At 41.1% G+C, this 142896-nt stretch overlaps 9 protein-coding genes across 11 annotated transcripts in view; 3 read left to right on the forward strand and 6 right to left on the reverse strand.

Annotated features, from left to right (window-relative positions):
- Window positions 1-5782: 5782 nt before the first annotated feature.
- ZCCHC8 (zinc finger CCHC-type containing 8) lies at window positions 5783-19488 on the reverse strand (the record flags this gene model as incomplete). The annotated part of the gene is made up of 14 exons (XM_084271904.1): window positions 5783-7286; window positions 8004-8118; window positions 8850-8933; window positions 9365-9480; window positions 10245-10387; window positions 11147-11289; window positions 11745-11805; window positions 13570-13635; window positions 15204-15307; window positions 15626-15703; window positions 16411-16516; window positions 17055-17129; window positions 18249-18278; window positions 19286-19488. 14 exons carry the CDS (start codon window positions 19486-19488, stop codon window positions 6478-6480), a joined length of 2133 nt encoding a protein of 710 aa, XP_084128030.1. The 3' UTR covers window positions 5783-6477.
- Window positions 19489-19987: 499 nt separating this feature from the next.
- On the reverse strand, window positions 19988-33915 carry RSRC2 (arginine and serine rich coiled-coil 2). Of its 3 annotated transcripts, none has more exons than XM_084271826.1 (10): window positions 33800-33915; window positions 31461-31617; window positions 30827-30870; window positions 28186-28376; window positions 27079-27222; window positions 23331-23453; window positions 23158-23237; window positions 22339-22568; window positions 21171-21260; window positions 19988-20652 (listed from the first exon to the last, which is right to left on the reverse strand). In XM_084271826.1, exons 1-10 carry the CDS (start codon window positions 33803-33805, stop codon window positions 20473-20475), a joined length of 1245 nt encoding a protein of 414 aa, XP_084127952.1. In that variant the 5' UTR covers window positions 33806-33915; the 3' UTR covers window positions 19988-20472. The 3 variants fall into 3 exon arrangements, with proteins under 3 accessions (XP_084127952.1, XP_084127951.1, XP_084127950.1); XM_084271825.1 differs by having other exon boundaries at window positions 22339-22571; XM_084271824.1 differs by having other exon boundaries at window positions 22339-22571; window positions 23149-23237.
- Window positions 33916-34496: 581 nt separating this feature from the next.
- On the forward strand, window positions 34497-71560 carry KNTC1 (kinetochore associated 1; the record flags this gene model as incomplete). Its single annotated transcript, XM_084272243.1, has 63 exons — window positions 34497-34628; window positions 34744-34864; window positions 35262-35377; window positions 35749-35821; window positions 36421-36498; window positions 37028-37062; window positions 37301-37411; window positions 38263-38356; window positions 38661-38713; window positions 38989-39101; window positions 39815-39869; window positions 40513-40611; window positions 41557-41600; window positions 41710-41775; window positions 41865-41940; window positions 43179-43304; window positions 43397-43486; window positions 43826-43891; window positions 44371-44432; window positions 44854-44965; window positions 45834-45977; window positions 46203-46259; window positions 46342-46440; window positions 47225-47341; window positions 47825-47968; window positions 48243-48341; window positions 48790-48893; window positions 49044-49149; window positions 49681-49815; window positions 50538-50657; window positions 51391-51460; window positions 51538-51605; window positions 52145-52437; window positions 52889-53061; window positions 53252-53349; window positions 54272-54413; window positions 55328-55384; window positions 55839-56002; window positions 56548-56652; window positions 57201-57329; window positions 58016-58132; window positions 58587-58696; window positions 58917-59127; window positions 59719-59808; window positions 60143-60314; window positions 60743-60801; window positions 60947-61163; window positions 61693-61766; window positions 62684-62894; window positions 63002-63111; window positions 63745-63794; window positions 64125-64203; window positions 64863-64981; window positions 65409-65544; window positions 66499-66594; window positions 67476-67532; window positions 67963-68017; window positions 68102-68165; window positions 68549-68678; window positions 69581-69670; window positions 70179-70324; window positions 71167-71257; window positions 71501-71560. 63 exons carry the CDS (start codon window positions 34497-34499, stop codon window positions 71558-71560), a joined length of 6690 nt encoding a protein of 2229 aa, XP_084128369.1.
- A 1387-nt stretch (window positions 71561-72947) lies between these two features.
- On the reverse strand, window positions 72948-76842 carry VPS29 (VPS29 retromer complex component). The gene is made up of 4 exons (XM_084272017.1): window positions 76803-76842; window positions 74135-74326; window positions 73484-73719; window positions 72948-73280 (listed from the first exon to the last, which is right to left on the reverse strand). Exons 1-4 carry the CDS (start codon window positions 76803-76805, stop codon window positions 73163-73165), a joined length of 549 nt encoding a protein of 182 aa, XP_084128143.1. The 5' UTR covers window positions 76806-76842; the 3' UTR covers window positions 72948-73162.
- A 247-nt stretch (window positions 76843-77089) lies between these two features.
- RAD9B (RAD9 checkpoint clamp component B) lies at window positions 77090-85778 on the forward strand (the record flags this gene model as incomplete). The annotated part of the gene is made up of 11 exons (XM_084272049.1): window positions 77090-77123; window positions 77702-77772; window positions 78703-78852; window positions 79318-79432; window positions 80387-80486; window positions 81407-81513; window positions 83456-83562; window positions 83948-84012; window positions 84563-84685; window positions 85108-85357; window positions 85590-85778. The coding sequence occupies 11 exons, from the start codon at window positions 77090-77092 to the stop codon at window positions 85776-85778; spliced, it is 1311 nt and encodes a 436-aa protein (XP_084128175.1).
- A 3788-nt stretch (window positions 85779-89566) lies between these two features.
- On the reverse strand, window positions 89567-108372 carry PPTC7 (protein phosphatase targeting COQ7). The gene is made up of 6 exons (XM_084272240.1): window positions 108115-108372; window positions 98652-98831; window positions 95711-95909; window positions 93437-93560; window positions 91399-91528; window positions 89567-90144 (listed from the first exon to the last, which is right to left on the reverse strand). Exons 1-6 carry the CDS (start codon window positions 108314-108316, stop codon window positions 90086-90088), a joined length of 894 nt encoding a protein of 297 aa, XP_084128366.1. The 5' UTR covers window positions 108317-108372; the 3' UTR covers window positions 89567-90085.
- Window positions 108373-116873: 8501 nt separating this feature from the next.
- TCTN1 (tectonic family member 1) lies at window positions 116874-132166 on the forward strand (the record flags this gene model as incomplete). Its single annotated transcript, XM_084272031.1, has 15 exons — window positions 116874-117060; window positions 118998-119118; window positions 121134-121264; window positions 121969-122135; window positions 122530-122617; window positions 123264-123373; window positions 126293-126313; window positions 126759-126884; window positions 127853-127978; window positions 128356-128438; window positions 128783-128923; window positions 129215-129371; window positions 130361-130486; window positions 130815-130959; window positions 132053-132166. 14 exons carry the CDS (start codon window positions 116874-116876, stop codon window positions 130956-130958), a joined length of 1728 nt encoding a protein of 575 aa, XP_084128157.1. The 3' UTR covers window position 130959; window positions 132053-132166.
- A 359-nt stretch (window positions 132167-132525) lies between these two features.
- Window positions 132526-136584, reverse strand: HVCN1 (hydrogen voltage gated channel 1; the record flags this gene model as incomplete). Its single annotated transcript, XM_084272033.1, has 5 exons — window positions 132526-132619; window positions 132971-133083; window positions 135073-135304; window positions 135756-135860; window positions 136381-136584. The coding sequence occupies 5 exons, from the start codon at window positions 136582-136584 to the stop codon at window positions 132554-132556; spliced, it is 720 nt and encodes a 239-aa protein (XP_084128159.1). The 3' UTR covers window positions 132526-132553.
- Window positions 136585-141222: 4638 nt separating this feature from the next.
- The window catches only part of PPP1CC (protein phosphatase 1 catalytic subunit gamma), a 16350-nt gene continuing 14676 nt past the window's right edge, over window positions 141223-142896 (reverse strand). The window contains exon 7 of the mRNA XM_084271810.1: window positions 141223-142488. Coding sequence (XP_084127936.1) covers window positions 142399-142488 — 90 coding nt within the window. The 3' untranslated portion in view covers window positions 141223-142398. The remainder of the gene's footprint in view (window positions 142489-142896) is intronic.

Consider the following 142896-nt stretch of genomic DNA (forward strand, 5'->3'; position numbering starts at 1 on the left):
GCCCGGAAATTGATCATTCATTCTCTTTAGATAAAGTACTGAATATTTTAATTTCCACTGTGTCTGTGAAGCAAGACCTTGGCACCTGGTGTTTCCCTGCTGCTGAAGTTTAAACAGCTGTAGTGGTGGCTTCTGCAATTTAATACCAGGTTTCAAGGCTGAATCAAACAGCTTTGCTCTGCTCCTTTACCTCTCACAAACAGCCAACAGAACCCAGCCAGACCTGGTCTGTAACTGCTGAATTCATCACAAAGCAAACCTCGGTCTGCAGACTGGTAGATCATTTCGTTTCTGCATGATGCTATTCAAACAAAAGGGTGATGAGGAAGCAGTTCCATGGCTGCAATTTGTGTTTCATTTTGGCTTCATTCTTTGGCCTTAATCCAGCAGGGTAAAGCACAAAATGGTGAGACGCAGTCCCCCAAATAATAGGTTTGAACTAGATCAGCATTTAGCAATGTTTGTTAGAATTTCACTTCCTAAATGTTAAATAGAATCTCTTACCATGGCCATTAGATGTTGAAATGATACTCGAATCCACGTACAGCCATCCTCCTTTCTCCCTGCAAAATCTGATAAAAGTTTTGCTGAACAAGGCCTTCAGGATTTAAATATTAGATTGTATTTAGAAGCGCAGAGCCAGCAAACGTTTAAAACAAAAACCTGACCCTGCAGCCCCTAGCTACAGAAATAATCCCTAACACAAGAATTGCAATTAGGATGAATACTAGAGCCAGAGTGAGTATAGAACACTTGCCCAAAATATCCATTGGCTTGAGAGCTACAGTAGCTTTTTTTTGTGCTTCCTTCTGTTCTCAGAAGTACAGCTTTCCACTATTTTCCTTCACTAATTTGTTCTTTTTGTCCTACAGTTACTTTGTTACCCCGTAGGTAGATTTCAAGAGCATGCACTTCAAGGCACAACATAAAATATTTTCCTAAGCAGTATTAGACTGATGTATCCAGTATGGAGCACAGAAACCAGAAGTTACTACTGAAGATAGAAACTTGCAACTGAGTTGCAGCTTTGCACTCTTCTTGTAGAACTTGCAATGAAGTGCAAGCAGTAAATAACGGTGGTGAAATAATAGAGGAAATACGGTTAAAATGTGTAAGCTGCTTTTACTCCCCTGCAAGGCTAAAGCCAGAAGTGCCTTGTTTCTAAAGCAGGAATTGAGAACGATGCCGCAGAGATCAAAAGCTTCTACGTATGAAGTCAAAGTGTCATTGGTTTTTTCCATGTAGTTTCCTAGCTTCTAGATCAAAGCAATCTTGTAGGAAACAAGGGAGTTCGTTATCCATCATTCCACTAGTATCACCCTTCAAACCACAAAGTAGCAGCTTTAGAGAAATGGTAACTTAAGTTCATTCCAATCAGAAATGGTTGACTTAGCTTCTACACTTAGATGGAGAGAGACACAGACTGTGACAACAGTATCTAGTATATTCACATCCAATTTGTGGCCATCATTACAAGAACAGATGCTTCTACTATAAATCACGCTACTATAAAGGACTAAATATGATTGAGAGCCAGAGCATCTTTGATTCCACTACCAGTGACTCTCTTTTCTGAACCACATGACCACATCAGCCAACGTATGATACAGAGACATTTCCATAACTCTTAGAAAACAGGAACTGTTGGATGATCTAGGCAATATCAGGATGCTGACAATTGCTGGCAATTCCTAGATGGAACTGATGGTCACACCTGCTACAGAAAAATCAACTCATTGCTCTTTTTTTTTTTTTAAACACAGAAGTGCTGCTTCAAAAATCCCAGCGCAGAAACTTCCACTGTTATTTTCTGTATTTTATGCATCTCAAAACAGGCAGTCTTTGACTAATAGGTTATGCTAGATGAAAATCTGCCCTTTTTAGCCTTCATTATCATGTATGTGACAGTTTAAAAATATTAAAATTGCAGACATGGAAGTTACTTCCACAGGTTAGTGGACTGAAAAGCTCCAGCAAGTCTTTCTGTTGTTCATGTACTTAATTTAACAACAATATTAATCTTGATGACAAGTGTTTAATTTCACAGATAACTGAGAAAAAAAGAAGTGGTAGAATGATTTGCAAATACCAACAAAAGCTGAATTCTCAACTGAAGTGAAGCAGAACAATTTTTTTTGTTCCTATTGAGAGTACTGGGTTCTAAAGAAAGGGTAGATATAATTTTATTCAGTCATTGGATGACAGCTAAATGCATGTTGCAAAAAATCTTATGTCAAATCTTTGTTGCTTGTAGTTAACTCAAGTTTAGGAAGTGTCCAATTGTCACACATCAGTTACCATGTTATTAAATCCATCCTGTTTGTAAGCTTCTCCAAGGATCAAGACCAACACCTCTGACTCACCCCTTCTCACCCCCCAAAGTGTAAGTATGACTCTACAACATATTCTTAGGAACAGTGTCAATTTTCAATGGCATTTACTTACCAGAGGCAATGCAGCATGTTACAAAACAAAGGCACTACAGAGTTCCACGACAACTATCAATACACTTGAAACATTTTATTGTATTTGATCTTTTACCTCCTCTTTGGTTCTCCCTCCCCATCCTGCCTTATGGAGTTTTCAGTAGCAATAATAATTCTTAGCGCCTTTCAGGTATCTCCTGGATTCTCAGTTATTTCTCTTTCATGACATTTTAAGCACTGTGAATTAGGTTATAAAAGTGTAAGTTAGAAATTAAAATCTTTTTAAGAGACAACTACCCACCTGACTGATACCTGGGCTAATCTGCACAGATCAAGTATTTTTAGATATGGATAAACATTTTTAAAGACTTTTCCAAATGCTGCAAACAAACATGAGTACCATGCCAACAGGAACCTGTGGGAAAAATTGAGTAATGCCTGCTCACACTATACCCATCTCATTACAAATTTTATTACTCATTCATTTTAGTAAACTCTAATCTAGGTTATTATGCCACACCCATCACCATGGGAATATGACTTAAAAGTACCAGAAATACTTTGCTATTCAGCTTTTTGCCCAGGCCCCATAGTGTGATCTGACTGTAGTTTCCATATATACAAACCCTGATTTTGAGTAGTTACACCTGACAGATTCAAGAAACGCAGTAATTACAAGCATCTCCAGTGGAGCAACAATATACAGCACTTGATAGGAAAAGTGAAGTATAAATAGCTAAAAGATCAAGGTGAATTAATTCCCAACCATGAGATAAACAGCAGAGATAACTCCCAATCCCAAATGAACTGTACATCTTACAGTGGAGGTAAATACACTTGAGTTCTACTCATTGGTTCTGCTCGTTCTTCTCAGAGCACTATCCATACTGACCGGCACCTCCATAGAAAGGACAATTTAAAAGATCTCTCTGAGTGTGCAGGATTTTGTGCAATTACCATTATTTAAATTAAAATACTAAAAATCAAAAGCAAAAATTACACGGTTCCTGCTACAGGCTGGCTGCTTTTCCAAGCTGAAAACATACATGTTACAAAAACATTCTAAGAAAAAAAAAAGAGTATTACAGGAACTTCTATAAGCTTTATTTACCATTTGAAAAGCAAAAGAATATCAAATGAAAGCATTCTATTCCCAGCTATGTTTTGCTTTACCAGCAAAGAATAAGCACTGCTATCAAATGATATTTGATTTAACCCCAAAAAAACATATCCAAGACAGACAGGGATAATGCCAAGACTAGAAGCAGTCTAAACATCTGCTGACAGTTTTGTAAAAGAAACACAAAAGCAGTAGAAAAATTAAATAATTCTGAGCACACAGACAATGCTGTATTTACAAAGGCCTAGAGTCTTTTGTTACATTAAAAACCATGATTGTTAAATGGGGACAATCCCAGTTGTGGGAATTTCAATTCAAGCGTGTATGCGAGCAGGACAGCATGGGCAGCACGCTTCCAATTGTCACAGGCTACATGGGAAGGACAAAAACATTTGCTGACTGGAACAGCTAGACAGGCCAGACACTTTGGACAAGAATTCCAATGGATATAGAATGCAGACTCAAACACAGTCCATCCCTGCCCCAAGCCTCCCCAGTAATACTTGCTTTAGATACCAGATGGCATCATCTTCCAAGAATGATGGAGATGCCTATACCTGAGTAGTCTGTGTGCAGCAAATACAAGAGTGGCCAAAGTGATAAAAAATGCTGAAAAATTTAAAACTCAAAGCTGTATAAAATTAAGGATTTAGAGTATTTACACTAGAATATACCATCACAATAAAAGGCGTGTTGCTGACATGACTTTACCCTTACTCCAATGCCCAGGAACAAATCTTGGAAGCAATAAAGTTAACAGCTACTTTAGTGATAAGTCTAAGGATCTGTACAAACATTGAAGACTTACCTGTTCTGATCAATTACATGGAAGGTGATTTATTACCTATTTGCTATGAACATACAGGGCACTAGGCATATAAAGATGATTTTCAGCTTGCAGCATCTGTAAGCAAGGCAGAAGCACACAAATACTCCTGTAAACTTGAGGCTGCATGTCCCACTAAAGAAGCAGTGTTTCATAAGAGCTATTAAAAAAAAAAGGATCTAAGGTGTGGAGAGAGAACTGCATGTTTAAAATATGAGCAGCTCAACACACCCAAAAGGTGTGTACACATGAAATCATTACCTCATGCCCTGCATTACATTATCATCTACACGTGGATAATGCAGCACATGGCACTTAATGGCTTGTGAGTTAAAAGCCAGTAATGACAGCTTACATGGGAGGAGGAGGAAGAGGCATGGAGAAAGTATGACATCTCTACATGCTTCCCAACAGATTTTTCCTTTGTTAAATGCACAGATGCTAGAAACAATATTTTGTTTGCCATTCCTAGTACAGAAAGACAGACTCCTATAAAATATGGAAAAAACCCAAGAAAACCCACTTTCATTTCAGCACATACAACAAACGTTTACCTTGACCACTGCTTTCCAAATGCAACCAGATAAATTGAACTGGCATAGACTACACAAAGTTGTTCCAGCCTCTTGAAAGACAATCAGCAGTTCATACATGCAGACATTTGGATTTTTCCTTCCTGTAGAGTTTAGAGGAAAATAAAAAAAAAGAAATAAATATAAAAACTTTAATTACAAAGAGCCTGGGGTTCTCTTGAGCATTCAAATGCAGAGTGTATTATTATCATATACGGATTTGGGGGAAATACGTACTTCCTGCAAAGCTTGAGAATTTTGATGAGTAAATTCAGTCTGAGGCTATCATAAAACACTTTTAAAATTCCCCCCTCCCTCCCCCCCACTCCCCCCCCCAAGTCTTTTCGTAGATACTTGAGAATAATGTGGTTTACTGTGCATCTCACTTGACTAGGAAGACTTTTCCTGCATTGGGATCAGGTCAAATGCTTTACCAGCTCGAGTGAATACTGTTAAATTGATCTAGTACTCCCTCTGTTGGCAAAGGAAACAATGTACAGTCATTTCACCAACAGGTCCCTCTAAAGAGAATTAAGAGAAGGGAAAGAAGTATTAGAACAATTAATTAGTAGAATAATAGCACTTTCAAGCTTTCAGAAGTGGGAAATTCTTTATATCATGAAAACTGAATGGTATGGCAAGGTTCTATTCTAGTAGCTAAAATAATTTTAACAGCTCCTTGATGATGAAAACCTGAAACAAACAGCTGTGACCCTTCCTAAAATATTTAACTTCATTCATCCCTATAACCAGCTTTTTTAATTAGCTTCAGCAGCTAATTTTTAAATAATCAGTAGTTCAAGGGTTTAGAACTCCAATTAAAAAAATCTTTATATAAAAGCTCATTTATTAAACCTCTGTACACAACAATGAACATGTATGTACAGCAAGTTTACATGAACGATGATGTTACAAAAGATACAGTGGTAATTAAAACCGACCCACATAAATAATTTATAAAAATATTTGAAATGGTGAAAATAATACTGGTAATCCCTGATTATTTTCATCCAATTGTCAGGATATTGATGTGGGGAATCTTAATGTTAGAACTTTTTTTTTTTTTTAAAAAAACATTCTGAATATATTAAACGTATCTACAGGATAATTAGCAAAATGTATAAAGTGTAGATTATTGTACAAAGGACAGATATTCTAAAAATCACCAATCCACCTGAAACTCAAGAACAATATAAATCTTAGCCAAAGTAACAAACAGCAAACCACAAACTCCTCTTTGTAAAGAGTTTCATGTATTGGCAAGTAAAATGCTCTTAACAAATCAACAGTCCTGTTATTCCTTAGAGTAAGGATGCAACTTGGGAAAATTCTTCTATATTTTCTGGCCGTGTTGGTGGTCCTGGTCAATACGGAAGCCCTGCACTGGTACCAGTTCCCAAGGAAGAACGGGGCAGAGCTGTATTTGTCAAGATTTCCTGCTCCCCACAAAAGGATGAGGAAGGCTTTCAAAGTTTGTAAAAGTGAAGAGAGAAGGAAGTAGGGATTTGGACATAACGATACAAAGGAAGACAGTTAAAATGAAGTCTTTTTCTTCTGCTGGTTTCTCGGGGAGTTTTTTAACACGCTTCTTATTCGTAGATAAACACCTGTTGATTCTGCCATATTTTCAAACTCAAATGGTGTTATGCCCGCAGCAAACTTGCTCATATCAGGAACAAGACTGGAGTTTTTCACAGAGGATACAGGGTTTGTGACCACTTCATTACCACCTGTGTTTTCTCCATTGTCATTCTCATGGTTGGGAGCAGGTATGGTATCATCCAGCAAGCCTTCCGAATCTGTGTTATTCTCCTTCACATTCAGTGAATCATCTGCTGGATTTGGACTAGTTACAGAGCACTCACTTTCTGGTATCTGTTCACTGATGTCAGGAAATGTAGTTTCCACTGGAATCACCTTATCAGACGATTTTTCTTCTGCAACAAGATCTACTTCATTCCTAGATGGTGACGATGTAACAGAATTTCCTGTTAAAGGTGTATCAACAGGAATATCAGAGTCACTGGTTGTGCTTTCTGCCTGCTCTAGTGCTGCCCAGATTAATCGCTGCTGTTCCTCTAGCTCTTCCAAAGTCAGAGTATCCTCATCCATGACTGAGTCCACTATTTTTGGTTGAAGACTATCACTGGAACTATTCAATGGTGGAGTAGTCCTAGGAAGAGGAGAGCAGGTGGGTGTTGAAGGTTGAGGTGGTGTAAGATTTAGCGGAGGTGTTCCTCGTGGCAAAGGAGGAGGAGTTGACACTGATGGACTTCCAGGTGGCAGCGGAGGTTGGAACTGAAAACTGTTAGGAGTTTGAGATCTTTGTGACACTTCAAGATCTAAAAACAGATTGAAAGGCAGCTATTAGAATCTGAAATATGACCAGGACAAGATTCAAAGTGCCAGTACTCTGATTATCTAGTAAACTTTTATCTTGTCATCCTTGGTTTTCATCTGAGACAGATCAAACTTCTGGAGGGCACTAATATCCACTGAATGTTTTTTTTTGGGGGGGGGGGGATATTTTAATTCTGCTACAAATTCAAGAAAAAAAAAAAGATACATAGTGCTATTGAATGCACTGAGAATAAACTTATCCCACACTGAGACACACTGAAGGACTTCCTCATAGGATATCTAAAACACAAGCCACGAGTTTCTCCAGCTATTCCATCATTTAAACAACACTAATTTCCCCTGCGAGTTTGACTCATTTTAACAAGTTGTGAGCTTCTAAGTTCCCACATTCTTTCATCCAAATAATTAAGGATTTGGAGGTCTTCATAACAGAAGTTTCTTTAGGATACACCTCAAGTAAAGAGATAGGAATATGTAACCAAGCATACTTGAAACCTTGTGCTTCAGAAGATATGACAACCACAGCAAGAGAATGCTGACAGTAGGACACTGCTGATGTAAGTCAGCAGTTACATGAATTACCTCCACAACAACTACTAATAGATTGGTTTCTCTTTACAAATACTATTTTATTTAAGAGCAATTTATTTTGAAAATAAAAATCTTAGCTAGGAAAGAAAACTGCAGAATGACTATACCAGAATCTAGGTCCATGTCAGCTGCTGGTACCTCCAAATTGTCCTGTTTTGGTCGTTTTGCATGATGAGAGCTTGGCTGAGATCCAGCCCTTTTATTGCTAGGTTTTTGAGTTGGCTGAGGAGAAATTATCCAGGAAAAAGAAATTAGTATTAAATTATACAAGGTAACATTTCCAACCATTTCATACCTATACAATCACTTGCTGACCCAGTGTATAAAACTGGACATTAAATTTTCAGAGGTTTAATGCAATTGAACAGCACTGTAGTCTTGTTCAGGTTTAAGTAGCAAAACAAAACACCATCACATTCCTAACACAGATCACAACCAAGTTCCCATCTGAAAACCTACATCTTATGGGACCTAGATGTTATGGGAGAGCATGTCCCTTCCTGGCAGGCTTAGAATCTGCTGTTTAAATTCATCTAGCATTACAGCTCAGGTTTGAGTGCAGAGCACACATCTTCCATCCTTAACTGGAAGGATTCCACAGTAGATATAGGCTGCAGTCACATTACAGAAGACCTGGACCAGGACAGAACTACCATGTGTTTTCTCAAGTCATTATAAGACAACAACAGGTAAACCTGTCACTTACTTGGGAAGTCTGGAACTAAGACTACATTTAGGCTGTAAGAATTTATAATAACCTTTTTCACACTGTTTAGAAAATAATAAACAATTGGGATATGCTTAATATGAATTGAAATAATGGAATTTCTCCTAAACAATGACGCTCCTTTCTGTTAGAACAGACAAGTCTATCCCCTTGCACAAACCAGAAGATATATAAACAAGAGATCAGCATTGACCACTAACTACAAATAGCAATGAGATATATTCACCGCTTGAAAATTAGAAAGGTAGTTAGCAAAAACATCCTTCTGTTGAGATGGCTGCATGGGGATGGAGCCAAATATCTGCCACTCCTACAGGAAAAAAAAAAAGAGAAATAATGTTGCATATAGTCAGTTAATAACGATAAAACTTAAGAGAAACACTGAGACATTAACAAGGCAAGATGAATTCAAGTTCTCATCCAAAGCCTCATTTAGCAGAGAAAATGGAAGGAACAGGTATATGTGTATGAAGTTCTGCATTTAAAAGAAATAAATCAAACTATTGTAGGCTCCTGTTGGTCTCGTAAGGGGAATAATCACCACAGAAGCACTGTCAGACCCTACCCACAAGAGCTGTGACAGATCACAGACAGATGGATGTCATGTCAGTGACCTCAACTGCCCACAGCCCTGAACCAGCCTGTTCAAAGAAAATTGTCAGATGCAGAATGCAATATGTTAAACTTGGCTAAAAGCAACTGATGTTACTGAGCATGTTGTTTAGAAGGACAGCCACTTACATCTGGGATCCCAGCTGGAGTGGATATGTTAAAGCCTGGATAGTTTATCAACTTAGAGACATCATAAGTGACGCGTTCTGGTTGGCGAGATCTTTCATCTTCTGTTCCACTATCATCTATAATGATACATAATTATTACTGATGCCAATTAGGAACTTTACTGGAAAAATCCACAGGATTTAAGAACAAGGGGGGGTTGGGTTTTGGAATGTAGGCATTGATAGAAGGCTTTGTTAATTCACAAAACCAATAGTGACAAAATCTCAGATACATGCACGAAGCTTCCCCAAAAACCTATCTGGGTATTAACACCACCACCACTCTTTATGTGCCATTAGCAGCCTCAGAACTTGGCATCAGGACTGTTCTCTGAGACATAGCACAAATGTTGGTCATTAGTAAAAAGCTGGTAAATTACTTGAGAAGTTGGTTTCTGAGAAACACATTCTTTGCTTCCTGGTAGGTCATCTTACTCTTCTATATGAGTGAGCTATTGCACTTTAGGAAAGTACTATGTTTTCTTTCAGAAAACATAAAAAAAGAGAAGCTAACTAAAAAAAGAAGAGGAATTTTGACTATAGGCTCTTTGCAAGTCCTGCAAAGTTTCACAGGAACTAATATCAGGGGTTGGTTAGAATGAAATCCCACTGACTGACAGTCTTCATCTATGCAATCCAATCACTACAGAAGGTGGTTCATCACCATAGCATAGCTAGATGAAGAGAGTATTTTTACATGACTTTAGAAAAGAAAACTTGATTTACATCTCTTTCACTCTCCCATGAGGAAGATGAAGGTTTACAAGCGAAGGCATTTTACTGTCTCCTGAATAGGGTGCAGCCTGCAGAGGAAAACTGCCTTCCCACAGCACATTCCTTACCTTTTCCATCATAAAGTGCAAGTCCCGAGTGCTCCATTTCAGCCTCCTTGAGCCAACCTGGAGGATAACCCAGCTGACGCATGCGATATATAAATGGAGGAAGACTCTTATCTGTAACACCAAGTGCATCTTGAAGTTCCCCACTAAGTTGAAAAAAACAAACAGAAAACAAGTTCTCCAGTAAAAATCTGTAACTGAGTTTTGACAAAAGGAAATTAAGAACATTTTGTTGAATTTTAAACTATCAAGTCACAGTAACTTAGTTTTAGCTCAAACTACGTTGCCTGTCAATCCCATAAAGAATAATTGTAGGTCAAAACCAGCTCTGATGTTAAAGACACCTTTTAATGCTTTCATTTTTCATATGCTTACAAATTTTATGAGAATTTACTCTATGCTAAGAGCTACATATTTGACTTGTTACTTCTGACTGACAGACCTAACTTTAGCTACGATGATAGCAGGGGTGGAACTTAATGCAACACTAAATTTTCTTTGAAGACCACTAAAGCCATATTATCATTTTGAAAACATTTTTGATGGAGAGAAAAAAAAGAGGGGAAGTGAAACTCAAAGCTCAAAATTCTCAGAATCTTGCATGCATGTTTAGTTTATTAGGGACATCATTTTATCTTCAATTGAAGCAGCCAAAGAGCCTCCCTGTCTATGGGGAAGTACCATGGGAAAGGTAAGACTATTAAGCTAGCAATGAGTTTTCACTTGAAAAATATCTGTGTGCTTCATTAAACATAATTTCATTTTACAAATTTGAACATAATACACCCATAGTTAAGAGGAACTGATGGATCTCTAGGTCTCTGGAAAGTAACATCTGGCACCCCAAAGGTAGAAAAGGTATTCCAGAAAGCAGTGCAACAGCTAATGGAAGGAAAGAGAGATACCTAATTACTCCTGGTTTAAATTTTCCAAACCTCTCTTCTACTTCTTCTGCATGGTACCGCTGCTGAAAATTCTGATTGCTCGCTTCACCACAAGCTTCCATAAACTCCTTTCTCTTCTCACTTATACGAGCTGCATTTCGTGGCTTAAAGATAACACAAGTGGGAAGTTTAGATTCCAACAATTTACAATTTATGTGCTACTTCACCCAACAGAAAACTGGTACTTTCTTGCCCTCAGCATGTCTTTTATCACATATGATACAACTACAGTTGTAATGAAAACTATAAAGCAAAAAGCCAAGAGTATTTGCACTGGATCTAGCGGAACTCCAAGAGGAAAGACTGTTCAAACTGAAAGAAATCCCTCCAGGAATTAAAAGAGATATTCAAACCACCAAGCTAGAAAAATGTATTTATGTTCTGATTTAGTACATTAGCATGTGTAAGTATGAACAGTGTAATCTAATCATCAGAGATAAATAACCATCTGTACATCCTGACTCCAACGCATCTAATGTATTGTTTTCTTAAACAGTGCAGTTACCCTGAAACATTAATTGGAGAGCAGCAGTCTTATGAACACTGATGTAGACGTTACCTTTGGACAGTCTTTCATTTGATGGTCTTCAGAACCACAATTGAAACAATGTGGTTTTGGCCTGCTTAAAAAACATACAATAAATTAATATTGAAAAAAATCATTCTGCAATGTTAAATGCACTTAATTGGTTTTAACTTAGAAGAAAAAAAGTAAAGATTGCTTGCTCATTTCATATGCTGACTTCTGCTTCTCTTAAACTGGCTGCTTAATGTCAATCTTCAAAATAGAGTAACAGGATACTATTTCACAATCGTAGAAATGAAGATAAACATGGGCACAGCACAGGGGATGGGGGGGTGGGAAAAAACCCAAACCAAAACCAAATCAAAACATGAGACCATGGGGAAAAAAAAAGAGAACTAAAATTACAGTGGAAAAGTAGTCATTCCAGGCAGAAATGGAGCTTTTATATCCCACACAACAGAGATGTATTCCTTTAACAAGGAATCAAATAGCCATAGTGTAATTGAAGCTGCATCTCAGGAACTATCTAATCCAGTCCCTTAATCAAACCTGGATCAGCTATGAGATCATACCAGGTAGCTCAGGGCTTTATCCAGTTGGGTTCTGAAAATCTCTCAGGATGGAGGCTGATACCTCTCTAGGCAGCCTGATCCTGTAACTTACTGTCCTAAAAGCTAAAAAGCTTTTCCTTATATCATGGTGCAGGCAAGAGCAGTCACTGAAGGATTTCTGCTTCTGATGAAATCTGCTGATACGTGCTTAAATAACAGTGACAATATATGAGAACAAAACCTACATACTATGTCTTACACTAAGTCCAAAGGAAGGAAAGTGAAGGTGTTAAACCAGTACTTTGAACTCTACAATACAGGTAAGGAATCTCTCCACTCAGCAAGCCTGTATTACATTAATACCTCTATTTCCCTTTTGATGCTGGTATCATCAGAGGCCTGAACCTTTTTACAGTACTGAGAATCAGTGACCAATAGAAACAAGTGGGAAAGCACAACTACTTTGCAAAATCCTTGTCCACAACTTGAACCAAGTTATGCATATTGTCAAACTGTGCGTAGAAAGCCTGGAATGGAATTGCATCTGGCTTCAGGTTTAATTTTCCTTGTAAATTCACACCATGGCAGCAAACATTTTCAGTATTTTAGGGGAGGAAATTATCTTTACCAAATTAGGATGGAAACCAAAAATGGAGACAAGAGAGTGACACAAGGATGAGTGCCCAGGGTAACCCCCACACACTCCAACCTCCTGAAGCCTCTAATCAGATAAAGAGAAGTGCATCTTCTGCTTCATCTTTACACAGTATTTAAACAGAAACCTCTGGGTGCTAATCCAGTATTGTATCATCATCCCATACCATTAGCACAACTCTCCAATCTGCTTCCCATTCAGATGGCAGTATTTCTAATCAAACCAAAGTTTAGCTCAGCATGCCCCTTTACCTTTGAAAGTCCCACTGAAAGCTTACCCACACAAGCTGTCAGGTGGAAATTCAATTCAAAAGCATAATCAACTCTAAGGTTTATAGGCTTTTAAGGCAGCCTGATAAGTCAGACAGGAGTTGTTCTAGGGAACAGTAAGAATGGTGATACTGGTACACCAGTGCAAGGATAACAAAGCAATCACCAGAAAAAGCAAGCAACACAGGCACTGAGAATAAACTTCAGGAACTTTTTACACGTTGATTTTGGGCCCTTCCTAAAGAAGGTCAATAAACAAGAGACCCCCACTGACTGCAAAGCTCAGCACTGGTTTACTTATTTAATTTAGTATACTGGGGCATAACAACAGCATACATCTGAACTTTTCAGTTCAAAACTTTATATTTAAGAATAATACAAACCTTTTTGGTTTTACTTGTATTTCTTGTCCATCTAGGGAGAGAATCTGGCTGAAAACTTGCTGATATCTTTAGATTTCAATAAGGAACTGCTACTGGATGAAGCAAAATTTCAATCTTGTTTAAAGTATCAGTGAAAACCTAATAGTGATTTGAATAGAATACTAACTTTTCTGGATTAAGTTACAGATGGGTCCTCAATAAGAAGTCTATAGTATAAACTATAAAACTATAAGCTATGGGCTTACATTGTTTCCTCCTACCTAATTTTTATCCAATAACCAATTCTGTTCTTTATTGGCACTTGCTAAAACTACAACCCTCTTGTTTATAGGTGGAAGTATCAAATTAGAAATTCTGATATGCTTCACAACAATCTTAACATTAACAGTTTCAAAAAACTAACTCACTTCTGAAGTAGGTGGACACCGGTTGTATCATGCCACTTGTGTTTGCTTTTGGACTACTATGTATCAGCTGCTCTGCCCATTTGTCTAAAAGCATACCAGACAAGAGGGCCACAAGTGAACTGCATGGTGAAGACTAAAAGGTTCAGTAGAGTTCAGAAGCACAGCAGTTTCCAGAATCTAACAGCTGCTTTTAAAAAGAAAAGCAGATGCCAGATGCTAGTCAAACTGACACGCTGAGTGCAGCACTTCAGTAATTTAAAAGCACAGTACCTGACACACCATTTCACTCAGACCTAAGTGCTATTTTAGGCTTAATGTCATCTACAGGAGCCCTAAAGAAAGATGCAGGAAGTACATTTAAAGAGCAGTATCAAAGCTCAGCTGGCAGACACAAAAGCTTGGCCACGCTTAACTTTGCATTTCAGGAGAAATTCCCCTGCACCTACTTCCTTCATCTAGAGCTTGGGAGAGAGTACAAGTATCATTTGGAGATGAGGACTGACTTAATGCACTACAACAGCTTTCCCAATGTAAACATACAGCACAGTGCATACACAGTCAAAGAGAGGCACAAGAAAACCCTGCTCAGCCAGCTTATAAATTTGTAAATTTGTTCAGATACCAGTAATTTTAATGCTAAGAAATGACCATTATTACAAATTTAGTAGTTAGATACTGCAGACATGATGTGACTCTTTCTGGGGCAGAAGCAAAAGTGGGAAACCGGGGAGATGAGATTACTTGGGAAAAAATGAAAAATTTATGGCCAAATTTTTTTTTATAATGAAGTACAACAATATTAAAAGACACTTTTCCAAACATATTCCCTCAAAAATTCACCTTAGAGCATATTTTAATTTGCCAAGCCCTTTTCTTCTCACAGATAGCAAATTTTATAGAGGGAGAGCACATATTCATATCTGGAATGAGCTGTCATTCCAAACCTGATTACAGACTGGCCCAGGAAATTCTTAAAGTCACAAGATGTATGTACAGGCATTCACTCTTCCCAAGCATAAGCCTTCTAAAAATCAGTGAGCCAATCAGATCAAAATACTTACATGTTTTGAGTAAAAAAAGCCATTAATTACTCATTAGAACTTTTCACCTGATACTGTTTTGATAGAAATGTACAATCTACTGAACAGAATTTGAGTTCAATTTACCGACTGGCATTCTTTGGATTTGACAAACAGAAAAAACCCCTTGTTTTAGTAAACAGGATACTTAGGTATTTCCCATCCTTCTGTCAGCTGTGGATTCTCATTTAATATAGGCTGTCCCAGTTTATCGAGACAAAAATTGGTAAAATACAGAACACTTCCTACAACCTGTAGAAAAAAAGTCAGAAAATTGTCAGAAATGTGTCAGTATTTAGGTCAGATTTTGGTAGCATTTCTATAAGTTTACAGTGCTTGAAATACTTGGAGGCTTTTTTCCCCCACTCTGTAAGAATTTACAAGTAATATACACCCACACCTGTACAATTAAGTTTTTATCCCATTGATGTAGCCAAAACATGCTGAATTTAACTGCTATTACACTCATAAATGTAATTTAACAGGATCTCATTTTAATGGCAGCGTATACTGAATATGTAGAATGAAGAGTCAGACCTACCATTGAAGAGTATATAGTCAAAAACTTACACTAAAAGCTTCTTTAATTTTTTTAACAGAGTTTGAGCTTGCTGTTTTACAGTCCTCTTCCAAAAGAACACTGGAGGGCTGACATAAAAAGTAAAAATGCAAAGAATTAAATTAAAGCAACAGTAAAAAGAAGAGCTCCTAAATTACTGAGGTATGTAAAAGATACAGAACACAGAATACAACTTCTACTCTTCACATCAGTGAAACAGTAGGATGGAGAGGCTACATCACTCATGATGTTTTTCACAGTCCAAATTATGACACAGCTCATTTCTACTGTTTTCTTTGATTAGAAATAGGCTCCCATTATTATCTCAAAAGTCAAGAGAAATACAGAGACGTGCTGTTTCACCCTTTCATTCAAAGCAAATGTTAAGTAAAACTCAAAATTCTAAGAGAAGAACACAGCAATTTCCAGACTCTGTGTTTCATCGTGCTCTTATCCATACTTAAAGTTGGGCCAAATACTGTCTAGAGAGGATACCTTAAGCTTGTACCTTATGATCCTTTCTTGATTATTTAAACCAGCTCATTACTTTGCTTTTACACACACTGCACCAGGAACATTTTTAAGGAAACATTTTCATGGGCAAAAAAGCTGTTCTCTTTGTCCTGGTCCTTTATTTTTGGAACAAATAATTGCACAATATTTAGCTGACTGTTAATTGATTTGCAATTAAACAGGAAAAAAACATCTAGAATTCATCTACTTAGCAGCATAGTATTTTAAGATTCCCACTACAGAGATGAAAGAGAAATTAATAACAATCTGAGTTTTAAAGTACCTGTGGTTTAACATTGAAGTGTGTTTTTTCTTGTTCACCTCTTTTCTGCTCTTCGTATTTCTGAACTAAATTAAAAACAAAATCTTCAATTTCTTGACGATACTGCCTGTAATAGAATCGAGAAGCATAGAGATGAAGACACAGAATAAGACAAACATATGCTGAATGGTTGGAGTTTTTTTAAAACAGTTACCATTTACTGCTTCTTACACACTTAGAAAAGGGGCAGTCCATCTCTCTGCCATCCTCCTCCCAACCCCTACCAACATGAATGCAATCTGTTATTAGACAGCACCCTTATATTAGTAGAAAAAAAATCCGCTCAGAGGCAGGGAAAATTTAATTTATTCTGTTTATCCACAACACTAATGAACCTCAAACTGTTACTCACATTCATAAAACTCAAACTGCTACTCAGATTGACTACAAGTTCCTGGAGGTCACACTTTGTTTCATGATTAAAACAGATATTGCTAATAAAAGCAGCAGACCTCCTGTCATACCACGCATCCTTTCTCCCCTTCAAGCTTAACAAGTTTATCTTATTGAACAAAACATATATTCATCCTTTGGGCAAATACTAACATAGCCAAACAAACAGTCCCACCTCCCATCAGGATTGCTTTTTCTTGTGAAGTACTTACTTAGATATAACATTATTCATAAATAAAATCTGTAACAGAGGTCCATCAAGCTTGGAGTTGTCCACTGAAATGCCACTAGAAGAACAGAACAAAGACACAGAAAATAGCTACTGTATTAGCGATTCCTTCTATCACAGAAGAGCTTTCTTTTAAAAAAGTTCCTATACATTTCAATGAAACCACCCTCTTCCAAGCAAACCAAGTTGCCTGGTGTGAAGTGGAAAGAAAACAAGGCAGACTGTCGTGGTTTTACCCCGGCTGAGAGCCGAGATTCACTCAGCTGCCTGCTCTTTAAAGGAAAAGAGCAGGGGAAGGGGGGGGCGGTGAGGCAAGGGAAGGGAAAAGGAAGGGGCAAATAACAACCCCAAAACCAAGAAACCCAAAGCCCCTGGGTTGGGATAAGGATAGTTTACTAAAATAGCAGAAAGATAAAATATAACAATGCCAACAGGACTTTAGAGCAAAAAATCTATGAAGCTGTTGATACACAATGCAGTTTCTCACCAAACCCACAGCTCAGGCCATGCCACCCAGAGCCGTCCCGGAACCCGACCCAACCCCAAGAACCGCGAGTCCTGGAGCCGCCCCTGCTCTTTCTCCTATCAGCCCCCCTTTATACTGAGCAGGACGGAATTGGCATGGAATACTCTCTTTGGCCAGTTTGGGTCACCTGTCCTGGCTTCACCCCTCCTTCCTCATGAATAGAGAAATATGAAGAGCTGAGAAAGTCCTTGACTGGATGTAGCATTCCATCCGCTGCTACAAAAGAAGTTAACTCCATCCTGACTGAAACCAGGACACAGACCTATAGAAATTTTCTTCTAACTGCCATAAAATGTTGTAAGATGTCCTAAATAAGACCTCTTATTTATTTACTGAAAAAATAACATTTTAATGTACTGGTTCTCACTGCTGAACTTTACAAATAAATTTTCCTAGAGACCACGTAAGTTTCATAAACAGATAAACACAGATAAAGTTACACAATTCAAACTACGTTCTTGATATTCAGGTCTTTTCAAGAATGATACCAGTATTTTAGAAGCTCAACATCTGAGCAGGGACAGGGATGTAGGATCAAGGTTTCTAAGAGATGTGGCAGACCTTGTTAGCTCAGGCAGCTCTTATCTCCTACAAACTCTAATTCAAACACATCTACATCATATGAAGCAGTTTAAGTCAGTATTTACATACCTTGGGCGAGTCAGAATATTCAGCTTCCTTCTGAGTTCTTGATGTTAATTTATTGTTAAGGAACATTAACTTTTTCAGAAGAGACATATACACACCCTAATTAAAGGATCAAAACAAACAAGAAAACACCCAACAAGAATGCCACAGAATAACAAATCGGGTTTCAGACTTCCCTTTTCACTGCCGAGGTTACTTACAAATCCACCCATTGCTGAAGAAATGCAGTGAAATATAAGGAAAAACTCCCACCAGATGAAAAAGCAGACTAGATGTGCCAATCTAAGCAGTGCAATTATCTACATGCACTATGGCCGAACTATCAGTACCTTGTACTTTATTTCTAAAATACCTACAATCATCATAAAAAAGGCAACCGTAAGACACACGTACTTGTAAATATAAAATAAGCTATAAAACACATTTTGGATTCCATTCTGCCACAGTATCTAATCCAAAACCCCTTCAGGAAACCAGTCACAATGTAACTCTTTAAGATTATTTCTAGCTATGTTAAAAATGAATTTCTGAAGTGAACGTACAACTATTTCTTCTCCTCATCCCTAAAAAGGCAGCATCGAGTATTGTAACAGTCAGCCCAGCATTCAGGAGCTCAACTACCTCCTTTGCCGACTGAGGTGATGCTGGCGACAGAGCTGGACGTTCGGAGTGTAAAAGTTTCCAGAGAAAACTTCCTGTTAAAGCGACGGAAGCAGAAGACCGGACAGAGCCGTCACCGCCCCACCCCGCTGCCCCCCGAGGAGGGGAGCTACCGGCGGGAGGCCGCCCCCTCCCCACCGAGCTCCGTTCACATTGTCCTTCAGGAGGCGCCGGGGCCCCGGCTGCCGGGCAGAGCCAGTCAGGGCCTCCCCCACAATAGCCCGGGGCCCGGCTCACAGAGGTCCCCGAAAACAGGGGAAAGCCGGAGCCCCTCAAGCCGGGGCAGGCGCCGAAACCAGCCCGAATAAGAACCGGGGTCAGGATCATCACACTCTGTCCCCCCGCCCCGCCGCGCCCGCCCCGGAGCAGGCCCTGCTTATCCCGCCAGGATATTCTCAGCCAGGAGCCGCTGCACCGTCTCCTCGCGGTCCCGCAGCTGCGCGTACAGCTCCTCCATGGCTTTATCGGGTCTCTCCTCCTCTTCCTGCTCCTCGCAGCTGAGGGGAGCGGGTGGCGGCGGCCCATCCTCTTCCTCAAGCTGCTCGAAGAGCTCGCGGTCCCCGAAATCCACCTCCGCCGCCATCTTACGCTGCAGCAGGAAGGGCGGGGCTTGCGGCAGGGGGAGCCGCCGCGGGGGCAAAGGGCAGCGGAGCCGCCGCTCGCAGCGGGAAGCGCAGGGCGGGCGGGCCCTGGACCCATTACGGAACCGGAGGACCACAACTCCCAGCATGCAACGGCAGCAGCTCGCCACGGCGGCAGCGGGCCCCGGGCGCTGTGCCTCTTGGGACGCGTAGTCCGCCCATGGCGGAGCGCGGCCCGCCGGGCGCTGTAGTTCGGCGGCAAAGTCTGAGGGGGAGGCTTAGTCCCGGAACCAGCTACTGCAGCACTGGTGGTTTGGTTACCCCTCTCACTTCACTAAAATTTGTATTAAATCGAGAAGAAAAAAACTCAGATAAATAAGAAAATGGTAAGGAAAATGTTCCTGCAAAGTAAGCACGGCACATCAAACCCTAGTTCTGCCTTCTCCATTTTCCCTGACCAAAACAGCTTCCTCAGAGTTTAGCCCAAAAGATTAACTTAACTTAAAGTAAGGCCTTAGAGAAAAAAAGTCTTTATTATTAACCAGGTTTTTTTTGCACTGGATTATGTGCCTATTGGCCCAGACCGCTAAATAACATCTACACAATGTTTCTTTCATGTTTCAAGAATTGAAAATAACTGTACAAGGTTAAAGTACAAAAGTACACAAGACAGTGGACACGAAATATCCATGTATGAGTTCATCCCATCTGCTGCTTGGTTTGAAAAGTAGAACTTTTAACTAAAAAATACTGTCCTTCTATAGTTCTGTCAAGTTTAATGGAAGCGGGTATAACCTGATTACAACACTAACACCAGTATCACTGATCTTATATTTACAAAAAAATTGTATTTTTTAATAAATTAAAGTCAATGCAACACCCATGCAAGCTAGAATGCTAGCTTTTTGGTGAACAAGGACCCAACATTTGAACAAGAACCTTCCACAGTCCCAAGCTTTAAAACTGCCTTTTTTTTTTTTCTTTCTTCAAACTGCATCCATTCCTCTCATTGAAGATGTAAACCCCAATCCCATTCCTCTCTGTGTATGAGTCTGTGATCTTGCCATTTCATACTGTGCATCTAGATTCCGGAAAACCTCTTCCTGTTGTTTCAGTGTTTTGTAACTCTCTTCATCCACTGAACTACAGCCAGCTTCATCTTCACTCTAGAAACCAGACAGAAAAAAACAAACATCAGCTCAGTAGGAAGCAGTGTTTTCATGTATTACAGGTGTCCTAAATGTAACAATTTTGCTTTGCTGATTTAAAAAACTAGTAAGAAGTCAAGCACTTGGTGGTACTGCTGGAATATGCTAGTGTAGTTTTCTTCTCAGTGCCAAGGCCTTCATCCAGTTCCTTTTCCTACCTCATCCAAATAAATGTCTCCAATTAACTTACCTCTACAAAACAACAATAATATTTATCAGATTACAAGTACCAGTTATAGCTACCACTGCTGTTACAGATCATGACAGTTGCCTTGTTAGCCAGAAACATAGTAAAATTCTAGAATCTGAATTCTGATTTAGATACTGCTTATAAACTTTAATGAAAAATCCTTAAAGATAACTAGTAGAATCAGGTTAACTTAAAACCTTTATTGGTTATGGTACACTTTAAAATAGAAAAAGAAGTCACTGTCCTATAATTAATAATAAACAGTTATGAATGTTTAATTCTTTACCTTAATGCCCATCAGTTTTCTGAATTTGACATTTTGGTCCTTGTTTCCAAAATTTAACTTTTCCCATATTTCTGCAGACTGTGATTTATCCTGTACAAATTAAACAGAAGATGTATTACTTTTTTACCTAAGTTTCCATTAATATCAAGCAAAAGAGCAGTATGAAAAACGAGCCCATTGTGTAGTGCTGGCACAGGTGGAAATGAAAGACTGCCCAGTCCGGTCTGTCATTCCTGCAGCATCCTGTCCTGGTTTCAGTCAGGATGGAGTTAACTTCTTTTGTAGCAGCGGATGGAATGCTGTGTTTGAGAGTTAAAATGAAAGCAGTGCTGATAACACCCTGATGTTTTTAGTTTTGTCAAGCAGTCAAGGACTCTTTCAGATTCTTCGTATTTCTCTATTAATGAGAAAAGAGGGGACGAAGCCAGGACAGGTGACCCAAACAGGCCAAAGAGAATATTCCATGCCAATTACATCCTGCTCGGTATAAAGGAGGGCTGATGGGAGGAGGAGTAGGGGCGGCTCCAGGACGCGTGGTTTTTGGGGGATGGTCTGGTTCTGGGATGGCTCTGGGTGGCACGGCCTGAGTTTTGTGGTTTGGTGAGAAACTGCATTGTGTATCAACAGTTTCATAGATTTTTTGCTCTAAAGTCCTGTTAGCATTGTTACATTTTATCTTTCTGCTATTCAGTAAACTATCCTTATCCCAACCCAAAGGCTTTTGGTTTCGGGGTTGTTATTTGCCCCTTTTCTCTTCCCTTGCCTCACACCCCGCCTCCCCCTTCTCCCCCTCCTCTTTTCCTTTAAAGAGCAGGCAGCTGCATGGATCTTGGCTCTCAGGCGGGGTAAAACCACGACACATCCTCACAGAAACTCTTTGCGAGGGAAGTCTACTTCACCAGCACTTTCAAAACAGAGGAATTTAATTGGACAGTCTGGATAAAGTCTGGAAACCATGTCAGAAAGAAGATTTAAACTGAACTATGGAAAAACACATTTTCTTATTATAATAAGCAATATGCAACAGAATTCAGGAATAAGTGCTTAGACTGTGTTCAGGTTTCTTCCCCCACCCCGCTGCCACATGAAGCTGTTTCAGGTTTTCACATCTCATGAAACAGAGCACAAGATGTTTCCAAACAAGTTTTATGAAAGTAAAGGACATTACCCCTTCCTTTTTGCCTTGCCAAAGCATCTTCCGCTTTTTCTCCTGCTCAGCAAATTTCATTGGATTCACTGCTGCGGGGTTGTAATAGCTAGGTACAGCTATTCCAGTCTCTGCTAGTGCTTTTGCTTGTAGTGCTGCCATTTGAGCTGCCATTGCTATTTGAGGAGTTACTTGTGTTCCCGATGCCAGAAGAGCAGCAACATTAATAACAGAACCTCCAGTGGCTGCAGCTGCTGAAGAAAAAAGGTAACTTGCTATCAGACAGTTCAGACTTTTTTTAAAAAAAAAACAACAAAAAAAAACCAATCCAAGACACACCAAACCACAAAAGAAACCCCTGAAACAAAAAGCCTAAACTCTTCCTTTCATCTGAAATTGAAAATGTCATGATAAAATACATGTTATTTGTAAACGAAGAAGCAGGTCTCCAACAGCTTTAGTAAACCAGAATTAAAAGTGAAACTAAATGTACCTCGTGCTTCTAAATACCCAAGTTGGTAATACCTTTCGAGCTCCTGCTTAATGACACATAAAGGAACGGTCCAATGATCATCATGAAATAATTTACCAACTTAATACATATTTCTGTTACCAAGTCATCAATACTCGGTAAGTGGTAAGGAATACTGATTGTTTCCAAACCCAAATCCAAACAAAACCATTTCCTGGTTCTAGTTATCATTCTTATACATGGACCAAGTTAACAATTTCACAAAGACAACCTGCACATCTGTTGGACAGGGCTGTAACAGCACATAAGCCTATGCTATCTTGCACTCACACTATTATTACCGTATTAATGTAACACACATGGACTACCTGCAGCCATTTCCTGTTGCTTCTGCTTTTCAACCATTTCTTTCTCTCTCTGTTCTTGCAGTTTCTTAGCTCTTTCCAGTCTAGAAATACACGAGAAGAAAAATATTTAAGACATGCAAAAAATAACAGCAGCAGCTTATTTGTCACGTATTGAAATCGTAACAATTTCTGACCTTCTGGCTAACGCTTCCTGCGCATCCATTGCTGTATTTCGTCCCCGAAAAGGTGGTGGGCTCGGGCTCCGGCTGTGACTCCTGCTGAACCTTCGCGGCTTTTCAATTCTTTTCTTTCTTTCTCTGTAACCAAATTTAACAGAGTTGCTAAAACAACAAAGGTACACATATTCCTTGACACTTCACAAAGTATTTGATCACAACTCTTAAAATTTGCTTATTGATGAATTTGGAGAGTTCTCAAGAACAGCTTTCACGGAGATTATGCTAGAAGAATGTAACAGTCAGACCTAAACCTGCAGATTTCCACCTGCAAGATGTACCAGTATGTGTCATTCTGGGTATTCATTTACCCTCTTAATGTTTAGAACAAATAGTTCTGCTCTGGAGATTAATTTTAATGCCTGACAAGAAAAAGCATAATGTAACTTCTGGTAATGTCAACTGCAATAAAATTGTAATATGCATCAAGTTAGAAAAATGCTTTATAACCACAAAAGACCTCATGTCATGGTAATTATGTCAAAAATTGAGCATTTTGAAGAGGCCTGATTTGAAAAGCTGGAATAGGACTCGGGGAAATTACTATTTCTCTCCCTTCTGTATACTGTTCACTTAATGTGCTTCGGACAATTGCTTGAGGGAGGCTATCAAGCTAAATGGGAGAGCTGGTTTTAACACATGGGATTTGTGTTGGGTTTGCTCTTGAGATAGTGCTGCGCAGAGAACTACGATGCAGTGCATAATCTAGAGTCTGACATCCTGGAAAGGATCCAGTTAAAATGTATTTTTAAGCAAAATACTAAAACACTCAGTTAGGCTTATCTTCTCCACACCTTCTCCCAAGTAGAACTCATTCTTAGGATGTGTACATCTAGCTCCATCTAAGCAACAGCCACTCAAAATACACATGAAGTGCTATTAGCAGTATTACTCTTTGCCAGGATCATTAATATCTACATTAAAAGAGGTAAGAGTTTATCCCTGCTTAAGCCTCTGACGCTGATGTTTTAAACAAAGAAGTCATAGGTAACTGGAAGTGTCCAACAAAGCTTAAATTACAGGAGATACCACATTTTTCCCAGATTTGCCATAAACAGTCAGTTAGGATACAAAGATGTTTCTGCAATTTGATACAGAAATGTTATTATCAACAATTTGAGATAATAGCTAACTTGACAACAGCCACCTTAAATGGCATTCAGATACTCAGTTTCTTCTGCTTGCAACTTGGGCAGCATCTACAAACATCACGAAAGGTAGACTGAAGTTACAGAGAGGTTCTCGTTTAAATGACAAATCTGGTAGAATACAAAGGAGGCAAGACTTATCTTTTCATAGAAGATGACAAGATGCAGATTCAGGCACTGGGAAGTGACAGATCTGCATTCCTGAGATAAGATGTAATGCATGTTTCAAAGATACCTTCATTTTTCCCGTGCTGACTATTGTAGTTTGGTCTTGTCTTTGGTCTGATGCTTTATTGCACTGGTAAACATCAAGGAAATAAATATTTGAGCTTTTGTATTTAAGTATTTCCATTTGAAACAAGCAGATGGTGGCATGTTTTCCACCTAGCATTTAATCAGCGCAATGCCACACATAAGAACTGCCAGGAGGTCTACACGCTCACAGAACGAAAAGATTAGTTCAAACGCTAGTGAGAACAGGTCACTTGAAAATGTGAGTTTGAGATTATGCAAAGAACCATCAAGAGAAGGTCATGCTCTACTGTTTACAAATGCTTGTCAGTCTGCGAACTGTAAAACAACAAATATTGCATGTCATGAATGACAGAATTCATTTCACAGTTGAGTTTTAACAGAGTACGTTTCCACATCATGTTTATTTGCCTCATGAAGAATTTTCCTTCAGGCATGCCCCATAATTCTTTCCAAAGTCTTCACCTGAGCCCAGAACTTGATAAAGTGTTCTAGCTGCTGGTAAAAAAAAAAACAGACTTAGGCCTCCTATTTTCCTTCTCTAGGATTTGTGAGACAAGAATAGTACTTAAAATAGTTTCCTGAAGTACGTCCATTACTATCCCAATGGTATGTTTCCAGCTGAAGAAATTCCCAAGCTATGACTATCCCTTACTTCCCACATTTGATGTTCTGTTTCAGGTAATGTGAATTCCACTGCAGAACTATTCTGGGATGTGAAGTTTTCACAGAGCCATTAAACATAAAACATCCAAAATGACTTTTAAAAACAGTAAGTGCACATCGTCTGTAACAACTGGTAGGAGTGGGGAACAGAAGCCTTACACATCATGCCAAAGGTGACTTAAATACCATTAAATGCAAGTAATACATACTCCAATTGAAGACCCAGCTCTACTCACCCCTGCTGAAAGTCTGGTAGAAAGTGCATGCCAAAATAAAATACGACACCACCCATGTAATTCAACTAATTCTTCAGAAAGATAAGTCTTCTCAATAGTTTCACATGTGATGTTGTACCATTACATGAGTGTGCTAGATTCTTAAGTCTCCAACGATCCACTGTAATGCTGAGTAGTCATAACCAACTTCTATACCCTTTAAACAGGCAATTTAAAGTGAAAATACCACTGAAACTGGACGACTGGCAATACTTTATTGGGAACCCGGAAGGGACACCAATTTGCATTAAAACTACTTGTTTTACTTGAAATAATTATGAGGGAAAACATGCAACATGTAGTAGTCATTAAGTCATAGTTCAGCTTCAGATAATCCTACAGGACGTTAATAATGCTAAGGTGACACATACAAATAGACTCAGAACTACACCAAAATACTAAATGTTTCACCAGTGTTGGAAAACATTCATTTTTTTACTTTCTGTGACGAAAGCCTCAATTTCTAGTACTCAGGTACAGCAGGGAACTCAACTCCAAACAACAGACTCGGTATGTGTCTAGCTAATGTTCCAATCTGTGCTGCTAAAAGTTAAGGAAGAAATGGTAGTGCCCAAGATAAGCAAAGAAATTAATGTGACAGATGTTCTCATGTTAACTTGAAAAAAAAAAAGGAGCTGGTTATCAATAACAGAAGGTAAGTTCAGATCAGAAATAGTCCATCTGACTCAAAATTCACCTTAATACTATACTACCTGTGCTAGTTTACAGACAAGACAAATTTTTAAATAAACTTTGTGGAGCTGATCAGGATTAACTTACGATCTGTTCTGATAGCCACTTCCCTTTTACATTATTTACACAGAGATAAATACAATAGTATTTTTAAAGCTGTGCTTTGCCAACTACACTAGTCTTGTATCAACATATGAGAGGGTTAGTTGCATATTATTCTTCAGGTTTTCCCACTTCATTATCATTTAAGTATTCTACTTAAAATAATAAATAATTATGGTGTAAGAACCCAAAAAGCTTTAACTGTCATAACCATTACTACACAAAGTGTTGTTATCTGCTTTCCTACTTTCTCAGTCAGAGGTTTTTAAATGGTGGTTTTTTTAAGATCCCACAAAATACCTAGTTAAGCATTTCTAATTGCTCACATGACATTATTCTATGGTAAGCGGAGAATCTGAGACACTTAAACTGTCTAGGACAAATGTGTCTCTAAGTGGCCATGAACTATCCAGTCCTTAGCCCATGGTATCAATACTGCTGAGAAAGCACCAAAGCCATTTAGTTATGTTTAACAGCCATTGACTGGCAAACTCATCATGCTTCTATACATCATCCCATCACAGAATATTCAACCACCACCACTAAGCAAATGTGGAATTTAACACTTACCTGCTTCTACTCCTAGTTCTGCTTTTGCTTCTACTTCTATGTCTGTGTCTAGATCTTGATCTAGAACGAGATCTTATACGTCGTTTTCTCTCTCTGCTGCGAGACCGGGATTTTTTCCTATCACGACTTCTACTACGATGACGTCTGAAACACACGTCCCAAATTCTTACATACATTCTCATATTTAAATTCAGCTTCTACTCAAGGACTTGCATACAGGCTCATTACCACAGGGCAAAATGCATCAGGCAGGGTGGGGAGACTGCAAACTACACACAGAAGAGTTCATGCCTGGAATACTTTAAGTTGTGAGACTAGGAGATGAAATGGGAAGGGAACAAAACTCTACCACCACACACAGACGTTTACATAAACTACATAACAATCTCACTCATCAATACAACTGTTTTTTGTTGGTCATTTAAGTGTACATCTTAAAACATATACGTGAACAAACTACTCTGATTCAGGAGCGTTAGATGCAATGCAACAAAACTCTTATCCTCCCTATGGTATTCCAATACCTTAGGGAAAAGATGCCCAAGCTTCAGCTTGTGAGTCACACACAGTTCCTCAGCATGTCAATAGCAAAGAACAAGCTTCAGCTAACGTATTTGCTACAAATCCTATAGCTATGAGCAGAGCTGGCTGAAAAGTTGTGCCAGCAGCAACCTGCCTGTCCCAAGCAATTCTGCTACCATAACTGTGCTACGTGGCCTAGCGTGCAAGGAGGCTTATACAGCATTTTCTCTGGATAAGCTCTCAGTTTAGGAGGTAAAAAACCACAGTGTTGCTGAAGTTCACTTTCTTTTCTGTCACTGACAGCAGGGAACATTTAATACAAGGCTCGTAAGTTTTCCATAATCTGCATTATAAACACGAGACTGACACAACACATGTGATAAAGCCTTAGATATTCATCTACTTCTACTCAGAACCAATCTGAAAAAACCTCAAGTAGCAGCATACATACTACCTGACAAAAACTGAAACTCAGTTAAATTAGGTCAGCAATATAACTGAGTTGTACTTCAGAAGCCTACATAAATTCCTAATGCTGCTTCTGCAAACGCACTTGGCAAAAAATAATCAAGTAAAGCAACTTACCTTTCACGAGACCTGGATCTTGAATGACTCCTCCCTCTTGATGATTTCCTCTCTTTACGTTTATGTCTATCCTCACCATTTTCAGATGAATTTAGGCTATCTCTTCCCTTGTCAGAAGAATGTTCTTTGTCATTGTGGTCTTCAGATTTGTGCTTCTTGGAGGACTTCTCTTTGGATTCATGTCTTCTTGCCTGTTTTAAGAAGAAGTTGGTTCTTTCAGGAAAATAGTGCAACAAAGAGAGTTAGTATGGGTATCAGAAGATAAAAAATGATAAGTTGTGATGCAACATTAGTAACCTTAGGAGTGTGACCCAATCATAAGTGATGGCTATTTTACCTAACGCCACCAACTATCCGAAGTTGCAAATGTATGCTACAGATTTTCCCCCTTTTCCCTCCTCCCCACTAAAGGGTTTCACTGTAAAGTATCTTTACAGTGTTTCCACGTAAGACTTCACAGCATCACAGTTAAAAAATCAACTGTCATTCTCAGTTATTGTCTCCATTCCAAATACATACGCAGCTATCTTTAAGTACCTGACAAATTATGAATATGCATATACACACTTATTTGCCTAAGCCTACTAGGCAGAAAGTTACTAAAATCCATCCATAGTTGCAGGTGCCTACAATTTTGCTTTTAGAACTAAAACAATTTTTTAGCCATCATTAGGTAATTATTAATTTTTAGAGCAAAAGTATCTTCAGTCAGTAACTTCCAACAGTTATTAAAAATCAAAGTTACATGGTTGACATACCATCTTTAGTATTTAAAGGTAACATGCATCACACTGAGACCTCCCACAGTGTTAAATTAAAGATATGCTGCTCCACTACCGCAATTTCTTCCTGCAGTGCCTCTTAAAAAAAGATTCCTTTTTATAGCCACAACGCCAAAAATACTTAGCAAGGTCAGACCTGATTTTTGCCAGTGCTTTCCTTAGAGACTAAGTCATGACATCAACACCTTTTCTTAATATATCCAGTTTATTTTGAAATCCTTCTAGCACAAAAGCATAGCCCTCAAGTCTTTCAATTAAATATTTTTGTTCCAATTCACAACTTAAGTATGATACGTTAATTTTATACTAAAAGCCAATTCTTCAGATTCCTGTAACTGTAATTCAAGAGTCTGGAGAAGATGCTATAATTAGCTTATACCCACTCATATAAAACTTTCTAACTCTTCTACTAATATATATTCATTCCTGAATATATTTTATTATAGTTCAAGTACACAATGCTACCTATTTTTCCTGCTTTCACAGTATTTTATTCTTAACTCCTCTAACAGTCAGTTGTTACATAAAAACACATCTGAAGTTTGAGATGTTAGCTGTATACTAATTTTAAGTATATTCAATAAATAAGGCTCAGTCTTGCAAATATGAAAAATTAAGTCTACTGTAGGACATTATTCCCCATCTGTTCACTCTGTGAAACTTAGCAACTGCTAAATAAATTGTGTAAGATTAGATCCAACAGCATGGCAAAACACTGGACATAATTTTAATCAAAGACTTCTTTTTTTAAAGTTAAAAAGAGAGTATTTAAAAATCATGTCTTCCAGGCACACACTTAGTAATAAACCACCATTATATCCCATAACGGATTTAAGATATTTTTAAGGGAAATATGAGTTTGAATGACTAATAGTTACCTTATCATGAAGTAGGCTTATAATTTTGCTATCTGAGTCTGCAGCGTCTTCAGTTCAGTCTCTTCGCGCATTAGCACGCTGAGTATGATTTATTATAGAAATGTTATCATGTGAGCTAAACAATATATTCAATTTCACAAAAACTCTCCTAGATTATTTTTCTTTTCCTCCTTTCTTTTTCTTCCTCCTTTTTTAAACAGAGCTTCCATTGGAACGTGGGAAGGAGAAGTTCCTGACCCAGGTTAGAAGTTAAAAAGTCCCTCATCTGACCCAGCCTCTTATTGCCCCACATGGATTAAGCTTCTTTGTGACTATTTTGATGCTCCAGACTTGCTTGTTTCATCTCTTCTCTGCTGTGTAAACCAGTTACTTTCAAGGTATCAATGATGATGTCTCTTAACTCCTCTATACATTCACACACATATACTTATTTAGAAAGAGACAGCCCTCTGAAATTTTCGCTGCTACTGTCATGTTTTCCAGCTGATTCAGCTTGTTTGTCAAGCTATGAGTCTTTAAAATTAAAGGATGCAATAAACAAAGCTCAGTCAGGTGGGGAATTATTTTTAATATACTTAAGTGGATGGGTATGTATCATTGACAATCCTGAACATTGGCCAGAAATAAAGCCACCCAAGGCTTTTGGTTAATGGAAGCTCTGTGAAAGTCATCAAGAACACCATTCTACTTCTCCACATGAATTCTTTCTTTCGGCTGTTTCCACACACACACAAAAGAAAAAAAATAAAGTGACTAGTTTCTGAAAGCATTTTTTCTATAAAACTATTACCTTGTCAACATGATGGCTGCAATCATGCTTCACTACGAAAGGATCTCCATATCCATTTTTAAGCTTAAAGTTTCCAATATCTTGTACTTACCATAAAGTCATTTATATAGGTTTACACATATGTGCATTACTACAAGACACTTTTTAAGATGTATTGTACAATTACCTAAACACTACAAAGTCTTAATTACCTCTTTGCTTCTGCTCCGGCTTCTGTGCTTTCTTCCTTCAGCATCTGGAGAAGGAAACATCTATTGTTATTTACCAAAGTAAAGAGGAAATCAGGTAGCTATAATCCTTCTAGTTCCTTTCAGTTATTCCCCCCCTCAAAGTCAAGAATAGAGATTTAGTAAACAAACAGCACTTTAAAATATCTACTGTGGAAAAACTCCAGCTGTTCCCAGTTCTTTGCATTTACTTCAACTCTGAAACTAGCCTGTCAAACTCCAGTGAGGTAGGTTCTTCAGCCAGATAATCTTATTACAAGCATGCAAAGTATCCCAGTCTAATCATATTCATTTAAAATTAATAATTTTAATTTAATAATTTAAAATTAAAGCAATATGGCTTTCTGTTCCGTGCTGTGTGTCACCTTCCCATCCCCTATACATTGGCCAGACCTTTTTCCTTAGCACTTCTAGCATTAAAATTGAAAGTTTCAATGTAACACATTTAAGATACAAACTCAAAATTAGCAGATTTTTACCCAAGTCTGTTCTTTGGTTGTTTTGGGTTTTTTTTTCCAGAACAGCTTTAAAAAGATTTCAGATCTACAAGCATACATCAGAACATTACTAAGCAACTTTGCTTACACAAAAGCCATACCTGATTTCCGTCTTCTTTCCCTTGATCGTGAGCGTGATCTTGAATAATGATGCTTGGATGTTCTGGGAGAACTAGAGGCATCTGATTGTTCCTTTTTCTTCTCTCTTTCTGGAGAGGACTTTTCTGGGGCTACTCCATCTCGTTCTGTATCACTGCCCTGCACACAAAGACAGAATGTTGAAACCAAAACAACTCAGGGCTGAAAACCAAGAAAAACTATTGACTTAGAACTTAATCTGAAGACACACTTAAAATGATTCTCTATAAAGACAATCACCTGAGTAGCCATCCCACTATTAGTTAGGTAATCACTTGACAGGCTTGCAGTGAACTGTGCAACTGCATAAGGCTTTAATAGGGAGAACTAATACACAGTAACATTTTGCTCTCACACTACATTAGACTGCACGTAACTTTTTTTCATGTGCTTGTGATAATATCAGTAAGACTAAATTCTGATCCACAGTATTTGCAAGTACAGAACGAACATAAATGAGTTATATATTGTATTAGTGTCAAACAGCTAGCTCTTCAGTAAAATGCAATTTGCCTGAGAGTACATATAGGTCACATACACACATCCCAACAACTTCTCTATCGCATTTTTCTTAGGTGGCAAAAAACAAGATAACCCCTCCATCCCTTCTAAACCTTGACCTAGACTAAACTCAGAAACTTCTTTATCTTGCATAGATAGAGCAGTCCAGACTGCTTTGAGATTCGGTGCTGGAAGAAGTAAATGGGTACAACTCCCACACAATGCAATCCAAGTAACAGGACAGAAAAAACACACATTGAGAAGGTAAATGTGCTTTCATTAATGCCTTTCCAAATTCACTGCTCTCCTTTGTCCTGCCCATATAAATGGCATTCAATCAAACTTTCTCAACATTGTTCAACTGCAGATTTCACTAAGGACATAATTTGTCCCAGAAATGCTATTCAAAAAGATAAATTAGAGATGCAGGGGACTCAAACTTTCATAGTTTTCTACCAGCTACAGTTTTATCTGCAAAGTGAACACGACATGTGAAAACGTCCCAAATGCTAAATGCTAATTACTTGGAAAACAACCACAACAGATATTAGAGACTGACATTGATATATTACATATTAATGGCAGACTTTTTTCATAATATGTTACAGGTAGATATTTGGATTTCTCTCGTAACTACTACTGCCAAATTCTTTATCGATTTGCATCTGTACAAAGACAGATCTAGAGTGAAATCACTTTTCAGGAGTGAGAGATACAGTTCACTTCTATATGCAATACCAACATTTAGTTCAAAACATGGACAAGAGCACTGACCATTTCAGACTGCATTTGCAGCACAGCTTTAACTACAGTCTCACACTTCTGAGTATTACTGATACACCACCACCACAAACTTTAAGAATAATAATTTTTCAAGAAAGGGGGGGACTTTTCTCCAGTAGTTGAGCAGCCTCACTCTGTTTCACTACTGGTCCAACTTTCACAGAAAAAAGATAAAAGTGGCAGATTAAACACCAGAAACAATTATAAAATTTAAAGAGTTTTATCACTTTAGAGCCCAGTTTGCTTGTATTTCTTTTTCCACTCAAGACTATTTAATAACTTTTTTGGGGAAAATAAAGTTAACCAGATCAAGTTTGCCATCTACTTTTACTGGCTCTTCAACTTAATCATGGAACACCTTTATATATTACTAGCGGGCCACAAAAACACACATCTTCATGTATTACCAGGCCACACATTTTAAAAGTTAATCAAATTATGCTCTGAGGCCGTGTATGAACATAAAAAGGGCAGTGATAACCAGAACAGATGCTTTTCCTACCGATATTAACCATAAAGAAACTGCAAGACGGGGGCATATAATCACTGAGCGTCAGAGAACGCTAAATATAGCAAGTATGTGGCCAAACGCAAGAACAATAATAGCACAGGGAAAACTGAGCACGGCCCAAGCACAAAATCGATCCTCTCCCAGGGAACCGGCGCCCTAGAGTCCCTCTGAGAAACGCCGCTCGTGTAGCCACAATACTTCTTTCTCTGGCCAGAAAATTAAGAAGCCCCGGTCACAAGGCCTCCTCGCTCCTCTTCAAGCACAGATAAAGGAAACAGAAACTTCTAGAAACAGAGAGAGAAGTAATAGGTGGAAAGCGGCCACCCCCTCCCAGAGGCCCATCATGGCGCCGGCAACAGAAGGAGCGGCGGGCGCCATTTTGTCTCTCCGCGCACACGGCTCCCCGACCCAGCCCTCCCCATCTCACACGCTCTTCGCTCCCGCCCAGCGGCAGCCCCCTTCCCAATTCAGTCCCCTCCAAAAACTCCAGCAGCGAACACCACTCACCGCCATGACGGAGCGCACGGGACACCGCTTCCCCCTCAACAACTCCTCGCAAGGCGCTCAGCCTCCCTCAACAGCCGCGGCCGTAGCGCTCGCGAACCGAGGCGAGGCGACACACCCCGCAATCCCCCTCCCTTCAGGCACCCGGATGTAACTATGGGGCGGGGGAAGGCGACAGGGAGCGAGGGAGCCGCGGTGCACTCTGGGGCCCGAGAAGGATTAGGTAGTATCGTAGCAACAGCACCGTTCGCACTTGAAAGAAGTTTGGCCCCACGCTACAACCCGTAGCGCCAGCTGGGTCCCGCCAATTTGAAAAGCTGAAGCGGCGCTGAGGCGGCTTATTACCGGCCTCCGGGGCTGTGGTGAGGATGGCATGGGCGGCTTTCGGCCTCTGTGGGCAGGGCTCTCTGCTGTGTGGTGTGGTGGGGTGGGCTCGGCTCTCTGGTAATTGATTTCGTTCAGCTTTGGGTGCAGAGCTTCTTCTCGCCGAGCAGCTTTCAGGGCTTGTTGGGGGCATCAGCTGGGAGCCATGTTGCTCTTGCGACTTAACTTTGCTTTCAGGAGCCGCGTTGTGATCCCATTCTTCCTAGAGGCAGAGCCACGATAGAATACTAAAATCAATAACTTGCTTGTGATCATGTAGCTTTTTGAGAGCTCTCTCTTTTATAGCGCGTTTCTTAAATGTTTATCACAGGTAAACATGTGGAATGATATTGAACTCCTTGTGAATGATGACACGGGGAGCCCCCAGCTCCCGATAGGTTTAGGGCATGAATGTGGAACTGCACTGTACCAAGTGGATACCCTACTCCAGATCACATCTTCAGAAAAGGTAGAGTGCACCAAAGCTGTGTTGTTTTTTTTTTTTTCTCTAATAATTACCAGAGCTGCTTTGTCAGATTTTGCTAAGTGTTTCAGTTATTGCATATAACCCTTTTTCTTCTTAGGTCTCTGTTAATCCCCAGTTGTATGCGTGCAGTTCAAAGGATGGCAGTATTATTGTTGTTGATAGGTCAGTGGCACTTCTTGATAGCGCTGGGCAGTCTCTTCAGATGCATGTTCAGTTTGGTAAGTTCGTTTTTTAAAAAAACTTAACTTCCAGTGGAATTCCAAAATACATGGATTAAGCTTTTGTAGGAAAACATAGCAACTATCTTGTACGTCTGACCTGTAAAAGGAAGTGTTATAGTAAGTGCCTAAGGAATTAAAAGCGATTGTGGGTTCTGTATGCAATTAACTAAGTATTTCCATACAATTTAATTAGAATGCATCCTAACTCTTCACTGTAAGGGGAATAACTAGTACCATAACCACTCCCTGCATGCCCCCCCTTGTATTCTGTTTAGTCACGATACATAATTTTGGAGAAACCTGGGATGCTGTATTACCCAATTCCTGTGCTTCAGATTGTCTATGAATGAAAAGCAAATCCTAATACTTGACTTTTTGCCATTGAACTTTTCAGATACTAATGTGGATGTAGTTGGTATGTGTCAAGAAAAACAATTTCTTGTGGTTGGTGAGAGAAGTGGCAATTTCCACCTTATTCACATACCATCAAAACAAACTTTGCTAACCAAGGTACAGTTACTTTTCTAGTCTGATTTTGCTGACAACCTTTTATCCTCAGAATTTGTTAAGGTGGGTTTTTTCTTCCAAGTATCAAAATATAAAGACTTTTTGTATTTTGAGTACGTCTAGTTTGAAACAGTGAGCAGATTAAAGGGAAATTTTGTTCCCGTAACTAATGAACAAGCAGAATTTATTTAGTACTGGCAAGTATAAACAAGAACCAGTTCTTGTTTAGAACTTAAAGAATTTAAGTTTGAACTTATGATCAGTATTTAAAAAAATATGCAGTTTGGGGTTTTTTCATTGTGGACATTTTTGTTTGTTATTCAAATAAAATGCAGAGCAGTTAAATGCAGAATCTTGTGTTGATTCTATTTTAGATTTTGGTTGAGAAATCTTCAAGTGATAAGACTTATTTAAATCTCTTTATTGAAAAAGATAACAGAAATGCAGGTAAGAATTTCCTCACACACACCTTATTTCAATTGTGATATTTGTTCCCCTTTAATATCTGTGTGAAAGAGACTACAAAGTAATCAAGAAGAGCTTTACTATGCCCTATAGACATTAAATTTACTTTTCTTAATCCATTCCTGACAAGGAATTTAGTTCTTCTTACTTATGTTATGAGTGTCATAGAAGGCATTCAGAGCTCATTACCTCTTTTCTTTGACACTAGCTAAACATGAGAAATGCTGAAAAGGGAAGAATTCTTTGTTTCCTTCTAATTAGACTTGAGATTTTAGTAGTTCCTGTTCTATGTCTTCCCAGTCATGTTCTGTCACAGTATTTAAATGTAGTTTTCATATGAAAACAGAGTTTGCTGTCTGATGGATGCATACAAAAATTCATTTCAATCAAAGCTCTACAATGTACTTACTTATTCTACTATTTGTTGAAGGTGACAAAATTTTTGGTAAAAAATGTTAAACCTGTGTCATGTTTTAAATATTGAATGACCTATTTCACACTCCTGTTTATAACCATTAGTATCTTCACAGCCATTGAATACTTCATTTTGAATTATTTGTATCTGTTTTTTTTTTTTTTAGGTATTTATCATATGTTCATTCTCACAAGCAGTGGAGTCTTCTGCATTATGTGTCTCCCACTTGCTCAAACACAGGAAGGTAGGATGATCTGTCTACAAACTCTTAGTGATTTCCATTTGAACAGGAAGAACTGTGTTAAAAATACTTTTTCCTGAATCTTTCTATTGGGAATAAGATACTGAGTGGGAATTTTCTGTGTAATCTTGCTTTATTTTTAAAGGAAAATAGATATGCATCTGGTTCTGTAATAAAATTATGTTTGTATCCTTCCAGTAATTCCTCTAACTTTTGTTTGAGTTGTTGCTTTAGAGAGAGTATTGAATACTGTGGAAGCAGGATTGTAAGATCTAATCAGTCTTAGCTGTACTGAAGAATATTTGGAGTAGTTTAAATTTTGAATGTTGTATAAGTATTGTTATTAGTCAATTTTCTGTAACTCAATCTGTGATCAATAGAAATAGACCCTGTCAAAGACTGTAGCTCAAGTGTTTTTCAGCATAGCCAGGGTAGGAGTGAAATGTGCTGTATGATGCTTGGTAGCTTTTTTCAGTTTTTTATTGGTTTTTAATGGGGCTTTTTCTGTTTTTTTTTATTTTTTTAAATATAGCAATTGAGAAGATGGATATGATTACAGCAAAGAAAGTAAGAAATACTTGTTAACTTGAATTAGTGCTAAGTTAAGTGCTAAGTTTATAACAAAACTTTGCTTTGTATGCTGCACTGATTACTTACCAGTGTATTATTACAACTCATAATGTGATTATTACTTTTTCTTTACGTGAAGAAGTGAGCAGTTCAAGGTTTTGTTCTCTAATTGTATGAACAACTTTTTTTTTTCTTCTCCTTTTGTTTCCTTTCCCTTCAACTTTCACCCCACAAGTTACCAGGACAAATAAAGACAGCTTTCATTTCCACAGAAGAGTATCACAGCCTTGGCTGTCAGAATTTTGTGATAAGTAACTCAGTGAACAAAATCCACTTGGTAATTGGGGTAAGTACTAAGAATGTGTTCCTATCAATTGTTACATGATCAGTGATGCTGTGTTTTGATCTAAAACAAAACTTAGGTCTAGTTGGTTGAAAAAGATGATAAATATTTTGCACAAAACATTTTTCTTTCATGTCCTTCACTGTAAATGTAAAGGTTATCAGTTGTGCAGTCTGTTCATAGTTTTTCTTGTAAGGAAGTAACTAATCCTGCTCTGTTATGATGAATGCAGGGAAAATATTTTCATCCTGGTTGAATGACCTTAGTAAATCACTGCAGTTTCTGACCTGTACAGGCCACTTGGCCAGAGTCTTCCAATCAGGTTCATGTTCAGCAAAGACTTGCCAAAGTAGCAATCAGGGTCCTGATTGAACAAAGCCCTTAAGCATGAATTAAACACAGGAACTAATAAAAAAAAAATTAAAAGACATATTTTTAAATGCTACTTTGGACTAGAAACAAAGTTTTCTCTGTTCATTGACTGAAGCCTGTTGAATTCAATGCATTTTTTTTTCAGGATGTCCGGTCTTTCGTTCAGGTTTTATGTTGTACAAGAATGGAAAGTGGATGTTTGGAAACACAGCTTATTTTTTTTGAAGAGCTAAGAATGTTTGGGGATGCTGACTGTGACAATTACTGTAGTAAAGGCCGGTATTGAAAGGAGAAAGGAAAAGGGCAAAATTAAGGAAAATAAATTCATTTTTCTGAATATCAACATTCACTTGTCAATACAGTTTAAGTTAGTTTTGCAGATTTCTAAGTATTCTTGTAAGTTAAAGATCTATTGAAGAAGCACACCTGGCATTGGCCAAATTGGTAACGTATAACCCTGTTTCCTTTGTCTTCACTAACAGGGTAAAGGAGATTATGTACTCTCCAAGTGGGAGGTAGACACTACAAATAACCTGGTGTCTATTCAAAGTTTTGCTGATTCATTTCTGATCAAAGGTAAAGAGGGTTTTTTTTTTATTAGGCAAGTGTAGAATTTGTATTTAATAGCAGAAAATGCTAAGGCACTTCATTGTTTTCAGTAATTCCACAAATACCAAGTGACACTTGTTGTAAAAGGTACAGCCAAAATGTATCCCTCAAAACTGAGTATAGCTTATGTACATCACAATTCTGTTTAAACTAAACTTCTCACAGACCTTGGAAGTTTCTAGTGGCTCAGTTGTACATTTTAATACACTTTTGCTTCCAATAAATTTCTCAAGAAAAACTAATAAATCTATGTGATTGGATATTTTTTTAGGTGCAGTGAAACTTCAGGTTCTTGACAATCTGCTGTTTGTTTTAGATACAGAGGTATGTGTAATGGTTTGGCTTAGCCTTTGTTTTACAATGTTCTTGATTCGGATATATTTATTGTATAAAATAATGTTGCTTATATTTAGAGAGGATCTTGATCTTACTGTGGGTTTGCTGGTTTGGTTTTTGAGGGGGTTTTGCTATTCCTAGTCATTATTTAAACTATGGAATGTGTTTAACGTTCTGCTTGGGAAAGATAAGAATGTCTTCTGCAAAGAAAATAAGAAATCCATATCTGATCTTTTTTTTCCCCCCTCTTTTTAAAAATCTAGAATATCCTAAGTATGTGGGATGTTTATTCTCTTAGTCTGATTTCTTACTGGCCTTTAATACAAATTGAAGAATTTCTTCTAAGTTCAGAGTCAGATTCTTCTCCAGTCATATGGTAAGTAAACCTTTCTATCACCAATTCTGAAGAGCGAAAAGCTGTCCTTACAGACACGTGCCACAAACACTTGACTTTTGGTGGTAGTGAATTGTTAGAAATTTTGTCTGTACCTTTCTACTCAGTAAGACAACATCATTGGATTGCAGGTATCCTTAGCTCTTGTGCTGTACAATAGAAAATCTTGGTGATTTCATCTTTTCCCTGGTTTATGTGTTGCTTCTGCTAGGGAATTTGGCATGTAATCTAAATCATTTAGGAAATGCTCATTTAAAATAAGGTGTATAATATTGTTTACAAGTCTGATGTTATAAAAAAGCTGGTCTGTCTCTTGGATAGATAAATAGTAAGATCTATATTCTGTAGGTGGAGAAGGCAAAGTCTAGTGGTGTGTGTACTGGTTAAAATGCAAAAGAAATTAATGGCCATCAAGATTGGAAGATGAGACTCTTGGCTCTTTCTTTTTAAATTGTATGCCAGTTTAAAAAAAACAGGCATCAGATCCATTTGAAAAGCTTAAAAACACTGGAAGTTATGTGTATGTCCCCTACTTGCTAAAACACTGTTACTTTTGGGTGCACTATAGGGTTTTAAAATGTACTGGTTTCCATGGAGAACTAGATTTTCCAACACTCAAAATCCAGAATATTGCACAGTTTTAGCATAAGTTTTGTACAATGTATTTTGCTTCTTTTTTCTCTCTTGTTCTGTAGGCAAGGCCATGCCAATGTTAAACTGATAGTCCTGACAGTGCCAGATAACAAACAGGTATAATCTTTTCGTCTGTGTTCTGTTCCTCAGTTGTTGCACAGTCACTCACAGGAAAAAGAGAAGGGGGGGAGAAGAAAAGGAGATGGCTAAACACTTGCAGTGGAAAGAGCTCTCAGGAACCCAAACTCAAAACAGAATATAAACATATAGGGAGTAAGGGGTATTGTAATGCCTTATGTGGTGACCCAGGGCAAGCTTCTGTTTTGGGGTGGTTGTGGATTGTTAGGGGTTGGCTTGCTTGCAGGAGAGCACCACAATTTACTATTTTCTTACATACCTTCATGATTATTTTAAAGCAGTATCTGCTATATTCAGCATTTACTTCCACATACAGTCAGTGAGTAGAATTAACTGAAATAGAATGCCAGGATGAACATTAAACTTTTTTTCTTCTTTTTTTTTTTTTTAATTAAACCTGTCTAATTATATATAATATGCCTATGTATAGAGGCAACATCTAAAACATAATTAAACTCAAATTGTAGAGATCTGCATTTTGATAAAAACTTATAAAAATAGTGTCTTCCATCTAACTCCGCAAGAATCCAGAAATGATTCTGCAAACAATACTGTCACCAGTATATGAGAAAAAACTATTCTGACTTGCTTGTTTTTGCCACCCCCCTTTTTTTTTTAATAGATGAGAAGTCTAATGGTTTATGCATTTCCCTCTGTGCAACTGCTCTATTCGTTGGAAGTATCTGTTGTTTCTTCACTTCTTCAAAGTGGGATTGGCACAGTATGTTTCAACTACTTTGTTGTTGTTCTTTGAATAAATATAGTTATCTTTATAGGTATAATTGTTAAAGAGGCTACTGTATTATTCTTGTTAGTTTAGGGTGAATTTGTGCTAGGACCTGTGTGGGAACGAAGAAAGATTTTAATGATGTCCCCAAAGGATGGAGAAAAAAAGTGCAATATATAGCAAACCGAACAGTTTCATTCTAGGTCCAGGTCTATTGTTAAAAGCTGTATGAAGTTTTAAGTTCTCTTAAAACAGAAATGCTGTGGCTTTGTTTGGGATTTATTTAAGTTTAGATGAGAGCACTGCTCTCTTATGCTCCTCTCTTATAAAGACTTTAACAAGGACAAAAAAGACAGAACAGTATGAAATGAGAATATTGTAATACATTCTTCTGTATTATAAGTGTATGAGAAGATACCAAGTCAGAAATCTAAGCAGTGGCTCTTCATTGGAACTGTGAATGTGGAAAACTCTGGATCTGATATGCAATAAAAAGCAATTTAATCAGCTTTGCATACCTTGTATGAAGTGCTTGGCAGAAAATACTGTATGTGCAACTACACAGTAGAGAAGATGATGGCTAGGAAATCCCTTTTCTTTGCTCTCAGATGATAAAGTCAAGTGAGAAGTGCCAATGCGTGTATTGGTTTTGGAAAGTAGCAAAGAGATCAGGTTGTAAAGGATGTGAAAATGGATACTGTGTGACCTGCTTAATGCTTGGACAAAATGAAAGCATGTGATTCTTGAGATGATTCACACAGAGGGGGAGGGAACTATCTAGGAAATAACATGATAAGCATTAAAAAAACCTGACAAATTTATCTGAGAGGAAAGCAGCGGTTTGTTTCTAGATTAAGAAACATATAATGCATTACAGTTGTGCTTTCTTATGACCCATTACCCATAACACCTAATGATTTCTGTTATTGCATACTACAGGATACAATATACTTCTTGGAAGGAATTAATGAAAAACATCAAATGTAAGATAATGTTTTGTTCCTTAATATATAATTATTAAAGTGGCAGATTAATCAACTACGAAACAACTCTATGTAGAAGTAAACTCACATACTTCCCTCTCATCCTCAGACCCTCTGAAGGCCCAGTTTCTATTGTTGTGATGAGAAGTTTAACTGAAGCCTTGCCAGAAAATAGGTACTAGCTTATGTGAAACACTATTTTCTTATTTCTTTTATCTGTGGTTTGGCACTTATATTGATGTAGTTTATTTTATTTTCCCATAGGCTAAGTCGCTTACTTCACAAACACAAATTCACTGAAGCAGAGAATTTTGCTATTCAGTTTGGACTAGATGTTGAGGTAAGTTGTTGATTCTTGATAAATACATTTGGACGTTAATTACTATAAATGAATGTATGAGTTAATGTTCTTGCCCTGCAGTCTAACAGAAATATTACAAATATAGTGGAATGTTACCTTACAAAGTAACAGGCTGTACTTGAAAGCTGGTTCGGAGTTGGACAATTGTAGCAACGCCTTTTGAGAGGACTGGGTTTTGTGTCCCACCCAGATTTATTCCTGACCCCCACATAATCAGGCCTGGGGAAGGCAGCAGAGACAAGTCAGTATACAGTAACAGGAGAGCAGATGTCCTTGAGAACACGAGCTTGCAAGAAAATCCATGAGATAACAAACTGCAAGAATGTTAATGATGTGACTGTGTCATCTTAACCAATTATTAGCAATAGTGAGACACGTGTAAAGCGTGAGAACAGAGCATCTAACCAATAACAATGTAATGTAACTCGTGCACTGATATAAGCTCTGTGTGTGTGTGTGCTCAATAAAGGAGCTCAGCTTTTGATCACACTCATCAGAGTTGAGTCCGCCAAACTTCAGCTCCGGCAGACAACTACAGGGCTGAACTATGTTTCTATTTACAATTACTAACAAACCTTGTGATGAGAAGTAGTGCAGTCTGGTCATAATAAGTGCTGCTGAATCAGGAGAAGGGATGTTTCTCTTTTAGTAGCAGGAAACTGTTGCTTTGGAAGTGTGGAGCCATGCTAGGAAGAGATTACATACCAATATGGTTAAAAGTAAACAGTTCACTTTATTCAAGCTGGTAGCTGCTTATATACATCTGAGGGTTACATAACTAGGGGCCAGAATAGTGGGGGGAAAGGCCATCTGCGCTGTATCAGGTCTTTACCCCCACAATGGAATTTTGAAGTACCATGAGATCTCGTTACAGGTTCTTATTCCCAAGCCTTTCAGCCCCTTGTTAGTGAATTCTTAAGGCTGTTTTTTGCAAGTGCAAGTAACTGTGGCCTTGATCAGCTAGCCAGGCTACCACAGGGTTGTGGATTTGTTTGGCGTTTTTTTTAAAAGGCAGGCTTAGTTGGTGAGAAGATACCACAATTGTTAGGAACCACTTGGTAATCCATTTCTGTAATGAAATCATTCAGTGTACATGAACATACATTATCTCAAAAGCATTGTGGATGAAAGTGCAGTTTTCAGTTGTAGGCTGTTTGCTTAAAACTTTAATGCATCAGACAGAAAACTGTTTCTGGTTGTTTTTTTTTTCTTTAAAGCTTGTATACAAAGTGAAAGCAAACACTATTTTAGAGAAACTAGCTTCAGCTTCTGTTGGGAGCTATGGTCATGAACTCTGGCTGGATCTTGTGACTGAAGCCAAAGAAAATTTGAAAAAAATTCAGGTATGTTTTTATTTCCACCCTCTTTCTCTAATAAAGTAGTTCAAATTCTAAAGGACTCAGAATTAATGTCAGTTGTTTCCTTGTGCAAACAGGATAGCGAGTTTGTTGTGGATTATTGCATAAATGCTCCATGGCCACTGTATGAAACAACTCAAGAAATGTTGAACTACGCTAAAGTCAGAGTAAGGGATTTTATTTGTTTAAGCTGCTTATACTTGTCCATTCCTGTTACATGCTTCTGTACAACTCAGAGGGGGGTGTACATCTTCAAACCAGTTACAGTCATTGAAAAAGTAAATGCATTAAGTTGTATTTTACCAAACACGAAGAAGCAAGGCTTGTTCCAACCCCCTTCTTGTTATTGCTTAAGGCCAAAAAAAGAGTTTAAAGTTTTATTTTCACATCACAAAGCAGTTCTGATGAAGATTACAGAGGTACTAAGTTTTTGCTCGTGCCTTTATCAATTTGTAGTACTGTCTGGTATGTTCTGTATGTACAGAGCTGTCATGGATTTGTTTCAGATCTTGAAGAAAGATGATAAAACCATTGCGCCATCGTGTGATGTGGCTCCAGTATCTATAACTGAGGTGAGAACATACTACTTCTCCCTGCAGCACCATATGATACATAAGTAGGATGTAGAGTTTTGCTGTTGAACATTTAAAAAGTCTAAGTGAAATTATATTTTATCGTATATGTCATGGTATGAAAGAGAACCACAGTCATGACAGGCTTCAGAAATAAATGATTCCTTCAACTGTGGAAGGAATCACTTTTAGACGCTCCAGAAATTGAATGAAGAATCTTTCTCAAGTGCTTTTGCATATTTTATTATGTTTCATATTTAGTCCTGCTGTACAATGGACAGGCAAGAATCAGTGTAAGATATTTAACTCAGTATTGTGGATTAGTGCTTCATTAAGCAAACTTACATGTGTAATTAACTGAAATTCTTGAAAAGTCCTTATTTTCCTCCATTCTTCCTTTCTGTGGTGGTTATTCTAACCATGTAGTATGACAGTTTGGTTAGCCAGATATTGACTTTAAATCTCTTGTCCCCACTCAGGTTTTGAGAGCTCAGGCAAGGCTTACAACATTTTATGGAGCTTTTGGACCAGAGAAATTCAGGTTTGTTTCTGTTTGGTTGTTAAGTTTTAAAGGAAATTTAATTGTCATTGTGTCATTGAAATTAAGAATAATTTTGTTTGTTTGTTTGGGGGGAGGGGGGTTTGTTAATTGAGTTCATTAACCTTCAAATCCTTCCTTCTTTTCCTGAAGTTTCCTGTGTTCTACTATGGAGAAGGGAGAATGCAGAGAGGTTGATATGTTTAAAACACGATTTATCTGTTACACATGCACTATCTTGAACAGATTTATTTTTTTTTCATAATTTAACATATATAGGAGGGGTTGTGATTTTATGCACACACCATCTAAGACTGCTGTGGTTTCTTACAGTATATTGTACTATCTGGAGAAGTTCTCCCCCGCAACTCCTTTAATATTGACATATAACAGTAACAGTTTCTTTTCCTCCTCTCACTTCTAGTGGTATTGCTTGGACAGAATTCCTGAATAATGAAGACACTTTCAAGAATATCCTTTTTCAGCTAGAAGAAGGAAATTTTTCTTGTGCACAGTACCTCTGGCTTAGGCATCAGGTGAGATAGCATAGACATGTTTTTGGTATTTATGGAGGATATTAAGTGTCTACATCTTCCAGCCTTGTTTAACAGAATCAGGCTAATGCGATTATGAAACAGCTCCTCAAAGAAATGAAGGTCTGTGACAGAATCTTGTCTATTATCACAATCGTTACCTGTTCACCTAGCTCCTTAGAAGGCTGAACTTCTTCCTGATTTAAGAATAAACATGTATTTCTGATGTCAGGACACATATTTCTAGGTCTGAAGGATGATGATTCTTTTATTTATTCTGTGGTGGCTATAATCTCCCATTCACTTTATTTTAAGCACAGCTCTCAAAATTTTAAGTAGACATTTGCTTACTGCCTTAAAATCCTTTAAAAATAATCACATAGACTCCTACTTCTTAATGACACATCAATAACAGTGGATATGGGCTATTAGATTCTTTAGTGCAAGGCCAGGTTGGATGAGCACTGGGCAGCCTTGTGTAGATCCAGGCCTGGAGGTTGGTGGCCCTGCCTGTGGCAGGGGGGTTGGAGCTCTATGATCCTTGGAGTCCCTTCCAACCCATGCCATTCTATGAGTCTAGCAGACATGGACCTGAAAGTCTTCATATAGGGCAAGCCCTGAAGTAGTAGGACGCGATCCTACCACCGTAACTTGCAAAGAAATAGCTTCAGTTAGGTCTAGTTTAAGGAAACCAAGCTATAGCTTTTCTGAACAGGGCTGTATTCTTTTAGAATGCCTGTCTATGATTAGTGAGTTTTTCTCTTTGTATTTAAGAAATCAATTGCCTCTTCCTATTAGTGAAATGGCTTTACAAAGTATCAGGTAAACATCTACTCCATATATCTGAAGTTTTTCTGTTCTAATATTTTAGGCAGATTTTGAAAGCGGCTTTGATGAGAAAATGCTGGAGAACTTGCTTAACGCCATCTGTTTCCCTGTTCCCTTGAAGGAACTATGTTTGTGGCTTAAAAATATTGTGATCCCTTTTGTAAGAAGAGTTGTACCAAAGGGGCAGGTAAGGCTAACTTAATAAATGCAAAATATCATTTTCTCAGGCTAAGATAACGTTATAGCCAGATGTACAGATTTCTGCTTTTCAATGCCAGGACCTTGTTCCTCTGTCTTTTTTAAAGGGTTTTTTCCCCCCTACAGTTTATATTTTGAATTATTTCTTTTAAAACAAATTTCTAATGGAAGACTTTAGTCATACAATTATAAGTAAATTATTTCTATTTTTCAGAAAATATTAGCAAAATGGCTGGAACAAGGTGCTCGAAATCTTGAATTAACTGATAAGGTAAGTCACACTGCACAAACTTCACATGTGTTTTGTTTCTAGATGTGTAATATAGTTTCCTAATGACAATTATTTTTTACAGGCAAATTGGCCAGAAAATGGACTTCAAATGGCTGAGATTTTTTTTACAAGTGAAAACCAAGGTGAAATGGGATTGACATTTGGCCAGTGGACTCCTTTGGTAAGAAATGGAGCAAATACAAGAATCTGCTAAGACACTTCAGAACATATGCTCTGTGCTGGAGTTGGAGTTAAATTTCAATAAATATACTCCTTTCTCAAATTTTTTAGGAAATTAATTGCAATTAAGCATATGTTATGGCTTGGAGAAAATGGGTATTAAAATCAGCCAGCTGTAAGGTTGTGAATACTAATTTTGTGCGAACACCAGTAAATTATGTATGTATATATCCTAAGATTACTAACATCTTCAAAAAAAGTCGTATGAAAGTGGTGAAAGATAAAGCTTAAAGGTGACCAGCTGTGCATTTTAAAAACTTACTCCAACTCCCACTTTCACCCTGCACTTGATTTTTTTTTTTTTGTTGTATGCCATATGAATTTAACAGGTCAGCATGTTTTTTCATAAATCTTCAAAATTCCACTGCATCAACAATTGTGAGGTTTCTTGCAAGATCACATTAAAAATAGGGTTCTAACACCAAAGGAAACATCCACTACAGTGTTTCCAGCCATTTGTCTTGCCTGTCCTTAAGACTTTCAGTGAATGAATACTCATCCCTCTTCCCTGTGCAGGCTCTACTAGTTAGTGCATTGCTGTCTAATATCTAGAAAGAATGTTTTCCTAATACCTTACTAGATTCTTCCTTGATGCATTGCAATTTCACTACCCTTGTCTTGTACTAGGGATGCAGAGACTAATTTGGTTTCTTCCTGTCTATGACAGCACTTCATGGTCTTGAAAATTGTAGCAAGTCTAATGTTTCACTCCTCAACACTTTCAGAGATGTGGCGACTGTGAAGAGGTACATAGGTTAAAGAAGCTGGTAAATGATTTACAAGAACTGATAAATCTGCACAGAAAATACAACTGCAGACTGGCACTCTGTGATTTTGAAAAGGTAATTCAGCAGACATTTCAAAAACTACTTTTGAGTAGTGGAATGTCCTGAGAAGGAGAAAAATCTGGTAGCATGCAAATTAGTCAGGCAAATGGGGAGTCCTGGTGGAATGACTGGTTAAGCTTGTGTTTGTAAGCTGCTAAGACTATTTATCTGTTGTGTTATTACAAACTTTGTTTCAACCATGGGTATACACAATGTGACAAGATGCTATGAGAAGGTATGGCTTAAACTCCATGATTTGCAGTTCATAGCAGATTGTATATTGTGGAGCAAGCATTAGCAACCAAGAAATGGAAGTATAGCTGAGCAATAAGGGTCTTTGCAGAAGAAAACTTAGCTGAGCTGAAAAAGGGTGCTACTTCTTGAAACAATTTAATTGATTTCAATGGGCACTGGATTTAGAATTATGTTAGGGATGTAAAGGACCATGTACTAGTAGGTCTGATGTTCTGACATGGCTCTGTTCTACTTGCTGCCCAGGAAAACGCAACTACTATTGTGTTTCGCATGTTTGATAAAATTTCAGCACCAGAGCTTGTCCCATCCATTTTGGAGAAGTTTATAAAACCCTACCTACGGGAACATAATCTACATAAGGATGAACTACTTCTACAGTATATAAAGGTATCCATATTTTCTTCCTTTAGAAGAAAGCTGTTTACCCATGAGTTAAGCAGAAAACAAATCTGATGACCATGTAAGAACCAGGTTTCAGATTAGCTTACTCCTGTCGATGAACTTACTGATAGTTACTACTTCATTAATAAGGCATTAACAGGTACAAGGAAAGATAGCCAAACCTGTTCCTTAATGTCCAAAACAACAACTTTTCATTTTTGTTTCTATTATAAGATTTTCTGAATTCAAATAACCTAATTATCTTTATCCAAATATACAGGACTTGCGAGAACGTTGTTGTACACGGTCTACTTCAATATTTGAAACTGCCTGGGAGGCAAAGGCAATAGCTGTCATTGGCTGTATCTCTGATACAGATGTAAGTATATTTTACCAAACAAGCATCAAATGGCTCTAACATATCTATTCAGACTGAAACACATAATTTTTCCACAAGCATGTGAGTGTGTTCTTATGAGTGGTATCAGGAGGAACAAAGAGCATGCGGTCTTTTATTCCATCTTAGTAAGCTTCTTTTGTGTGATGTTCTTTGCTTGAGAATTTAATTGTAGTTTTGAAGTCATCACATGGAAAACTCAATTTCAATATGTATGAAACTCAAGCTCTACTGTGTCATAAATTACTATAAGTATTTTCTAATATATCTTGACACATCATATATATGATAACAAATGCTATTTATGCAAGAGGAGATTGGGCCAGGAAATAAAATCCTTGCCTAAATGAATCAATTGCATATGAATGATACATTAAGACATTACTGTGTAACTTATTTTGAAAAGTAAGCTCTTCTGTTCCTTTTATAGCTGAAATTTGATGCAGTTCTACAGATAATGCATGGTGCTATGGTACCATGGATTGCAGCAGTGGAGCAGCTGGTAAAACAGCATTTGGAAATGAATCATGTCAAGTAAGGCAAAATCCACTGTCTATACCTTGTTTTGTGTGTACTTGCAATTCAGATTCTGTTGGGGGGAAAGGGGGAAAGAGGGAAATATGATGGTTAAATCACACAGCTATAGGTAGCAAATAAATTAATAATAGTCTAATTCTTACACAGAGTAAAGTTACTGCAGGAAAGTTACCGACTGATGGAGATGAAGAAGCTTTTGCGAGCCTATGGGATAAGAGATACTAATCTTTTGAAGGACAAGCAGATGATAATGGTAAGGGATCAGCATTACTCTTACTTGTATTAAACACAAAAATATTTACATTTACCTGCATGGAGTTTTGTGGAGTATTAGAAGACAGACTTTTAAAAAAATCTTAGCAACTAGTAGCTCCCACTAGTTATTAATATCCATTTTTCTTGTCGTGTTGGGACATGTTTTGTTCTTGAAAACCCACTCTCTTTCTTAAGAATTAGTGGATTATTTTAGCCCAACCGAATCAGTGCAGCATTGATAATATTGTGCTTTCAGCATGGGGGTGGGAAAGAAAAAGAGGAAACTGACAATAGAGGCAAGAGGCAAGTCCCTTGAATTTTGAGGTTTCCTGGGATAATTCTCTTCCTTACGACCAGTCTTCTCCCAGTTACTCTTCAGTCAAGTTTTCTGTAGACAAATGTTTGAAGCTTCTTGGTAACTTGCTCGGTGTGAGCTGTACAATTTTAATGCAGAAGGAGTGTGTGTATAAATGACAACTTTGTTATTCTATGTATCAACAAGCTAAAGTCTATTATTCTCTTCTTACAGAGGCTAGTGAAATACATTCTTAAACAAGATACCCCAACTTCTTTAGAGGATGCTTTAAAAATTGCAGCAGCATATATGTTGCCCACTGTGGAAGTCTACATTCTGAAGATGATAGACCTGATTGACAAAGAAAGGGTACTAAAATACTTTGTCAGTTTATATCAGAATTTAAAGGCACTGAAGCCTATTTTCAAAACAGACCAATTGTACTTCTTGCTGAAATCTTATACAGAGTTTACACATATTTTCATTACAGTTCCATTAATCGTTCACATAACTGCCTATACTTCATGCTGAAAATGAGAACAGTTTAAAACATCAGGACCCATCCTTCATTTGTGGCACAAAAGAATGAAAATTGTGACCCACAATATACAAAACAAGTTTGAAATTGAAGTCCTTATGTATTTTCAGATGCTGTTTTTGCTATGGTTGTTTTGGGACAAATTGCTTTCTTGCCAACACCCAAAAAAAAAAAAAAAGAGTGTTTCTTCTAAAAAATGCTATCTTCTAGTGTAACAATGGCCCACAAACCTGCCCCTTTAGTATTGAGAGCACCTGAATGTTTGTCTATTAATAGTGTGTTTATCTGTTACTACAAAGTTTTCTTCCAAGTTAATTTCAAGTCCCAGCTCAGCTAAAATCCCCGAAGTTATCTTTAAATTACATTGATGTTCTAACTAAAAGCATCTAACTGTTCACTACATTATAATAGGTGTGTTTACCTTTATACCCTGTGGTTGTCCCTGGTTATGTTATCAGAATCTCTTTGACCTAAGAAAAGGGGCTTTTTGATAAAAGGAATCTCAATTGATTCCCCTGCACATAGATTTTACTGAAGTTTTTGTTTTCTTCAGGGAGAGGAATCTCTGACTTTGTTAAAGTCTCTGACTCTTGGTGAAGCTGAGAAAGTAGCAGAGAGGTTGGCTGTATGGGGAACGCTGGTACTGCGGCATAAAGCAGATAATTCTGAAGAGGTACTAAGTGATTTTATCTCATAGTGTGTGCACAAATGATTCTAAATGCTATTCTGCAAATGAAAAAAACTGTGTCTTCTATCAAATATGACGATAATGAACTTGTGCTGCTTGCACAAAAGTTTGGAGTAGGTAAAGTCTTGAGTCTTCTTCCAACTTAAATTTATTCTGATTCTATATACTATGTAATTATCTTGTGTAATTTTAAAGGCATCTCCATGCAGTGGCATGGCTATCTGAATTCAATTAATGATTTAAAAGTCCTGCTGCATTCTTACACCTCTAGTCCTACATATTTTTCCAGTTCTTCCTTTAGTTGCTTGGAAAACATCTATTTTAAAATTGTGGGTGTGGCTTTGCTAAAGCTGAAGCTCCACAGTTGACAGTACAAATTACTGTCTTGCAAGCACAGAAGAGAATTTTTGTTAATGGTTGTTTTAGGAAGTTATTGTGGACAAGGGAAGGAAGAAAAAAGGGAGAATGGTGGGCACTGTGTGGAGTACGTCTATATTACAGCTATAAAATCCTTGCCTGTTTCTATGAAGAGTGCATATTTACAATAGATTTCTGTTCCCTTGCTTTTCAACCCATTGTATCTTAGGTTTGCAAATTGTCCCTTAAGATGTTTGTAGAGCACTGCATGGTACTTTAATAGAGTGGAAGCTTGAGGGTCACTGTCTGTTACTGGCAACATTTTGAGCAAACAAAATATTAACCTCTTCCTTTCCTGCAGCACAAAACCCAAAAGTTTATGACTAAGACAATCATGGAAATCCTTAAATTCCTGTTCAGCATTCAGAAAGGTAAGCTACAACTTAAAAATGTTACCTTTAGTTTGCAAATAGAATCAGGAGGTAATTAATTTTTTTTCCTCTAACAGACAATCCTCTGAAGAAAGATGAATGTGAAGCAAACCTAAAAATGTTTGAAACACTTGCTGTCCTGCAGGTAGGTCAAATGCTCTTGATTACAGTAGCTATTCCAATTGTTTTCTTAACATGCATGGTATAAAAAGATAATTGTACCAAGAGCTTATGTGCAAAAGTACTCTTATTTATTTCAAAGAGTTTCTAAAGCTAATCTAGAAATTTAATAGTGCCTGGGAAATATCCCAGCTAGAGCTCAATTGTCCATTTAAACAAAAAAAAAATAGATTCTGCCCCAAAAGTCTTTATCATGAAATTTTTGAAGTCTAATTGAGTACTGTAATATTCTATTAAGGTCTTACAAACTTAAATTATTTAACAGAGCGTTTGACCATGCAGTGTCCTTGATTGGATTTTTATTTTGCTTACTGATTGCCTAGCAAAGCTTTCTGATTTTTTTACCGAATCAGTAATTGGTAGAGACTAGGAAAGTCAACTTCATACCAAAAATATTCATCAGAACGAAACAAGAAATTAAAACACTTCAGGAAAAAAAAGCCCCAACATTTTTGAAGGAAGTTACATGAACACAAATATATCAACAACTTCTTGTCGTTGCAGGAAGATTTTGATATCTTTCTTTCAGTCGAAGAATTTAGGAATCCTTCACTGATGTCTAGACTTCTTGAGAATCGCATCAGTTCTTATGAAACTGTCAGATCTACTTCAAAGTCTAGAAGAGTGCAAACAGCAAATTGTAATTCAGAAGATGGCAAAATGAAGAACCATTCTACAGAATCGAGGTTATATAGACTGGCTCTGCTATTGCAACTGTCAGAGCAAGAACTGGGAGAAAAACTCGCCTTGAGGGCACTAGATGCTGGAAAAATTGAAGAAGCTGTAAAAATATGCAGGTAAAACAGCAGAAGTTTTCAAGATTATAACTTTTAATGGGCTTTTCTGATTCCCTACAGTTTGTTTTAGTGAGAGATAAGTAAGGCATAGTATTAAATAACCATTTTGAGAGCTTCTTGGCTTACACAGATGGAGAAAAACTATTGTATGCTGACTGTACATAACATGTCATGCTTTCTGTCTGATCTGGGCCTCATGCTTAGGTTGTCAGATAACTTAAACTTATTACCACCTTCCCACAAGACAGATTAAATGAAAATGTTAAATATATTTCTTCTTATTAACATATTCTAATTGCTTCAGTATGTATCTCTTAGGTAAGGTTCATGATATTTTTTCACTTCAGTCACGGTAGCATTAGTTGCAGTGAGTCATGTAGGTGCAATGAGTAAAAGAGAATTAAATAATTAAAATGGAATATGGCCTTAAGTAAGGACTTTTTTTTAATAGGGAGTTCTATGAAAATCGCTGTAATGAAGAAACAGGGAAGCTGCTGTTTTCAACGTGTCAGAGGCTTTGTCATATGTTGGGATCTGATGTTCCAATGATTATTCCTAAAGATACGAATCTTCCAGCACTGATCTATGAAATGGCTTGCCAAGCAGCTACAGTATGTAGCCCAGGTAATTACTGTTACAATTCATTTGTGTTCATGTTGGGAATCCAACTTCCCAAACGCTCTTTAATAATGATGAAAACAAGGTAAATTTCTATACATGACTCTGTAAAAATAGGTGCTGCAAAATACTTCCTTCTAATAGGACATATGAACCTTCTATTCATATGATGCTTAAGGTCTTAATATTTTTACAGATTTGCTATTGGATTCTCTGGAACTATGTAAATACACTTTGACTGCCAAGGAAATCTATGGACAGTGCCAAATAGAAAATTATGGATTCACAGCAAAGGTATTTTCTGCTAGCTTAAATATATATATAATATATATTTAACACGTGTAATGTCTTGATTGACTGATTAGTGATCATTTTTATATTTAATAATTTTATATTTAATAAAATCAATATTAAATATGTTCATTTAAAAAACAGGTAACTACTAACAACCTTCTTCCCTCCTCAACCCCTCCCCGTGCCATGTGTGTACTTTATTGTAAAGAGTAAACTGATTTGAGTATTAAAAGCAGTGTAGCTATGGCACAAGTAGCATACTCTCAAATGTGACTGAAAATTAGTTATTTTATTGACTAGCTGCTGCCAGGTCTGCTAGAGAGCATAGACACTTAAGAAAAAGGTGGTTTTTTCCTTTTCCTTTTATTTTTAGCAGACAGGATATGGCAGGGAGTGTTTGATTTTTAAATGCATGTATTATGTGAAGGCATTCTCAACAGTTTTGTACAACTTTTAAGATGGATCAAGTTCTTGAATAGCGCCTTTGTCTTTTCTTCAGGTCAAGCAGGGCTTTAGGCTACTTGAAATGAATTGGGTTCTTACAGTTTGAGCAAAAAGACCAAAGTGGCTAGGAAAGGATATTTATGCATTGAATGTTATTCTGAAAAAATGATCCATTTGGAAAATGTTTGCTTGTAATACTTGGCCAGGATTTTTTTAATTAAAGCCTCCATTTAAATTAATTAAGAAAGGAGCTGTACAAGTAAATAACCATGACATTAAAGAGAAATGCAGCCACTCTACATAGGAAATGCGCTTAATACTACTGGCCAATTAACAAAGTAGCGTGGTGGAATCCATTTTCAAACAGAAGTTTGTGTTCTATTTCTGTATTAAAATTGACTCTTTTGCGACACTTGGTTTGTTAGTATCCTTATTAACTGTTCTTATTGTGTGTACTTTTGACCACGTTCTTATTTAGACATCATCTTTTGGAGGAGATAAAGATCCTTATGAAGAGTGGACTTATGATGACTTCTTTAATGAAGATGGAATAGTTCTTGACCCACAACTAGTTCTTCCAGTTGCATATGAAACTATTAATTCTCTTCTACCTGTTCATGGTAAACTTGCTTTTCTGAACATTGAGTCAACATACAGTCTGGATTTCATATTTATTTTTCTTTAGGAATATAAATAATTCAGCATGTGTGTGGAAATTATCACCTCAGAAATTTCAATTAGACAAACTCGTGGAACAAACATCTATTATGGGGAATAAAATAACTTTGGGTAAAGATAACTGGGGTTTCTTCTGGCTCAGAATCTGAATGGAGAATGTTCTGACACTACTATAGCACTACTCTGTTCTTACGATCTTCTTTAGACATCTTCTGGTAGCCACTAATAGAGACAGGATTACATGAAGGTAGATGTCAGCTCATTCAAAAATGATTGTCTTTGTGTTATATACTCTCTGTGTTATGTACACACAAATTTTGAGAATTTCAAGTGTTACAAACAGAACACCACAGCTTTGTAGGTGACAAAAAAAGGCACTTTCAGATCTCAAAGCACTACGGGAAGTTTTAGTATTATTTACTTCTAATACTTCTTAATGTAAATGCTTTCTTTCCTAATATGTCATTGGTGCATGAAAAAACATATAGCTGCAAATCCTGCTGCATGGTGTAAAATCTACCTATAAAAAGGATAGGATTGTTTGATTTGAATAGATTTATTGCCTTCACAGGTGAAGTGATAAATTGACTGTCTTACCACAGCAAAGGAAGTTGCACATGAAGTAGTTACTGCAAGCTGTTGGTCTGTACTTCTTTGGGTGCTTGAAAAGATATTACCTCCTATAAAATAACTTCTGGTTAGGCATAGTAAAAAAATAGCAGTCCTGGCTCTTAGAGTTCATGTGTGTCTATGTTATGTACTGTCCTTGAAGTATAGTATTTCTAAGGTGCTTCCAGGGATTGTAGTGTTACCGAGATCTTGGGATGCTGCTGATGTGTATTTGTCTGTCTTTCAGAGAACAAGCTGTATCCTTTGGACTCCAGAAGCCTGGCAAATTGTGCTTTCACTGAAGGTATCATGATAGCAGATTCATCGTGCTAAAAGTATAAACCATGCCACTAGGAAACATGAGGTTTAAATTAAACTTACGCAAGCCTGACTAACTCGGGCTTTTTTAAAGCAGAAGCATAGATGTTCCACTTAAAGGCATGTTTAAGAGGACAGCCTGGTTCAGCACAGAAGACACCAGTTTGGATAGTGTGATTTTTGGGCACGCTGTCAAAGCCTGTAGGATCCACTAGAGCCATTCTGAGATGACCAACTTTGGCTTTTTTAACTGAAATGGGAGCCTGTATTACGTAAAAAGCCCTGAAAATTCAAGGTTTCAAATTGAGTTAAGGCTCATCTTGTGTTACAGACAGAATGGGGGAAAAAGCAAAACTGCTCTGAAACTTAATTCCAAGAACCATATGCTTAATATACACTAATTCTTTTCTGGTGTTGTTTGGATTTGAAATATATGACAGGACAGAACTTTCTGCTGCCAGCTAGAACTCCCATGTGTGCAGTGCTCCAGAACCTGATGGAGTGCAGTCAGTATGAGTTAGCTTTGCGACTAATAGTCTGTTCGTTTGGATCCTGTCTTCAGCATGGCATAACAAACAACATGGACTTGTCCCTGAGTGAACAGGTATGGCAAGGACGATGCTGGATTTTGCTGAGAGTAAATCTTAGAAGTGTGTCAACTATTAACAACTTCAGAGTACTTCGGGGGGGAAATTGATAGGCATGGCACATTGCCATGATCTTGAAAAAATTACTGTGACTTGGTCAGGTGTTGAGTCTTTTGTGAAAGGCGCTGGTCACTTCTTCCCTATTTTCCATGGTCCTGTTTCTTATCACGAAATGTGTTCAGAACTAAACTTCTAGTCTCTGCAGGAAGGCTGGGAATAGAATGAATCTTGTTAATGGTTTGATTATATTCTTTCACATTGTTTTGTCGTTGGTTAGTGTGGGAAAAGTTGCAAGTAGAATATTCAAGAAACACTCCTCAGTTTGAAAGCACTTGGAAGTAGAAATACTTTTTCTATGTAGAAGAGATCTTTAAGACCTTAATTAAGCTTAAAAATACAATTACTATAGTACCTCCTATTATGCTCTAAATGACAATAGAAATTGAAAGGTTAGGATTTATTTTTAATGCTGTGCTGTCTTTTTTTTTTTTTTTTCTAATAGCTGTATGGTGTTCATCTGCTGGATGAAACCAAAAGCTTACTCATAGCTTTGAAACAGAAGAGCACTTCAGTGATTAATGCCACTATCCTGACCTTACTACACAAAGTAAGAATGCTCTGAAAAGGGCCGGAGTAAGCTCTGTCAAGAAAGGGGCTACCCTTCCTTATGAAAAAGCCAAACACTATAAATCCCACATGTTCTGGAAAAATTATACGCCTTGAAAACCGTAGAGAAAGTAAAGTACTGACACTGCTGCAGTGGTGGGAAGGAGTTGGGCTTCATACCTCAGTACCAGAATGGGTCAAGAGTGGACTGGATGACATGACAGCATTGACCTCTATGGTTCTAGCTGCCTTCTCTCTCACTTTCAATCCTGGTTTCATTTTAGATTTGTAGACTTGTAGGTTGAGGGCTTTCTTTAAAAAAAAGCTATGCGCAAAACCTGCAATATGCCATCTTCTAACACAGTTTAGGCTATGGGAAGTTACTTCTAGCCTTGCTTCAGTGTATTTAGATTTTAAGTTCTAAAACCTGAAACATATTTTTCTCCTCTAGATTACAGAGTACATATGTATCTTACATTACACAAATAGACCACTTAAAATAAATTCCTAAAGTTTTGTAACTTCTTTTCCCTCTTTCCTAAAATACAGGTGTTCAACTGCCGTCTTGTAGATCACAACCTGGCATTGGGATATTGCACCATTTTGCCCAAGGATGATATGTTCAGTAAGCTGTGGGATGTCATAAACAATACTTGGCAAAATTACAGAAAAGTTTTGGTACGTTCACAGGGCAAATATATTGTTTTAAAGAGTTTCTTTAAGAAAGATGTTAGCAATATCCTCTGGAAGCACAATTGTTGGCTGTTATTAAGGGTATAGCTGTTTGAACAAGTTTCTCACTTAGGGCACTGCTGAGAGAGAAGCTACCTCTCTTTTTCCCCACAGACTGGGCACAAGCAGTCACTGTAAATAATTAGTACGAGGTAAGTCCAAGCATTAGGTTACCTCACTGTGACTTAGACCAAAGCTTTAAATTGCTTATATCAGGTACCATCGTATTTATACCAATGTTGTATTTTGGAAAATTATTTGACAGTAGTTGTCAAGAATGGAATAAATAAATAAATATATCTATTAATCTAAAGGAAGATGGGAAGCAAAGCAAAACAAGGAAATGGGAAGGGAGTGATGTAAATCTGGAAAAAAAGATGATGTCTTTAAAAAAAAAAACCACTTTGTATTAGTTTTGCTAGTAGATGACTACCTCAATTTTAAAGTAGCTTTGACCTAGCAACTCAGGAGGTGGCGTAATTGTGACACTACCTCTCTGAAGTCTGTTTTCATTTTACACAGTCGTGTGATCATCTGTGAATTGTTTTAAGTTCCTTTAAGGATTTAGACTTTAAAATTCAATATTTACAGGTGGTTATACTTGTATTGTCCTCCCTTCTCACTCCTGTTAGGCAGTAGCTCTGGTTGGAGCACAGCTTGCTAACGAATACGGCGAAGCAGAAGAAAAAAAGAAGTTCCAAGAGCTGGTTACTGATGCAGAATGGGGTATCCAACTCAGTAAATTTGGTGTAAGTGTGATTTTTTCTTTCCTTACTTATTTTTTATTTATTTATTTTAGGGCTTTTTTTCACTGATTAAATGTCAGCATATTCTGAGATTTATTGTGAATTTTAGACAGATTTCCCATTCAAATGTAAGAAAAATTGGTGGTTTGTTTTGGTTTTAACTTTTCATTCTGATTGGATGTTTAAATAAACATCAGAAACTATTAAATGCAATAATTGAGGGTGCTCTAAAACTCTTAACTGCTTAAATATTATTTGGCACAGGGCATAGTCAGCAAATGCATTGCTTTCTCCTGCCCTAAAAATCTGGATGCAAATTAAAGAAAACGTAAAAGGTTAACTTGTAATAGTTACCCTTAATTAACTATGTTACCTATAGTAATAGGTAATAGTCTTGATAATTGTCTAAAAGACTTCTTTGGAAAGAAGATAAAATGGGGTTTTTTTTTATCTGTAGATTTCTTTTGAAACGGTGTTCAGACAACCACCAATACGGAAGAAGGAACTCATCGGAACGCTGGTGCAAAACCCAAAAGTAGACACAGATCTCATATTGAATTACTGCAGGTAATAATTGAATCAAATCAGTTGTGTTTTAAGTATTGCCAGAATAAAAACCATGTCTACTGAAATCTAGTTTAACTAATGTAATATGCAAATTGAGTTTGTTTATTTGGTTTTTTTAAGTGTTAATCATACTGGTCTCCTGGTGAATTTATTCATAAGGATATAATTACTTTGACAATGCCAAAGGTCCTGGGGAAGATAATATTCTGTCCTCTTCTAGCACCTTCATGCTGGACAGTGATGCCGCACTGCAGCTTTGCATTGAAACGCTTCTTCTCCAGAATGCTAATACAAATCATGCTGAAGATGACTCTGCAGAATACAGTGAGAAGCAACCTCATTCCACATTACTAGCTAGAGCACTAGAAATCATTCCTCTACTGAAAAGCACGAATCACCTGGTCACTAGCCTCAGTGGAATATTGTATAAGGTAAAAAATAATAATAAAAAAGAAGACAAAACACACAAAAAAACCCCAAACCCCAGCACACCAAAGCAAGCAAAAAGAATCCCTGAAGTACACAACTAGTCTAAAATGCTGCATGTCACTTGTATGGCAGGTTAAGAATTCCACAGAAAAAGGTTAATTTTTTTCTGTTTTGATAAAGAATGTAAATGTTAAGATTTGGTTTTCTATTTCTCTAGAAAAAAACAACAGAACAAATTATCTAATTATTTTTAAAGGCAGAATATTTCTTCCCAACTTCCCTTAAAAAACAACCAGAAAACACTCAAAAAGTAATTTCTAAATATCATAGTGCACTGGAAAGTTTTTCAAAGCACTATATTAAAATAGAAAATAATGTATTTGGGGTCTTTTTGGCTGGGTGGGTTTTGGTTTGGGGGAGGAGGTTGGTTTTTATGATTTAGGACTACGAAGGGGGAAGCTTTACGTTTTCAGAAAAGGATGGCATGATGCTTACATAGTTTCTTTAGTGTGACCTCAATATAGACATCGGTAAAATCGGAAAATTTTTATAAGATCATACAGGACTTGTCTTATTATTGTTATTTTGAACAGCTTGATCCTTATGACTACGAAACTATTGAAATTGTCCTGAAAGTAATGCAAAATGCTGATGAAAAGAACACCAGTATCCCATTGAATCAGGTACGTCCAAATATGTTGCTATACTGTATAAATACCTTGTTCACAGCATCTGTATTCTGTTGCAGCTATTTGTTAGTGTAGTTATTCAGGAGTCTGTTGGAATTAATTGAATTATTCTACCCACACAGGACTTACTCAGAAAATAGTATTCAAGAAAGTGTGGTCTCCAGCTGTGTCTCAGCAGTAGCTCATAGCAGGGATAAAAATTCTACACATATGTACTAACTCTACAGAAAAACATAGGTCTCCAGGACTTAGGCATGTTTACTGCAGGGGCAGTGGGGAGAAATACAGTAGTCTTATGGCTTTTTTTCTTTTTTTCTCTTTTCTATAGGCTTTGAGCCTCCTCAAGCATCTGGAATCCTATAAAAGAATTTCTCCACCCATAGACCTAGAACACCAATATGTCTTAGAGCATGTGATTCCCTTATCTCCAGCTGCTCAAACCAGACTGCCCTTTCATCTGATATTCTTTCGAACTGCGCAATGTTTCTGGAACATTATATGTATGTTCAATATTTTTAATAGCTTCATATATATATGAGTCCCTTTCTTTGTTATTTGTGAATTTTAAAGTTTTCCTCTATATATTTTCTATTAATTGTACTTCTCTATTAATGTAGTTTTCATCCTAAGTACTGCTGAAAAGTGCTTGTGCTACCAAATTACTAGTGGTGATGTAATTGGTTTTCAGTGGAGCTAAGACACTCTACACAATGCAGAATTCTGTTCTCAAATTCTTTTCTTAGGACCTGTTGAAGTGTAAACTGATTCATGTATCCCACTTTCCAGCCCAGTGGGGGTAATTAGCATTATATACTTTCTCACCTGATGGAGGTCTGCATCTGACACTAGACTGAAAGTGTTTAATTTCATAGAGAAAGCTGTAAGTGAGCTGTGATACTATTGTGGACAGCTGTCTTTTTCCTTTCAGCTGCAGAGCTCAGTGAGGAATCCTTCCCAACACTTCTGCTGATTTCCAAACTAATGAAGGTAAAGTAGCATCTCAAAAACATTTACTTCACAATTATTCTTTTCTCCCAAAACAAAAAAAGAGCATTTGTCTTTCTTTTGCATGATTTTTTGGCCTCACTATAGAACTTCTGACAATTTGTAATGTACTTTGATATCTTTCTAGGTTTCACTGGATACCTTACACATGTCTGCGGCTAGACATGTCTTTAAAAAAAAATTGAAACCAAAAATACTTGAAATGAGAAACACTGGATATACATCAGTTTTCAACAAGGAAACAACTAAAACTGTGCAGACGATTCAGTCGTATCTGCTCTCTATAATTAATCCAGAGTGGGCTGTAGCCACTGCTCACAAGATTGCACAAGAATTTCCAACAGGTAAGGTGCATATGTGATGAGAGGGGAAGTAATGGGAAGAGAAGAGGTTTGAGAAAAGAAGCCAGCCTGTAACCAAGCATTTTTTCAGTATTCTTGGATAAAACCTGGGGAAGTTTGAGAATAACAATGAATTTGTCTCTTATATCCAATTCTGAGCAGTAGGCTAGAACAATAGCTAATTCATATTACAATGTCACAATTAAATCCTATTTTCTGTCTTTAAGGCATGTTGTCTTGCTTAAACTTTCTGCATGTTTGTACCATCTTCAGACAAATTTTCCAGCAAAAGCAAATGTTTCAGCCATACTAAAGTCAACTTCTCTATCTGAATCCAAATAGGTTTGGTTTTTTTGCTCTTTAGATGGAAAAGATTTCCTAATATTTTAAATACCTTTTTAACTTTATTTAATTCTTTGAAATAAAATAGATATTCTACATACTGTAGTAAGGCTTAATGAAAAATTAATTTCCTTCCTTCTCACCACTCCCTGGTTTTCTTCTTCATTTTCTTTTCCTTCTTTTAAAACAGGTCCTGACCAGATTCAGACATTGAAATTCTGTCTCTATCTAGCTGAGAAATGGGTAAAGAGTACTTCAGCTGAGGTAACAGAAAGCTACTTTGTGAAGTTGTTGTTTCACAGTGGGGCATTTGCATCAGTAATTTGTTGTTTTGTATTTTGGACAGTGATGTGTAAATTTTACTTTAAACAACCCAGGATGGAAAGTTCTTGCTTTTGGGGAAGCGACTGTCTAACTGACTCCTCAGAAAAGCCCCCTCTCCAGTTACATTCTTCTGATCACAACCTAGCAAAAATGAGGCTTGCAGTTCTTGAAGGCTGGACAAAAAAGATACAGTTTTAAGGAAGAATAATGTGTTCTTTTTCCTGTTGTGTGTATTTTTCCTGCTGCAGGAGAATGAGTTGGAATCTGTTCCAGCTGTTCACTAGCATTATTAATTTTGCTTTGAGTTATAAGACCCTTTAGCTATTTGTAGTAGTATACATAAAGAAAGTCTGTTTTGACTTGGTTTCCAGGCTTGTTTTTACATGATTGGTAGGGAAGGGTGGAAAACAATCTTAGCCTTGCTTATAAATATCAAACTTGCTATGGAGATGTTGAGACACAATGAACAATAAATAGTTCTTTGATACTTACTCACATCTGTGAGTAGAACTGTGCCAAAATTAAACTAATTCAGCAGCCAAGGTTTAATAATAAATCTTTTTTTTCTTCTCCTTGACTCAAAATGTCTTAATTTTACATACCAGTGCATGTGGTTTTAATTGGCTTTTTCATAACGTACCTTTGCTTACAATTTTTTTTCCAAAATACATTTTCTGAAGAGCAGCATGGTTAATACCATCTGTTTTCAGAAAAATTACCTGTAGGTACAGGTGTGGGGATGCAGCTGAAGAACAGATCTTGCTTCTCAGCTCACTATAAAAAGCTAAAACGATTCTTCTAGAGCTTTTGAGTAAAAGAATGTTGGCTTATATGAGACTCTGGTGTTTTGCTCAAAGGATGATTCACATGAAAAAGCAGAGGTCCTGCAGAAGAAACTACATATGCAGTACAAGCGCTCAGCAACGGAGAATGTTCTAATAACACACAATTTGAACACTGGAGACCATTTAAAGTCTATTGGGAAACCAGCAAATCTTATTGTTTTACTATATGAACACCACAGCATAGTGCAAAGAATTAAAAATCCAACTGGCAGAGATTATCCAGGTGAGTATCTGTAATCCAGTTACAAAGGAGTGAAAAGAAATTACTTTTTAAAAATGCTAAGCAAGATATACTAGTTTGTAAATACATTGTCTCTGCTATTCATGTAGATATCCATCTGGCAGCTAAGGAAATAGCTGAAATTAACGATTTGGACATGAACAAAATTTGGGATAAACTCCTGGATGAATGGCTGTGTCCCAGTGTACTGCCCTCAGATGTAAGTCATCACTGGAGATTTGGTTTGGGAAAAAAATGGCCAATTATATAAAACATACATATTCTTTATTGCTTGTTCAAAAGACTTATGTGATTTGGCAGACTTTGCCTTTGGTACTCACGAAACTGTTTAAGATGCATCTGAATTCAGACTGATAACAAGTTTAATACCAGTTGCACATCACTGTCTCTAGTGAGGATGACTTGAAATGCTTTGCCTTCTCTGTATAGAGATTAAAATCTTATCTTTGGTCCTACAGTCAGATATTGTAGCCAGTGGGAAGGTGTTGTAAATAATTAGCCTCATCAAACCCAGATTCTAGAGTCAGAAAGAGAATTAATCCTTTTCTGTTGCAACTTAGCTAGCAGAGAGTCTGTGCTGCATACAGCTGGGTGAGAAAGAGCAGGGAGCAGGCATTGCCTCTGCGTATAACACCAGTTAGCAGGCTGAGGAGTGGTGTTGCCTGCCAAGCACACACTTCAATATAGGACTGATAAAACCAGATTTCCTTTCCTTGGCTGCATTAGCAGGGGTGCCCAGCATTTAAGATGGGCTTAAGCAAGGATATGACCCAGATGATTATCAAAAACTTTGGAAAAACTCTCATAGTTAGTTTTTTGTCTTTTTTTAAAGAAAACCCAAGAAATCTTTGGAGATGTGCACGAAGATGAAGAATTCCAAAGGTATGAATGTCTTAAGTATACTATGGCAAATTGGTGTTACCTTACAACTTTAACTACATTTGACTTTTTCAAGAAACCTAACAACAGTGTGTGTGTGATTCAGAGCTCACTGATGTCTTATTTTTGCTTCATGGTGACATCAGTTTTGAATCATCAAATACTTATGGAATAAAATGTTACTTGTAATAACTTACAGATGTCAGTGTGTGCTTAAGAGCAGCTATTTGAAGATTTTTCTCCTAGTTTTCTATCTCTTTGGAATCTGTTATCCTTAATCTCTTTTTGACCATGAAATATACTGACATATGAGTCAATGTTGCATTTTTGCAGAGTTCTGTATCTACTGCAGTCACGCCCAGTGGATTATATTTCAAGAATGTTATTTGAAATTACAACATCTGACACATCTGTAAGTTTCTAAATTCTTATTTTTAGCTTGCTAATTATGAAATATTTTACCTCTTGTTAAAATCTAGTGTTGTCTGCTTAACTATGGCTTTCAAGCAAAGGCCTTTGTATCTACATTTTGGATATCTAGTTTATATGTCTGTACAAGCTCTGTATTTCTCCCCACAACCTTTGGAGTAAAACGGCACTGTTCACCGAATTTTGCTATTGACTGTCAAGAGCAGTCCTTGAACTCTGGGTTTTCTAAATTTATTGTTGATGTTATTTGAAAATAACTTCATTAAATGATTTCTAGAACGTGCTTTAAGCTGTGTAATACATAGACACTGGATGGAATTAAGAGTGGTAAAATTATTTTAGCAGAACCTTAACCTTCAGTCTTTCACACTTACTAAACATATTTATTATATATCACAAATATTTTTCTTGCCTGCATTAATGGTCTTAAATCTGGAAAACTACATAGTTCAGCAGTGTTCTTTGAAGTTGACAGGTTGTTTGACTGGTTAGTGTAAAAGTTGAATGCAAATCAGTCTGTTACTTAACATACTTCCCCTAAATGAGTCCAAAAATCTTAGAAAGGATCATACAAGACACATAGAACCCTCTTTCTAGTTGTTCAGCCACTTGTTGAGATTTTCACTGTTTTTTTTTCCTCAGCCAATTGGTGTCACTCAGTTGACCTTTGCTCACAGGAGCAGAGCGCTCAAGTGCCTGCTCTACTTGGCAGATACTAAGACTGTGGAATCGCTCTTCAAGAAACCCATTGAGAAAGTAAAGTAAGATGAATTTTCCTTAAGGTGTTCCTTAATTATGATGTTTTGTTGGTCTTTAACAGCCATTTGGGGAAGGAAAAAAAAATGGAGTTGTTTTGTAATAATCTGTTTATTGAGTTTTTAAAATCTATTAATTGTAATCTATTTAATCTGTGCATGAATGAAATTTTAGTTATAAGACCTAGAGTAATTGCCTGTTGTTCAGGCGAATGAGGCTTCCCTAAGCAATCACCAGAAAAGTTTTTACTTCACTAAGATCTTCATAAGTACAAATACAGTCTACATTATTCTTTCCTTTTTTTTATTAAAAAAAAAAAGCAACAGAAGGCCACTTTTCTGATATTATCCTTTAGCTTAATTATGTGAATAATAATATAATAGTCACTGTAAATATCATTAACTCATAGTTTTGGGGGGAATTTTTTTGCAGGTATTTTCTGAAATGCTGCATTTATCTGTCAGAGTTTGAAATCTTGAATATTCCATATACATATGAATCATTTCACAAGAGTCCCAAGGAAGGAATGATTAAAGGGCTGTGGAAGAATCACAGCCATGAACCCACGGTATGATTTTTAAATCCTTTGTAATTTTTCTGGGGTTTTTTTTCACACAGTGTGTGTAATGTACACTTTTTTCTTTGTCATGCATTTCTAAGCAGAAGTCGCTGTGATGTACTCTGTCCTACTCATACATTACTCATGATAATGATACTCATACTTATATTTTGAAATACCAGAAAATATACATTTATCCCAAAGACTCTCCTTTTTTAGAAGGACCAAAAAAGCTTCCAAACAACCTCTTGGTGTGCTGACTGCTGCCCATCCCATCATTTTTCCCAAGTACTTGTCTACCTTTGTGTACCTGGGAACCAAGATCTTTGATGCAGAAGCTTTTTTTTCCCTTTTTTTCCTTTTTTTCTTTTCAATTTTTTTTTTCATTTTTATTTGAAGCTACTTGGACTCATACCTCATACTTTAGTATGAATTCACTATCAACAGAACAGCTGTTACTTATCTAATATGCCAGGGATAGGTTTTAAGTTATACTCTGCTTAGGAATTTAACTTTGACGATTACTTTGTGTTACAAGATATGTTTTGTGAACAGCTAACACTGACAACAAGGGCAGGTGAATGAGATTTCCATGTAGACAGTAGTATATGACAACAAAAATAAATTAGTCTGTTAAGGTTTCAACAGCAGTGCTTCTGATTTATAGCCACAAAGTGGAAGCAATCTGTTCTTTAGTTGAAACATACACATGAAAATGACAGAACAGAAAAGCTTTAGCTTCCTACAGTCAGAGGACTGATACCATGTTATACCTGGTTTGGAGGGAATAGTGTTGTGGTTTCTTTTTAATCTTCCTTGTGTGTAAAGTAACTTTGAAAGTGGCTCGGTTGTGGCCTTTCAGGAGTTAAAAATGGTCCTGGTAATTCTATAAAAAAGTAAAATTATGCTGGCAAGCAGTAAAAGTTTGAAGATCATGAACAGAATGTCCTTGTTCTCCTTCAGGCTGTTAGACTGGTGACAGAGCTTAGCCTGGAATACAAAGTATATGATTCCCAGCTGTGGAATGGCCTACTACAGAAACTCCTGGGTTTCAACATGGTAAGGAATTTTAAGCACAAAGTTTTGCAGCCAGGTGTGAAAAAGGCTTTTTTTTATCCTCTGATTGGTAAATAATGGGATAGATCCAAATACTGTAAACTTGCTGTGAACAATTATTGATAATTGATGTGGTTACTTTAGGCTCTTAGATACTGATGCAGATTTGAGGAATGTTTGGTGGTTTTAGCAGTACTGCTTGAAAACTTATCTTAAATTGTTCAAGTTTTATTTTCTTCGAAGCACAAAGCCTTTCAGGTGGCAAGAGTAAATCCTATGATAAGTTGAAATAATAACAGCAGTAGTTATTATCATTATTATTGTACACATATGCCCAAAACATGCATAGATGGATATACAGCCATGTGTACATGGACACACATGCAAATATGACCCCTAAAATGTATTTATTCTGATAGTAATCCTGGCTTTTGTCATTCAGAAGAATAATTACATAAAACTTAAGAGGTAACGTTGCTACAGGCTAAGGCAACAGATGTACCTGGTAATGTGGTTGTACCAGGAGAGGAGACCTTATCAGCACCTACAATTACCTGAAAGGCTGTAGTGAAGCTACTTTCAATCTAATGACATTTAGATACTAATAGCAAAGCAGGTAAAATCATAAACTCTTCAGCACTGGTTGTAGTAAGACTACTGGAAATCTTGGGTATTTACTGAGACAACATATGCCACTACTGCTTGTGATAATGTAATTTCCTAAACTCTAAATCACATTTCCATATGCATCAGTTACTCCTCCTGAAGGAACAGAGGCACCTTGAGAGAGTGTGGACAAGACAAGTGTAATGCAGTTCTGCAGATTATCACCAAATATCCAAAAACATTGTAGCATTTTATAATGATTTTTTTTTTTGTTTCAGATTCAATATCTAAGAAGAGTTTTGATAGCAATTACTGGGATTCATTCATTATGGGAGGTAAGCACACAGCCTGTGACTCCTAATATTTTGCTTTAACAGGAGTTCAGCACCTATTTGTGTGTGTGAATGGCAGCCAACTATGCCATAAAGTGTTATGCATAGAAGGATTATTTTTGAATTACTAATTTTATAACATGTTTTTATGCAGTATGCAGATGTGTGTCATTATTAATCACTGAAATCACATACTGTGGGTCCTTCAGTAAACACTCACTTGGGGGATTTAGTAAACTTGGACAGAATCATATTGCTGAGTCTTAGACTATGAGATGAGGAAAGCAATGTTAGGGAATAATTCATCCAGGATGAAAAGTAAAATTACAGTCTCTTTTCACCTACAGTGGGTCAGGATGTCTGTGTCTGTATTTACAAGTACACTTAGTTCCAACTGTATTTCACTACTACTTTTAAAACTTTGTGTCAACAGATTCCCAACTTCAGTCGTGCTTGGAGAAGTGTAGTTCAGTCACCATTTCTCACAGGTAGGATTGGTACTAGTTATCATGCTTGTATATGTAGTAACTTGATAATATATTTACTTTATCATGTTTTTCTTTATTTCTTAGCTTCATGTCCACCAAGTCCTAAACAAATAGAGGAATGTCGTGAGTGTTTTGTGATTCTGCTCAAGTAAGTAGACAGTACATCCCAGATTTGTATTGGTTTGAGTGGGGAAATACCTGTTCGTAGCTTCTCGTCCAACAACTTGCCCTGCAACATGCAAAGGAGCTCTGACAACTGGGGAACCTGAGGCATGAGGAAGAACCTTTTGCCTCAAAATAAGGTCTTGAGTGTTTAGAAAGAGAAACTGGAGTTGGGTGGGGTTTTTTTTTCAAGCTAGAAAATGGTAATGCATTTGTATTCCCTGAAACTTCAGCTCTCCTAGCTTGGTCGTTTCTGAAAATGAGGTTAGGTAATAATTCCTTGTTCTATCTGGCTTGAAAATCTCAATGCACTTTGACAGTACTAAGACACCAAGTTATACAAACTTCACTCCTCACCTTCTTCTGAAGGTGTCCTGTTCTGGCTGACTTGGATGTCATCGGAATAGCTAAACAATATGCACAGTTGGACCTTCCGGCTTTTGCTCTGGGGTGCCTGTTGCTGATTCCTCAGTCTGAGAAGCGAGAGAAGCAAATTCAGGTAAATCACAACTTGTCTGTTCTGTGCCAGGGAAATGTCTTTAAGGATTAAAAAATGTAACTTACAATACCAACTTATTTAAAAATGTCACTGCTAACAGCTGCTTGGCATTTCCCACCCACAAAGGCTATTGATCTGAATTTGTCCTTCCAAAAGGGATCACAGGACTACTGCCTCTTGTTTTGTTGTATTGTGATTTTGGGGGTTTTATTTTAAAGCACAACCAGCTAGCTTCAAGTCATCCTCAGCAATTTTGTCATATGATTTTTTGCCTTTTCTGGATTTGAGGGTATGTCATGGGATCTCACTCATAAAACCCATGAAAAAAACCCTACAAAACCCAGGCCATATTCCTGCCAGAGAAGTGCGAGGTTGACGTTAACATATACAATTGCTGAGGAGCTACCAGTGGGCTAGTTTCAGAGCAGGTTGTAAGGAAAGTAATGAATCCTACTTTGGTAAAGCTCATGTTAGAAAGATGTTTGAAGTACATCATGAGTTCTGATGTGTGTCTTGACAGTTTCCTCTCTCTTCTCTTTTCTTTCTCCCATATGAAACATTCTAGGCTATTCCCATATCCCATGAGCAAACTGGCTCTTTAATGACCAGAAGTCTGAGTATTTAAATTAAACTCATAAATATTTTCCCAAATTACAGCATTTGTATAAGACACTTTGTCTGTTGGCAATTAGTAAAAAAAGGAAAATCAGCTACAACAAAATACCCTTTGAGAGTTAAAAGCACCAAGTACTACTCGGTAATCCAACTGCACAGATCCTGGTTTGTACCTAGAATTTGAAAATGTTAATTGTTTCTGAGTGAGTCAAATGCTTGCACTGAAAGGAAAGTTTCTAATTTAACCACTTAGAGAATATGAATATTTTCTAACTTATTTTTGCCAGGGTTTCTTATCGACATGTAACACAGAAATTGTGCTGCAACAAATTGATGAGCACATGAACACTGGAGAAGTAGTGGCATTTGCTTCTCAGGTAAATAAAATTTTACTTCACTTGCCTTTAAGAGGCTTTTTTGACACATAAGTGTACACAGAACATCTTTTTTCTCTCTTCCCGAGTATTAGTTGACGTAATGCACACTTCTAAAATACAGCAGCATGTACAAGGATTTTTGTTAATGCTGTGCAACTGAAAAACTTGTGAAAACACACAGTGCTGTGTTACAGGCTGCCCCTGTCTGTAGGACAGAACTGTTTGCAACAGGACTTTTTTTTTTCTAAGTATTTTAAGAAAAATGGCCAAAGGTCTTAGGAAATTGCTTGCTCTCTTGCCTTGCCCAAGGGCAAATTTCTTAACTCATTCCTCTGTCTGAATCAGATTAGTTTTCAAAACCTGCCATTTCACAGCACTAAAACAAAAAGTTTTAAAAATAAATCCTGATCTACAGGAGTACAGGAAGTAAACTCTGAGCTCTTTTAATTAAAAAATAAAGATCCTTATGCTTCAGGTATTAATATTCTTTCACTACTAATATTTACAGATCAGATGTTTGGTTTTGGACAGTATCATAAATGAGAAGCTGTATGAAAAAGTCTTGAAAACTAAGTATTTTCCAGCATTGAAGCAACAGCTGATGAATACTCACAGACTGAAAGAACTGGTGGATTATTTTGCCAAGAAGAACTGGTAAGTTAATGGGATGCACAACTGACACCAACCACAGAAATTGAATCGCTATTTTATTTTCATTTATTTAAGTCAGGGAGATTTTTCTAGTACTTAATCTCCAAAAATTCTTGAAGTATTGCTGCATTAAGGAAATAAAGTAAAAATCTGACCTCACTACTCTGCGTACTTGGGAAAGAGTTTTAGTCTCACTCAAGTGACAGCCTCTTGAGCCTGGACTAGCAAGCAGATCAAATAGATTTTAAAACAGCAGAAGTAACCTGACTGAAAAAGAAACCCCTTTATCTTTGAATTGCTTTCACATCCCTTCAGGTGAGTTCACCTGAGTGATGTCATGTAATCACAGCTTCAGCATGATAAAAAATAACTGAACTGCCTGTACTCAAGCCTTAGGAATTAGTGCTTTTGCTTCTGAGTTTTTAGGTTTTTCCAAAGTTAGAAATTACTCTTATGTTCCACTTCAAGCAAAGTGTCTTTCCTGCCACTGAATCCACAGCAGGGCAGCTCTCAATGATCTGCCAATGACTCCCAGCACTTGGGTTCATTGTGCACAGGGATGAACTTTCATTTCAGACCCCAAATATTGAGCACTGCACATTACTGTGTATCCAGTGCAGTTGGAATGGGACAGAAACCAGTAACTGCTTGAATTTCAGTATCTGTTGGTTTCATTAACAGACAGGAGTTTAAATGCTAGACTTGTCATGGCTTGCTTTCCTCTACAGGGAAATGATGGGACCTGGCTTCAAAAATGTGAGGTTATACTTTGGTGTGTATAGGCTAAATTCTTGGCCTTTTAGAGAACTTGTTGACAAAGTTGATTAAACTTTTGCCCCCTGCAGCATTGATGATGCAACAGCCCTAATTCAAGAATATCAAGAGAAATGCAGAAATCCTACTCTGGTAGACATACCCTCATCTGATCTTCTGAAGGTAAAACAAATCAACTTTGTACCTCAGGCAGTATTTTCTCTATTGTTTTCTAAATCAAGACTTTCAACTTCTAGCAAAAATACTGGTTAGCCAATTTTATCTTAGTAAGATAGAGATAATAAAATATCCCTTTATTAAATCAAATAATTAATTTCACTTGAACCAAATCTGTGCCATGCTAAGCCTTATGTTTATAGATTCTGTCCTGTTTTCCTAAAACCTATTAATATTTTTACCTTCCAGGTGTATCTGAATGGACATGGGGAGACCTCAGTACCAGAACTGTCCTCTATAAGGTCCTGATTTACCCTTTTCCTCTCCCTCTATTGGCAAGACAAGGGCCACACATTGAGAAGGCTCATTCTGCTCAGGTGAACTTTAAACTAAGACCTCAATGCCCTTTATCAAAAGCTATCCCCACCTTCCCACACTTATTTCCCCCCCCAACAGTTGTTCTAGCCTGCTGTTTCTCCATACTATGTCCCTGTTCAAACACCTTAGATTAACAGCAGGATTTCCTGTTTCTTGTCAACAGCAATGTTCATATTGAGCACTTTGATATATTTTCTTTTAGGAACTATTACTACTACTCTCTGCTGAGGATCACTTTAATATTCCATTGACATAAACATGACCTTTTATAATTGCAATAAGCTTTTTTAAGTGTGATATACTTCATGTAAAATACATACTGTGTAGACAAAATAATTTTAGCTACAGTGAGTGCAAATAAACAGATTTATGTCTCAATTTTGGCCTTGCATTATTAAATAAACCATTTTTAATGATGAAGTTGGTAAATTGATGTTGCACTCAGTCCTTATGTCATCCCTGTGCCAAGGTTTTCTTTCCAAGCTTGTTGTAACTGAAAGCTTTGTAAGGCATCTGCTTCACTGAATGAAACAGCAGTTAGGTAGAGGTTCTGATACCAGCCTGAAATGCTTGGTTGTTTTCTGAGGTAAAGCAGGCTTATTTTTAGTATGTTATTTTGACAATTACGATACAGAAGGCTTCTAGGTGATCCCTTAAACGCCCTGTTATCTCAAGCCTGCACACCTCTTTACACAGATTCTGCACTGGAACAAGTCATAATGCAACAGCCTCTGTCTGCAAAGGAAACAGGCAAAAGATAAAACTCAGTTTTTATTGGAAAGTTAGCAGCTATGAGAAATGGGAGCTGTTAAAGTACATTCAGTTCCCTGCAGTCACGAGGAAGAGAGTCTTCAGTAGTAGTACAAGCACAGAATTTCATTACTTAAAGCCCCTGTATGAAGAGCAAAGTGCATGTAAATGTAGTGTCAGACAGAAGCCACAAATAAAGGAAAGCCTCTCTCCACAGTTTAGATTTAATGAGACCATCCCTCATTAAAGCACAGTGGTATTTGAAACTGCTTTGAAAAGAAAATGAGATTACTACAGTAAGTTATGAGTTAATTGTATCTTCAGAATCTAGCAATCCATTTTATTCTTTTAACTTAATTGGGAATGTTGAGAAAATTAAATACTAACTGGATGCTGCAGCAAACACAGACAGCCCCTGAGCCCTCCATCTTTCCATTCAAGCCCTGTACAAGACACCAAACCACAGCATCAGCTGGTTTTAAGAGCAACTACACCCAGTGCCTCTTTTCCAACAACAGTTCATAAACCTTAGTTTTTCTACGAAGTGGAGTTTATTACAACATAAAGGAACAGTATTTAAACAGTTACTTTAATGGAGTATTTTACAAATCAACTCATACAGAGAAAAGCAAACACAATGTTGTTTTAAAGTTATTACCAGTAAGCTACATTGTTAAGCTGTTAGCGAGTAAGTGTAGTACTGTAAACTAGCAATCAAGTATTGTCATAACTTCTTGCAGTTCAGAATGAGATGGTAGAAATAACAGACAAGCAAAAACACTTTTAAGATTTTTTGTACTCAATTCTTTCTACTTTCACATCATCTCCAATTAGTTGATAGACATATGTAACTACTGTAGAAGCCTGGATATCCATTAGCACAAATGAAGGAATGATGTTGCTGGAAAAAGAGGGGGGAAAAAATTGTATTAATTGCATGTATATAATTGCCTCAGCAGTGTTTCACTACTCATTAATCTTAAGAGCAACAGGTATGAATTTAGTAGCAGATCAGACCTGAAGCTACCTTTGGTAGCAGTTGAGCCACCAAAACACACACACACACACACACCTCACCCCCAGTATTTGCCATACTTCACTTACTTCTCTAAGGCATGATAAGCTCCTGTAGCTGATCCTGGGTTGATATAGAACTTGTTTTCATGTTCGAATGCCTCAAATTTGTGTGTATGTCCTGAAATTAGGATGTCCACATCAAACTGCCTTTGTAGCAGAGCCAGGCTGGCCATATCACCCCAAGGAATAACCTGGTGGCCATGAATCAGCCCAATTTTGAACTGTCCAACAGTTACAACTTTTTGTTCAGGATAATTCAGGTTCTAAAAATGAAAATAACCCACAGATTAGATAGATGTACAGATTTATATTTAAACATCTCCAGGGGGGAAGCTTATGGAAGTATTCAGCGTAATCAGCCTTACCACCTCAAACAGAGCTACACAACTGCTTTTATGTGGTAGGATGAAAGGAACTTCTAAGACCTGACAGCAGCAAGTCCCAGCTGCTGGAATCCCACCCACAACTAACTACACAAATTGCTTTTATTCATCCTCAATACAGATGAGAACTTACTGTGTGATTCACCTTAGTGACTGCAACCCCAACACTTTTGCCCAGTTTGCTTTTCCCATGCTCTTACTGCTACATAACCTCAGTTTGCCCACTTTTAATTACAAAGAACCCAAATGTTGCCTTTGTGTCAAAAAAAAGGTCATTTGAGAGAGAAGACACTACCTCATCGAAGTCCCCTCTGACAACATGAACATCCCCAGCCAGAGTCTTGAGGTAGTCATACGTGTCCTTGGTGCAGAGGTTTCCTGTGCAGAGGATGTGTTGGATCTTTCCTGGAACCAGCAGTTTTTTGAATTTGGCTGGGAGGCTGTTGCATCGATGCGGAATGTGAAGATCTCCTAATACTAACACCAACTTAACGGGTGTCACGACAGGAAAAGAAAGACTGTTACAGATACTTACTAAGACAAGAATCTCTAGGACACAGAAAGCATCACAACCTCTTCTTCAGTTCCATAACTTTCATTTTGATATAAAATGCTACCAAAATAAGAATGAAATGGTGATGGAATATTGCTATTTTGAGGGAAAACAAGGGTCCTTACTAACACAGAACATTATCAGAGGGGAGCCTTACAAACGCAGCACTCCACAGATTATTTTGTTACTGAAAGCTGCTGCAAGGTATTAAGAGAAATGTGTTACTGGTTGATTTTACACAGATTTGGGAACTATCATAAACTATCCTGACTTTTTTTTCTCTTTAAGAAAGGACACCTCTAGCACATGCTCTCAAGCTGTGGCCGCCTCCTCAACCCACCATCCAAGTTCCTTTTGTAGTTTACTTCCTCATTATAAAAAAGAAAAAAAAAAGAAGCAGCAAATTTGCACCAGGAGTTAATAGCTGACCAGAACAGGAAGCTTGTTCAGAGTCTGTATGGCAGGAACTGCTGAACAACAGGGTTAAAAACAAACCAAACCCAACAAACAGGGCTCTGCAGAGAAGGTAAGCTGGGCTACTGCGCACAGCAGTTCCATTACCAGTTCTACGTACTCATGGTTTCAGTGCAATAGATGGAAGGAGATTATAAATTTAACAGGGGCTTCAAAATCAAGGATTCAGATGAAGACAGACCATAGTTTAATATCACAGGCTTTAAATCTGTGAATAAAGAAATAATTAAGGCGAGCAACACAGCAATAAATTAATTACGCAAAAAGGGCGTGAGAAGCTCTAGAAAGCATGGGGTGGGTGTTAGGCCACTAACACTGGGAGCACACTGGATCTAGAGAGACATCCCTGTTAACTTGATAAACATTTCTAAACTAAGAGATGGTTTATCTTCCAAGACTAACAGTCTGTTAGCAAGACAGTACCTAAAATTACACCCATCAAATGTGCCCATAAGAGACATAACCCAAATATATATATATATCTATAAAAGCAGTAGTAATTATGCTAATAAATCCTCTGTTTTTTAATATTTCCTTCTTAAATTTTTAAGCCAAGCAGCTATCTTTCTGCTAAAGTTCATCAAAAATGGCTGAAGGAACTTGGGTCAGGTTTTTGTTTGGTTTGGGGTTGGATTTCTTTATAGATTAAGAATGCCTCAGTGCTGTCATCAAAGCCATGCATCTCTGGAGAACAGATGGTTCAAAGTATTGATAAAACAATACGAGAGGGTTTTAACTAACGAGCCACCAATTTAAAACTACCCAGGAGAGTAAAGCAGAAACACATTTTTGATGGTGTTTCAAGCACACCCAGTGAAAAATATCCTCGCTGGCATCACTCTGGAGATGAGGATACTTGAATACAAGTAAAAAAATTGATAACAAGTCACTCTGATTAATAAAATTCCTTTGATTATGAAAGTGGCACTAGAGGTATTCTCTTACTGATGCTTAAGGGACTTAACCATGTAACACATGTTATTTCTTTAACCTTTAATAAAATCACACTGCCACTTAAAAGCCAGAACACCACTGAAGTCAGCAAAGGCTGTTTCCTTTGCCGACAAACTGGCAGGCCCCATCTTTTTCCCCCCAAATCACACCTGAGCTCCCACTAATTAGAGAAAAGCTTGGCAAGCTGCAGTGATGCAACACAAATTAAAAGCACTTAAGTGCGTTTAATAATCGCAGGTACCCGTGACATCAAATAGCGGCGAAGACCGTTACAGCACCTGGCTGCTGCAGGGAACTGAGGGGCACTCTTGAGCGTGGTTTCAACGGCAGCCCCTAAGCTCGCGTGTACCGCCTGCCATTCGTATCGTCTAGAAACATTAACAAGCCCTTACCACCGGTGTTAGCGACAGCCAAGAGGAGTAAACTTACTCTGTGCCCAGCCTTATTGGAATGAAGGAGTTGATTGCAGACAGGGGGGGATGAAAAACAGGGTGAAACATGATCAATGTTAAACAAAAGAAAGCAACAGAAAAGAAAACACGGCCAAATGAATAGGCAAATTATAATTAATGAATTGTTGGTGTTATGAAAGAAGCGTTAAAAACAAAACCAAACCGAGCACCGGCTCCTGCGCGCAGCCCCGGCAGCGCTCCCGCCGGGGCGGCCCCTCAGCGCGGCCTCCCCGCCACCGGCGGGGCTTCACCTCCTCTCAGCGCTCCCCACCCGCTCCAACCTCCCCCGGCCGGACGTGAGGCGGGTCTCAGGCCGCCGCCGGACAGAAAACCGGCCCCTGAGCGCACGTTCGGCGCGGCCGCTCCGCCGCCACCGGCGGGGCCCGCCCGTCCGCCCGCCGCGCCGCTGACCCAGGCTCGGCTGGCCGCGGCCGGAGGAAGCGAACCTAGAGCCCTCCGGAGCGGCAGGGCGAGCCCCGCCGGGGAGAAGCCCCCAGGGGTGTGGGGGGCCGGGCGCCCCCGCCGCTCACCATCCTGCTCGCCGCCGCGCTCCCTCACACCCGCCGCTGCGGCCCCTCCCGGAAGCCAGGCCGGCGCCAACCACCCGCTACGGCTCCTCCGTAGGGCCAAGCTAACCCGAAACGCGTTTCTCCGCAGGCACCGCCCCGTGGCTACATCCGGGTCTCCGACAGGCGCTAAACCCCCTCCCCTGACCTGCGGGAGGCGTTTCCCGCTCTTTCTGCGGCTGTCGGGTGAGGTGAAGGGCGTGTGAGGCGGGGCGCGGAGGTCGGGAAGGTTCCGCAGCCGGAGGCAGGCCATGAAGTGTGTCATTGTGGGGGCTCACCTCAGAGGTACCTGTGAGCCCTGGGAAGGCAGCAAGCCTGGCACTGAGGGGTGTGTGTGGGAGAAACAGATGCCCTCAATGGGGCTGCCTTGGGGTGGTTCAGTTCACAGGGCTGGCAGCCATGGGCATGTGTGACTGGCCTGCTGGTGCTTGGGGATCTCTAGCAGTGCCCTTGCTGGGCTTCTCCATGGGCCCATCAGACAGCACAAAGTGGGACACAAAGTGCTGGGACCAGTGGCCAGCACCACTGCCATAGGGCAGAGCTGTGGAGCTGCCTCATCTTCAGAAGGACAAAGGCATTTATGTTCAGCAAGATGCAAACTCTGAAAGTTGTTTGGATTAGAGAGTAGAGAGACTAGGCTTGTGGGACTTGGAGGTCAAGAAGCCATTACTTAGCTGGGTACCTCCCTGTGCACACCGTTCTGTTTCCACAGACCCAGCTGTGCCTCTCAAGTGCAGCTTCTTGTGTAAAATGCAGCTCTGCCAGTGCCAGGGTGGGCAGAAGCACATTTTGAGATCCACTGCTGCATGACTTTTTAGGTTTTAACTTTGAATGCATATTGTACTGTTTTCCTTTCCTGCTAGTGTTTGGAAGAGCAATACATGCCATAGCACGGATTAATGATGAATTTTGGTTTGACCCCATAGAAAAAGGTGTAAGTGAATTTGATTTATTGTCATTTTAAAGTATTTCTTGGAAGCATAGTATTTATGTGCTGTTTTCCTGCAGGTACCCTTCAGTCTGCGTTACGTTCTCTTTCAGCTTCCTCCATTTTCAATATGGACAAATGCCATGTTTTCTGTAATTGTAATTATGCAGATTACCTCATGGGAAATTCATTCCTCTTCTGCCTCTGGTATTCTTCCATTTTTTGTTACCCAAGCTGAAGCCTGTCCAGGACATCCGGATTAATACCAAGGGTTTTATTTCTGTTGTCATGGGTCAAAAGGTTTATGTTTTGTACCACATCAGAAGCTGCCTCTAAACAACATGTTTTTGTACCAGTGTGACTCAACAGGAAGAATGCATCCATTAATACACCTCTGATTAATCAAACGCCATTTCCAGCAGAATTAAGGTTCTCTCTAGAGGTTTCTTAGTTAAAAGCGATCAGCTCTTCTTAACTTACTGGAAAGCTGGAGGATCAGGAGTGGAGATAATTTCTTTTTGTACCTGAAGGATTTTTGAGGTGCTAATAGTGTCTTTGCTCATTTGTATGTATCACGTTGATGGGTGTACAGGAGATTGTTGTAGAATGAATTCCAGCCCTTCAAATGCCTCAAACACAAGCTGAGCTTTGAGTGTTCTGGTAACTCGCACTTCAGAGCCACTTAAATGTCCACAGATTGGGTTCCTTTGTATTCCTGTGTTATACCAATGGCTTCTGGCCAGTAATACCAAAAGGTGGTAAGTTTGTACACTTTTGTATGCATAATGCAGCTGTATCTATTTTGTGATGCACACATGTAAAGGTTTTTGTGGCTTAGGTATGGTAGTGAAGCCAAGATGCCAAGATGCTTTTTTTTTTTTAAGGTTTGATATGAAATAGTTTTGAGTTAATAAATTATTTTACTTATGTTTTCAGCTTGCCTTAAGATCAGTGAATCCTTCAAGGTCGGCATATGCCTGTGTCTTCTTCTCATCCATGTTTTTTCAACATTACTGCTGGACCACTGTGTCACAACCGTGTCAGAAGGAGAAACTGTTATCCCTTCCATGTAAATTGGTAATTAAGGTACATGTTATTGAGCTGCTATGCACAACTTTTTAGGCACCAAATTAGCCCAGTTTCCAAATGGAATACAGGGGGAGGCTTATGTAGGCATGTGGATGTGCAGCTGAGCTGTTCTGCAGAAGAGAGCACTAGTATTTAACTATGCTTTGAAGGTCTGTCTCCTGCGGTTCCCAAAGTCCACACAGGCTTAATCTCCAGTGAAGGAACACCACGTTTCTGCCTCTGCAGTGTTCCTCCAGTAGCCTTCAAAACCAGTATGAGGCAGGAGAACTCTGACCAGTAGTTGAGCAAACAAACCTGTTTGGAATAGTGGGTGAGGATGTTGAGGATCAGTATCGGGGTCTGCTTACAAAGCAGTCTGGGGAAGCCATAAAAGCAGGAGTTTGAGATTAACTGTAGAAAACTAGGGAGATGAGGCTGCAAAGTTGCTTGTTGAGTAACCTCTGCGCTTATTTTTGTTCACAGTCAGTTCTTCCTGTATTTAGAGGTGTAAATGGGCTGGAAAGGAATGTTGAGAAATGCAGCATTTATACAAATATTAATGATCACCATATAACTTTCCAGCTCCTCTGCAAACACGGTAGGTTACCCCCAAAGTGACTTTACAAGCAGAGTTAAACAGCAGGGCAACACAATATTTACTGTAATTATTAACTGAATGTTACTGACTGAATGTTGCACCAAACACTTTCAGCCTCTTCACATAATTTGTATTTATCACATGCATCACCTTGTTAAAATGAAGTTGTTATGGCCTTTGTCAGACAAACGTTCAGTTCAGTAGTTAACACATGCTGTATATTAATTGTCAGCCTTCTGCTTGCAACATTTAGAATTAGGCTGGAGTAAATCCTGAAAAAAACATTATGGAAAGGGAGGGAATTCCTGTGTCGGCAGGTGTTTGAACTAGAGGATTTGCTGGGTTTTTCTGCTTGCAATACTTACAGCTCTTCAGCACGGTCACAGATCTGACATCCCCAGTCTGGCAGAGCACCATAGACATTCATCAGCATTAGACTTTGCAAAACTCATAAAGACCCATCATCTGCTGCATCACTTGCTGAGCTGTGCTCTGTAATAGGCAACGATTTATATTACTAAAAGTCTAGCTTGTGTTATTAATAGAGAGATAATATATTGAATTAGGTCTCAAGTCAGTTAAGCTCTCGTAGCTCTTGTTTATCTTGGAATACGTAGAGATCTGTAGGGTTCACCTCTGGTATTCCACCAACATTTATAGTATTACACCAGTTAAATATCGAAGCCCTTTTTCCCTCTTGCATTTGTTGCACTCGTTCACTTACTCCCTGAAGATTCTTAAAAATCTCAGATGCTGGGGGGACTTAATTAATAGGATGAAGGAAGGCTTAGATGGCAGGTTAATTCAGTTTTCTCTCTCTGGGTGAGTTATTTCCACTTAGCTAGAGATGATTGGTTACTTTATTGAGATTTTGTAAAACAACAATTAATACTGAAAAAAAAACCCATTTTAAAATTACCAGTACTGATTTTTGTTCATATCTTTCCTGCTTAGGTGTTGTGAAAACGTACAATCTGATGTTTCAAGAATGTGATCCCTTGCAGGCTGTTTTTGCGAAGCACATGTGTCCAAACATACTTAAAGTCCACTCCAGGTAAGGAATACAGAAGTATTTTTTCTGGAAAATAAACAAACAAGAAAATCATGCTGGAGGCAATACAGCTCTCGTAGCCAAAATCTGATTGGGGCACAGTCAAAAATGGCAGATTCCACATTCCCATCTCCTAGTGCTTAATTTTTCATATTCCAGCTTCAGAAGCTCGGGTCACTCTGCCATTAATCCCAACCAGCCTGGCCCTGAGCAGCGTGCAGTGTGTAACTCCAAGTCACACCTCTGAGCAGCTTCCACCGAGGACCGATAGAGCAGTGCTTTCACTTTATAGGCAAAAGTGCTAAAAGCACAAATCTTTTAATGCAATAAGGTAAAGTTCTGCTTGGAAAACAGCTCCTGGAGGCACCCAAGATTTGGCTTGTCAGTGCAAGCGAAGGCAAAGAACAGTCAGGCTGTTACTTTTTCCTGACAGTGTTTCTATTAAAAAATATTTCCTGTACGCAGGGGCTCTTGTCACAATAATCAACCATTAAAGGTGCATAAAGGGATCTCTGTATTGATATTATGTCTCGTGTTTAGAAAAAGACTATGCAACTTTTAGAATGGCAAGCTTTGGAATGAGGAGTGTGGGATGCTGAGATTTGCTGTGATATATGTGCATATAGAAAGGTGGCAGCAATACATATATTTTGTTCATAGGGCTGATTTGGCAGCATACACAGGCATTATATAGAATTGAATTTCCTTCAGTAATTACTAGTTGTATTTTTAGATTTCTCATGTACCTCCTGCTATAGAAATCGATTCAGAAGGTGCAGCATGCTTTAAAGGGTGCATGATTCAAAGGCAGCTTTTCAAACAATATTGCCAAGTAGCAACTTTAATTTCCAGCGTGAGTAACAAATGCTAGCTAGTAATTTGTGGCAGGTAAAGTTATTTTAATGTTGAATTAAACTTTATAGGCTGCTGGCTGATATAATGATTCACTTTCCAACCAGTCAAGAAGAAGTAACATTGTCAGTGACTCCAATGAAAGTTTGTTTCAAGAGTTACACTGAGGAAGACACTGGTAAGGAAATTCAGAATAGGAAACAATGCTGGGACATGGAAACAGGGGAACTAAAGGAGCAATACCTATTGCACCCTGAACAGGGAATGAGTTTATAGGCTGAATTTTAACAGAGGGAACATACAGAGAAAGGCTTTAAGTCATGCTGCCACCCTCTGGTTTTAATATATTTTAATAAAGTATTTATATTTAATAAAGTATGATTTTAAGAACATTGTCATGGTATCAGCGGCAGATACCAGATGGAGCAGCCAATTGAAGTACATTATGCCATTTGCTGCAGGCTTGAACAGAGCTAATTACTGAGCTGCAAGAGCAGCAGCATGGCAACGGAGAGGAGAAAGGAGATAATTTTATGTTTTAAAAAGAACTATTTAAATCTGAATGCCATAATTATAGAATTGATATCATTACGGAGTATATTTTAGTAGGAGGGCAATACAGCGTGTTAGCTGGCCTGACACTGTTATCCTGCACGCTGCCGTTCTCAGATCCCCATCTGAGATGGAGAACGATCCAGATTCTTGGGGTGTGACTCAAACTAATTTTAAAGATATAATTGTGGTTTGGAAGTATAGGTTCTTGTATATCATATAATAAAGGGATGCTTTTCATACTTGCTTATGACCAAAGCTGAGGATAATGACCTAGAAAAAGATGACTGCCTAGAGCATAGGGGTGGGGATTGTGCTGAGGACAGGCTAAAGCAGCGGCGAGCAAGGATTAAGTGGTGGGCATGGAGTGAAGCAGGGAAGAAATTACAAACAATAAAGAGACACTAAAAAGATTCCATTTTGAATAACAAATGCTGTTAGTGTAGCAGCATACAAGGGTTATTGTAAGAAAGGAAGGGAAAAAAATAGTAGGTAAAAATCTAGTGAGGGAGTGAAAGCCAAACAGTCAAGGAGAAAAAGGAGGAATTCCAAGCATTGTTCTTGCTGTGTAGCATGTGATGCAATATACCCCCTGCAGCAAATGTTCTGTGTGTGCTGAAACCAGCCTGGCCTTTGAACACAGCACCTGGCCACGCGTGGGCTTCCCACATTCAAGGGGAATTTCCAGAGAAAGAAATGACACCTCCTGCCTAGACTCATTGCCATTTGCGTGCGTGTGGTGGGCTCTGCCTCCAGGAGCTGGCAGGTGTGTTAACAAGTGTGTACTTCTGCATTTGTAAGGAACTTTGCAGCCTGTGTTTGAACACGCAGTGGGGCCTTGTTGAGGCTGAAAGGGGAAAAAAACCAGCCTTTTGGGCAGAGGAACAGAAGACTTGGAACGGTCTGTAGTACTTTGTCAGCAGCCTGGTTTTGGAAGAAAATGGGATAGGTGGGTGCTGGCTAAGCCTTTTTCTGAAGGCTCCAGAGAGTATAGTGCCTCATGGGAACACCCTCTTTTTCTTTCTTTTCTCACTCCTAATGACAACTGTGGACTAATCTAACGATAACAAGCGAGGACTGAATACCTGAAACTGAAGAGCCAATTTCCTGTTACCACTTACGTATCAGGAAAAGAGGCTTAATTTAAAACAAAGAACCTAAGTCCACCTTCATTGTCCTTTGATGGTTCTTGGCAATTATGATTAATCTGTTAAAGCCATGCAGCATTTTCATGTTCCCATCTAAGCAGCTGGTGATACTGTTTGTGATGAATGCCTTGCAGACTCACAAGAACGACAGTAGGTATCAGGTTAGATCATAGAGTGGAATGTAAAATTACTTCTGTTAAAAGCCACTTAAATCTACAAAATATACTGTAAATAAATTGAATATTTTATTTTAGGTAATTATGAAATAAATGTATATAAATAAATATTTATTACTGTCACGATAAAACCACCAATATTTCTTCAGACCATGCTGATGTCAAAACCTTATGGTTACAATCGATAGCTTTGTGGAGTTCAAACTTCAGTCATTTGAGTCCTTGACTTTGTTACTTTGAACAGATTTTTCTAAGACAATGCTTACTGAAATACAACTAAATCCAGATGAATTTGACTACTTTCAAGTTGGAGTGGATTCTGAAGTGACCTTTTGCTTAAAAGAACTAAGGGTAAAGCAAGAATTTCTCTTGAAAATAAACCATTTCCCATTAATTTGCATGACTTGCCCAGGCCCAGGAAACATCCAGCCAGGCCCTCTGACCGGTAGCAGTATTACAGCTGGCTGGTTGAGGACTAGCCAGGATCTTTAGGACACCACAGGGTCCTTCCCAGAAGCCTTAGGGCACACATAACTGTACTAGAGAAAGCCACGGAAGTTCCACATGCAGGAGCTTCCTTGGCAAAGCCCCACACAGGGACAGCAAGAAACGGGTTGTAGAAACAGTAGATTTTTACCCTCTCTTTGCCCATAAACACCTGCTGGGATACATCTACATTCTGATACTGATTTTCTGGGTTCTAAATGGCGCTTAACCACCCACCCCTTCTTTTCAGGGACTACTGGCATTTTCAGATGCTACCAGTGCTCCTGTCTCCATCCATTTTGATGTATCGGGAAGGTAGGTTTTGGAACTCACCCATCTAGATCTAATGTGGTTATGACTCTACAGTCAGGCTTTGCCTGCAGCTTAGTCAGTGAATATTTAACTGGAACAGTAGAAAAGATTTTCATTTTGTACCAAAAGCTGCATTTCTGGTCTGCAATACAGAGTTAAGTAGTTTGTTGTTATGCGTAAATAGTTTAACACCAGCACTGAGCTAACCACGCTAATGGGCACCTCTGTTACCCGGGCACTTCAGGTGCTCAATGTGATGCATGTAATGGTTTCATTTGGCACTCTAAAGAAAAAACTACATTTTTCTGTTTGGAATAAAATTTTAGCAGGTACATATTTATAACTGGATGAGTAGTGTGTAGCATTTGCTCGTTGGTGCATTTCAGTCTGTAACCAGAAGCCTTCTCATTCTTCAGCCGCCAATAGATTAGATTTTCACCTCTTCAGAGGAGGCTCTTTTTAATCTCTGTGTACAGAATGCCATGAGCTGTGGTTCTTCCCACAGTGGGGGTAACTGTGGATGTGCTTTAAGGCTCTGAATGTGTGTGTTTAGACCGGTCGCTTTCAGCGTTGAAGATATGGTGCTGGAAGCCAACTTTATTTTGGCTACCTTGTCTGACATCGAAAAGGAGACAGCTTCCCAGCAGCCTCCCTGCTCTCCACAGCGGCAGGAAAGGTAACAGTGGCTTTGGGGGGGGGTGAGGGAGTAACAGTGATGGAAAGGATGGAAAATTGCAGTTTAAGGTTTTCCAGCCATGTTGGATTTAAGATGGAAAGGAAGGGATCTGCTTGTTCTTGTGGGGGATTGGCAGGCATTGTACAGAGCCTGGAGTCTGCTCCTAGGCACGCCGTGACCCAGAGAGGTTCAGGAGCATCTTGGCATCATGCAGAGATGTGACTTGGTGCAAGAGAGAACACTCAGTACTAGCATCTGCTTTCCTGCCTCTCCATGGGGTTCTGCTGCAGTAGGAGGGCAAGATGCTTGTTGAGAATGTAAAGCCATGCTGCTTTTCATTAACAGGAGAGAGAGACATAGAGACATTTGAAGAAACCCATGGAACAGCCTGTTACTAACCTGACCTGCTGTTTCCTATCCAGCTCAAAGACACGTACAGGTAAATCTGAAAAGACCTCCCTGGGTAAAGACAGCGATGCAGCAGCAGTTGCTGCCAAAAAGCCACCAAACACAGAATCAGTGAAACCTGCCAGTCCTTTGGCCAAGCGAGATACTCAAAGTATTCCCAGAGTCACCAAGAGAGGCCGGACAGGCATGGAAGGCACAGCCACGGTGGAGGCAGAGGACCATGCGATGCTGGAAGAAGAGGCAGCAGCGTCCCGTTATCAGCAGGTAAGGTGGCTCCTGGTCGTACTTGGAGCAGAAGAGCCAAGCTGGGGCTGAGCTCAATGCTGTGTCTACCCTGGGGGCTGCTCCCTACCCAGCATTTCAGCAGAACCGGCCCAGCTGACAAACCACCTCTCCAAATGTTACGTAAATCCTTGTGGATGGCCTGAGTCTTTTCCTAGGAAACACTGTGGGCTGATAAATATTTTGCAGCAGCAAAAGCTCCAGAAATTATTAACCCCCAGATTCTGTACTGCATGCTGTTCCTTGCTTCTCTCAATCTTGTATTTTCCAGTTTCAGTCCTTGTTTTTTGGAGCAGTTTCTTGTATGGAGAAGGGTGCCATCAGTCACACCTTCCAGAGTCTGGCAACAGCTAGTGACACCGAGGAGGATTTTGGCAACATGCAGAGCTCCCAGGTTCTCTAGTAACACAAAGCCTTTGAATCCAAGATGAACTGTGGGGGATTGTCTTGGAAGATAGAAGTATGTTTGGTGTGGTAATTGTATCTGTTTCTAGTTTTAGAAGGAGGTTAACTGCAGTTCTTTAGCAAGTTGGAGCCTGTGGAAACTATTTGTAGTCTGGGCTTGTGTTAAACTACAGTTCACACCTATTGTGGCAGCCAGGAAAGCAGGAATCCCAGAGATCCTGTGCAAAGGAGGACTGTGGTTTGTTTTTTTTTTTTGCAAGAGAGATACATGAAAAGGACAAAACTTGCCTCAGTAAGGAGTATGTTATCAGTTCCTGCTCTGTCAGTGCCAGTTAAATGTGTACTCACTGTTGATGTTAACCACGGGTCCTTCTACAACTGTTGGCTGCTGTCAAAATGCAGCATAAACTTGATTGACGCAATTGAGATGTATCAAGCATTCCCTACCTGCATTGCTCTGGAAGTTCAGCTCTCTAGAACACCCTCACTGGAGAATTCTAACTCTGTTACAGCTTCAGGCAAAGGAAGCTGCTGTTGTGAAGTTACAAGTGCCCAGGTTGTGGGAGGAGTACGTTACAAACCCCAACATGTCTGAAAGTGCACGTCAGAGAGGGGTGTTCTGCTTCTGCTCCCTCTCCCTGCTGCTTCATCCAGACACGGGCCTGGGAACACCATGCAGGCCAGAACGCCACGCTGACATCGCTGCAGTAACAAACAGAAGGTTTACACTCAACTTTAAAAAACACATTTTAGTATAAATACTATATTTATTAAATATCTTTACAATTCATTTAAATGTATTTACAGAACTATTCCTGCATAAGTTATACCTCAGACATGAAATTCACATAATTGCCTCTTAGGTAAGCATAGATGATAGTCTCATTTTAACAACAACAAAAAAGCATTCTCATTAGATACAGACTCAGATTTGCTTCATCACTTCAGCTATCTTTGTAAGGAACTACTCCATACAGTCCGTTTCCACGCCTACCATCTCTTTCTCCCCCAGAGGAGGGATGTCTGTTACCAAGAGATGGAGATTCCATCCCACCATCCCTCCTGTCTGTGCTAGGCCTTTGCCTTTCCCTCCTCCCTGACTCAGTCTGGTCTGGTCCCAGGATCCAGGTTTTTTTCTTTTCCCATACCCTTTTTCACACCAGAAGTACATTTCAAGGGGAGCTGTATGCCGCAGGTCTCCCAAAGATAGCCGTACAAGTCACAAGGAACCACAGTTTCTCCCATTCACCACACCTTAGCCCTGTTTTACCCAAACACCAGTAGCACTGCTGCGGAAACCCCAGCTCCTGTCCATCCCATGGTTACTGGTGTACAAACCTCTTCCTTACATCACTGCTCTGAACCACCAGCTCCCCATCACAAATACCCTCCACAGCAGCTGAAAGTCAGCCCGTGCTCTGCTCAACACACGCTTCCGCTTCGCAAACACCTTTCTGGTACGTCCCTCTTGTGAACAGTCACAATAATCCCAGTGCTAGGAAGTGTTACTGCTTCATGCATCAGTTAAAGTTATTTTGATAGTATGGGCCCTGTCATTTCCTTCTCCACAATGTTTTTTTGTGCGCAGACAGCTTAAGTTCATAGGAAGAAATTAAGTTTGATATGTTTAGAGTGCACATCTTAAAAAAAACCAAAAACAATCAAGCATGTGATAAAAATATCGATTCTTTATAATACAGTATTGCTTTATAAACAGATGGAAAAGCTATAAGCTTTACTGGTCTTTGGTGTGTCCGGTGAGGGATAAACTCATAATTTGTAAATCAAAAATCCAAATTTGTTCTTTATTTAAAAAAAAAAATAAATCACAAGGTGATATGAGGCAATGGCTTTGTCGATACTGCTCAGCTAGGAATGGCTTTACCCCGGAGCGCGAGGCTCAGCATCGCACCCGCCAGGCAGCACAGTTCAGTGTCCGAGAGGGTGGCCGCATCTCTCCTGCTTGGGGATTAGAGAGCCCAGCCTGGCAGCGGCACAATGCACACACCACCTCACGCAGGGGTAAGCACCTTCGCTGTACTCCTGTCTGATCCACAAACGTCTCCCAATGGATAGTTCTAGAAGGTGGGCGGGGGGGGGTGAGGGGGAAGGAGAGAGGAAGGGGGAATAACAAGGGCTGGGGAATGAGCACGCTGAGAGCTAGGGGTCAGAGTGCAACAGTCCAGGTCAGCAGGGGCATGGCTGTAAGGTACGTTCACGGGGAAGAAGAATTGATCAAATCTGCTCTAATCGAGAAGCGTGAGAGTAAATACTGGAGAATAAAATGTAAAGACACCCAGATTTGAGAGAGAACGCCCCTCCCAAATGCTAGAAACGAAGCCCTATACTGCAGCGTGAATACATTCCTCCAAACGAGACAGCTAGGTACAGCTTGTTCAAATAAAAACACAACAAAACAACAAAGGACTGACAAGTTGTGCAAAGTTACCCACCACTCGCTGTTCCAGGGATGGCAAAACGAATTCATTGTTCGTCATCACTATACTCCTCCCCATACCCTCACCAAAATCAGATTTTGGTTAAGTTAGGGTAGTTAAGGCATTTTGACAAGTAATTACAAGGTGATTTAAAACAGATAGCTAACGTTATGCCAATTTAGGAATAGCAGATAAATTACCGAAGAGCTTCCAAATTAATCACTTACTATAAATGAAATGCCTGTTACAAGCATGACGCATTGAAATATAGTAAAATGACATGTACATGGTACATGTTAAATGATCTTAAATAAAAGCTTGACATAGTTACGCAAATATACAGTACAAGTCCACAAAAATTCTTTAAACAAGTTGAGGTAACCTCAAACTTAAACAGTTTTAATACAATAAACCAGGTAGTAAAAATCTCCTTTTGAGAGCAGGTAAGATTACTTACTGACCGAGTTTAACTGCACTCACCTAAACAGCAACATTACCCGACTTTTTATATATAAAAACATGGCTTTAATTTATTTCTACATACTTTTCTACCAGCAAAAAAGTTAATGAAAAACTGACCAAAAATATATATATCTTTACAGCTATCAGCTTTTTGTACGAACCTTGGGAAAGAAAGGAAAGCTCGCTGGGAGGCGGGGAGGGGACACCAACGTGAGCTACTGTAATTCGAAAGGAAATGTAATATTGCAAAGTGGCTGTTAGATAACTGTAAACATCATTAAGGTTCATTCCGAAACCCCTAAAACTTTAGTTACTGAAATGTAAGTTTTGCTGATTACTCATTAATTAGTTTCCATTTTCCTACTTGCTGCTGCTGCCACAGCGTAAGCAGAGAGGTGCTTGTTGGAGTCAGAGAAAGATAGACCGGACTCAAATGGGTGCAGCGGATCCTGTTCTACACAAGTGAGAATAGCAATTAACATCACAAATTATGTTTTGTTAACGACAGAATTATCTACTGAAAGATGTCGGGAGCTGAGGGTGACCTGTTCTTTGTGCAACCTCCAGCTGTAGCATTTACATCATCCCGCGCTGGTGAGACGGGTTAAAATGCTGAACAGACCTCAAACTTTGGCCAGCTCAGCTTTTTGAGACTCTGTTAAAATTTCTGTTTTAAAAAAATAATAATAATTATCCACAGCCAAAACATCCAGATAGCAGGCCCATTACGGACGAATGATCTGCAGAACTTTTAAGATCACAGTTAAGCACCTGAAATCACACAACACATTTGCATCCATATAACTTGAACTAAGTATGGGGTTGGGGTTTTTCTTTGAAATTTCGTACTAGAAAAGGCTCCTAGGCTGACACCGTGTATGGCAAGAGCAGAATGTTTACAGCAGTTATAAACCTCCTGAAAACCGGAGCTTAGAAACACGAAACCTCGGCTATCACGGTAACGAGACTATGCGTATGAAACTGTCCTGTAACACACCCTTTAATGAACAGTAAATAGAGTAATACGCCCTCGTGCAGAGGTTCTATCTATTGAATCTAGTTTGAAAGATAAGCCAATTCTACTCCTTTGAAAGGAAGTCACATTTCAAACGCGGTAACAATGTGGGATGGATCCTTCCCCCTGTCGAGGACAATGACTAAGCTCTGAAAGACATGCTTCAAGCCTCGAGCTTCTCCATTTCTTGCTGGCAGACAAAGACCAGTGTAGTACGAGAGTGGTTCTTAACGAGGTTTTCCGTTGCATCTCAAGATGGGCAACGAGCTCAAGAACCTGCTGCTGAGATCAGCTGCGAAGGAAGAAAGCAATCCTGCCAGCAGGAAACCGTACGTGTGAAGCTGGGAGCTCAGGGTAACGAGAACGTCAGAAGCCAACGCTCCGGGCAGATCAGTCTGTGTATTCGGCTACGATAGAAAGAAGGACGGTGATGTCATCTGGTTTTCCCCCTGTACGAGAAGACAATTAAAACTATTTCATCAAACCACAGCAAGTCCTACAATCTCCTTGTGATCTGTGACATTCCCCAGGTAGAAAGCTCTTTAAAAAATGGTTTACATTTTTTAAACTGTTTGTTTCAGGTTCCTCCACCTCCTTTCCACAACGCAACTGAAATGTTGTGTTAAAATGCAACACAAAAAAGCCCTTTCCTTGGGAGCTACAGTGAGATCATAAACTCCTAGGAGGAGTACACACCTTGAGCATCGTTACCCCATAGCAGACTGCTTAATAAACACACAAGAAACCTGACAAGCAGATTGCAATAAAAAGAGTTGGTGTCTTCTCAGGAATTTCTACAGTAAATCAAACAACTCTTGAGCATCCAGTCCAGCACTCTGTCACCACGTTTCTTTCTAAAAGCTACTTAACATCTTTAGAAGCCACTTTGAGCAACAGACTGAATTGCTGTCAAACAGCTCAGAGAAGAGGTATTGTTATGTCAAAGCAGCCTTTGGACTCAGATCTGCAGCTTCGTTACTGAAGGCAAGCTGAAAATCTCTATCTTTGGGAAAGAGTCTTAAGGGTCTTGCAGGGAACCCTGGCCTCCCGATGGAGACAGCAAGAACACGTTCACCCACAGAATTATATTTAACACGGGGGGAGCAAACACGTTTGAGAGGACTCTGAACATGCCAGGTGTTAGGATCTTTCTAGAACACAGGAAGTAGAACTTGTGAACAGCCAGGTCAGGACAGGGACACTAATGGTACAAGGGTGAGAAATTTCAGGGAAAATAAAAATAAAAAACCCCAAGCCGAAACCAAAACCCCCAAAGAGTGGGCAGATCTCAGCTAAAAAGCTTCGGTAATAGAAGACCTTAAAAAACCCAAAACCACACTCACACCCCCCCCAGTCACACATCCAAACCCAAGGAACAAGTCAAGTACAGTTTCCCAAAGAGCCTGGAGAACTTGTGCCAGACAGGGTTCCCGGGCAGAAGCGTAATAAGAGATCTAAAAACCCCCTAAAAATCAGCATGCTGCACACTCTGCCTTCCAGCTGCTTCCCGACAGCGGCTTCTGATCAGCCGGGGCCTGGGATGACCTGTGCTGGGAACTGGGGTCCTCGCCAAACCAAACTCTGGCTTGGCGCTCTACTGCCCACCGCATTTCCTAATGCTGTTTTCCTGTCCCATTTCGGGACTGCAGAACTTTAAGGCTTCCCAAAGGGAGTGGGAGGGGGAGACAAGAAGGTGATCTTACCTCTCACATTCAACCCATTGTCACACGCAAACTGTGCAAACGGCGACATGTAAGTGGGATCATACGCCAGCTCGTGAGCTTGCTCAGCAATGCTTCTTGCAGTCTGCTGTATACTCTCATAGTTGGAGTTCTAAATCCATGAGATAAAAAAAAGAGTTTATTGTTCCAAGACAGCCTGCTGACAGTTGTTTCAGAGATCCCTGACTGCCAGACCCCTCTCAGATTAGGGCACCAGCTACCCCCTTCTCTTCCTCACTGTCTTTTAGGCTTTGTAAGTCCTGGTTAGAACTGCAAATCTGCATAACTCAAGTCCAGACCTCTATTCCCTACCTGCAGCTCCAAGACTTGGTTTTGGAGGATTTGCGGAATTTAGAAACTACTGCTCCAACCAGACCAAAGAGTTGCACCTGAGGGAAGCAGGGCATTCAATGGCTACACTGGCTGTTCTCACCAAGAGCCACCCTTTCCTCATGAAGAGAGATCTCTTGATCTCAGTATGTTTTACCTGGAAGGGGAAGTCTTATTTCTCTGCCCCTCTTACCCAAATCGACAAGAACATCCCCCTTGGGGAGAAGGGGCGCTTGAAACATCAGGTGAGATTTATTGAGCATGCAGGCTGTGTTTTTAAGTGGTTTTTATTTTTCTACCCTGTTACAGTAACTGCTGCTTTACTCCAAGCCTTTTCTCAATCAAGCCAACACGACATGACAACCACCCCTCGTTTTGTTTGTAACCACTTTAAACCACTTTGTCATTTTAAATCTTCCCTGCAGTTCGGGGATTTATGAGATTCACTTTTGGCTGAACCTCCCGGGGAACTTCAGTGCCTTTCCCAAACACGCCAAAAGATGGAGCTCAACTTTCTTCCACAAGGGAATTCCATCCCCAGCGTCCTCCCGGGGCCAACCTCACCTCTGCGCAGCAGAAGGAAGGTGGGAGTCGCAGCGGGCAGAGGCCAGAGCTGGCTGCAGCATAAGGACCAGCGCCACAGGTTAGCAGCCATCCCACCAGCCCCCTCCAAACCAAACCAGGATAGATACACCCTGGGTGCTGCCACTCCCTCTGCCAACCAGACTAAAGCCTCTCTGACTGCTCGGACTCGCATCTTGCTGTTCCCAGTACGTCGATACATGGCTCAGTTTCAGACCCGAACATCACACAGAGGGGAGTGGGACAGTGGGGACTGCACAGGTGGGGAAACAGAGTCAGGGGATGTACAGAGACCCCTTGCACATTTTGCCCGTAACAACCCATTCTCTGACACCACCTTTCAGTTAATGTGGCTGCAGGACAAGAGCAGGCAAAGTTTTTTAAAACCACACCATAATTCTACATGTTAATCTTATTTGCATTTCATAACACCAAAAGACTTTCCTCAGGGAGGTTATACATATTGATACCTCCTAAGTATACTTCCCTTTCTGTAAGTAAATAGCCTTAAGCTACATGTTCTCATCCAAACTAAAATACTTTAATGCATTTTTACTATTTAAAAAGAATGTTTGTGGGCACCAACCTGGAAAAGTTGCTGAGAACAGTAAAGATTGTCAAGCACACACAACCCACAATTCAGACAGCCTACACTGCTTCACCCAAACTGTTCTACAAGCCTTTGGAAAAGGTTCCAATTCTTTTCAAGTACACAGCTCACCCCTCAAATAACCTGTCATTCCATGTACATAACCTGGAAGTTACCCACAACGTGCAAACAGCTGGCTGGGACAACGCCTGTTACTGAACATCTCCCCTTCCTCCTCTCCCACCCATCATCTGTCAGCAACACGGGACCAGCTGCTACTTGGAAAATTTATGCCCAAGCTGCTGCTCCTGGATCCAGCCTGGCTGTGGATCCCAGAGGTGCTGAGGTCAACGTCCCTCCCCACTGCTCACACGTGGGATGAACTGAAATGTCTCTGAATGACAGCACTTTGTGTTGGGTCTTTCATGGAAAATACAAAGTTATGTGTATAAAAAGTAAGGGTAGTAACTAGGAGGGGTAAACGGTGCCAACACTGAGATTCAGAATTCACACACTCACCTTCAGCTTTTTTAACTCCTGCAGAATCATGTAGTCAGGCATGTTGTCAAACAGTCCATCTGTTGCAGTCAAAATAATGTCTCCGAGTTGGACATCAAAAGAAGTACTATCAGCAGCGTCAGGGCTGTGAAGATGACAGGTACGTTAACCAAATCACTCTAGCTCTCACCCAGACACCAAGCAATGTCAAACTGGCACATCAACAGCATCTGTAATTCGCTCCTCTTCTGTGTTTTTCCACAAAAGAAAGAAATAATCACTAACTGAGGCTTTTGCACCAGGATGGCTTGTCAAGAAAGCTAACAACAGAAGACCTGTGATTGCAAACAGGTAATGTTCCAGCTATTACACAGAGGATTTGCATTTAAAATTCCCAGATGAACAATCCTGCAATCTCATCTGCTTCACAAGCGTATCTCTATGGAAACCATTAAGTAGAATGGCAGCTTGGGGCTTCCTTCTCACTCATCTTAAATATGTAAGAGCTACACTTGAAAGGACAATTCATAATGGGAACGGCCAAAGCACTGAAGGATTCTGAATCACTTTCTAACACAATGTAGTATGAAACGTGTCTGGAAATTGCCACAGGAGACCACAGCCTGATCTACTTATATCTGATATGTTACACAACAGCCAGAGGAGAAAAGATCTATTTTGGCCATGAATATTCCTGCAAAATTCAATTCCCTCACAAGCAACATAATGACAAACATTTTTAAACACTCTTCAGGGGTCTTTAGAAGGGACAAACCACTGCAGTCAGTGCCATCTGGCTATGCCAAAATGCAGAAGAGCTGCTCTGCTCAACTGATTTGTAGCTTCAGGGAGGTCAGCAGAGCTGAGGTGGCCTGCCTGTTCCCATGTGCAGCCAAATTTAACATTTAACTGGGACAACAAAGAAAAAAAAAATGTACTGGAGAAGCATTTAGACAACACACACGAGTATTAATTAACGTCAAGAACTGTGCAGAAACTGGCCAGAAAGCCATAATCATGATTCAGAACTAAAGTGTGGGAGCTCATTTATTTTACGCTTTCCTTATTATGTGATGACTCAGATTACTTTGCTTTCCTGACTTCCACTGGACATTATCAATTATCCTTGTGCTTTTGAGTTTTGTCTTCCCACGGATGACAGAACCTTCAGGAAAGTGCAGATTTTTCTAGTTCTGGGATTTCAGAAAAAAAAAATCACTTAAGTTTTAGACTAATTAAGAGGTTAGATTATTTAAGGTTCTAATTACAGAGTTCTACACCAGCTTCCTCTCTGCAGTCTTATGATGAGGTAGTAAAATCACATGCAAGAACGGTGAGGAGTTTCAGCAACCCAACCAACACTTTCAGAGAGCGCTATTTTGGCTGTCAATGTTAGAACCTTTACAAGGCTTTAAGTATCATGGCCAATGCTGTATCAAAAACTTAGAGACTCCTATCGCATTCCCTGTACGCTGTGGTCACCCTGAAGATCGCTCTGTCCCCTGCCTGCGTTCAGAAGGGTCATATCACTTCAATGAGGGTGTAACCTTGATTTGAGAGCTGCAATTTAAGTACATATTCGAATGCCTATTTTTTTGGTATTTGATTTTACTGGTGAGACTTCACAAAGTCAGAGGACAGCTCAGCCTGACATTCTTAGGGGAAAACACAAGTACAAGTCTGCCTTTGAAACGACTCATTCCTGTGAACAGATTGTCCTTTCCTAATACTCTCATTTCCCAGCTTGATGTTCCGCCAAACAGGTTGTTGTGGGTTTGGTTTTTTTTAACTCATTTTGGTCAAATACAATATGCTGCGGGAAACACAGCTATTTGGAAACCCAAGTTACAGTCACATGTCCCTCTGCTCCAGGCTCCAAGTACTTGCTACCTCACTGCCAAAATATCTAAATTAGCGTACTCCAAACCAGTCTCAAGAGAGCACAGACAGGGGCTGGGAACGAAAGCCACCAATAAGACAAGCCACTCACACAGGATGACCAGTGCACACTCCAGCTGCAGCCGTACTGCAGTACCTTTATTGAGTAACCTCTCTCCACGGATCAGAACACACCCAGCACACACCACAGACTGCAGGAATATGGCATTGGGAATGAATAAATTCAGCCTGTGAAACAGTGTGCAGATTGCAACGTACAGTATCTAAAGATGAGACGTGGTTCTAAGACCCTCTGATTAGGCACATGCTTACTCATGTGGATGCTGCGCTATCCAAACAGCACTGTAGCAGCAAAACACACAGCAAAGGCTAATTTAGGATCCCCTCCCATCTTACCTGTCGCTTAAGACAACTCCTTCCGCTTCCGGTGGAGCTATTGATAGTTGGAACGGAGTGTTGAAGTAATGCTGTTGCTCATCAGATCGATGTACTACTTCTCCTCCTCTGACTACCAAAAATCCAGAATCTCCCAAGTTGGCTGTATGTAAACGGTGACTTGTTCTGTCCAGAACTACTATACAAGCTGTACTGCTTCCTGGAAGCAAATGGAACATGGGAACCAGTGTTAGCCTCACAGAAGTTGCTCGTTCTTTCACTGATTTGATTCACACTCTAATTATTTCAATATTTATCAAAGCTTACAGGTCATGAGGAATGGAAATATTCAGTAATGCCAAAATTAAGATACACTAACAAAGGCAAAATGCTAGAAAACTTTGCAAGACAAACTACTAAGTTCTTTTGTATAGAACTTACTTTTCGTGCTTTGATTTTGGCAAACACATTATGCTGACAAATACCTGTTTTGTTCCACTTTATTTACAGTTTTCCACCCCAACATATGTCAGCACATTCTGCTATAGGACTGGATTTACAGAAGTCACATAAAATACTGAAATTCCAAAATCATTGAGATAATAGAATTCTAGTAGCATCTACACAATGCTAGGTGCTCTCCACACAGTTTCACTCATCAGCTGTAAACAAGCCACACCAAGTAAAGAACTGCTTGCAATTAAGTATTGGGTGTTACTGCATTGCGCTCGTTAGGACATTAAAAGGCTTTCCTTCACAGCACGGGTCTGTGGAGCTGTCTGTATGTTTAAATAAAATAATCCTCTCACAGCTTCAGGATCCTAACCTCACAGATCTAAGGAGAACGTGTTTCAGAGACAAACACTAGATTTGAGATTCCAGATTAAAGTCAGTCAGAACGGAAATGTATCAGGTTGTCAACTGTGCTCGGATCTACCCTGGCCATGCTTGAGGGCACTGAGGAATTCCCATTCATTTTCTGGGAAGCAGCCACCAACTGCACTTGGTTACAAGCCACAAAAATAACTGTATAGCACAGACCGAGTCCTTGCTCCATGGAGCAATCCCTTAATTTCTGCTAATATGACAGCATTTCCACCACCAGAACTTTCACTCCTCAAGAGGATGAAATAAAAAGCTGCTTCTTGACTTCTGCCTTGCCCCTATCACCAGCTGGTGAGTAGTCTTCATCTTCTAACGTTCTTCCAGGATAAGTTTCTGACCACAGCTACATGTTGGACAGACCACAAGCTAGCAGTGAGCTAGACTTACAATGGGGTTTGTTATGCAAAAGTCCAGCTGGCTCTAGGCATCACCTACAGATGTTTCCCTTTCTAACACAGGGAGTTCCCTGCAAATCATTTGTGCTTAATTTATTCTCTGGTGAATACACAGGACTTTCTCCACTCCTGGTGGATGCTAAGTCAGAACCAGTATTATTTTAGGAAAAAATCAGATTTTATGCCACAGCATCCAAGACACTTCTGCAGTACAAGAGTAGTGTTTAAATAAATGGCATCATTTCCTCTCACTTCAGCTTTATTTTAAAATATTTGTTAGATTCAGTTCTGATGAACTAAATACCAGGATTTAAAGCACAACAGCAAGGAAAAGGTACTGCAGAATGAATCCTCCCTAATGAAGTCCTCTTCCTTCACTTTATGTAAACCCTAAGTGTTCACTGCTGTGATAATTCCAGAGGTTTATTTATACTTCTAAAAATACTGTTCTCGGTTAAAGGAGAAACATGAAGGATCATTAGTTTCAAATTCTAACTCTATTAGCAGAGTGTAACTAGGAGGCCATGTGTGGAATGCAGATCTTGTGACTCAGCATATGCCGCTTTTCAGAATTCGAAAGGTCAAGCCAAGCAGGGCTGCCTCCGTCTGCAGAGCTGCTGGGAGGGCTCTCACCAGCAGCCCGCTTTGTGGACCACTTACAGCTACATCTGCTGTGCACAAACAAGCACTATTAAACATGCAAAATCCTGATGTAATTACTGCTATTTTAGCAATACTTAAGGTGACTTTTGAGGTTTGAACCTATTCTTTAGGCATATAATGTGAGAACATCTGTTCCGAAGCACAGCGGGCAAGTTAAATATAGCTTACACAGCACTCTTCTGGCATAGGAGTTTAAGGTCAGGTGAGAAGCATGCATATCATGCAGGGCAACGCTTTCTTGGTGCATAAGAGGTCACATGCCCTTTAGAGAAGCATTCTGTTCTCAAGGTTGCCAGCTGAGGCCAAATGGCACCTCTCTATCTGCCCAGGACTCGTAAGGCAGCTGGATGCCCTGTCTAAAAATCAACTTTGACACAGAACATATGCTAAGAATCTACTTTAGGTTGCTTTTAAAAAGTAAACCTGTAATGAATTCCCCATGAAGAATTATAAAAATAATATAGCCTACCAGTGATTGATGATACAACCTACTTACATTGACTGATTATGCCTAAAGTTCACTGGATATAAAAGGCAACGGGAGCAGTAAGGCAGGGAATGAGCCAAACTCACCCAGTTATCACCAGCAAACATTTCTGCCTGCATAGCTGAAGCAAAAAGCTGCAACCATCAAGAGTTTTCAAGGAAGAACAGTTATTTATACATCCCTAGCAGAGAGAACAAGCACACATGCCACTGTGCGTTCTACTGCTGAACTTGTTTTGCAAACTCTCTGCAGGCACAGCTGAATTACGCCCTTTACAGATTAAAGCCTTTCTGGTTTTTATACACACACACACACATATTCCCTGTATTACCAAACGAATCAACATGCTAAAGAAAATAAGGATGCCACCAAGACAACTACATTTCTGTAATTTTTTTTTTTGTTAATTACAAGAAAATAACTGCTGGCAAATCTGCTGTAGAAGCTGGCAACAGATTTAAGCAACCTTGACTAAGTATACATCTAGATAACATACATCACAGATCCAGTTTATGTATTTTTGCTTTCTTACCAAGCAAAGGTACTTTGTTCTGAAGCAGCTCACAATAACCTGCTGTGAGAATCCCAACAGGATTACTTGGTACAAACCGTCCTTCTTTTACTAAACGTTCACATGTTCGCATTAGAGTCCCTGAGAACTGAGAAGGGTCCACCCCATAGTCTCTCCAGCCACCTACACCATCTGCTACCCCTAGAAGAGGAAGAGAAAACCAGAGTTACTTGAACAGAAATGGTATTCAATACATTTTTAATATTTTACATCACTTATGATATTCAGTAACTAAACTGTAGGACATCGACCCTGCTTGAAAAACAGTTTTGATTAAGAAAAAAAATGTTCTAAGCTTTTTTTAAGATAACTTCTGACATCAGTTCACAGACAAATCTCTTAATACAATTCAAATTACTGAAGGGAAGATACAAGTCTAACACCGAGAGCTCTGTGAGGAGGTTGACTTTAGTAAAGAACAACTAATGGGGAATTTGGGGGGGAAGGAGGAGGATTCTATCACATTAATCTTTGGTTAGCCTCTTAAAAAGGAAGAAGAGTTTTTAGAGATGGTACATTGACTACAGACCAGCCAATTTTCAGTCCATTGTTCAAAACAACCTAGAGAGCAGAAAGTCAGGTCAGTCCTGCCAAAGCCTGGGAAGTCTCTGAGCAACCACAGAGGCAAACGGGAAGATGCATGGAGAAAAGAGGGTGGCCAGGGGAGATACTCTGCAGGCCATTTGGCTAACAAATCTTGAACTTCCTCAACTAACTTAATAAAAGTAAAATACTGTCCAAAGGTATTATTTAAGAGACAAAAATGTTTCTACTTGGAATTTTTTTTTCAAGTATATTTCTGATTCTCAACATGTAAGGAACTAACCATCTCAAGCACAGGTTTCTGTGGCATATAAAGCTCAAAGACCACTTTTACAGCAAAAACACAAAGAGCCAAGTGCAGAGCTCAGCCTGTGCTGGAGAACAAGACTCCTCAGAAAAAAAGCACCACTCTTAGCAAAGGCATGAAAAGTTGACCGAGAAGGTGAGAGGAAGTTTGCCTCACCTACAGACGCCCTTCACACGGGACACCATCTGAAACTGAGACGGAAGGTTCAGAGCTGACCTTGGCACGAACCGTAATCTGCTGGGAGGTTACAGCCTGATTCTGAACAGCCTATCAACATTAATCAGATTTCTCCCAAAAATAGTGCACAACCTTTTAGACACCTGCTTTGTCCGTTCCCTTCCTTAGAAGAATGCTACAGGAAGGCAGATACCCACATTCACCTCTTCAGACCAGACCATGGGGAGAAGCTCATGCAAAAGCAACCCTGGCATTCTTTCCTCAAGAACCAACTAACCCACTCTTTACAGGTTCCGCAACTTCAGGTTAATACTGGATTAACCCTTTGCTTTCTGTCACCACACAGGCAGGTCTACAGTAAGAGACTATTAAGAAAGAGTTTCTATATAGAGAGAACTTGAAATAGAATCCAAGTTTCAGTTTAGATTTGATACTTGTTTTACACAAAGTTCCCAGAAGAGCAGCTTTTTTCCCCTTTAAGCTGAACATAACCCAGATGTACCTTTGCCAGCTGAATACAGCACCGCTCCACTGACAACAGGGTTAATGCAACGAAAAGGTATATTTGACAAGTACAGCCCAGAGCTTTTGGCTCCTAAGGTGGTTACAAAACAAGCTCATCAGAAGTTTCAGAGTTCCCTCAAGCAACCAGCAAACTATTTTTGCGTTAGTTCCTAAACAGAAACACTCCAGCATTATTATATGGTGTAAGGAAGCCATCATAGCAAGCACCCAGTAAGGTTAATTATCAAAGCCTACTTCATTGTCAAAAGCAGAAATAAGATTATGCCACCTGATTTTCTTTGCTCGCTTCTTACTCCAGGCAGAAAATCTGAATCAGTAATCATGGCAGCACTCTTCATACTCTATCTTGAGCCATGAAATGGCTTTGTCTGTCTGCCTTCCTGTCTGCTTTTTGCAAGCTATAAACAGCTTTAAGTACATTCTGCCAGCGCCTTCCAAAACAATCATCCTCTAGACAGTCCACAATAAGGTCCTCTGACTTAGCTTTGTGCCACACACAAGAGAACAGATCGTCTGCTCAGGAATCGACAGGACAGTCCTGCGTTCCCTCCCCCAATACCGACACAGAAACCAACAGGACCATCTCATTCAGGAGCGGGCCCCAGGGTATGCTTCCATTCTAACACCTCCACAGGCCCTCACCAGCTCAGTAACTCCCATACCACCACTGCCAGCTGTTCCTTGTCTTTGCCCAAAATGGGCAACATGGGGTTTTTTGCAAAGGTTTCGTTTGGGAAGTTTGTCTCTCTCTTTGTTTTTTTTTTTAACCATATCTGTTCAAGAGGATAAGTCAGTTCATTTAATTTAAGCTAAATGACCTTGTTGGCTCCTAAAGCATGGCTCATCAACACTGCCAGAGCAGTCAAATGCTTCCTCCTGCTCCGGCACAGAGCCAGGAATTACTGCTGCCATTGAGATCAGTGGCAGTGCATGGGCCAAGCACATGAAGCAGCCCTATACCACACAATGCCACTGAGAAAACACCCCCCTTTACTGATTTTGCCTTAGAAGATGATTTGTTACATTCCCTTAGATCTTCAGGTATCCTTTCCCACCTTCAGGATGGTTTTAACATAAAAAACTCTATCTTTACATTCTTCATTCTCAGCATAAGCTGAACAGTTTTATGAGAAAGGAATATGTGATTCTAAAGCAGACTGAATAAACAGCTACTGAAATCAACAATATATAAGTGAAAATAAAGTCTAAAAATATATTTTTACATATGAAACAAGAAGCAAAACTGTTTGTGAAATATTCATTAAATATTTAAAACTCCAGAATCATCAAGAACTGAAAGTTCAACTCAAAGGGGGACTACTTTTATGTAACAGCATCTTCTCCCTCTGTCAAAGGAGAATTCAAAGTTACTGACATTGGCAGTACCACTGCCAAGAAGTAATGCCAAGCTCTATTCATTTATTTATCTTTGCTTTCATCTAAGACAAAAAACCCCCCAAACAACCTGTCACTATTGAAAATAACTACTGCTTTACCAAGTTAAAAAAAGGTTACACAAGTTTTTCTATTTTCCTACATTTCACCTTGAAACATTAAATATTGTCTTCCAGCAGCCATCATTTAAGTTTAAATAACCATCTTACAAAACAGAAATCTCAGGACATTTAAGACAAACTGCACAAGTGAGAACTACTGAAATTGAACTGCACATAATGCTTGATTTTTTTCTAAACTACTCAGTAAATCCAGAAATTTTACAGAAAAAAAATATTTCTTTAGATATTCCCTGCTTAAGCCTGGGCAGAAATTACACAATGTCTGTGTGACAGTGAAATGCCCGCAGCTAGATGAACCACTGTAAATAAAGCAACTCAAAATTTCACAATAAATTACTTGAGAAGAATAAAGGCTTCTCAAGTGTTTAACTGTATCATAGAGACCTTTCAGAATCAACACTCCACTACATTGCCTTCTGCTGGAAAATGCACAAATACGACTGCCAGATCAAACACCCGCTGCACGTGTCAGTCCAAAAACTGTTTCTAATTTAAAAATTCAGCTTATCAAGATCTCTGACAGAGAGACAGTTGTAATGAAGCTTCATGACAAAAGACTGATGTTGCAGCACTGAAACCAAGCAAGTGAAGATACTGGCACTGAAACTTGTAAAAGTTATTTCAAAATGCTAAAAGCACCTGGGATAAAATACCAGTTGAAATGCAAGTGTAAAGCTGCATTGGCTGCCAACATGTAAGGTTAACTGCAGAAGCCCCGAGCACAGCCAACCAGCAATACACACTTTTCACTGCAAACTTAAGTCAGATCCAGATGTTCTACGTAGTTCAGAGCAAACAAAAACTAAACCCGTTTAAAGTTCACAACAAAACCACAATTCTGATCAAACCCTGTTTAATATAAAGCATTATGAGTGGAAGTCTTGGCTAGCTGGCAAGCTAACCTGCCCATGGTCAGAGTTCAAAAGTATCACCCTGTCCCAAAAAGCTCTCAAAAGGTGGATACTTTCAAACCTTACATCAGCTAAGAAGAATAATCACATGTAGAAGCAGGCAGAAATGTGCTGGCAGGAATTGCTTTTGCCTGCAAGTGCAATTCAGTTTATAAGACGCACATCTTACTGAGCCTTAAATTTCTTGAGATCCTCACCTGAATTAGCAATGAATCACTGATAAAAGAACACCAAAGGATACATATGCGACTGAATTTACTCTGCATCAAATATAGAGGGACAGCTAACACGGTAAGAAAGTGCAATCTGTTACACTACACAAGTCTGAAGCACAGCACCTAATATTTGTCAACATATCAGCATTGAGATAAACTGGTAAGATTTCCTTATCAGTGAGGAGATAAATCACACTCCTAGATAGATGCTCCATCCAAAGTGAGTAACATACTCCATGCCAGCACTAACTGTCCCAGAGGCTTCACTGACAGCGTATGGGACCACAGTGTTACAGCCAAAAGGTCTCTGCTTTCCCCCCTCCCTAGGTTTTGACAAAGAAAGAACCCTGCTAAATACAACCCCCTAAAGGCAGCTCACATGTGTCTAGTAACCAGTCACAAAAGGAAGAGTCACTTATTCACACCATGCATTCCAAAAGTTATGACAGACCTTAAACTTCCCTTGTATTAAATAGAAAGGAACCGGAAGAAAAATGGGCTAAGTGATAACAAGGAACAAAAAGCAAGAGGCAAAGCAAGAGCTGGTGGTTGAAGAACAGACTGAATGAGAAACAAAGAACTGAACACATTAAATTATGCATCTATTTCCAGGAAAAAGCACCAGTTCCTTATATTGTCATCTTTCCTGCTACACAATTGTTCCCAAAACCAAGATTTTTATGAGGTTTTACTGGTAGTTAGAACTATGTAATCTCTCAAGGTGTTGAGCAACCCTGGAACTTACTCTCACAGCTGAGCTCCTACTGGTGGTTGGCACACTGATGCTGGAAAGGGATGGGCACTGCGAACAGACAGACATCAGCCAGGCTGGACTGAAATTACTTACAGCCTGAATTATCTCAGGCTCCCAATATTAATAGTGCAGATGAACCAAAGCAAACAGTGGGAGGTTTTTACAACATTTTCTGCGAAACAGGTATGACTAATGCCTCACCCTACTGTACTGAGTTCTGCTTTACTTATTTACTTCTGTGGTTTCTGATCAAATCTGCTTTTTGTTCAAGCTAACATGTGTGTATGAATGGAAAACTGTCCACTGTCAACAACTATCAACAGCACTGGTAATTAAAGTGTGTTCAGTTGCAAATTCTGATCAGAATGTTGTAAGCAATACCCTTGCAGAAGCTGTGCTTAAGAAGAATTAACTAGATTTCAGTTCCATTCTCAGAAAAAGAGCTACCACATTTCTAGGTTACATTCAATGCTACTTAAGAACAGCTCTGCTGACAGTTGGATTAGCTGTACTGATAAAAACGTCAGTGAATATGATTGTTAACGAGGATGTTTCTCAATAATCCAGAGTTTCTCTACAAATGGCAGTACTTACGCTCCCATAATAAAAAGAAATTTTAATTTGGTCTATTCCAGCCTAAGACACATCCATACACAATTTTTTTTAAATCACAGATTGCTCCAAGGTATCTTGTGCTCTCTCTATACAGTAGGTGAAATGCCACTCTGAAGCTAGCAGACAACTTGTGTCCTTTAGTGTGATAAGTCGTGATAAGGCAGCAATCTCATTAATAGGTATGATACCAAATAAACCACTTAGTCTTACATGACCTTCAGGCATCAAAGCAAAACTCCTTTCCTCCTCTATAGTTGCCAGAACAACCTTGACATTTCATTTACAAACCCATTTACCTTTTGTAGTTTACTTTTCTTGATGACGCAGAGACTAACAATATTCCAGGGGCTTTGTCACTCTATAGAGTTTTACATTTCCTATCCTGGCTGCTGACAAAATTTTCAAGTAAAGTTCAATTCCTTTCAGTTTTGAGTAGCTGCCCTAGGACACCATCCCCTCCCTCCCCCAAAAAACTTAAAAGACAAGATTTGCAGCTGATGGAACAGTTGCCAAACTTTAACTCTGCAGCGGACAAACAGCACCCTGCTGCCAGACAGTCTTTTTTCCTACTACGGGGGGACAGAAATAGTTTGGAAAACTGGGCAAGTCAAACTGGCTACACCCAAACTTCTACCCAGCACAGACATTGTATAAGTGATGCTGTCACGGGATGCGCATTGGTTGCTGTAATGTTTCAATAATGAGTCACACAACAGCTTGGAAAATCCATAAAAAAGCCTAGCAAAGACATCAGGATCCTGATATGGCAGGAATTAGCAAGAAAAGGCAGATCCCAACAGACGAGAAAACTACCACCAGCATGAGACTTCTCAAGGTTTATAAGCAAGCTTGAACGTCTAATTTTGTTAAATAAGTGAAATGTTTATATAAAGTGATTTTAATTTGTTAAATTCATGCTTTGCTTCCTATACAACAAAAATCCTACTCCTACACAAATTTTAAAAACCCACAACCAAACAACAAAGGTGTCAGTTTCTGAAGAGTTTTGGTTTTCAGTTTGGAAGACGGAAGTGGTGTTTTCTGAAGTTACAAAGGCGTGTGTGAAGAGGTATATAAACGTCTACCAAGTCTCAAGCAGATACTTGAATGTTTTGAGGAACTGGACAACCAAGACACACAACATACAAAAAGGTACAGTGTGCTACAAGCAGCAGCAAAAAGCAAACATGGGGCTGAATCATAAAGCTCTAGAGATTAATAGTAGTAGTAAAGCCATTTCCTTTTCTCAGAGTGATCCCAAAGGAAACACTCTGGTTGAGTTTCTTGTTTCTCCCTGTCCTCAGGATGGGAAGAAAACATGCAGATTTAACCAGACAGAAGTAAAAATAAGAGATGAAACCTTCAAGGACTCAAGCACACCAGTAACAGGCCTTAGCAAGCCTGTAGTAACTATGGAACTGGTGGAAATGTTAATGAACCCTCCTAAGCTTTCTATTGATCTTCCTATGAAAGGACAAAGCATGGACTTTAAGACATTGTTAATTTTCAGCCTTAAGACCATACATCATGCACATAAAAGAACTCTTTACTGTTTTCTGTCTGCTACAAACACATCGCCTGCTTAAATTCTGTTTGACCTAAGAAAATGAATCCCCAAGCACTCATGCCAAACGGCTGGGAGTAGCTCTTTCACTATTACACCACACCCATATCCATCCCACACAGGCATGCTTCCCATATATTGGTTCTAGAAAAGACTGGCACGGAAGAATTTTAAATTAATTAATCTGGCACAGCTTTGTCACTGATGACTATTAGGCCAGACTAAGCGATACAGTTGAAACTTGCTGTCCTCTAAAAGCACACTTACTGTGTTCACTTTGGCTAAAACCATCTAAGCCTCTTCATTAAACTATTACTGAAAAGTGAAGCTTGGAAAACAACAGTCCAACTCAGCTAGTTTTGTTGAGATGCAGAGTTAGGCAGGTATTGAGTTAGTACAAAATTTATGAGGGTCTTTAAAAGACAGGTACAGAACCTCAGATGTGTGGTGACAGCAAGAGGAATTGAGGGCAGGAAAACACTGGTGCTGAAACTCTTTCTGCAGCAGTGTAGAAGAGCTGGTTGAGAAAGGAGGTGCAAGATGACCTGCAGTAGCAGAAACAAGGAGAAAACCACCCTAGTAACAGAAACAAGGAGAAAACTACTTTGTCTGTAAACTTAAGGACTACAGATGCAGAAAAAGCATCAAGTTAGACTGCATCAAAACCTTTCCTGGGTGTTACTGTCTGCAGAATGCACAGTGATCTTGGTTTTTTGGTATGCATATTAGAAAAGCAATAAAGAACATGAAAATAGCTTTACAGGGGGGAAAATTCACAACCCAGCAGCTTTCCTATTTAAATTATTTTCTTCTTGGTACTTAAGACATCCTGGTCTGAAGGCTGCTTTGCTGTTTGATCCTTAAACGGAGTTACAATTCTATTTGTTTTCAAGTTGCCATGAAAATTAATGCCTAGACCAACTTAGAAATGCAATTCTCTGTTGATTCCAGCAGAAAGACACGACAAGCTGTAGGTCCACATATGGTAATTACCAAATATGGCCAAAACCCCCTAAACATAGTCAAATGGCTCTGGATCCAACCCCCTTCCCCTTGCGAAAAGCCTACCTAAGGTAAAGCAGATTCTGCATTTCTCTTACAGGCAAATACCGATTGCAGAGTTATTTATCAGTCCTGGCCTAGTGTGAACTTTAAAGGCAGCCAGCTGTAGTCACGTGTTAAAGTAAGGTTGTCCAACAGCTAATTCTAATAGAAGAAAAATATAATTCTCTAGAACAGGCACAACAGAAAAGATGCAGAGTATCTAAAATGTGTTGACCGGTTTTCCACATCTTGAAAGCTGTAGCATCACCCTCAGAGCAACAGCTCCCTCGAGAATAATCAGCACTGTTACCTAGCACCAAGTTACAGCTTCCTGAAAAAATGCCTCAGCTATATTAAATGGCAACCAAGTTACACCAACAGCACCAAATCGTGAAGAATCACCAAGCACTGTCACATCACGAGCCACTGCAGCACAATCCCACCAGCTTTAAACTAAAAAAAAAAAAAGGGGGGGGAGGAGGTAGGGAGAGGAAGTTGGGGGGTTTTTAAATGTCACAAGTTTTGGTGAAAATTTACTTCTGTCAGTTGCTCAAAAACTAACTTTTGCAGAGGATCAGTCAAATTCAACCTTGACTACATAGGAGAAAGGTCAAGCACTGCCAAGAGCAACGCTGCTCATAAACTGAAGATTCCATTGATTATCTATAATTATTCACTATTTCTAAAATTCGAGCCCTTCAGATCCCTTGTGCACATGAATCCAATAGATTCGGCATAATCAGGATAGAACAAAAACTGAAATTGAAGTTTGACATTTGAAACCGGTCTCAATGTCACTTTGCCTTTCACTTGACAAGGACACAGCACGCACTAAAAATCAGGAAGTGTCCGTTTCAATGGTCCTTTATGTGGAAATGCAATCCATACGTACGGGGCTGGGTTAGGTTTTAAAGTGAAACGCACTAGAAGTAGTTCCGTTGGCTCTCGGGGCCGCCAGGCCTTACAGGTGAAGCGCCAAGGCTGGGCCCCGGCACCCAGCACCCACACTGCCCCATCCCAAAGGAGGGCTGCAGGAGGTGGGCGTCGCACCGCTGCAAAGAGCTTTCTTTTGGAACTAAGAAAAAACACAAAGAAGGAGAGCTCACGCTGACATTTACAGGCAGAACCGCCTCCTTTGTCTGCGACCGAAGACTGAGCCGCCTCGCCATGTGCGGCTCAAGGAGGGGAGGTCACGACACGACACCAAAGCCACACCGGCACCCCCGCGCAGCAGGGCCCCGCCAGCACTTACCCAGCACATCTGCCGACCGGTGCCGGGCCACGAAGCAGGCGTCGTCCCCGTAGCACATTCCTTTCTTGAGGATGCCCTTGCGGAAATCTTTGCCGAAGCCACAGCTGGCTGTCACCAAGCTGTAGTCACGGGAGTCCGTCTGCGAGAGGCCGCCCAGGACTGCCCGGGCTACCAGCCTGCCATAGGAGAGCACCGAGAACATGGCGTGGGGCGCCCAGCAGCCGAGAGCCAGGAACGCGGGGAGCCACCGGCGCAGCCGCCTCCTGACCTGCGAGCGCCCGCCGCAGGGAGCCAGCCTTCTTCCCCTGCCCGCCGGCCGGCTCGCCTCAGCCCCCGCCGGCCCGCGCTGCCCCTCTTCGGCCTGGCCCCTCGCCCTCCCGCCCCGCGGGCCGCCTCGCCCCTCCGGGCCGGCTCCCGCCCTCGCCGCTCGCGCTGCCCCTCAAGCCCCGCGCGCCGGCCCCTCACGGCCGGGTCGCCGGCAGCGCCCCTGCCTTCCTCGCCGCCGCCGCCGCTAACCCCCCCCGAGGGGGGGTTCTGCCTCCTCCCCGGCCGGCCGGCGCTGCTCCACAAAGGCCTCCGGACGCCCTCCCGCCGCGCCGTGAGGTGGGCTAGCCCGGTCAGAGCCGGCAGCGCCCGCTGTGCCACCCCCGCACCCCGCCGGCCGCGGCCGCCATCTTCACCGCGCGTGCTAAGGCCCCGGCGCTGAGGCTACCAAGCGGGCGGGCGGCGAGGTCAGCCCCGCCCCGCCCCGGCGCGCTTGCGCAGCCACCGGCGATCTTCCCCATTGGCTCTCCGCCTCGCCTCATTTGCATATTTGCGGGACAATAACATAAGCCCGCTCCCAGCAGCCCCTGCGGCGGCTGCGGCACAGCGGGGCCGAGAGGGGCGCCCCGGTAAAGCGGCCGCGGAGCCCCCAAACGGGGGTGTCGGCGGGGGCCCGGGGAAGGGCGGTTACCGGGCTTCCTGCCGGTTTTACCCATAATTGCTCCAATTAACGTCTACAGCAGCGGGGCGAGCGAGGCTGTGCCTAACCCAGATACTTGCCCTCCACGCCCATATCGGGCAGCATGTCTTGCGTGCTCCAAATAACTTGAAGGGACAGGGTGCCCGTTTGTGCTTTCTGGCTATTAAGGTCGGTTATGTGAGTCATACCACACCAAAAATTATTTTTAAAGGCCAACTCCTCCTGTTTTCCCCAGCGGGGTGCAGTTGGGGACAGAGCCAGCTCACTCCAGCACGTGACGTTGGTGTGGTTTCTGTGGAAATCCGGGACAGTGCGGAGCGCTAATCCACCCCGGGTACAGGCAACCAGATGCAACCAGCAAAACCCCCATGAGAAGCCCACAGTATGCAGTCACCACTCAAAAAACCCATGCAAACTGTCTTAACTGCAGGTGAGCGTGTAATACAAGGGCAGTGAGCCGGGTTTCAGGGTTCCCTCTGGACAGAGACATCAATCACTTGAAGACATCAATGCTTCAAAGCCCCACCATGTGCAAAAGGACTCGTCTTGTGCAGCTCTTTTCTCTGTGCAGCTTGTGGGAGTGCAAAGCAGCATGGCCCTTTGGAAGAGCCTAGCAGGTAGCTCTGCACAACATGCACAAATTCATTTAATGCCTCTGCATACCCAGGTGTAAAGAGGCTGCTGCTGCATTCTATAACCCAAGATAGATGAACAAAACAACAGACAAGTGTAAATAAAGCAGAGGTAGGTGTGAAACCTGAACCCTGAGCTGACTCCAGCGAAAGGGAAAAGCTGTGCAGCATACTCCATGGACCCAACCCACAGGGAACATCATTGAAACACTGTCATTAGAACAGTGTTAAGAGATGGCACACATTTCACTGGCCGTGTATCTTTATGGGGACAACATTCCTCCCTATTCAACTACTTTGGGGCTTAAGCAATGCAGGAAAATTTTCCACCTGAAACTGAAATGGTATCTGGACTTATTAAAAAATTAATCTGTTAGAAAGGGGAGCAGGAAAGCACAGGGAACATGGAAGAACAGCCCAGGCCTAGCCTTGGTGAATTAAGAAACTGCTGCATAGCTGAATTTGCCAACGTGCTGGTGATAAGGGTGTGCTGCTGCCAGGGCCCGTCAGGGTGTGCGAGATGACAAACAGCACTTGCAAGGTGGCTCTCTGCAGCAGCAAACATTGCTGCCTCACCCCCTCCTGCATCTCTGGCAGGAAAGGGAAGCACATACTTTCAGAGTTTCGCCCACAGAGTGACTCTTTCCCTCCCCTCTTTCTCATTCTTACTTTTCATCCAGATCCCTTCTAGGGTCAGACCACCTTGGCCTAACCCTTTTTTTTCTTTAATGCAGCAGATTTCGATATTGCCTACAGTGCCAGGGTGCTGAGAGGCAGCTCTGGTGAGTGCAAGGTGATCTGTCCTCAGTGTGCATAGCTTCTCAACCCATGATCCCCCACCACACTTCCCATTAAACCTGGGTTCTCCAGGCCTCATTGCAATGTTCTTCCCAGAGCTGGACAAGATGGAATGCTCCCCATACCACTTTGCCAATCAGCCATTGCCTGCAGATTGAGAAACCCGGTATGAGCGCAAGGCTGGCAGACACACCTGGCAGAGCATGACTCCGTGTTTTGGTAAGGGCTCCCAAGCCAAGGCATTCCATGAGCAGTTCACACTCCTCCATCCCTAGCCACCCACCCAGGTTTGCCCAGACAGCTGGGGAAGACAACATCATTGACGTGATAATTAGTAACCTCTGCTGAACTCTTCCACTCCTGCATGATGAAAAACTCCTATTGGTTTTCACTCAGAGGATCACTCGGCTCCTGTGAGGCAAAGAACAACCGTTGTTAATGTGACAGGAGAGAACTGGTTTTCCCCACTGTCCAGCATCAGTCCTGATAGCTCTCCCAGTATATCCGTCCCAGGACATGCCCTGCTGTCTCAGTGTTATTCTTGTACCCTGAGGGTCGATATCCTGCCAAGTGATATTTGTTTAAAATTCTTGAATGCACAAATTTGGCACAAAAACTCGGGCAAAGGGCATCCCCCTGGTTACTGCTGCTGGGTGGAATCTTCCCACCTCAAAGTCCAAGATCCGTTTACATCAGTCCATTTGAGCTGCAAACCAAAATGAACTCTTCCTGCCAGGCTTGCTCAGACGAGCTAATAAACGCAACGGGGAGCGCTAAGCAAAGTGCTGTACAATATAATCAACTGTTGAAGGCACAAGCAGTTTTTCAGCTTGTATTAAGACTGATTCACTTGTTGCTGACGTCAATCCTCCCTCCCTAGTATCTTAGCCTTGGGATTGGAGTATGATAAATATTACCTGTAATGCCATCTGCCGTACAGAGACAGCCCAGGCTTCTCACTATTTATTTAAAGGCTAATGTTGTGCTGGACCAGAATGCAGTTTATTTCAGCCTGATTTGACTTTGGTTTGACTCTAATTAAAAATGCCTGTCCACCTGATTTTTTAAAGTGATCTGTCACGGAGCAAAATCACTGTTTGCCTTGAAAAGACTAAGAAGTTCGGACAGCATAGTCAGCATCAAAGAGAAAACTAAGGTGAAAAGGACAGCAGCAGACTTCTCCTCATGGAAGGTGCAGAGTCAGAAGATCACCATCTCAGGATGGGGAACTAGGACCTCCCAAAGCCTATTTGTCTGAAATCCTGGAAAGCCCATTTATTTTGTGTATCAGTTTCTCCCTTGATTCTTTCAAACCTCACCCAAGTCAGCCTCTCAATAAAACATCAAATACTAAAGTTTAAACTCTGACTTCTGGACAGTGATAAAATTGTTTTGAATGGCATCTAGCTGGAAATACAGAGTTAGATCAAGTAATGCACATAGAAAACTGTTTCCTCTTAGGATCTCCTCATTTTAAAGATTTAAAGTAACAGGAATTGTACCACTTCCTAAAGAAACTCTTTCCTGATAGTAACTCTGTTGAGCATTTTTTATTATTAAAAAACTTCCTACCACTGCATTAGTTAAAAGCTTTGTACATGGTGTGTACAAACAGCTTGAACACCTCATCTATCATAATTCAGGAAGACCATTGTTATTAATTCTACCCTGAGTTCATTTAAATGTCCAAAAATGAAATTAATCTGTTTAATCAAAAGGACTTGTGTCCATGGGCAGAATTTCTGTCATCATCCTGCTGCAAAGAAACACGTTGACTTTGCCAGTTCACTCACTTAGATTTGCACACTTGTCGCTGTGTTGGGGACAGATACTGGTGCATGATTCTGAAAACTCTAGTGGCTTTTGTTTTGCAGAACAACAGAATCACAGAATTGTAGGGGTCGGAAGGGACCTCGAGAGATCATTGGGTCCAACCCCCCTGCCAGAGCAGCTCCCCAGCTCATATTGCACAGGTTGGCGTCCAGATGGGTCTTGAATATCTCCAGAGATGGAGACTCCACACCCCCCTGGGCAGCCTGTCCCAGGGCTCCCTCACCCTCACTGGGGAAAAGTTCTTCCCCATGTTGGTGTGGAACTTCCTGTGCTCCAACTTGCAGCCATTGCCCCTTGTCCTGTCCCCACAGACCACTGAAAAGGGGCTGGCCGTTTCCTCATGTATCCCATACGTAAGATATTTATAAACATTAGTAAGATTCCCTCTCAGTCTTCTCTTCTCAAGGCTGAACAGCCCCAGGTCACTCAGCCTTTCTTCACAGGGGAGATGCTCCAGGCCCTTAATCATCTTCGTAGCCTCCTCTGGACTCTTTCCAAGAGATCCCTGTCTTTTCTATACCAGGGAGCCCAGAACTGGACACAATACTGCAGGTGGGGCCTGACCAGGGCAGAGTGGAGGGAGAGGATCACCTCCTTCGACCTGCTGGCCATGCTCCTGTTGATGCCCCCTGGATCCCATTGGCTCTCTAAGCCAATGTCATCTACCAGGACCCCCAGGTCCTTCTCCTCAGAGCTCCTCTCCAGCAGGTCACCCCCAGCCTGTACTGATTCAAATCTCAAGTAGTTTTAAAAGGGAAGAGCTGTGGTGAAAGGTAGTTGAAAGAATTAACTGAATTATTAAAATAACTTTTGATAAAAGAAATTGAAATATAAATTGTGCTTTTTGCTTAGTCTTAGAATTTCCTAGAAGACATCTGTGTTAGTTGTATTTGTGTTTATGATGAGTTACTTCCCCTGGTTTTATTGTGCTTGATGGGATTTAATCCTGCAACATTTTGATGGCAAATGCCACGCTGTAATGCTTAAATGCACACCAAAATCTTGCTGCTTAAAATGTTTTTTAATAGCCATCTACTGCATTTTAAACTGCTTGAATTTTCATTTTGTAGGACCTCCCACATGAGGATAACAGCACCCTTTTGAATTATTAATTAACTCCTGTTAATAGGATAAATTGAAATCCCTGTGATGGAGAACAGGCATTATATATGAATGTCCTGGTCTTGCCCTCCAAGTTTGCTCTTTGGAACCTGCCTCAGAAGTGTAACACAAGGGTGGGGTTTGTGGTGGTGGGATATTCAGATGTTTTCTCTTACACTCCTGTCTTGCCTTTCTTCTCTGTATGGCAAAGGCAGGTTCTGTTCTATTTCCCTTGTGTTTCTTCCTGCAAGGGCTTCACTTGCTACATTCTGTTTGTGTGTACCTATTTCTTCATGGCTCTACTGAGCTGCCACATCCTACAGTGAAGGAATTGCTTTATGAAGAGGCTGCTCCCTGCCTAAGGCCTGCTGCTTCTTCTTGAAGCTGCAAGACTCTCTACTAGGTCCTCAGGTGACTTCTACAACCTCTGCCTACCTGCTTTATTAAGTGGGGCCAAAGCCAATAGAGTTTTCAGAGTAGTACAGTGATTTCTGTCTTGAACATAGCTACAAATATGCAAATCTAAGCAAGTAAACTGGCAAAGTCAACAGGTGTCTCTACTGTAGGATAATGAAAGATACTGCTTTTTAAAAATTCCCATGATTTCCTCCAAATAAAGGCATGCATTCCCCTCTACAGCTGCAGCCAGTCCTTAGTGAGAAGCAAAAAGGGAGAGTCCTATGATGCCATCCTTACAGTCACTTTTCAAAATGTATTTGAAGTTATTGTTATTCTTCAAGCCTGAAAAAAACCCAACACTAGAAACATCATTTATGAGACCTCAATGAAAGGAAATGAGGGAACATTTCCAACTGAATCCTTCTGTTGGGACGGGTCCAGAGGAGGCCACAAAGATGATCAGGGGGCTGGAGAACCTCTCCTATGAAGACAGGCTGAGAGAGTTGGGCTTGTTCAGCCTGGAGAAGGCTCAAGGGAGACTGTATAGCACCTTCTAGTACCTCAAGGGGCCTACAGGAAAGCTGGGAAGGGCCTTTTTAGAAGGGCATGGAGTGATAGGACAAGGGGGGTTGGTTTTAAATTGGAAGGGAGCAGATTTACATTGGATATTAGGAAGAAATTCTTTACTATGGGGATGGTGAGGCACTGGAACAGGTTTCCCAGGGAAGTGAGGGATGCCTCATGCCTGGAGGTGTTCAGGGCCAGGCTGGATGGGGCCTTGAGCAGCCTGGGCTGGTGAAAAGTGCCCCTGCCCATGGCAGGGGATGGGACTTTATGATCTTTAAGGTCCCTTCCAGCCCAAACCATTCTATGATTCTATGATTATCAGAGTAATCTCAGAAACAGTGAAGAAACAGAGACTAAACACATCAGTTCTTCCCCCCTCCCAAGAAGACAAATTCAGGAACTTTGAGTTACATTTCACAGAAGAAATGCAGAATGGAGAGCTGGGTGAGACTGGTACTGAACTGAAGGCATGCAGGGGGCTGAGGTACAATGGGGTAACCTGGACACTCACCTTCATGTCCCTATGTCATCAGAAGAACGAGGTCTTTCCAAACAAAGGATGACTCCAGGATTTTGCCACGTAATACAGAGCTATTTCAAATCCATCCTAAGTTACCAGCTCTTTGATAATATCAAATGCCTTTGGTAGCCTTCTGCTGCATGAGAAAGAGAATAGTCTGCCTTGAGTAACTCAGCAACACCTCTGTGAATAACAGTTTCTTGTGCAACAGAGGACAGTCCAAAAGTAGTGACAAATACCTGTGCACATCATGGAATTATTTCAGTTTTCAATGGAAGAAGCTGGAGCATCTCCAATGGACTAAACTTGCATCTCAGCATGAAGTTGTGTTGTTGAGATGATGTGGCTGGCATGGAGAGCAGTCAAGTGTATGAAATGTAAAAGAGCACATGCCTACCTCTGGTCTTAGAGCTTCTGTCGGTTTCCCTTTGAGACGACAGGAACAAACCTGGTCAGAGAATTAAGAAACACTGTGTAACGATGTACCCAGAGCAAATGGGAAAGTTCCTTTTGATCAGATAATGCAGAAGACAAACTTCAGCAAGTTTAGTTTTTAAAAAGTCATCTCTTGGTTGAAACTGAAGCCTGGATGTTAAGATCTGTGAGATAACCTTAAGGAACCTCAATCACTCAGTTACTCTCCAGCTCAGCTTTTCCAAATTAGTATAAAAATACCTGTATGTATTTCAAGACTGCTAGTGAGATTAATGAATGAGGATACACATTGAGCGTTACAACATTTTAGTCCATGTGCTGGTATTGGACAGACAGTTGGACTTGGTGATCTCAGTGGCCTTTTCCAAACTTAAAGTTTCTATGATTAGGGACCTATGGCATTTTTCCAAAGGGAAAATAAATTAGTGAGACTTTAAAAATTATTTTAAGAAAAGCAGATTACTGAAAACAGTTGCAAAAACATGTTAAACACAGGATTTTATAGCCCACATTCCATCTGGGGCTTTTTCGTGTATGGCTTTCCAGTAATGTTTTTGCATGAACAATATACATGGTTTCTACCTAGATTGATATGCCATACACAGAATCATAGAACCAGAGAACATTAGGGGTTGGAAGGGACCTTGAAAGATCATCTAGTCCAACCCCGCTGCCAGAGCACGATCATCCAGACTAAATCACACAGGAACACATCCAGGCAGGCTTTCAATGTCTCCAGAGAAGGAGACTTCACAACCTGTCTGAGCAGTCTGTCCCAGTGCTCCGTCACCCTCACAGTGAAAAAGTTTCTCCTTACATTGACATGGAACTTCCTCTGCTCCAGCTTGTACCCGTTGCCCTTGTCCTGTAACTGGCCATCGCTGAGATCCTGGCTCTGTCCTCCTGACTCTTGCCCTTTGCATATTTATAACCATTAATAAGGTCACCCCTCAGTCTAATCCAAGCCAAAGGGGCCCAGTGCCTTCAGCCTCTCTTCATAAGGAAGGTGTTCCACTCCCTTATCATCTTGGTGGCCCTGCACTGGACTCTTTCAAGGAGTTGTGTGTCCTTCAACACCTTTCCCTGTTGCCTGTGGCTTGGCTCTGCGGGGCCAGGCACCTGGATCACTGCAGCGCGGGGCCCACTCTGCGGGGGCTGAGTACAACGAGCCCACACTCCAGACCACCACCCTGTCAGCAGTCAGGCGAGCGGGGCAGCCTCACGGGAGGCCACGCCTACCCACAGTCCTTGCATGCAGCCTCGCCAGCTGCTTCCCTGCCTGGAGAAAAGCAGAGGGAGGCGGGAGATGGCGGGCAGACACGACCACACAGACCACAGCCCAACACCCCCACCACCACCCGCCATGGCGGCCAGGCCGCACGACCATTTCCCATCATGCCCCGCGGCCGTACCCCCCGCTTCCCATCATGCCCCGCGACAAGCCTTCCCGTGATGCTCCGCGCTCCCTGGTAACCGCGCCGTTGCTAGGGACGGTGCGGGAGCGGCTGGTATGGCTGCGGCGTGGAGATGTGGAGTTTTCCTCCTCGTTCTCCTGCTGCTGCCGCTCCGGGCAGCATACACGAGCGCGGAGTTTGTCTCCGAGCCTTTGGCCAGCGCGGCGGGTCCCGCGGCGCCACCAGACAGCCGCGCTGCCGACCGGGCGCGGACCCGCAGTGGGCCGGCCCCGGTCACGGACGGTGGGTGCCCGGTGGGATGGGGTCTGTGGGGTATCGGTGGCTCTTCCCGGGCCGAGGGAAGCTCCGCTCGCAGCTTCTTTTTGGGTACTCTGCCGCCGCTGGGCTCTTGGTCCCTGCTCCGGGGCATTCCCGGGGTTGCTGCAGCACCGCTCAGAGTGCCCCTCTCTAGCCGCACCCCGAGAAAGGCGGGCTCAGTAAGCCTCTGCAGAGCCATCGGGGAGCAGGCACAGGCCTGTGGGTTGGTGCTGATGGAGGACAGGTTCTTCTGCCTGCCCGGCACCCAGCACTGAGCCCATGGGGCAGAGCTTGGCCTCACAGGAGACCTACACTCAGCCTGTGTGTGCTTTGAGATCTCTGCCTATGCACCAAGACTCTTGTGCACACAGTACTGAGGAAGTGTGATCTGGAAGGTTGAGTAGCAATTTGGAGTGAGAGCTGGCTGGAGGGAAGAAGACAGCGAGTTGTGATCAATGGGACAGAGTCTGTCTGGAGGCCTGTGTCTAGTGGAGTCCCTCAGGGGTCTGTACTGTTCAATGTATTCATTGATGACCTGGATGAAGGAATAGAGTGTACTGTCTTCAAGTTTGCTGAGGACACAAAACTGGGAGGGGTGGCTGTCACCCCAGAGGGCTGTGCTGCCATTCAGTGATGCTCAGACAGGCTGGAGAGCTGGGCTGGGAGAGCTTTAATGAGATTTAACGAGGGCAAGGGTAGGGTCTGGCATCTGGGCAAGAACAACCCCAGGTACCAGTCTAGGTTGGGGACTGACTTGTTGGAGGGCAGCGTAGGTGAGAGGGACATGGGGGACCACTGTCTTCTAACTGACAAATATGCTTTTATTTAACTTTTGATTTCCCAGTGTTGCTGCCATTAGCTTGGCTTCCCTTTAGCAAGGTTGTTTGCCAAATTAAACACGTCCCAGAGTGTTTAATTTAATTTCCTTAGGGAAAAGAGATTTAAATCCTTGATCTTGGAGACATAAACTTGCAATCTAATTGTCCATGTTTAAACTTCTCTTGTTTACAAGGTGAGCTAAGGATTCCAGTGCTAAGCTCTGCTAACAGAACAGTCAGAGCTTCAGAGGTTCCAGGAAATACCTGGATGCTGTTTAGATGGTCAGAGAACACTGAGGAGGCTGTAGAGAAATGGGCAACAGTCAAGTTGAGATAAAAGAAGCACCAGTTATGAAAACAAGTGTTCTTTGAATGCCTTGCCTGCAGAGCACTGGTCTTAATTTTCTTTGTTCTGGGCTATTCCTAAGTCTGGATTTATTACAGAATGGCAACTTTCAAAACCAGTTTGGTAATGTAGTGTCTGTTCTTTGAAGAACTTGAAGACCTAAGACTGTTTTACAAAGTTGCCAACTGTATTTTATGGAGACAGTTTACAGCATTGCCAGCAATTGCAAGCTCTATTACTACAATATTTCACAGCCTAAAGACAGAGAGGAAAAAACAATTTCAAAGAAGCCAACTATGGTTTTGCTGGCATGTCAGGAAAATACATTACTGGACCCTGTGACGTGCTCAATACTTGTAAACATTTTGCTGCTCTATCAAAATGGGGATTTTTGGTGGGGTTTTTTAAGAAGCAGATATGCATACCATGTTTTTATCTCCCCATCATCCACTGGGCTGAGTGTATTTTCATACTTCCAACTTCCTATTAACTCAAGTTGCTGTTCTGATTTTTGCAGGGAACACACCATCAGATTTTAACACGCCCTTGGTTTCTTCATTGTGTTCCAAATAGATTTGCTAGGTAGCAGAAAAGATGGCTTCAAAAACTGACTTTAAAAACCCAAAAAGGCACGTGAATTTGGATAGAGTCTTTTGACAGTTGTCAAAAATAAGGCAAGGTGAAAAATGGAAGCGTTAGGGAACATGCTGTAACGTGTAAAGTTCCAATTCTAATTCTGGTTTAAATCTCTCCTCCAGTTGCCAAGCTGTGTGTTTGTGATCTGTTGGTGGCACAGTGTGATGTAAATTGCTGCTGTGACCCTGATTGCACCGCAGCAGATTTCAGTCTCTTTACTACATGCTCAGTTCCCATTGTCACGTAAGTGGATGAATAGCTGTACGACATACAGCACTGCTTTAATTGCTACGTGTGTCTGTAAGAGCTCTGTCCTCTCCCCAGTTTCTAACCCCTTGCAATCCTAACTCCTGCCAACCCTTTCATCAGTCCTTCCCTGTAAACTTGTGGCCCTAACCAGGTAGAAAATCAGCAAATCACCCTCCCAGCCTGCTTTCTCATTCCCTTATTCCCTCTTCTTAGCTTGCGCTCCTTTGCTTTTCTCTTCTTTTGTTGTTCTACTGTCTGTGGGTGCTTGGGTGGTGATACCTTCCCTTGAGGGAAGAGTAATGCATCTTTAGACTTTCATCAATATGATGCAGTGTCTGGAAGTTAAGGAAGCTGGTACCATGGGACCATCTGGCCACCTCCATTGGTCATCAGCAATTTATCAGTAACCTCTTCATTATGCCTTATGATATCAGCTAGAAACTTGATCGATTCAGGGCTTAATTGTTTTGATCCTTGTTTTACAAGTCAGCTTCCCAATCTGCTGCTTCACTGACAGCCTGTTGCTTTGTGAACAGTGAAATGTAACATTATATCAATAAATGCTGGTAGTTGTTTTATTTGCTGTTTAGTTTATCAGAAAACACCTTCACCCAATTTCATCTGCTCAGAAAGGAGTAAAGAAAGCTCACTTCAAAATTGTAATGTAAGAAAGTCTTTTGGTGACTTCTGAGAACACTAAGTACAGCTCCTCAACCCACCTTCTGCATAAATTATGCCAATCTGAACCCCGGGGTTTATTCTTGGTGCTTTGAAATTTGAATTAGCAGTCATCCCAGACTGACTTTTCTTATTGTTCTTGCACACAATGACTACTGCTACCCATTTATAGATATTTATATATATCAGAAAGGTCTAATCAACGCCTTCCTGAATGACAGCTTAATTGTCTCGGGTGACTATTCTGTCTTTGTCAACTAAAAATGCAGAAAATGAAGTTGTATTTCTTTCCCCACGTTCTTTTGTGTAAAATGTTCATTTTTCAGGAAAATCCATGGGATTTTCAGTGCCTGCAAGTCTTGTGAATTTCCTTGTGTAATTGTTATTGTGAAAATAATTATTTACACAGCTGGATTTATATGCATTTGCATAATTGTATTAGTTACTGAAAGGGCTTGGCCAGCAGTAAGAGGCTATGTGGTCTCTGAAACAGCAGGAAAAGGGTGTTTGATTTATGATGTGATCCTGCTTAAGGAATGGTTCACCTCATGGAAGAGTTTTGACTCCGTGCTTAAAAAGATATTTTTAAAAGTCTTTTCACTTCTCCAATATCTGCCCATGACTGCTTAAACTCTTCCTAAGTACTGGTTTCCCAAGGATCATCATCTTGGATTTCTGGCATGTAGGACACACCAGTACTCCTCAGGGTATGAGCTGGCACATTGGCTGCGCAGACGGCTGCAGTTCTGAGCTGTTGTTGATGAGCCCACAGCTCATCTACAAACACTTCTCAGTTGGATGAGTTATTTCACCTCCCATGGATGGGTTATTTCACCTCCTGGATTCTCACCCTGCCGTTTCTTTCGTGCACATCTCAAGTAGGACTTTGTCCCACCACCACCCCCAAGTGAATATTACTCTAATATTCACAAAACTGATCTTTTTTTCTGCCCCACTTGTCATCACGTTGCCCTAAAGGTCAGACTTCCCACTTGTGTTGTATATGTGTTTCTGAGCTGCATTTTGCCTGGTGTCTCACACCATCTGGATCCCATCCAACTTGGCATTTTACTTCTAATATTACTGTCAGGCTCTTTCCCTTGCTCTGTCTTTTACCTAGCTAAAACATGTTGGAGAATGATTTTCTTTATTACTAAGCACACAGTATAAAACAATATAAACTTCCTAAGGAGACACAATTGCTATCCAAATTGTGTTTAAAAGAGTAATCTCTTTAGTGCTTTTTGATGCTGCCTCAATACATGAAAAGAACTTTAAAATATGCTCAATATTATGCTCTAGTGTATTCTTGATTTTATTATTGTTTGCAGAGGTGACAGCCATCTTTGTAGTCAGAAAGCTGCCATCTATTCGCTTGATGTGGAAGCAAATCCACCAGAAAGGATATTTAAATTAATCGATCAAGTCAATCCCAGTCTTTTCTGCATTCATGCTACAAACTGTAAGTAGAGTTATTGCCAATGTTAAGCACTGTGCTCTTATTTTTATAAGCTCTTTAAATACCAGAAACAGTCTAAACCTGTCAGAAAACTGCTTATTCTCTGTGCTTGTAATCCTTTCACTTGTGAAGCTGTGGAGTTAAACATCTCATTCTCTAAATCAGTCTTTGTTGGGAAAAAAATGGGGTCTTGAGTTGTTGGCTGGGTTTTTTTTATATTTTAGTAAATAGTTTAACATCCTCAATAAATCACATTTAAAGTTGTCTCATGGGAAACTGACTCCATCCCAATCTCCTGCTGTAACTATTTAATAGGAACCAGTGGTACAAATCCTTTGTGGCCAGCTTTGAAGTGACTTGCAGGGGAAGTAAGTGATCAGTACTGTGTTCTCTTAATTTAACTATAATTACGCTGTTGTAAGCTGAATATTTAGCATGGAAACTGTAGGCACTACTTGGCATGTCTTTGTTTTGGAACATATGATGCTGTTAGAAACCATGATTTTGGAAGAAAGGGACTTATCTCTTTCCTTAAACTTGAGTTTGTGCTTTCATGGATCAGGGCAAAATGATGATTTAAGTTACCACCTAGGTTTTCTCCTAAAGAAAAGAGAAAGATTGAAAGAGCAACAAGAAACAATTGTTAATAAATACTGTTACTGTATCTTTTATCCTAAAAGCTATCTCACTATAAAATGCTTTGACAGATGAACAGGCACTGTCCTTCCGTTCCCCTGAAATGCCTACTTCTGAAAACTTTGACCAATTGCTTGAGAGGTTTACTAGTGCTGCTTTCAGTGCTGAGCCTGACAGCTGGAATGGGAACACAGATGCTCAAAATCCCCCTGATGCCAATGAAACTTACAGATATGAGGTAATTATCTGATTCATTTAATATTAGATTGCTTCACAAAAGGACAAGGGAGCATTGTTTGCATCTGCTTTTTAAAAAATGCAGTTCTTCTGGAAAAGACCAACTTTCTTTTGGTCATTAAATATAGAAATGTGAATATAGGAAGTGTTGCATTTTGTGTTAGTGTACTTAAAAAGGAAACTAGACTTTTTTAGGTGTGAAAAATAGGTAGCTGGTTTGCAGTTGTAAACATAAAGCTGCTTAAGAATTGATGCACAACATAATCTAGAATATTGACAGATATAGTGGAAATACGTCCTTCTCTTACTGTCATTTATTGTTAATACAAATGTTCTAAAGCTTTCCATGGACTGAAACACACCTGTATATTTGAATATGTTGTTTTGTTTGACAGTATGGTGTTCCTATACAGACAGTGGATGCATTTCTTAGGCTGCCTAGTCCTGTTGTCTCCTCTTGGTGCTCCGACATGAATCCTGCAGGTTAGAAAATGCATCTGAATTCCAGCTTATTTGCTTTAGAGTGTTCTGTTCTGACTTGATCTTAAATTGGCCCACACACAAATGTAATTTCAGATAAAGATTATGAACAAATACTTTTCAACTAGCTTCTCTTTTTCTGGGTTTTTTTTAGACATAGATTGGGAGTTGTGTTGGATCTATATTAAATATTCAAAGTTAGATGTGCAATCCTTGAGAGTCTTGTTTATGGGCTGTTGATCCAACAATAAAACATCCTATTTGGCATAATTAGTTTAACAAAATAGTACAAGGGTGACACCATGAGGGAAGAGGGTATTGCACAAAGCAAGACCTAAGTGCCAACCTTTGTAAGACATCCCTTTGATACAACAAAGTTCCTTTCACAGCCTGAATGCAAGTCAAGTCAGACTTCCAGGCTCGAGCTCTACATTTTAACCTTTCACACAGTTTCCTCAAAATCTGCAGTGGGGGAGGTGAGGAAAACCAAAAAAAAAGGAAGGCATAACCACAATCAAACCCATGCACCTGAATTTTATTAAACATGCTATCATAAGAATCATGGTGATGACCACTGGAAAACTGTGAAAGAACTTTTCACAATTGCTCTTTAATTTCAGTCAGTAATACTTTATGGCTTTTTTTCCAGGGTTTTTAGTAAACCAAGCTACAAAATGTACTAGATCAGTAAGTGTGGAAAAATGTGGTGACGTTCAAGGGGTCAGCATGCTGTTCTATATCAACTCCAGCATTTTAGCAGTAAGTATGATTAGAAGCAGCCATACAGCTGACCGTATCTCTTTGCATCTCCAGAATTAAGTGACTTCTATTTACTAAAGTTTATGGTGATCTATTTGGATCTTTCAGTTGTGGGTTGGGGAGAAAAATAAACTCTCCCTGTGTACCAGAGTTTTATACAGAAAGCCTTTGGGAATGTTTTTTTTACTTCAAGCATTTAGTGTTCTCTGCTTAGCTGACAATAATAATAGCCTTGAAGAGGCAAGCTTGTGTCACTGAGCTGACACCGCAGCAGCAGTTTTATGCTTTTGTGTGTGTTCAGGCTTTTCCAAGAAGCCTGGAAAAGGCTCCTAGTGCACAGTTCTGGGTTTTAAAGAGTTGGTAGAACATTGTACTTAAAGAAGAACCTGTGATGTTTAATCCTCTGCATATATACCTTTCATACAAGCCTCAGTTTTTACTAGCAAGGTACTGCCCGTGCATGTGAAGCCTTCCGAGACTCCTCAAAGAACATGACCTTTTACCCCACTGAGAGCAAATTTGTTTGTACCCAATCTACTACCAAATCTAGTCTGTGGTTACTTTTGAAAGATAAGCTAACTCTTTCATTCCTTTTTGAACTGGAGGACAATGTACATGTATAAATAAATGCCCTTTAAAGATACTCAAGAAGACAAAGAAATCCTGCATGCAAAATTGAAACTGAAATACAGAATACCCTCACCTGATAGCTCCTTCCAGAAGCTGAAAGCCATCAAGAAACAGCATACTCTTCACTATTATTTTTTTTTATGCAATTATTTAAATTAAATAAATGTAATTAATACTCCATAGTGAGTCAGATCCCTTCCAGTGTCCTCAGAGATTCCAAAGCTCTCAGGAAAGGAAAGCCCACTAAGTGGTTCGCACTCTCCCAGATGGGATCGTACTGATTGGTGAGGACTTTGCTGAATTCAGCAATGGGCTGCTCACAAGTATTTCAGTCATCCTGCTGTGGAAGAGGCAGAGAAGATTTTGCCTCAGAAAGGATTTGAGTGCTTCCACGTGCACCCAAAATTAGAGTTCTTGGTGGCTGCAGAACTGGAGATTAGAAAGCATGCCTGAGGACAGGCTCCAAGCAACTGAATGTTTTAGGTGGAAAGGTGAATTCTCTGTCCTTGCTACATAACTTTCTTATATTACAACAGCCCAGCTTCAGAGAGGTCAGGTTTCTGTCCAGAGTACATTGGAGATTCAGGAAGGATCATATACAAAAACTGGAGAAGGCTGAACAGATGCTAGAGATGGTCTGTGGGAAGCTCCCCTTCCCAAAGGGAGCTGAAGATGGGCTGTGACAATCGAAAAGTGACTTGGTACTGGGGACAGCGTGGTCACAGGGCAGAGCAGGGAGCGTTTCCAGTGCCAGCAGGTGGAGCTCCCAGCAAAAGAAATGGCAAAACACACCAGCCCAAGAAGACTTGCTGAGAGCCCTGGGTGATAAGACTGATAAGCCATCTCCTTCAGAAAACTTCATCTGTCTGAGCCCACGCTTGCTGCCAGGCTGGGCAACCTGAGTGATGCAAAGGTCTGTAATTGTTGCAGTTCATCTCTGCTGTCTACCCCAGCCTGTCCAGCAGACCCAAAGGGCATTGGGGTTGCTTGGAATCCTCTCTGATATAACATCATAATGCTTCATGCTAAGATTAGTGTGTGCTGTGTAGCTGTCAAAGCAATGCACAGCTGCCTGCCCCTGCTTGCCTTCCTGGCTGGTGGGAAGATGAGTCGATAGGAGGAAGCAGCGAGGCTGGACTTCTGTCTGTCAGTGACCTACTGAAACAAAATCCATCACCCCTGTCACAGATAAATAGAATTGTAGGAGCTGTGATCATTCCCTCTAGCCTAGTCAGAAGGAAGACTTCCTTAAAGGATGAGTCTAATCTTTACAAGCACTTTTATTCAGTTCTGATGGCTGAGCTGTACCTCAGAGTGTTGGTACAGGTATGTGACAGACTTTACCTGCACGATCTCCAGGTCTGCAGCTTACAAGAATGTGTTCCATGCCATGAGATTAGATGAGCAGACTGGTTTCTGTAGCCTGTCATCATTCTGCAGACCATTGCTTCATGGTCAGAATCCATTTCTTGGTCCCTTCCCAAGGATATGACTCAAACACTCGTTAGCAAACTACAAAAATAAAGCTTTAGATGGAATGGTGCAGTCTGTGGGTATTTTACAGACATTTCTGCCTTCCCATGAAAATCTGGTGGAAATTTTCCAGTGGGGCAACTGTGCATGTCCACATGCTGTATAACAGGAAGGCTACTGGCTTCTCATTTCTTTGCTTAGAAACCGTGAAACTATGGACTCATTACTGCCAGAACAGGACAACAAAACCTTAGTCCTTTGGGTACAAACCTGGCAGACTTCCTAAACTGGCACTCTGAATAGTTACAAGTGTCTGCACACATCTGCAGTAGGAACAGTGTTCTCTGACGCCCTCAGTAGGTCAAGCGATATGATGGTGCACAGTAACAGTACGTGCCAAACTGAGATGCTTTTCTTGGGTCACCTTTCTGATGCAAGTAAACTCTGTCAGTGTTTCTTAGTTCAGTGTTGCAAATCGAATACCCTGAGTGCACTGTGCATGTCTTGGGAGTGCAGGCAAAGCTAAACCTGATGGAAAAGGGATGGAAGTCATGCAGCAATTACCCACACACTGTCAGGGGAAGAAGAGGCTCAAACTGTAAGATTGTGCCTTCTAGTCACAAAGAAGAACAGTTATTTTCACACTGCCCAGATACAGACTGGATACACAGTATATCCAGTCACTTCCATGATGTAAAAGTTACTGTAATGATAGAAAAGTAGACAGGCAAAGGGGTTAAACCTTAACTGCTTTACTTAACTGCTAAAGGTTGTGCCTTTGCTATTGTTTGAGTTTATTCTTTTGTTTTCTTCTAGGTACCCAGATCAAGTCAGATGGTAAGTATCCTTCTAACTCAGTTGCAGCAGCTGGGGGCAAAATTCTCTATTGTGTTGAGTGAGAGTTTATCACTGACTTCATCAGAACAGGGACTTTATCTTTAATCTTTAAATTTAAAAAAAAAAAAAAATCTATCCTTTTCTACCAGTAATGATACTTGGCAACATCAATATAACATGCTACTTGCAAACCTTTAAGCCTGGCACATGCCCCTCATATAAAAGTCGTTTTTTTAAGTAACTCTCAATACTTAAAACCAGAACCTTTTGTTGAACTTGAGCAATACCAGTAACGTAGCAGTTGTTCAGAGGATTATTGACTGCTGACCCTGTGGAACAAAACCCAGAAGGGTGACAGATAGAAGAACACAGAAGAAAGAAAGAAAAAAAAAAGCCAAAAATAATTCTACATAACATTCAGAAATGGCATGAATTTGTTTTTCAGGTTAATATTACTGTCCAGTCCATAGCTTTCCAGTCCCTGAATGGAACACAGACTTTACTTAATGGCAGCAATGTCCTCAGGCTCCCTGTGATTGTGGATGGACTGTGTGTAAATGTAGTTCTTGGGGTAGGTACAACAGTTCTATTCTTGCTCACATTTGATGGAGACCATATATCCATCAAACAATTCCTGATGTGAGATGTGAGAAAGGCCTCGCACAGGTTCCGTGTATTGTGACATCTCCAAAGGAAATGTGACAGGAGAAATGCTGACTTTGGGATAAAAGAGTGTTTTGCAACAGAGTAATAACTATATGCAACGTAACACAGATGGGCTGAAGTCCTTTTCTATTATTGCTGTGTGTATGTGACTTAACAGACAGTACCATGAGCTTAGAATCTACCTTATGCTTGGGAGAAGATGATTTTAGGCTAGGCAGTAGCAGAGACAGGGGAACACACAGTCAACATCGTTTGGCTTCTGCTTAGAAGAGGTTTATGAAGCAGTAAGCTTCCACTATAGATCCATTTCCAGCCACCACTAACCAGTGGGTTTGTTTGATGACACTCAAGTCCTTTGTACGTCTGTCTCCCAGCGTAGCTGCGGCGTGAACCTCATGAGTTTGCCTGCCAGATCAGACCACAATTATTTTCTTGTTTTCCTTGATACACTCTCCCTTTGCAGACAAGAAATGACAAACTGGAATAAACAGGCAGTATTTCCAACCCATGTGTCTTAATTTCTAGGAGAGAGCTAGTTCGGCATCTGGATGGGAAGTGTCATATCAGTACTGATGCATCAGTGCTTATCAACACCTCTCCTGCCTTAGCTACCAAGGCAGGGCTTTGCATTTTGAATGCACAGTCATTGTAAAATGGCTGTAAAATGACTAGTCACCTACTGAGCAGCACTCCAGTTCCTCCCATTTTCTAGGCCCTTCCTTTCTACAACTTGAGGATATAGTTTACCGTGTTAGTTGAGTGTTTCTTAAGCAAGGAAGAAGGAAAACAGCACCCAGTTCTAAATTCCTTTTCCCCAGTTTTCATATGCTTATGTATTTGTCCTAATTAATATCTAAAATGTTTAATTTCCAGGTGAGTTATCACGTTACCTACACAGGCGCAGGAGAAATAATAGAAGCAGCTGCTGCTTTTGTCTTGGGGGCGATTAACAAAGAAGCACTTTCAATACAGCAGAGCTTTCAAATCAGCTTTACTCAGGTAACTGCTGGAGATGTTACGGGTGACTTGCTGAAAGACATTTAATTACAAAACTTCTTCAACTCGAATCAGAACAATTGTTAGCAGCGAGGTAAAATGTAACTTGCCCCAGATACAAGAATGAGGCAACACTTCAGAACTGGGCAACAAAGGTCTCCAAAGCTTGTTTTTTTCACTTTTAGAAGGTTTTTTGTGCCTCTCTGTAACTATCCAGCAGAGCCTGCCCCAGTGTTAGAGAACCGTTACGATCTTACAGACCAGTCTCACTACTGTTATTGTTCAGGGCAGTTCATAGTCCTAAAATACCTGAAATAGTCCTGTGTTTTCCAACCATTTCAGTACAGGATAAGAACTAATACCCTACCTTTGCATTGCAGGTGAATACAAAGCCGGTTCCTCTCAGTGGCAATCCTGGTTATGTTGTTGGACTGCCTGTAAGGGCGGGTTTCCGGCCACAAGGATATCCTTTCCTTGGTGAGATTTTGTTTGCAGCGCTTGTTCTGGGCCATCTTCACAAACACATGCCAGGGTGGACATCTGTAAACCCTACTTGCTCTTTAACAGAAGTGTGGGGGCTTTTGGCTGTGGTTTAGAAGTACAGAATGACTCAGTCCTGACTGCAGTCTCCTGGGACTTTTTAGCGAGGCAGATTTAGACCTTCCTTGTACACTCTAGTGCTTCTGCACAGTGTCAGAGGAATCTGGAGCTATTATAGAGTTATCAGGTATATTTTAAGAATACATTTAAAGGTTCTTTCTTCATGATATATATCAAGTATTGAATTTCCCTTTAACCATGTGTTACATCTGGCATCATTCAGAATAGTAACCAATACAGTCAACTTACCATTCTGCAAAGTGCACCCAACCAGGACTGTCTGGCAGCACAGGGAGCCAGAGCCCCGGTATTATTTGGTTATAACATGATGTCAGGCTGCAAGTTACGGTAAGAGGACCTTTTTTTTTGAATTTTATTTTATTTAGTGCTCTTAACCCTCTGACAGCCCTTTCCATTAAGATCTGTTGAGGTTCTGGGGCACTTAAATTGCTGTGGGAGTATTTAATTATTAAAAATGTCATTTAATTAACAATGGTCTTTCTCTTGAAAGGATTGTGTACATCAGCAACTCTAGCCAGAAGGCTTCAACAGTGCATGACAGCAAGGAGAAGTTATTACTGTGCCAAACCCACGGATTTTGCTTTAACTCATCTTTTTTTTTTTTCTCTTTCCTGGAAGAATTACTGCAGCTACAAAGTGCCAGCCTTTGACAGAAACCCTCCTGAATTTACTGAAGGGACAAAGCTTCCCTGAGTATGTGGCCTCATTTGGAAATTCTCAAGCCCAGGATGTGCTCGACTGGGTGCCGATAACTCACCTCCACACCTCAGAACAGGTGAAAGTTACACCACTACTACCACATTCTACACTCTTACTGTCCTGAGACCTGTACCTGCACTGCAGCATCAGTTGAGGTTTCTCACAAACTGGAGGAAACTCCTCCTGGAGTATTCACACAAGAGGAGTTTCACGCTTGCTGTAGAAAACAGGGTTTACTTTTAATCAAGTTGTTATCCAGGCCTGTCATTTATGTATCAGGACAACACATTAGGTACACAATGAGTTCTAGCCACATCTTCTGGCCACAGATGAAGCATAAGGAGTCAGGTTGAAAGAGTGAAGAAACAGAATCAGCATTTCTCCTTAGTGCTTTCATGCCAGGTTACAGTATGAGAGCAGGAACCCTTTAAAGCACAGGAACTACTGTCACTTGAGTGACTCAAACACTACATTTATTCTTAACATCTTCTGTGCCCTTTGCCCCCAGTGCAGCACAGCCCCTGCTATTGATGGTAGGCAGTGCTGCTTGGCACATGCCAAATGACAGCACCTCCTCACCATCAGCTTGTATTTAGGTTCCTTGCACGCTTCTGCAGCTAAACATGAATGATTTCTGTAACCAGAAACTCAGCAGTTTGTGAAGAAATACCTTAAAATAATAATCTAGTAGTTTAGGCTTCAGAATTCTGCCCTGGCAGAGTTAAGGTTTTCATATTGTCCCAGCAGTATTACTGAAATACATCTTCCTAGTAAAAAGAGCCAGCTCAGCACTATCCTGAGGAGCCAAAGTCTGCCCTACATGGGTAGAACAGTCCTGCCTCAAGCACAGCTACAGAGTTGGTTCATCACCTATGGGGAACCTGCAGGGACACCCCTGAGCCATGGCTGCCCGAACAGGCAGCAGTCCAGGGCACTGGCATGGCCTAGTTGCTCTGGTAACCTCCCAGAGTGAGCTTTCTGGGGCATTCTGCCAGTTTAATAAGATGAATAATTAATGTGGTTTCTTCTGTACAAGTCACTGAGAGAATTTCTAACGCTTTTCAGAGCTCCTGCCAAATACCAGTATCGCTTGAAATAGAAGTGAAGTGGACTAAATATGGATCCCTAGTCAATCCACAAGCCAGAATAGTGAATGTGACAGCATCCATTGCTACCACCCCATTGAAGCAGGTATGTAATTAAACTACAGGATTTAAGAGAAAAAGAAGGGCTTGTTTTGCTCAGTTATCAGCTGTGTGGCAGTGACCCAGTTCATCTCTTTATCTGAAGGAAGTGCTTCACGTCAGAACGTATTACACCCAACAGTTTCTGTTCCCACTCAAACACAACTATGGGCTGCTCGCCAAAACACACTTCAGTAAAAATCTGTACATCATTCATGAAAAGATGGAACTATGTATGAAAAAAACCAACCTTTATACACAACTTACAGCTGAATATACCACCTGTCATCCGAGGGCAAGGCTGAAGCTAACCCCCATTTGTATTTTCATTGCAGCTTCCCCCAGGAAGGGAAAGGATTATTCCTGTAACAAGTTCTGTTGTTTTCACTGACATTTCTTCACCTGCAGAGCCAGGCTATAAAGCCTGGCCCACCATTAATGTCAAGTTACCCTTTGATTTCTTCTTTCCATTTGTCTAAGGTGAGTATGTACTAAAAAAAGGACAAATCATCATCGTTATGTTTTCTCTGATGTTTAGTCCATTTCCCAGAGCAGCGAGGTTTAGCCAATCACTGTGATGGGCTGTCAGTTAAAAATGGGTTAAAACTGGCCAAAAGAGAAAGGGGAGCTCTCCTGAGAGTTCTCAGAAGCTTTAGGGCAGAAAAAAAACTCATATTAAGTGGAAAGTTCCCAGTTACACCTCTGCTGAGAGCAAAAGAGGTTGCAGTATGAACTCGATGGCGGCCGTAGCTGGCCTGTCGGCACATGTACTGCCACCAGCCCTCTGGCACATCGGATGCTCTGAAGTAGCACTAGTCCGAGCTGCCTGCCTAGGAGAAGAGCACAGAGACACAGTACAGCTCCAAAGGAAAGTAGGCTTCATTATTCTGTGAATGGCATAGCTAAATTGTTAATTAAAGTACTCATGTGCTATTAGATAAGGCTTCTGCTTTATCTATTTCCAGAGATTAATAAGCCACACAGTTCTAGCTATTTTTCCCAAGCTGCTAATTAATTACCTTGCTTTAAAAATCCAAAGAGTTAAGTTCTGCTTTCAGAAAAGCTCCCTGACCTTTCCTGCTGACTGGGGCTGAAATCCATCAGAGACGCCTGCCACAGTCAACACCTTTCCAAATTCCCACTTATTGAATCTTTCTCTTCAACTATAAAATAATCTCACTGCAGGGACCTTCTAGTATGTGAAAAAGTTCAGATTGTGTTCAAACACCAGCCTGGTCCTTTAGAATAGGCTTTCTAAGGGTTTTTCTGGAACCTCACTGTTCCCAGCAGTCCAACTCACCTACATCTGTTCATACATAGTCTAATTCTTTAACACGTTGATTTATGAGCTGTGGAAGCAGAAGGAACTTTGTAGCCCAGCCGACCCCAAACGAAAACTTGAAATGGAAGGAGAGATGAGAGAATGTGGTATCAGAACTCAAATCTCCTGAGAACAAGGTGGTGTTTGACGTGAGATGGCATGTGTTTGCCTCTGTTTCGGGGCTGATTTGATTGTCAACTAAAGGAGGGGTCTGGTGGTATTTTTGAAATGAACGTTGTATAAATAAAGCAGCACAAGCAGCAACAGAAAATGAGGAAACTACCAACAACCTGGGAAGAATGGTTGGCAAAGGAGAGATGTACTAATGACAAACGGTCAGCTTGGAGAGAAGAAATGTCCTTCTCAGCCTGGATTTTTATCCTTTGTACTGCAAGTTTCTGCAAGATGTTGCAAACAAAGAACATTACCACACAAAAATCCAATTATTTAAAATAAGTGGTACTTTTGTGGATGTACAGCTTGTAAAGATAGGTCTTTATTAAATTATTTTGCAGTTTGGACTGTACAACTGTACAAGAAATGCCTTGTGAAGTCACTGTTTACAGGGAGTAAGCCTGATTAATTTTCCAGCAAAACTATTTTTGCATTCCCAAGATCTAATCAAAACATGGTCAAATAGAAAAATGTTTATAGAAAACACTTATCCAAGAGAAAGCAAAGAGACAGGAAAAGCCTTTCAGGTCCAACTGGTACGTTTCAACACTGTGCTCTCCAGGACAGAAAACTGCTCTCCTATTTCTGCTCACTGAGGAGTCCATGCTGTTTTAATATCTTGTTCAGCCGCTCTATTTCTTGCTCCTGTAGGAAACAAGTCAAATCATTACTATAGCTTGCTCTTACCTTAAAATAGTTTTCTAGGTTCCCACAGATCTTCCCATTGCTGGAACATGTATCGTGCTGCAGTAAAACAGGACAACCTGGCTAAAGCGAGTTAGGACAGATGTAACCTCCATTCATTCATAACAGAGGCAGCCAAGGGAAGGATGAGCAGGACAGGCAGGGCTGTGGTGCTTCAGCCCAGTTTACCCCACAGCTTTCTGATGAGGAAACCAACTTGACAGTGACAACTTTGTGAACTAATCCCAAGCCAGCCTGTCCCCAGGAGTAGCCAGAAGCTAAACTTTGTTTCAGTGTAAAGTGTTTTCTTACCTTCTCTGCGCAGTTGTGTTCCAGCTGTTCCACCTTCGTTGCCAGTTTCAGGTTGGCTTGCTTTAGCTTGGACACTACTTGTTCAGAGCGGGTCTTCACTGATAGAATTATTCCTGTGGAACAATTCACAGCGGATTCGTTTTACAATGTAACACAGCCACAAGCAGGAGGTTAATGGTACACAGGGCCTGTACTCAAGGAGTTAAACGTGTTCCTCTCCAGCTCTGGTTCTGTCATCTTCAAACCATCCTTCCCAAGTGTTTTTCTTAATGAGGAGGGTTTTAAATTAGCCACCCCAGGGATTCAGATACGGATCCTCTGCTGGGAAGAGGCAGTCTGGCCTCTGAGCTGAATTAATCAGTCAAACTGTCATTCAAACCCTGAATTTGAATTCTCTCCCTTGGCAGTGCCTGGGGGGGATGTAACTGGCAGCGTTGTTGTCACAAGGGGCTGTATTTTAGCCTGTTTCACGTGGTTGGGAGCCTTGCTTGAACAGCAGCACACAACACAGCCTGGAGCACAAGGCTCCTGGCCCCAGCCCAGGGCTGATGGCTCCTCCTGGTGTAACGGGACAGGGTCCACCATCAGGTCCCTATGGGCTTGGCCTCACCTCGTGGGGCTGCAACAAGGGCTCACAGGTTCTCACGACAGCGGGGGTGTCACTTCTCTGCTGAACTACAGGTTAGGTGGTTCCATGGGAACTCAGCCCCCACAGCAAAGGCGTTTTCTTCCCACCCTTTACCGAGGAGGCTGGGGAAAGCCTTGGTAAGAGCATCAAGAACATCCCATTCTTCCTACCCAACAGAGCTCGCTCTCTGGCTGTTGACAGAACAAGTGCAGGAAGGCAGACACCGACACGTGCCTGTGTTTCTAGTGCTGCAGGCAGCAGGCTTGGGGTTTGGGGCTCATTTCTCTGAAGACAAAGCAGCGATGCTGCTTATTTGCATTGATAACATCGAACAGTCCCCACCTGCCTGTAACCCAGTCCCCATCAATCAGCAGCGCCTGTAGGCACCCAACCGTGCCAAGGCTTTGACACCCAACACCCAAAGTCAGGGCAGATTTTCTCTGTCCCCTCTGTTGCTCCAAGCAGGCAGGCATGGTGAGAAGCTTGGGGGAAAACCAGAAGCACACAAGAATAAGGAGATTTACTCGTAAACACAGTATTAGCTTTCTGCTGTGAAGCTGTGTGTCAAGACACACTGAGGTTCCTGTGGCTCACGCAGCTGTGCATGAATCCAGTTTCTCTTTGAATTTCACTCTGAACTAAAAAGAACCACAACCTGCTTTCACATTTCCCCTTTTCCTGGGCAGTGCCACCAATCTGGCACATTCTCCCCATCAAAACAGCAGCAGGGGCTGCAGGGTACACCCCTAGCCCCAGCCCCCCTTTTCGTTCCCACTAACAAGAGGTACAGCTGCATCAAGTGCAGAGCGCTCACCAAGAGCACGCTTGGTGGCATGGACAGCACTTGGGCTGAGGCTTCAGGCAGGGATTGGGGACAATCCCATTGCCACATTTTTTAAATCCCAACATCCTTTCCCAGAAGCTCACCAGCTGCAGTTGTTTCTGAAGTGTCTGACTTCACTTCTATTTGCAACAATTTACAACAGCAGAGCCAGTGAAGGCTGATCTGAGGACATTTTTACAGCAAACCCTTTGAATCCAGGTGAGAAAGACCCTAAGTGCGATGAGAACGTTCCCAGCAGCATCTCTGGAAGGGGTAACAGAGTTGCAGCAGAACATTGGAGCAGTGAAACCCATTCTGCTACAGAAGTAGGTTCAGGAGGACAGGGTCTTACCCTGCTCCCCTCTTAAAGTGCTGCCAGAAGGATCCTATCATGCTTTCCACCCAGCTGCTGTGCCCCTCGTCACCAAGGCATTGAACCAACACAAGACTGTTGCTGCTCCAAAGAAATTACAGCCTAATTAAGGTCACCCTCCAGGGTGAAACTCTTGAGTTCACTGGGAGAGCCAGAACCTGGCGTCTCACAGATGGCTTTGAGAAGGGGACAAAGAAGTGACCCCAGATAATTCAGGCAAGGTGGGCAAATCCAGCCCTTGCAAAAGGGAAAGCTCCCCACCAGACACACGTGCCTACCATTGATAATCCTGGCCACGCGCCACAGCCGCAAGAGTATCAGGAGCCCAACAGCTTCGAACTCGTGCTCCCGGAAGATAAGGACGATGTCGAGGATGAACGACACGATGACAACGATCCCATCCAGCACTTCAAACTTGTGGTGGAAGAACTCCCATCGGTAGACAAAGACTTTAAAGCCCACCTCAACCAGGAAGATGGTCAAAATGGAAAGGGAGAGGTAATGGAAAACCTGGGAAAAAGACAGCACAAGTTTAGGGCCAGGAAACCCTTCTGTGTGCATGTGAGCAGGACAGCACGGGAAACTGCCACTTGAGTCACCAGCAGATCCGACTCTACCAGGAGGAGAGCTGGGGACGTTTTTAATTTGCTCTAAAGGACTTCCACAGTGAGCACTGGGCAACCAGTAGCTTTGGGAAAGTCCAACCAGGAGGTATGAAAACAACTGGGAAGAAGGGTGGTGAGAAAGATTCTGCTGCAGCTCAAGGAAACACAAAGCTGCTGCACAGGCTGGCATGAGCCGAACCAGGTCAGCCCCGCACACTGCGCGGCTGCCACACAAGTCTCTGTGAGACCTTTGTCCTCACACTCATGTCATGCCTGCCCAGTCCTCCTATCTAGAGGGCTTGGAACACCAGTGAGAGGGAAATCGTGGTTCACATTGACATTTCCTCACATTTTACCTTTGGAGTTACATTATATTTGTCCGGATGGATGATTTTCAAGTCCATAAGCAATTCCCCGAGGACCAGCAAGGCATCCAGGATGACCAAGCAGACAACCACAATCTGTAGGGGGAGAAGTGATGTGAACCCCCTCCCAGCACTGACACACCACCCAGAGCCCCAACACTGCTTCCCCCATTCTGGTGGGTTATATTTCATGGACCTTTCCATTGTTCCCACCCAGGGCTCCCACTCCCACAGCCAGTGGGTTAGTCCTGCGAAGTCTCACCTATACGAAATCACTTGGCTTCCCACCAAACCCAGACATTTCCCACTGCCTGGCCTGGGGTGGGTGTCTCAGGGAGTTTGAGTTGAGGGGAACACGTGCCTCTACCCGCACACCGCGACGAGCGCGCACTGAGGCTTGTCGCCGCTCAGGAAACATCTGTGCCTGCTGCAGAGCAGCTTGTTTCTGACAGGATGGCTCAGCTCAAAGGCAGCACCCGGCTCCACAAGCACACCCAAGCTCAGTACTGCTCCCAACCCGCCTTGAGCTTTATCCCACACCCGGTTCTTCTGTCACAGGTGCCTTTGGCCAAGTGTCCTTCTCATTTCCCTTTGGCCTGTGCTCATCCTGCCTCACCTGAAACCTGTGGGAGCTGAAGAGCTTTTTCATCATGTACTGGAAGGAGATGTGGCTCCTGGTGGGCTCCAGCTTGACCTCTGAATCCGGCTGCTTCTCCCCATTCTCGCCAACCTCCTCCTCATCCTCCCATTTCTGGTAGTCGTTGCTCCACTGCACGGGGTCATCCCCCACCACTGTGAAGTGCTTCAGGTACCTGGACATGGCTCTGGATCAAGCTGGCATCACCCTGCTAACGTCTGAGAGACAAGAGCAAAGCATCAACCCCTGCTCAGGGCCAACCCAGGATGCAAAATGTCCCTCATTTCACCGCAGCGAGCGTGACAAGAGTGTGGAGTGTGACGTTCCCTTCAGACACGGGCAGCGCGTGGCTCGGACAGGCCCCTGCTGACAGGAAATTGCTAAACGGTGGTGCCGCTCACTTTGCATCACCTCCCACAGCGCGACGCGGAGCCCCCGCCACCCTCCCCGGTGCTGTTTGCATCCCATCGCGCTGCTCTACAAGAAGGAACTTCCTCATGAGGTATTTCCAAACATCTCAAAACATTGATAAGAAGAGAAGAAAGCACCAGCCCCTATCTCACATCCCGTGATGCAAGAGGAGGCAGCTGCCGATTTCCCATTGGAAAGAGTCCTTGTGTTTCTATTAGACACTGATCGATGGAGGGTATCAGTCAGAAGCTGGAAACAGGTGATTTCCTCTCCTTCCTTTGCTCTCTTGTACCCTATTGCCGGAGCTGGCAGCAGGTCAGAGACAAACCTTCCACTGCACTCCCAGAGCTGTCCTCATCCCTTCAGCTGGCCATGGCTGCAGCCCAGCTGCCCTGGGCTAACTGGAGCACCCTCACCCTCCAGCCACAGCACCAAACTGAACAACAACATTATTTTCCTCAATAACATCAAAATCCCCCTCTTTTCAGCCTTTGCAGGCAAAATAAGCAGACACCACCTCATCTCCCATCCTGGCTGCTGGGCAATGCTGTCCTGGCACACAGCTCTCCACATCATCTACCCTGCATACCTCAGAGCCAAGTTCACACTCAGCATCCCAGCTTTGGCCCATCCCTGCGAGCATCCACCGAGGGGCAGTCCCAACCCCAAACAATCCCAGCTCAGCACTAAGACCAGCTGCAGGAAAGGCTCCATCTGCACCCGCTCTCGTGTACCCCTGTCCCAGCCCCACTGGCTCACCCTTCCTCTTTGGGCAACCCAGTGAGACTGCCCAGCCCACAGACCCGCCATTGGCAGACAACCGTGTCCCCATCGCCGGCCGGGCAATCTGTCCGTCTGTCCTTGGCCTCCACCCACGGCCCTGCCTGTGCCCCCCAGGGCTGCGCTCCCCATCTCCGCTCCCTGCAAGCGGAGGCCCCGGGGGCCACGGCAGGCTTGCTGGTGGGCACATGGGCTCCAGACCACCCCGTCACCTGCCCTAGGGGATGGAGATGCCCCCACGCTACAGCCAGGGCGGCGGCACCTTTATTACCAGCTGCCGAGCGCTGAGTCGTGCCCCGCGGGAAGCGGCCCCGGCCATCCGGCCCCCCGACCCCGCAGCACGGCCTCCGGGTCGCTCGGGCCGCGGAGCCCGGAGCCGTCACCGGTGGAAGGAGCGGCCAGGGCTGTAGCTGGGGCTCCCCAACCTCCGCGCCACTGCGACGCCGGCCCAGGGCGACCTAGTCGGCTGTCCACTCCCGCAGCGGGACGGGGCCCCGGCGGGACCCCCGAGGGGAAGGACGTGGCAGCTCCGGGGGAGGCCCCGCTGCAAACCCCCCGCCCCGGGCGGGCACTCACCGGGCGGAGCGCCCCGGCCACCCCCCCACCGCCCCCTGGCCGCTCTCACCCCTCTCTTCTCCCGGGCCCCGGTACCGTGCGCGCCCCGGCTGCGCCCGCCGCCGCCGCCCTGCGCCTGCCTCGGCGCTGCGGGGCCTCCCCCGGCCAGACCCGGCCCCGCCTACCCCAGTCCGGCCCGGCCCGGCCCCGACGGCACGGCCCCGGCGGCTCCTTCCCCATCGCGCCCGAAAAGGCCCCGAGTGGGTCCCAGGGCCCCCGGGCTGGGGTCTCCATCCCCGGGGGCCCCGCTCCAACACTTCCCATTTTCCCCCAGACTTCTGGGACACAGCCGAGCAGGCACCCAGGATAGGCACAAAACGAAATCCTGAGCCTCAGCTGAGATCAGAGCTCAGCTGCCGAGTGGGGGAGCACAGATTAATCCCACAAAGTAGGCAGAGGTCCAGGGATCAAAAGGATTAGAAAAGCATAAACCCCAGAAATTAGGCCTGGATTAACCTGTCTCCATTTATAGGCTCCTGCCCTAGCAGAAGGCCTCTTCTTATTTAGGGCTCTGTCTTTCCAACACGAGCTGGTTTTGGAAGTGCCCTGAACAAACCCAGCCGCAGAAGGGATCACAGACACATCTCTTGCACGGCTGCTATGACAAACCTGAAAGGCTTCTAATTCTCCCCTAGCAGAGACAACTCCTCCTCTTCCACCCAAAGATGTTTCTTGGAAAGAGCTTCCTCCTGGAGAGAGCTTGAAACTCTTCCTGGAAATTTTCTCGCACCTCATCCCAACCTGCACAGGCCCATCCTCCTCCCAGGGCAGTCACCTCCCAGGGTGCTGAAACCCCCGTTCCACCCCCACCACCCCCAAAAACACCTACTTTAGAGATGAGCTGAGCACCCTGAAGCAAAGGCGCAGCCCTGGCACGGCAGTGGGGAGGAAGGAGGTTTAGGCTGGGAGTTTCCAGCTAATTTAGGCATTTCAGTCTCAGCTGCCTCCAGTAAACACCAACACAGCCAGCCAATAATTGGAAGGCACCAGCTCAGGGCTGGAGCTTCAGATAGCAGATCTTCTCCCCAGAGCTCAACAGACCCTTTTCAGTGCCAAAGGCAGGTGCTGAGGAGAAACCAGCCTGTTTCTGCTTCCCCATGAGCCGAGTCACCCATACTGCCCAGGCTCACATGGTCCCCCAGCACAGCTGCTGAGTGGAGGCTCCTCAGGCGATCACAAACTTGCATTCTCCTTGTCAGAATGTAAATCAAATCCCAGCAGTCCCCTGAGGCAGTACATCGGGACCAGCCTGGTGCCCAGCCTGTGACTTAAGGGCAAACCCAGCATTACAGGGCCAAGAGCACCGTGTTACAGCTGCCTCACTCCAGGAGCTCACCTTAACCCTCTCCCCAGATAGCTAGCATATCAAACTCCCTGTTTCCACGCTTCTTTTTGTGGGAACAGCTCACTTGGTCACAAGTCAAGTCCCTGAGACACCCTGAGCTCTTGGGATGGTGGGGGTCAGGACTGTGTGCCTGAGCTGCAGGGGGCAAAGCCCAGGGACTCTCAAAAACTCAGAGCCCAGTGCCACCCTCAGCACTGCCAGCAGCTGCTGTTCCCTTAAGGCAGGACATTGGGACCATTGGCCCCTGGCAGTGAAATTCCAGCATGAGGGAGGGTTGTTGCAGGGTGTCAGTGCTGGAAATTGGCAGCTGCTGCTCCTCCTCTCTCTCCAGCAATACAAAACCTCAACAAACAGGCATAAAAGGTGCCTCTGAACTTTTGATCACAACCTGTAGCAAGACCAGCAGCACAACTGTCCTTCCTGCCACTGCAGTGGAGCAGGAACCTTCCTGCCTCCACCACGGTGCTGTGGGACTTCCTCATCCCAAGCAGCTGGGGAGCCTGACGTACATGAACCACCCCGGGGGAATGCAGCCAAGCAGAAAACACAGCCCAGAATAGGTGTCTGTGTCACAAAAACTGCATTTGAGGAGTGAAAAAACAAGTCAGAGGAAAAAGGTGTGACAGAGCAACAGGTGGAATGAATGGCTGGTGAGCTGGTGGTTGCAGAGACAGGTTGATGCATTCCTGTTGGTACAAGTCAAACAAACTGGTTCCACATCAATATTATCCACTAGATCAATGAAACACATGCAGGTGGCTGTTTTACAAGGAGGGAGAAAAATTATAGAGCTATAAAGAAAACCACAAGTGTGATTTAAAAGGTGAAAGTAGGTTTGTGAGTGAGGCTTTAACAGGCAATCTCTGACACAAGGTCTAATGAGCTCATCAAAAGTTACTAAGGAGTGGTTTGATTAACTAGCTTTAGGGGGAGGAAAGAGGGAGGTAGAAAAGTCAGAGTAGGAAAAAGGCTCTTTGATTTGGCAAATACATTAAAACCCCAAAGCAATGGCTGTGGACTGCCCAGCAGACACTTTCTCCTTAGAAAAACTTGAAGCAAAGGGAAACTCTTCTGCTAGGCAAGGCAGAACCAAGTCAGTGGTTGACCCGAGCTGTGACAAGCTCCATAAGCAGCCACTGCTCAGCTGAGCAGCTGCACTGGCTGAGGCCACCCATGACTTCCAAAATCCCTCCAGTGCTTTCCACAAGGCACACAGCAGAGGTGATGAAGGAATTCAGACTAATTCCAGCGAAGGCCAGAGTTGACTGCCTGGAGTGGCCATCATCTCCAGCACAGCCTACTTCAGCTGCAGTTTACTCAACTCTTCCTCTTCACTACAAGTTTAGTTCTTTAATTAAGAACCAGAGGAAATTGACCTTGTTCTCAGCAAAAACACCCCTAAGCCCAGCAAAGCAGCACTTTCACTCAAGGTAAACCACACTCAGCACAGCAAACAAACACAGACTGAGGAGTGAGTCCTCCCACACACTCATCTCTGGGTGCCGCTGCAGAAGTGACCCCAACCTTCTCTGCAGACCCACGGCAACACGTGAGGGCTGTTGGAGCCCCTCCTGTTTAAGGGCAATGCTCCAGAACCAGATCCAAACCCAGTGCCTCTGTTTACCACCACACCAGTAGTGCTTGCTGCTTAGACAAAGCCAAACCAAGAATTTGTGGGTTTCCAGAACTATTTATTTGTCTAAGTCTGGTCCTCTGATAGCAGAAGGGTCTAAGTTGTGATAAACTGACACGAGAGGATTTAACAATTTCTTCATTTAATAAGTGATTTTCACTACATGGTATCGTACACTGTTATCTGTTCAAAAAAGAGTAACAGTTTTTTAAAAAACAAGATACTGAGATTTTATATAAACCAGTGATCAAGGTGGGCTTACCACGCTCTTTTCTAGGTTTCTTTGTAGAACAAAGTCCTTAGGCTAAAATGCACAGAACCATTCTGGCAGCTCTGGAACCATTTCCATACTTTCAGCTTTCTGACAGCCGCTGCCGCAGGACTGGTGCCACCATAAAAAGGTCCACTTGATACGGAAACTGTACAAGAATGTGTTGACTCTGCCCATAAATCGAACAGCACAGCATTTCTACTTGCAATTCAGTGCCAGGACTTCCTTTTCTCTCCCAGAGGAAGGCGTGAATGGGAAGCCCTGCCAGCTCAGTGAGGGTGAGGGGGGTCATGTACCAACAGTTTTCTAAGTGAACTTTGGCTTCAGGAAGGAGACACAAACACTTAAAATAATGGCTTTAATTTTCATTCGAAGTATGCAGAGAAGGGACGTGTGTCTGAATTAAATATACATCATGCCAGTGAGGCTGGCAAGGTTCAAGGTTACTTCTAACATTGACAGCAATAAAACTAACGTGTACATGGCAAGACATTAAAAGAGAAGCAATCCCTTTAAAACAAATTTCAACATAAAAAAAGTTCACAGTGGTTTGTATAAACAGTATGTAATTGCTGACAGTAACCAATCTCTACTCTGGCAGCACACTAGTGCCCTCTTTAGATCCTAAAGAAGAAAACAAGCATTTACACTACTTGGTGTAGGAATTCAGAAAGTCAGTTGTACAGTTACCCCTAATGGCAGGGTAAGGTGCTGTGGAGTGTACAGCTGTAACACCAACGAAAGGGAAGTTTACAACTCTTTTCCAGGGAAGGAGAAAAGTCTTTCATTTGCTGTTACAACCAGCAAATGCCATTCATCAAATCAGAAAGAAAACCACAAACACATTATCTATTTTGAGCAAGCTGAACAGTACACATTACAGTTTTAAAAATGAAGGTTATATACTATAATACAAGTCCCAACAAGGCAGTGCCAAAGCGACTATTTCTTTGCTTGTTTTGTGATCATACCCCTGGGAGGCGTTACGGGTCTGCTGGAGTTGGGTTTCTTCTTCTCCGCAGGTTTCAAAATCTGCAAAGACCATTCAGTTGTTTAGTGAAACCTTTTGGCTTCAAAAGGATCAATTAATTCACTAGTAAAAGTGTTATACAGGTCATTAGGGCAAGATATAAGTGTGCCAAGAAATAAACACCCTTCCTACTCAGAGCTAGGATGGGGCTTAGAGCAGCTGATGGGAAAGCTCATGCCAGTGCTGGCCAGCTCACAGCTGACTGCTTTGCTCAGATGGTTTAATTCTGGGGTTAAACAGCTCATCTCACACCAGCCAGGTCTTAGCACTTTTTTTTTTTGAGTGCAAACACAGCCCTGTCTACAGGTATCTGCAAAGATCTATGTGGAACAGGCATTACAGGTTTGTAACAGTAAAGTATCAATTCAAAACAGAGCACATTTAAAGCATGACTACAACTAGGATGTGAC

The sequence above is a fragment of the Gallinula chloropus genome, assembly GCF_964237585.1.
Source record: "Gallinula chloropus genome assembly, chromosome: 17".
Taxonomy (NCBI): domain Eukaryota; kingdom Metazoa; phylum Chordata; class Aves; order Gruiformes; family Rallidae; genus Gallinula; species Gallinula chloropus.

Bases quoted from the DNA above. Each gene is read 5' to 3' on its own strand.
- RSRC2 (XM_084271824.1), bottom strand. The intron at 23,454-27,078 runs GTAAGTGTTAAA...ATTTGGTTACAG, and splicing joins AGAACTAGGAGTAGAAGCAG to AGAAAGAAAGAAAAGAATTG. The intron at 22,572-23,148 runs GTGTGTTACATT...TTTTTTCTTCAG, and splicing joins AATGGCTGCAGGTAGTCCAT to CAGCTGCAGCCACTGGAGGT.
- VPS29 (XM_084272017.1), bottom strand. The intron at 73,720-74,134 runs GTAGTGTCTTCT...TTTCATTTTTAG, and splicing joins TCAGAGGGGACTTCGATGAG to AACCTGAATTATCCTGAACA. The intron at 73,281-73,483 runs GTAAGTGAAGTA...CTCTTTTTCCAG, and splicing joins GCTTATCATGCCTTAGAGAA to CAACATCATTCCTTCATTTG.
- PPTC7 (XM_084272240.1), bottom strand. From the start codon at position 108,316: ATGTTCTCGGTGCTCTCCTATGGCAGGCTGGTAGCCCGGGCAGTCCTG. The intron at 95,910-98,651 runs GTAAGAAAGCAA...ATTTGCTTCCAG, and splicing joins GAACAAAGTACCTTTGCTTG to GAAGCAGTACAGCTTGTATA. The intron at 93,561-95,710 runs GTAAGATGGGAG...TCATCTTCACAG, and splicing joins GGAGTTGTCTTAAGCGACAG to CCCTGACGCTGCTGATAGTA.